The following is a 137386-nucleotide window of genomic DNA, read 5'->3' on the forward strand; positions in this document are numbered from 1 at the left end:
TGGTCTGAAGTGAGGGTTGGGGTGATTTAAATGTTATTTTTGTCATTGTTTGAACTGTCGCGTTTGTATTCCTGATGTTTTATGGTGGTTATCCTCCTCCGCCTTCTTCAAGAACAAATACTATCTTGGTTTTAAATCAGTGGCAGACTGACTGTTTGCAAAGTAGCATTGGGGCCTTCGAGGACAGGCAGAGTATACATGTTATAAAATTAAAAAAAAAACATAATGTCTGTCTGTGGCAAACTAGAGGGAAGGCAAGCCAGAGTGGATTCTTTTGTCATTCTGCACTGCTTTTCGCTGCTGGAGCAAACAGGTGGACTAAGATTTGCATTTCTACAGACTACAGACTGAGCGTTCATAAGTACAAGAAATGAGCGATGAATAATATTTGGAAGTAGAAACTTTGTCCCGGAATTCCCCTGACACCTCAGCAATTTTGAGCCTGGCTGTGGTTATGCCTGATAACAGAAAGCCCTTTCTACGTTCTCAAGGGCACTCTTTTTTCATACGATCCGGGGGGGGGGGGGGGGAGAGAGAAGTGCCCCAAGAGGGGCCAATGATCGCCTCTTGTCTAATCACCTTGCAAAAATCTCAGAACTGCCTTCGCTTTAAATGAGGAGGCAACGAATCGCCCAAGTCACCAGAGTTAAATGGAGCATTTTTATTATTGTACAAGATACGTGACTTGGCCAGAGCCGGCTGCAGCAAGAGAAATAAGAGTCCCGGGAAAACACCTATTGTCTGGGGTAGCCTTTCTTGGCAACTGTCCTCTATTATGAGTATATATACAAAACCACACCCTGCAGAGGGATCCATCAAATGAGACAGACGATATACTTTCTTCCCTGAAGGCTGTTTGAATAAGAGACCTCTTTATATATCTGGGCCCAATCATTCTCTTGTATCTTTGGTAGCCATTTCTGTCCACATCTCTGCCTATAGGAGCTGGTGTGGCTACTTCTGCTCTGCTTCTTCATCCAGCCTTTGCTTCTAACCTGTCTCCAATATTGATGCTCAAGTCCTCTTTTCCTTCACCACAAAACCCATGCTGCATTCTTAAATTCTCCAGATATATGGAGAATTTCTGGCTTTTTAGACCAACATGTCTATAAACCAGATTGGCAAGAGGGAAGGCGGGAGGTGGCATCGTGATTGTCAGAAGGGCCAGCCAGTTGGAATTCTGGACACTTAATTTATGCGGAACTACTGAAGAACCAATTGCTCGTCAGCTTCATTCCCTGTGGTAGGTAGCATAAGGAATGAGTGTAAACCTACAGCAGGCGGACTCACCACTCAAGGGACGTATACCAAGATGTTCCTGCGTTGTTTCCAAAAACTCTGGCCAGTTGTGATCGGGGTCAAATGAAATATGCAACTAGAAGCAGTGTCTCTGTCAAATTGCTTTCAGCTTTCCCAGAAATAAATGTTTCCAGGTTATTCCCTCCAGCCTCCTACTCAGCTCTAAAATACTTCACGTTGCTTTTTGTGTGGAGAATCAAACCCGGGTGTTCAATCTCCCAGTATTGCCAAATACTTCCCCACTCTTCCGCTTCAAGGCAATCCAGGGTGCTGAGATTTTATAAGGAGCAAGGAGATTGGTCCCGAAGCCTTGGCAACTTCATTTTAGCCTGACAGAGGAGAGGAATTGGGGAGAACCATGCACCCAAGTTAGCCTCTCTGTCCTGGCTTAGTCTAGTCTAAGCACTGTAGACCTCCTTAGAGATCTGACGCGAAAGGAATGTAGAGATTTTTCCGCACGGAACCAATTCCTGTGGAAGAAAGGGGGAAAAAATAGGAATCTGAAAAAATGTGATTTGAACATTTTTTTTGCCGCTCAGCCTAATGAGATCAGGGCTGCAAAAATATTGTGATTGTCTACAAATCTGGAACTCAGGCATAAAATTCGCCATCTGGACAGTATCAATTTTCATTCATTTTTTAACCGAATGGACATTTCTAATTCTGTATATGCAAAAAAACCTCCATTGGTTGTGTGGGTAGTTCCTAGTGAAATCCCCAGCCGTGTTCAGTCACAACAATAAACACCCTTTCCGAAATTCTCAAAGTCCAAAGAAGTCTGGACATGGTGGCAATACTGCCTCTAGGTACCCCAGATTTTCCTTCACCCAGACTCTCTCAGCATCAAGAAAATGAGCTGCTTAAATCAGAAATTAGAAGGAGCGCAACATCAAAGTGTCCGCGACAATCAAAGTCTTGACTTCTCAGTATATCAAGACTGTGTTGGTCCAAAAATATCTGGACGGGAACTATTATATGGATTTCTTTATGTTAGTCTAACTTTGTCATGTGTTCCTTTGTGCTACCGTGTTTCCCTGAATATAAGACAGTGTCTTATATTAATTTTTGCTCCCAAAGATGCGCTATGTCTTATTTTCAGGGGATGTCTTATTTTTCTGTGTTCTGTTCGCCGGGCATGCTTCCAAACAAAAACTTTGCTATGTCTTACTTTCGGGGGATGCCTTATATTTCGCACTTCAGCAAAACCTCTGCTATGTCTTATTTTTCGGGGATGTCTTATATTAGGGGAAACAGGGTATTACTACATTGGGATGTCTCTGAAATTTTATATAGCATAATTATCCTGGTTGTGTTAAGATTGCAGTATTGGGCTAGTCACAGTTCTTCGGAACTCTCTCAGCCCCACCTACCTCACAAGGTGTCTGTTGTGGGGAGATGAAGGGAAAGTAAGCCACCTGGAGTCTCCTTTCAGGAGAGTAAGGTGGAGTATAAATCCAAACTCTTCTTACCGTCACCTCGTGGATCCACGTTGATTTCCTTCCCTGAAGTGAAGGAATTCGGGCTCTCCATGTTCTCGTAGGAATCTGCATCTGCGGGGGGACGCATGGTCAGTGATGGATCCAACCCTCAACCCTTAAGCATATGTTATGACATAGGGTTGCCAAATCTCCAGGTGGCGGCTGAAGCTCTCCTGGAATCCCAGCTGATCTCCAGGCAACTGAGGTCACTTCCGCTGAAGGAAATGGCAGCTTCAAAGGGTGGTTTGTATGGCACTGCATCCCTGCTGAGTTGCCCCCGGGATCTGTTCTTCCCTGGTGCTACCCCCAAATCTCCCGGTATTTTTCAACTTGGTGTTGGCAACCCTGTTTTATGGGATTGGGGATGGTTGGAGGTGTCAACCTTCCTTTTCTTTTCTACAAGCAGAGAGGTAAACCATTTATGCACTCGTGTTCTCCTTCACTTCAAGCGTACACTCTCTTGGGCAGCGTTTCCCAACCTTTTCGACATCGCGGTACCCTTGACCTCGCTCTTCATATCTCAGGGTACCCCTGAGGTTCATTTGATGTTTCTTTTTGCATTTTTTAGTTTTTTTTCCCCGTTTTTGGCCTGTAGGTGGGGGGAGCGGCAAGCAGGGGGAGGGGGGGGGAAGCAGCATCGACAGCTGTGTTGTTTGTTTGCCTACATTTGACATGGATTGGGGGGATTTAAAGGGAGAGCTCCGTTTAAATCTACCCCCCCAATCCACACCGAATTTAGGCAAATAAAACAATGCTGTTTTTCAGTGTTGTTTAAAGGGAGTCCATGAAGCTTCCAACCCCCCCTTCAAAATCCATTTGATTCCGGTGGGGGGGGAGGCGGTAGCATTTTCATGGTACCCCTGGGACGTGCTCATGGTACCCCAGGGTACCACGGAACCCTGGTTGAGAATCACTGCTCTTGGGGTTTGATTCTTGGTTATGTACACGTTTCTCCCTCTTTGGCAGTCACCCCACCTTCAGATCAGAGAATCCCCACATTTTCTGAACGCTCAGAAAGTGTGACTTTTCCTCTCCTTTTGCAGGGAAAGCGAAGGAGGTCCGCAGGCGTTTAGCTTTGTTGGGGTTTTCTCGCTCCTCCTTGCCTTTCCTCTGCTCACAGCAGTTCCTCTCATCCTCTGGACCACCATTTCAAAACAATCAGAAAGGCTTTTTTAAAAATGTAATTCAATAGACCCAGTGAAATTGACAAGAAATTGACACGGTCTAGTAAACTAACAGCAGACCAAAGATGGCGGGGAGAGGAAGGCTGCAGGCAACCTACCCAAACAAGGAAGCAGCGAGTTGGCAAAATGGCGGCTCGGCTCAGCTAGGGACACTTTCTCAGGTGGAGAATCCCTATGCAAGCAAAGAACCAAGGGAAAACCCCACTGCGAAGCAATAGTCGCGTGGTAAGTGGTGCATGCATAAATGAGCGTAGTATGAGTATGTAAGTGACACCCACCTTCCTCGTTGCTTGTATGGAGAACTTTGCTGGTGTCGGGGCTCAAAGTTCCATTCATCTCTTCATAGGACTGGGAGCCTGGTGGAAAGAAGCAACATCTCAGGCAGGGCTAGGTTAAGAGTTAGGCCAAGTACTCTAGGAGCAGGGGTGTACCGCCCAGGGGGACATATAGGGTCAAATGTCCCCGGGCTGCGGCCATTTAGTCATGTGGGGGGCAGCACACCCCACACCCCTCCTCCTCCCCCCTGGGTCCATATTGTGATGGTGACAGAGATGACCTGGTGCAAAAAAAATTGTTGTTTGGTCATTTTCCTTAGATATGCCTCTGTCTAGGAGAGAGGGTCTCAGCCAAGAAAGACTTGGCTGCAGTTGGCTGCAGTTGATCAAAGGACAGCAGAATTAAAGGGCAATTAACAGTAGACATCAAGGTGTAGAGGAATCTAGATGTCCACCACAGAGGTTCTGAACCTTTTTTCCCCCTTGTGGCCTACTAGAGCACAGGTGTCAAACTCGCGGCCCTCCAGATGTTATGGACTACAGTTCCCATCATTCCCTGCCAACATCATGCTGGCAGGGGATGCTGGGAACTGTAGTCCATAACATCTGGAGGGCCGCAAGTTTGATGCCTATGTACTAGAGGGTCTACTAGAGGGATGTCAAACTCATTTATTACAAGGTCCAGATATGACATAAATGTGACTGGGTCACGCCGGGCCCTGGAGGGGAGTAGCTGCCTCCGTTGGCCCCAGAACAGCATTGGGAGGGGCCGGGTCTGGACAGGCAAGTCTGCACCAGGGTGGGGTCACTGCCTGGAGAGGGCTTATCAGGCCCATGAGCCAGCTGCGACCCCCCCCTCCTTGCTCCCAATTTCACTTGAGCGCACATACCCAAAGCCACAATTTGTTTCCTAGCAATTTTTACAAAATTAATGTTTGTAGCAGAGTTTCCCCCTCATGTCTTGTGGTACGTGGTGTAGCCTCTTTGCCAGTACCTGTCACAGACAGCCACTCTACCTTTGCCTGCATCCACAGATGGGTTAAGATATTTCAGTTAACTTCTAGGAATGTTTTGTGACAAGATTAGCACACAGTTCCCACGGCTTGGCCGGAGAACAAGCAAATGCCGCTTTCTAGCCTAGCAGGAAGCTGCTTTTGCAATCTGCGGTGCCCCTGCTCTTTCGTAAGAACGCCTCCCCAGTTTGTCGGGGCATTCAGAAACGTGACTGACCCCTGGAAACCCTTTGACCCAGCAGGAAAGGAGGAAGGCGGTGACTTACTATGCCCTTACACCAAGCAGGAAATGTAGTTTGGAGGAGGGACGCTTTGGGCGGCTGCGTACCAATTATATTGTTACAGAGCGTGCACACAAAAAAGAGGAGCCAGCGGAAACATGTGTAAGATTAGAAACTCAAACTAGGGAAAGCACAGAGCAAAAAATCGCCAGGTAGAACCTGTGTTCTGAGCACGCTGCTTTAGGAGCTGCGCCAAAACGAAAAGACAGTTCAGGATTCCCATCTGGAAGACATTCGATCTACCTTCTGAGTTTAATATGGGCACCTTTTTTTAAAAAAAAATGAAGGGAGCGTTTAATCGTGCGGTTCCCACCCCTAGGTTCTGAAGAGGTAAAGACTAGAAACTGTTTAAACAAGTGACTTGTTACTTCTTTGTGCTCTAGCTTATTCTATGGTTAAGGAAAAGATGAAAGGGGGTGGTGGTAAAAATGAGATGGGAGGCAAATATTTGTTTTCAAAAATATCTACATGACTTGTACTTCAGTATGTTATCTAGGGCAGGGGCTCCCAACCCTATTTGAGTGGCAAGCTCCTTTGGAATTCTGGGGCAGGTGGGCGGAGCCAAAATGGCTGCTGCAGGAGGCGGAGCCAATCATAAAATGGTAAGAAGGAGGTTTTGCAGAACTCTGATAGTAGCTGTTACACATTTCAGGCAGAGTGGTTATGGTAGAAAGGAAATTGTGCTCTCTTTCTCTCTCTGACAGATGTGCACACATGTACAGGGGAGAAAAGGAATAATTTTTTAAAAATGCACAGGATAAGGGAAGTGAGAGAGAATGAAACTAACAGTGTGGTGTTAACTGCTGCTGAAATAGCATTTTAAAATCTGCATAACCAACAAGATCTCCAACAGCCAATTAAAAACCCGAATGAGCAAGAACCCCCCCCCCCCCCCCCCGCAATTTTGCCTACTTCCTAAAAACAGTTGGTGGGTGCTAGGAAAGCTGTTGTCAGGCACCATGCCGGCCACCTAATTTCAGAGATAGACCAAGATGACGGACTTTTAAGATCCCTTCAAAATTCAAAGAACTGAATCGTGTTTTATGGTTACCTGTTGAGGCTTCGCTGCCCCCGTCCTGCTTGTCCACTTGGTGATCCAGAGACAGCTGCAGGCGCAAACCTAGAGGCAGAGATCAGCATGGATGGGCAACGAACACTGGCACCCTTTTAGATTACCTCTAAAAGAAACATTGAAGAGATCGCACAGGGGAGTACCGAGGGAAAACGGGGCCTGGGGCAACACCTGCCCAAGCGACCCCTGCCCCAACTTTGCACCCCCCACGTGACCTAATGGGTGGTGCCCAGGGTCAATTGAGGCCCCCCCTCATGTCCTCCTGGCAGATACCCTCCTGAGATCACATCATGTCCTTATATTCAGCATGCTAAGTTCCACTGGGGGAGGGTTTGCACCCCCATAAAGAATACCAACAGATTATAAAGGAATTGGAATTTGGCTGCAAGGACGTTCAATGGTCGAGAAAGCAAGGGAAGTCTTGGCAAATCAGAGCACAGTTAAGGGTCAGCTATATTCTTGTTTTAGATTTGCTACTTACCATGCAGTCTTATGGTAAACTTTGGCCCCTTCCACACGTGCAGAATAATGCACTTTCAGTCCACATTCACAATTGTTTGCAAGTGGATTTTGCTGTTCCGCACAGCTTCAAAGTGGATTGAAAGTGTATTATTTCGTATGTGTGGAAGGGGCCATAGGTGGTCTTAAAGGAGGAATTCCCTTAGAACTCAGAAGGCTATTTACTCCTTGGTCAACATGTTTATTACCGTGCTGCAGAGTAACTAAAGCAAAACAAAAGCTGGGAGATGCATGTGTCAGAGACCGAAGCATGATGATCAGATGAAGCTATGGGTTCAAATCCCTGCTCTGCTCTGAGGTTCACTGGGTGACCCTGTGGCATGCCTCTCTCTAAACCGAGCCTACCTCACAGGGTGTGGGGAAAACGAGAGAGGGAGAATCATGTACGCTGCCCTGGGCAACTTTGAAAGAAATGTGGGATAAAAACAGACCAACAAAGAAGTCTATATTTTACAGTGAAGGGAGATGTATCTATTAAACACAGGCTATAGCCATGACAGTTCAGTTGTATGGGGAGAAAATTATAACGGCAAATATTATCAGAGGATCTTTGACCATTTCAGTGAAGTTTCTCAGGGCAGTGTTTAGAAACGGGTATTCGCCTGGTGTGTTGATTTCGCCAAGAGTGAGGGTCTTTCAGCACTGAAGGATTTGGATAGTGGCATAAAAGAAAGACCATGCTGTCTTCGGCCTTGGCCGATAATTTCTCCTCTCTGCTAGCCAGGAAGATAGCACACAACACTGCCCTCATTTTATGCAGTGTAGCAATGCAGTATCACACAAGGTCACAGATGTAGTACAAGGCTTCTAACCACGATACCCGAATCGCTCTCCTGGGCCTTTTCTCTGTGTTTCAATTGGGCATATCCTGATGCAGAGCCTTTGGAGACGGCCAGAAGAGTGGAAGAATCTCACACCGAGCTTCTTTAAGTCAGTAGGGTCGATAAACTTTTGGATGGTATTGGATGGCACATTTCATCCCGTCACTTCTTAGAGTAGTCTCTGAGCTACTGGGGGTTATGTGTGGCATTTGGAAGCTTCAAGGCCAAGACTGGCGCATGCGCCCTTTCTGGGCCCCTATCCAATACCTGCTATAAGTCGTGCAGCCCCAGGACTCAGAGGGTTCTTCTCCTGCTCGACATTTTCATAGCTGTCACCATCTGTTGGGAAACACAAGGGGTCAAGGGAGAGTAACCACCGTGCCCATCGATCTGGCAATTTCAGTTATCAGCATTTGGCCATGTCACCAATTTGCATCCGCCTCTTTCCTGATGTGTCATCAATGTATCAGGAGGAACACGGGAAGGAGTTCCCTATCCAATGCAACCCTTCGCTTAATTTCCAAGCCAACATGAAAAGCCTGTGATTGCACCTTGCATTTCAAAGCGATCTGACCTGAGCTGTCACCAGCTAGGTCAGAGGGAGGGCGGGAGAGACTTGTTCCTCTTCAAGAATCCTCTTTCGAATTGCATCCTTGATTCACTCTGGCCCCTTCCGCACATGCAGAATAATGCACTTCCAATCCACCTTCAAAGCACTTTGCAGCTGGATTTTAGTGTGCGGAATAGCAAAATCCACTTGCAAACAATTGTGAAAGGGGATTGAAAGTGCATTATTCTGCATGTGCGGAAGGGGCCTTAGTTTCGGAGTCAATGACCTCGTTTCTTCTGCACTTGCAGAATAATGCACTTTTAATAATGCACCTGACAAAGTAACAGTGGATGACCCTTGACACAGTCAGGAACAGCAATGAGTCTGATACCAGCTTGTACCTTCTACAGCCAGCATAGTGTAGTGGTTAAGAGCAGTGGACTCCAGTCTGGAGAACCAGGTTTGATAACCCACTCCTCGGTGTGAGTGGTGGACAAAACCAGGTGTTACGAGCCAGTCCCTGAGAAACAAGGAATCTGACATGGAGCCTGAAGGCACCGTGGACCTGGCTCTGCAGGCAATAGAGCCAGGTCCAAGTCCTATCCTGCCAGCTGAGGCAGAGCCAACAACAGACCTCCCATTCAAGAGGGCAAAGTAAACTCTGTAATAATGGTACAGTGAGAAAAAGAGTAAAGGAGAACAATGGCAGAGACCAGGATGTAAATGAAAATGAAGGGGAATTACATCACCATGGTGGGCTGAAGAACTTGGAATATCGAATCTTTTAAAGTCAGTAGAATGGATAAACCCTTGGTTGGCATTGCTCAGCATGCAGAAGAAGAAGAGGAGGAGGAGGAGGAGGAGACTCAAGGTGACTTACAAGCTCCTTTCTCTTCCTGTCCCCACAACAGACACCTTGTGAAGAAGGTGGGGCCAAGAGAGTTCAGAGAGGACTGTGACTAGCTCAAGGTCACCCAGCAGGAATGTGGGAGTGCGGAAACACATCTGGTTCACCAGATAAGCCTCCGCCACTCCGGTGGAGGAGTGGGGAATCAAACCTGGTTCTCCGGATTAGAACCCACCTGCTCTTAACCACTACACCATGCTGGCTCTCTTATTCCTCCACGTCTTAGAATAGTCTCTTGGCTACTGGGGATTAAGTGGGCCTTCGCTCAGCGTCAATGATGAAGATTATGTGTTGCATTTGGAACCTCAGGACCAAGACTGGTGCATGTGCCTCTCTGGCCCCCTATCCAATACCTGCTATAAGCTGTGCAGCACCAGCACTCGGAGAGTTCTTCTCCTGTTCAACATTTTCATAGTTGTCACCATCTGTTGGGAAACACAGGTGGATGAGACCATCACCAACTGCTTGGGGGGGGGGCACCTCTACTGAGGAAGTTGTTGCTAGGAGCAGCCTCAAACCTCTCTGAAAGCCGTTTTCCATTTGCAGAGAAGATAAACGAAGAATAACATTCCCTTGGCGAATTGCTGTTTCTAGGGACTTCATCCCGGCTTCTCAATTCCTGGCTTCTTGTTAACTTACACAGTTGTGGCATTTTGAACTGCCCCTAAATTACTCAGCTATCCTCTGCTTTTTGCATTTTCAGGATCGTAGCTGCGCAATGCAACTGCAATCTTGAAGCAAAGATAATAATGATGAATTGCTTTTCTGCAAAGCAAAGCAAAACTCATCCCCAGGGTGCAAAGAACAGGAACTGGTTTTAAAAAGTAGCAAAAATAAGAAGCTACTAATTGTGTGTGTGTACAGGGGGCGGAAGGGGGGTTTCCCAGATTAACAGAGATTAACAGAGATGGTTTGCCATTGCCTTTCTCTCCACAGTGACCCTGGTGTTCCTTGGTGTTCTACCATCCAAGTACTGATCAGGACAAACCTGCTTAGTTTCTAAAATCTGATGAGTTCAGACCATACCCTGTTCAAGATAAAGATTACAGGAGATTTGTGGATTCATTTGCCGTTTCCTGGATTGTCTTTGTTCTAGAATGCTCCATTTGTGTCCTACTGCCTAGCTCCATGGTGGCGAACCTTTGGCACTCCAGATGTTATGGACTACAATTCCCATCAGCCCCCACCAGCACGGCCAATTGGAATTGTAGTCCATAACATCTGGAGTGCCAAAGGTTCGCCACCACTGCGTTCTGTCCCCAGGGCACTCGGACCCAAGTTGGGCATTCTAGAACAAAGACAGTCCAGGAAATGGTGGAGGAATCCACAGATCTCCTGTCATCTTTATCCTGAACAGGGTATAGTCTGGTCCATCCAGGTCTGGGCAGCTACTAATTAGGAAGCAAACCTCTCCCCCCACCCCTTTAAAAAAGGGTCATGGAGGAAAATTACAACCCTGATAACCTGAATAGTGCTTTGCCAGGCAATATTGGGAAGGTTGGTGTGGCAGTTGTGTTTTAAGTTTTCAAAAAATACCCACTGGGCTTGAACAAGGATTGAAAAAACATGAAAAACATTGGGATGAAGTGGAATTTAAAGAATAACGTTCAGATTCTCTAGAAAAACCGATGCTTCCGACTGAGCAGCTAGAGTGCAGGATACAAAAATTCCCCAAGGGAAGGTGTTTTTACAGTTCTGAAATTAACAAGTGTACTGAATGTATCTGTCACTTGCAAAAATACAAAGACGGTTTCTCTTGAGGAAGAACATGATTTGAAGGCATAATAGATGGGGGTTCCTCCACTGCCCCAGGGCTGTCCTTTCTTCTCTCTGCATCTTTTTGCAGCCGGTCAAATTCTACGGTTGTCTTAGTGGGTCCTCTATTTCCCCACCCAGATATTACCTTCAGAAACTAGATTCTGGGCTGGATCGTTCCAAGAATTGTTCTCATACGAAGAGTCGGCTGTGGGGGGAAACAAGGCAAGTCATAAGAAAACGAGGCCAACAATTATTCAAATCAGCCTCATTGATAAAATCCCCTTCCCCTCCCCCACCCCAACATCCAAGCCACGCTTCTCTTTTTTGCTGTTTTCATAAGTGGAACGTCCGTGGAAGGAAGAAGGACAGCTGTTGCTTAATGAAGCTTAGCTCACAAGAAAAGCGACAAGATCTATAGCTCAGAGTCGGAGCATGTGCTTTCCACGAGGAAAATCCCAAACTCAACACACACACACCTCTCTCATTTTTTAAAAGGTTTTCTAAGGTTAAAAGAAGAGGCGCTTGCATTTATACCCTTCTTTTCTCAACCATGAAGAGTCTCAAGGTGGCTTACAAGCTCCTTTCCCTTCCTCGCCCCACATCAGACACCTGGTGAGGTAGGTGGGGCTGAGAGAGTTCCAAAGAACTGTGACTAGCCCAAGGTCACCCAGCAGGCTTCATGTGGAGGAGAGGGGAAACAAATCCAGTTCATCAGATAAGACTCTTCTGCTCATGTGGAGGAGTGGGGGATCAAACCTGGTTCTCCAGGTTAGAGTCTGCTGCTCTTAACCACTATGCCACAGAGGCAGGAGAGATAATTAGGGAAGACAGGGTAAGTGGGGTCACTCTATATCAGTGGTGGCGAACCTTTGGCACTCCATATGTTATGGACTACGATTCCCTGGTGGGGGGGGGGGGGGGTGGGGGGGGGGGGGGGTGGGGGGGGGGGGGGGTGGGGGGGGGGGGGGGTGGGGGGGGGGGGGGGTGGGGGGGGGGGGGGGTGGGGGGGGGGGGGGGTGGGGGGGGGGGGGGGTGGGGGGGGGGGGGGGTGGGGGGGGGGGGGGGTGGGGGGGGGGGGGGGTGGGGGGGGGGGGGGGTGGGGGGGGGGGGGGGTGGGGGGGGGGGGGGGTGGGGGGGGGGGGGGGTGGGGGGGGGGGGGGGTGGGGGGGGGGGGGGGTGGGGGGGGGGGGGGGTGGGGGGGGGGGGGGGTGGGGGGGGGGGGGGGTGGGGGGGGGGGGGGGTGGGGGGGGGGGGGGGTGGGGGGGGGGGGGGGTGGGGGGGGGGGGGGGTGGGGGGGGGGGGGGGTGGGGGGGGGGGGGGGTGGGGGGGGGGGGGGGTGGGGGGGGGGGGGGGTGGGGGGGGGGGGGGGTGGGGGGGGGGGGGGGTGGGGGGGGGGGGGGGTGGGGGGGGGGGGGGGTGGGGGGGGGGGGGGGTGGGGGGGGGGGGGGGTGGGGGGGGGGGGGGGTGGGGGGGGGGGGGGGTGGGGGGGGGGGGGGGTGGGGGGGGGGGGGGGTGGGGGGGGGGGGGGGTGGGGGGGGGGGGGGGTGGGGGGGGGGGGGGGTGGGGGGGGGGGGGGGTGGGGGGGGGGGGGGGTGGGGGGGGGGGGGGGTGGGGGGGGGGGGGGGTGGGGGGGGGGGGGGGTGGGGGGGGGGGGGGGTGGGGGGGGGGGGGGGTGGGGGGGGGGGGGGGTGGGGGGGGGGGGGGGTGGGGGGGGGGGGGGGTGGGGGGGGGGGGGGGTGGGGGGGGGGGGGGGTGGGGGGGGGGGGGGGTGGGGGGGGGGGGGGGTGGGGGGGGGGGGGGGTGGGGGGGGGGGGGGGTGGGGGGGGGGGGGGGTGGGGGGGGGGGGGGGTGGGGGGGGGGGGGGGTGGGGGGGGGGGGGGGTGGGGGGGGGGGGGGGTGGGGGGGGGGGGGGGTGGGGGGGGGGGGGGGTGGGGGGGGGGGGGGGTGGGGGGGGGGGGGGGTGGGGGGGGGGGGGGGTGGGGGGGGGGGGGGGTGGGGGGGGGGGGGGGTGGGGGGGGGGGGGGGTGGGGGGGGGGGGGGGTGGGGGGGGGGGGGGGTGGGGGGGGGGGGGGGTGGGGGGGGGGGGGGGTGGGGGGGGGGGGGGGTGGGGGGGGGGGGGGGTGGGGGGGGGGGGGGGTGGGGGGGGGGGGGGGTGGGGGGGGGGGGGGGTGGGGGGGGGGGGGGGTGGGGGGGGGGGGGGGTGGGGGGGGGGGGGGGTGGGGGGGGGGGGGGGTGGGGGGGGGGGGGGGTGGGGGGGGGGGGGGGTGGGGGGGGGGGGGGGTGGGGGGGGGGGGGGGTGGGGGGGGGGGGGGGTGGGGGGGGGGGGGGGTGGGGGGGGGGGGGGGTGGGGGGGGGGGGGGGTGGGGGGGGGGGGGGGTGGGGGGGGGGGGGGGTGGGGGGGGGGGGGGGTGGGGGGGGGGGGGGGTGGGGGGGGGGGGGGGTGGGGGGGGGGGGGGGTGGGGGGGGGGGGGGGTGGGGGGGGGGGGGGGTGGGGGGGGGGGGGGGTGGGGGGGGGGGGGGGTGGGGGGGGGGGGGGGTGGGGGGGGGGGGGGGTGGGGGGGGGGGGGGGTGGGGGGGGGGGGGGGTGGGGGGGGGGGGGGGTGGGGGGGGGGGGGGGTGGGGGGGGGGGGGGGTGGGGGGGGGGGGGGGTGGGGGGGGGGGGGGGTGGGGGGGGGGGGGGGTGGGGGGGGGGGGGGGTGGGGGGGGGGGGGGGTGGGGGGGGGGGGGGGTGGGGGGGGGGGGGGGTGGGGGGGGGGGGGGGTGGGGGGGGGGGGGGGTGGGGGGGGGGGGGGGTGGGGGGGGGGGGGGGTGGGGGGGGGGGGGGGTGGGGGGGGGGGGGGGTGGGGGGGGGGGGGGGTGGGGGGGGGGGGGGGTGGGGGGGGGGGGGGGTGGGGGGGGGGGGGGGTGGGGGGGGGGGGGGGTGGGGGGGGGGGGGGGTGGGGGGGGGGGGGGGTGGGGGGGGGGGGGGGTGGGGGGGGGGGGGGGTGGGGGGGGGGGGGGGTGGGGGGGGGGGGGGGTGGGGGGGGGGGGGGGTGGGGGGGGGGGGGGGTGGGGGGGGGGGGGGGTGGGGGGGGGGGGGGGTGGGGGGGGGGGGGGGTGGGGGGGGGGGGGGGTGGGGGGGGGGGGGGGTGGGGGGGGGGGGGGGTGGGGGGGGGGGGGGGTGGGGGGGGGGGGGGGTGGGGGGGGGGGGGGGTGGGGGGGGGGGGGGGTGGGGGGGGGGGGGGGTGGGGGGGGGGGGGGGTGGGGGGGGGGGGGGGTGGGGGGGGGGGGGGGTGGGGGGGGGGGGGGGTGGGGGGGGGGGGGGGTGGGGGGGGGGGGGGGTGGGGGGGGGGGGGGGTGGGGGGGGGGGGGGGTGGGGGGGGGGGGGGGTGGGGGGGGGGGGGGGTGGGGGGGGGGGGGGGTGGGGGGGGGGGGGGGTGGGGGGGGGGGGGGGTGGGGGGGGGGGGGGGTGGGGGGGGGGGGGGGTGGGGGGGGGGGGGGGTGGGGGGGGGGGGGGGTGGGGGGGGGGGGGGGTGGGGGGGGGGGGGGGTGGGGGGGGGGGGGGGTGGGGGGGGGGGGGGGTGGGGGGGGGGGGGGGTGGGGGGGGGGGGGGGTGGGGGGGGGGGGGGGTGGGGGGGGGGGGGGGTGGGGGGGGGGGGGGGTGGGGGGGGGGGGGGGTGGGGGGGGGGGGGGGTGGGGGGGGGGGGGGGTGGGGGGGGGGGGGGGTGGGGGGGGGGGGGGGTGGGGGGGGGGGGGGGTGGGGGGGGGGGGGGGTGGGGGGGGGGGGGGGTGGGGGGGGGGGGGGGTGGGGGGGGGGGGGGGTGGGGGGGGGGGGGGGTGGGGGGGGGGGGGGGTGGGGGGGGGGGGGGGTGGGGGGGGGGGGGGGTGGGGGGGGGGGGGGGTGGGGGGGGGGGGGGGTGGGGGGGGGGGGGGGTGGGGGGGGGGGGGGGTGGGGGGGGGGGGGGGTGGGGGGGGGGGGGGGTGGGGGGGGGGGGGGGTGGGGGGGGGGGGGGGTGGGGGGGGGGGGGGGTGGGGGGGGGGGGGGGTGGGGGGGGGGGGGGGTGGGGGGGGGGGGGGGTGGGGGGGGGGGGGGGTGGGGGGGGGGGGGGGTGGGGGGGGGGGGGGGTGGGGGGGGGGGGGGGTGGGGGGGGGGGGGGGTGGGGGGGGGGGGGGGTGGGGGGGGGGGGGGGTGGGGGGGGGGGGGGGTGGGGGGGGGGGGGGGTGGGGGGGGGGGGGGGTGGGGGGGGGGGGGGGTGGGGGGGGGGGGGGGTGGGGGGGGGGGGGGGTGGGGGGGGGGGGGGGTGGGGGGGGGGGGGGGTGGGGGGGGGGGGGGGTGGGGGGGGGGGGGGGTGGGGGGGGGGGGGGGTGGGGGGGGGGGGGGGTGGGGGGGGGGGGGGGTGGGGGGGGGGGGGGGTGGGGGGGGGGGGGGGTGGGGGGGGGGGGGGGTGGGGGGGGGGGGGGGTGGGGGGGGGGGGGGGTGGGGGGGGGGGGGGGTGGGGGGGGGGGGGGGTGGGGGGGGGGGGGGGTGGGGGGGGGGGGGGGTGGGGGGGGGGGGGGGTGGGGGGGGGGGGGGGTGGGGGGGGGGGGGGGTGGGGGGGGGGGGGGGTGGGGGGGGGGGGGGGTGGGGGGGGGGGGGGGTGGGGGGGGGGGGGGGTGGGGGGGGGGGGGGGTGGGGGGGGGGGGGGGTGGGGGGGGGGGGGGGTGGGGGGGGGGGGGGGTGGGGGGGGGGGGGGGTGGGGGGGGGGGGGGGTGGGGGGGGGGGGGGGTGGGGGGGGGGGGGGGTGGGGGGGGGGGGGGGTGGGGGGGGGGGGGGGTGGGGGGGGGGGGGGGTGGGGGGGGGGGGGGGTGGGGGGGGGGGGGGGTGGGGGGGGGGGGGGGTGGGGGGGGGGGGGGGTGGGGGGGGGGGGGGGTGGGGGGGGGGGGGGGTGGGGGGGGGGGGGGGTGGGGGGGGGGGGGGGTGGGGGGGGGGGGGGGTGGGGGGGGGGGGGGGTGGGGGGGGGGGGGGGTGGGGGGGGGGGGGGGTGGGGGGGGGGGGGGGTGGGGGGGGGGGGGGGTGGGGGGGGGGGGGGGTGGGGGGGGGGGGGGGTGGGGGGGGGGGGGGGTGGGGGGGGGGGGGGGTGGGGGGGGGGGGGGGTGGGGGGGGGGGGGGGTGGGGGGGGGGGGGGGTGGGGGGGGGGGGGGGTGGGGGGGGGGGGGGGTGGGGGGGGGGGGGGGTGGGGGGGGGGGGGGGTGGGGGGGGGGGGGGGTGGGGGGGGGGGGGGGTGGGGGGGGGGGGGGGTGGGGGGGGGGGGGGGTGGGGGGGGGGGGGGGTGGGGGGGGGGGGGGGTGGGGGGGGGGGGGGGTGGGGGGGGGGGGGGGTGGGGGGGGGGGGGGGTGGGGGGGGGGGGGGGTGGGGGGGGGGGGGGGTGGGGGGGGGGGGGGGTGGGGGGGGGGGGGGGTGGGGGGGGGGGGGGGTGGGGGGGGGGGGGGGTGGGGGGGGGGGGGGGTGGGGGGGGGGGGGGGTGGGGGGGGGGGGGGGTGGGGGGGGGGGGGGGTGGGGGGGGGGGGGGGTGGGGGGGGGGGGGGGTGGGGGGGGGGGGGGGTGGGGGGGGGGGGGGGTGGGGGGGGGGGGGGGTGGGGGGGGGGGGGGGTGGGGGGGGGGGGGGGTGGGGGGGGGGGGGGGTGGGGGGGGGGGGGGGTGGGGGGGGGGGGGGGTGGGGGGGGGGGGGGGTGGGGGGGGGGGGGGGTGGGGGGGGGGGGGGGTGGGGGGGGGGGGGGGTGGGGGGGGGGGGGGGTGGGGGGGGGGGGGGGTGGGGGGGGGGGGGGGTGGGGGGGGGGGGGGGTGGGGGGGGGGGGGGGTGGGGGGGGGGGGGGGTGGGGGGGGGGGGGGGTGGGGGGGGGGGGGGGTGGGGGGGGGGGGGGGTGGGGGGGGGGGGGGGTGGGGGGGGGGGGGGGTGGGGGGGGGGGGGGGTGGGGGGGGGGGGGGGTGGGGGGGGGGGGGGGTGGGGGGGGGGGGGGGTGGGGGGGGGGGGGGGTGGGGGGGGGGGGGGGTGGGGGGGGGGGGGGGTGGGGGGGGGGGGGGGTGGGGGGGGGGGGGGGTGGGGGGGGGGGGGGGTGGGGGGGGGGGGGGGTGGGGGGGGGGGGGGGTGGGGGGGGGGGGGGGTGGGGGGGGGGGGGGGTGGGGGGGGGGGGGGGTGGGGGGGGGGGGGGGTGGGGGGGGGGGGGGGTGGGGGGGGGGGGGGGTGGGGGGGGGGGGGGGTGGGGGGGGGGGGGGGTGGGGGGGGGGGGGGGTGGGGGGGGGGGGGGGTGGGGGGGGGGGGGGGTGGGGGGGGGGGGGGGTGGGGGGGGGGGGGGGTGGGGGGGGGGGGGGGTGGGGGGGGGGGGGGGTGGGGGGGGGGGGGGGTGGGGGGGGGGGGGGGTGGGGGGGGGGGGGGGTGGGGGGGGGGGGGGGTGGGGGGGGGGGGGGGTGGGGGGGGGGGGGGGTGGGGGGGGGGGGGGGTGGGGGGGGGGGGGGGTGGGGGGGGGGGGGGGTGGGGGGGGGGGGGGGTGGGGGGGGGGGGGGGTGGGGGGGGGGGGGGGTGGGGGGGGGGGGGGGTGGGGGGGGGGGGGGGTGGGGGGGGGGGGGGGTGGGGGGGGGGGGGGGTGGGGGGGGGGGGGGGTGGGGGGGGGGGGGGGTGGGGGGGGGGGGGGGTGGGGGGGGGGGGGGGTGGGGGGGGGGGGGGGTGGGGGGGGGGGGGGGTGGGGGGGGGGGGGGGTGGGGGGGGGGGGGGGTGGGGGGGGGGGGGGGTGGGGGGGGGGGGGGGTGGGGGGGGGGGGGGGTGGGGGGGGGGGGGGGTGGGGGGGGGGGGGGGTGGGGGGGGGGGGGGGTGGGGGGGGGGGGGGGTGGGGGGGGGGGGGGGTGGGGGGGGGGGGGGGTGGGGGGGGGGGGGGGTGGGGGGGGGGGGGGGTGGGGGGGGGGGGGGGTGGGGGGGGGGGGGGGTGGGGGGGGGGGGGGGTGGGGGGGGGGGGGGGTGGGGGGGGGGGGGGGTGGGGGGGGGGGGGGGTGGGGGGGGGGGGGGGTGGGGGGGGGGGGGGGTGGGGGGGGGGGGGGGTGGGGGGGGGGGGGGGTGGGGGGGGGGGGGGGTGGGGGGGGGGGGGGGTGGGGGGGGGGGGGGGTGGGGGGGGGGGGGGGTGGGGGGGGGGGGGGGTGGGGGGGGGGGGGGGTGGGGGGGGGGGGGGGTGGGGGGGGGGGGGGGTGGGGGGGGGGGGGGGTGGGGGGGGGGGGGGGTGGGGGGGGGGGGGGGTGGGGGGGGGGGGGGGTGGGGGGGGGGGGGGGTGGGGGGGGGGGGGGGTGGGGGGGGGGGGGGGTGGGGGGGGGGGGGGGTGGGGGGGGGGGGGGGTGGGGGGGGGGGGGGGTGGGGGGGGGGGGGGGTGGGGGGGGGGGGGGGTGGGGGGGGGGGGGGGTGGGGGGGGGGGGGGGTGGGGGGGGGGGGGGGTGGGGGGGGGGGGGGGTGGGGGGGGGGGGGGGTGGGGGGGGGGGGGGGTGGGGGGGGGGGGGGGTGGGGGGGGGGGGGGGTGGGGGGGGGGGGGGGTGGGGGGGGGGGGGGGTGGGGGGGGGGGGGGGTGGGGGGGGGGGGGGGTGGGGGGGGGGGGGGGTGGGGGGGGGGGGGGGTGGGGGGGGGGGGGGGTGGGGGGGGGGGGGGGTGGGGGGGGGGGGGGGTGGGGGGGGGGGGGGGTGGGGGGGGGGGGGGGTGGGGGGGGGGGGGGGTGGGGGGGGGGGGGGGTGGGGGGGGGGGGGGGTGGGGGGGGGGGGGGGTGGGGGGGGGGGGGGGTGGGGGGGGGGGGGGGTGGGGGGGGGGGGGGGTGGGGGGGGGGGGGGGTGGGGGGGGGGGGGGGTGGGGGGGGGGGGGGGTGGGGGGGGGGGGGGGTGGGGGGGGGGGGGGGTGGGGGGGGGGGGGGGTGGGGGGGGGGGGGGGTGGGGGGGGGGGGGGGTGGGGGGGGGGGGGGGTGGGGGGGGGGGGGGGTGGGGGGGGGGGGGGGTGGGGGGGGGGGGGGGTGGGGGGGGGGGGGGGTGGGGGGGGGGGGGGGTGGGGGGGGGGGGGGGTGGGGGGGGGGGGGGGTGGGGGGGGGGGGGGGTGGGGGGGGGGGGGGGTGGGGGGGGGGGGGGGTGGGGGGGGGGGGGGGTGGGGGGGGGGGGGGGTGGGGGGGGGGGGGGGTGGGGGGGGGGGGGGGTGGGGGGGGGGGGGGGTGGGGGGGGGGGGGGGTGGGGGGGGGGGGGGGTGGGGGGGGGGGGGGGTGGGGGGGGGGGGGGGTGGGGGGGGGGGGGGGTGGGGGGGGGGGGGGGTGGGGGGGGGGGGGGGTGGGGGGGGGGGGGGGTGGGGGGGGGGGGGGGTGGGGGGGGGGGGGGGTGGGGGGGGGGGGGGGTGGGGGGGGGGGGGGGTGGGGGGGGGGGGGGGTGGGGGGGGGGGGGGGTGGGGGGGGGGGGGGGTGGGGGGGGGGGGGGGTGGGGGGGGGGGGGGGTGGGGGGGGGGGGGGGTGGGGGGGGGGGGGGGTGGGGGGGGGGGGGGGTGGGGGGGGGGGGGGGTGGGGGGGGGGGGGGGTGGGGGGGGGGGGGGGTGGGGGGGGGGGGGGGTGGGGGGGGGGGGGGGTGGGGGGGGGGGGGGGTGGGGGGGGGGGGGGGTGGGGGGGGGGGGGGGTGGGGGGGGGGGGGGGTGGGGGGGGGGGGGGGTGGGGGGGGGGGGGGGTGGGGGGGGGGGGGGGTGGGGGGGGGGGGGGGTGGGGGGGGGGGGGGGTGGGGGGGGGGGGGGGTGGGGGGGGGGGGGGGTGGGGGGGGGGGGGGGTGGGGGGGGGGGGGGGTGGGGGGGGGGGGGGGTGGGGGGGGGGGGGGGTGGGGGGGGGGGGGGGTGGGGGGGGGGGGGGGTGGGGGGGGGGGGGGGTGGGGGGGGGGGGGGGTGGGGGGGGGGGGGGGTGGGGGGGGGGGGGGGTGGGGGGGGGGGGGGGTGGGGGGGGGGGGGGGTGGGGGGGGGGGGGGGTGGGGGGGGGGGGGGGTGGGGGGGGGGGGGGGTGGGGGGGGGGGGGGGTGGGGGGGGGGGGGGGTGGGGGGGGGGGGGGGTGGGGGGGGGGGGGGGTGGGGGGGGGGGGGGGTGGGGGGGGGGGGGGGTGGGGGGGGGGGGGGGTGGGGGGGGGGGGGGGTGGGGGGGGGGGGGGGTGGGGGGGGGGGGGGGTGGGGGGGGGGGGGGGTGGGGGGGGGGGGGGGTGGGGGGGGGGGGGGGTGGGGGGGGGGGGGGGTGGGGGGGGGGGGGGGTGGGGGGGGGGGGGGGTGGGGGGGGGGGGGGGTGGGGGGGGGGGGGGGTGGGGGGGGGGGGGGGTGGGGGGGGGGGGGGGTGGGGGGGGGGGGGGGTGGGGGGGGGGGGGGGTGGGGGGGGGGGGGGGTGGGGGGGGGGGGGGGTGGGGGGGGGGGGGGGTGGGGGGGGGGGGGGGTGGGGGGGGGGGGGGGTGGGGGGGGGGGGGGGTGGGGGGGGGGGGGGGTGGGGGGGGGGGGGGGTGGGGGGGGGGGGGGGTGGGGGGGGGGGGGGGTGGGGGGGGGGGGGGGTGGGGGGGGGGGGGGGTGGGGGGGGGGGGGGGTGGGGGGGGGGGGGGGTGGGGGGGGGGGGGGGTGGGGGGGGGGGGGGGTGGGGGGGGGGGGGGGTGGGGGGGGGGGGGGGTGGGGGGGGGGGGGGGTGGGGGGGGGGGGGGGTGGGGGGGGGGGGGGGTGGGGGGGGGGGGGGGTGGGGGGGGGGGGGGGTGGGGGGGGGGGGGGGTGGGGGGGGGGGGGGGTGGGGGGGGGGGGGGGTGGGGGGGGGGGGGGGTGGGGGGGGGGGGGGGTGGGGGGGGGGGGGGGTGGGGGGGGGGGGGGGTGGGGGGGGGGGGGGGTGGGGGGGGGGGGGGGTGGGGGGGGGGGGGGGTGGGGGGGGGGGGGGGTGGGGGGGGGGGGGGGTGGGGGGGGGGGGGGGTGGGGGGGGGGGGGGGTGGGGGGGGGGGGGGGTGGGGGGGGGGGGGGGTGGGGGGGGGGGGGGGTGGGGGGGGGGGGGGGTGGGGGGGGGGGGGGGTGGGGGGGGGGGGGGGTGGGGGGGGGGGGGGGTGGGGGGGGGGGGGGGTGGGGGGGGGGGGGGGTGGGGGGGGGGGGGGGTGGGGGGGGGGGGGGGTGGGGGGGGGGGGGGGTGGGGGGGGGGGGGGGTGGGGGGGGGGGGGGGTGGGGGGGGGGGGGGGTGGGGGGGGGGGGGGGTGGGGGGGGGGGGGGGTGGGGGGGGGGGGGGGTGGGGGGGGGGGGGGGTGGGGGGGGGGGGGGGTGGGGGGGGGGGGGGGTGGGGGGGGGGGGGGGTGGGGGGGGGGGGGGGTGGGGGGGGGGGGGGGTGGGGGGGGGGGGGGGTGGGGGGGGGGGGGGGTGGGGGGGGGGGGGGGTGGGGGGGGGGGGGGGTGGGGGGGGGGGGGGGTGGGGGGGGGGGGGGGTGGGGGGGGGGGGGGGTGGGGGGGGGGGGGGGTGGGGGGGGGGGGGGGTGGGGGGGGGGGGGGGTGGGGGGGGGGGGGGGTGGGGGGGGGGGGGGGTGGGGGGGGGGGGGGGTGGGGGGGGGGGGGGGTGGGGGGGGGGGGGGGTGGGGGGGGGGGGGGGTGGGGGGGGGGGGGGGTGGGGGGGGGGGGGGGTGGGGGGGGGGGGGGGTGGGGGGGGGGGGGGGTGGGGGGGGGGGGGGGTGGGGGGGGGGGGGGGTGGGGGGGGGGGGGGGTGGGGGGGGGGGGGGGTGGGGGGGGGGGGGGGTGGGGGGGGGGGGGGGTGGGGGGGGGGGGGGGTGGGGGGGGGGGGGGGTGGGGGGGGGGGGGGGTGGGGGGGGGGGGGGGTGGGGGGGGGGGGGGGTGGGGGGGGGGGGGGGTGGGGGGGGGGGGGGGTGGGGGGGGGGGGGGGTGGGGGGGGGGGGGGGTGGGGGGGGGGGGGGGTGGGGGGGGGGGGGGGTGGGGGGGGGGGGGGGTGGGGGGGGGGGGGGGTGGGGGGGGGGGGGGGTGGGGGGGGGGGGGGGTGGGGGGGGGGGGGGGTGGGGGGGGGGGGGGGTGGGGGGGGGGGGGGGTGGGGGGGGGGGGGGGTGGGGGGGGGGGGGGGTGGGGGGGGGGGGGGGTGGGGGGGGGGGGGGGTGGGGGGGGGGGGGGGTGGGGGGGGGGGGGGGTGGGGGGGGGGGGGGGTGGGGGGGGGGGGGGGTGGGGGGGGGGGGGGGTGGGGGGGGGGGGGGGTGGGGGGGGGGGGGGGTGGGGGGGGGGGGGGGTGGGGGGGGGGGGGGGTGGGGGGGGGGGGGGGTGGGGGGGGGGGGGGGTGGGGGGGGGGGGGGGTGGGGGGGGGGGGGGGTGGGGGGGGGGGGGGGTGGGGGGGGGGGGGGGTGGGGGGGGGGGGGGGTGGGGGGGGGGGGGGGTGGGGGGGGGGGGGGGTGGGGGGGGGGGGGGGTGGGGGGGGGGGGGGGTGGGGGGGGGGGGGGGTGGGGGGGGGGGGGGGTGGGGGGGGGGGGGGGTGGGGGGGGGGGGGGGTGGGGGGGGGGGGGGGTGGGGGGGGGGGGGGGTGGGGGGGGGGGGGGGTGGGGGGGGGGGGGGGTGGGGGGGGGGGGGGGTGGGGGGGGGGGGGGGTGGGGGGGGGGGGGGGTGGGGGGGGGGGGGGGTGGGGGGGGGGGGGGGTGGGGGGGGGGGGGGGTGGGGGGGGGGGGGGGTGGGGGGGGGGGGGGGTGGGGGGGGGGGGGGGTGGGGGGGGGGGGGGGTGGGGGGGGGGGGGGGTGGGGGGGGGGGGGGGTGGGGGGGGGGGGGGGTGGGGGGGGGGGGGGGTGGGGGGGGGGGGGGGTGGGGGGGGGGGGGGGTGGGGGGGGGGGGGGGTGGGGGGGGGGGGGGGTGGGGGGGGGGGGGGGTGGGGGGGGGGGGGGGTGGGGGGGGGGGGGGGTGGGGGGGGGGGGGGGTGGGGGGGGGGGGGGGTGGGGGGGGGGGGGGGTGGGGGGGGGGGGGGGTGGGGGGGGGGGGGGGTGGGGGGGGGGGGGGGTGGGGGGGGGGGGGGGTGGGGGGGGGGGGGGGTGGGGGGGGGGGGGGGTGGGGGGGGGGGGGGGTGGGGGGGGGGGGGGGTGGGGGGGGGGGGGGGTGGGGGGGGGGGGGGGTGGGGGGGGGGGGGGGTGGGGGGGGGGGGGGGTGGGGGGGGGGGGGGGTGGGGGGGGGGGGGGGTGGGGGGGGGGGGGGGTGGGGGGGGGGGGGGGTGGGGGGGGGGGGGGGTGGGGGGGGGGGGGGGTGGGGGGGGGGGGGGGTGGGGGGGGGGGGGGGTGGGGGGGGGGGGGGGTGGGGGGGGGGGGGGGTGGGGGGGGGGGGGGGTGGGGGGGGGGGGGGGTGGGGGGGGGGGGGGGTGGGGGGGGGGGGGGGTGGGGGGGGGGGGGGGTGGGGGGGGGGGGGGGTGGGGGGGGGGGGGGGTGGGGGGGGGGGGGGGTGGGGGGGGGGGGGGGTGGGGGGGGGGGGGGGTGGGGGGGGGGGGGGGTGGGGGGGGGGGGGGGTGGGGGGGGGGGGGGGTGGGGGGGGGGGGGGGTGGGGGGGGGGGGGGGTGGGGGGGGGGGGGGGTGGGGGGGGGGGGGGGTGGGGGGGGGGGGGGGTGGGGGGGGGGGGGGGTGGGGGGGGGGGGGGGTGGGGGGGGGGGGGGGTGGGGGGGGGGGGGGGTGGGGGGGGGGGGGGGTGGGGGGGGGGGGGGGTGGGGGGGGGGGGGGGTGGGGGGGGGGGGGGGTGGGGGGGGGGGGGGGTGGGGGGGGGGGGGGGTGGGGGGGGGGGGGGGTGGGGGGGGGGGGGGGTGGGGGGGGGGGGGGGTGGGGGGGGGGGGGGGTGGGGGGGGGGGGGGGTGGGGGGGGGGGGGGGTGGGGGGGGGGGGGGGTGGGGGGGGGGGGGGGTGGGGGGGGGGGGGGGTGGGGGGGGGGGGGGGTGGGGGGGGGGGGGGGTGGGGGGGGGGGGGGGTGGGGGGGGGGGGGGGTGGGGGGGGGGGGGGGTGGGGGGGGGGGGGGGTGGGGGGGGGGGGGGGTGGGGGGGGGGGGGGGTGGGGGGGGGGGGGGGTGGGGGGGGGGGGGGGTGGGGGGGGGGGGGGGTGGGGGGGGGGGGGGGTGGGGGGGGGGGGGGGTGGGGGGGGGGGGGGGTGGGGGGGGGGGGGGGTGGGGGGGGGGGGGGGTGGGGGGGGGGGGGGGTGGGGGGGGGGGGGGGTGGGGGGGGGGGGGGGTGGGGGGGGGGGGGGGTGGGGGGGGGGGGGGGTGGGGGGGGGGGGGGGTGGGGGGGGGGGGGGGTGGGGGGGGGGGGGGGTGGGGGGGGGGGGGGGTGGGGGGGGGGGGGGGTGGGGGGGGGGGGGGGTGGGGGGGGGGGGGGGTGGGGGGGGGGGGGGGTGGGGGGGGGGGGGGGTGGGGGGGGGGGGGGGTGGGGGGGGGGGGGGGTGGGGGGGGGGGGGGGTGGGGGGGGGGGGGGGTGGGGGGGGGGGGGGGTGGGGGGGGGGGGGGGTGGGGGGGGGGGGGGGTGGGGGGGGGGGGGGGTGGGGGGGGGGGGGGGTGGGGGGGGGGGGGGGTGGGGGGGGGGGGGGGTGGGGGGGGGGGGGGGTGGGGGGGGGGGGGGGTGGGGGGGGGGGGGGGTGGGGGGGGGGGGGGGTGGGGGGGGGGGGGGGTGGGGGGGGGGGGGGGTGGGGGGGGGGGGGGGTGGGGGGGGGGGGGGGTGGGGGGGGGGGGGGGTGGGGGGGGGGGGGGGTGGGGGGGGGGGGGGGTGGGGGGGGGGGGGGGTGGGGGGGGGGGGGGGTGGGGGGGGGGGGGGGTGGGGGGGGGGGGGGGTGGGGGGGGGGGGGGGTGGGGGGGGGGGGGGGTGGGGGGGGGGGGGGGTGGGGGGGGGGGGGGGTGGGGGGGGGGGGGGGTGGGGGGGGGGGGGGGTGGGGGGGGGGGGGGGTGGGGGGGGGGGGGGGTGGGGGGGGGGGGGGGTGGGGGGGGGGGGGGGTGGGGGGGGGGGGGGGTGGGGGGGGGGGGGGGTGGGGGGGGGGGGGGGTGGGGGGGGGGGGGGGTGGGGGGGGGGGGGGGTGGGGGGGGGGGGGGGTGGGGGGGGGGGGGGGTGGGGGGGGGGGGGGGTGGGGGGGGGGGGGGGTGGGGGGGGGGGGGGGTGGGGGGGGGGGGGGGTGGGGGGGGGGGGGGGTGGGGGGGGGGGGGGGTGGGGGGGGGGGGGGGTGGGGGGGGGGGGGGGTGGGGGGGGGGGGGGGTGGGGGGGGGGGGGGGTGGGGGGGGGGGGGGGTGGGGGGGGGGGGGGGTGGGGGGGGGGGGGGGTGGGGGGGGGGGGGGGTGGGGGGGGGGGGGGGTGGGGGGGGGGGGGGGTGGGGGGGGGGGGGGGTGGGGGGGGGGGGGGGTGGGGGGGGGGGGGGGTGGGGGGGGGGGGGGGTGGGGGGGGGGGGGGGTGGGGGGGGGGGGGGGTGGGGGGGGGGGGGGGTGGGGGGGGGGGGGGGTGGGGGGGGGGGGGGGTGGGGGGGGGGGGGGGTGGGGGGGGGGGGGGGTGGGGGGGGGGGGGGGTGGGGGGGGGGGGGGGTGGGGGGGGGGGGGGGTGGGGGGGGGGGGGGGTGGGGGGGGGGGGGGGTGGGGGGGGGGGGGGGTGGGGGGGGGGGGGGGTGGGGGGGGGGGGGGGTGGGGGGGGGGGGGGGTGGGGGGGGGGGGGGGTGGGGGGGGGGGGGGGTGGGGGGGGGGGGGGGTGGGGGGGGGGGGGGGTGGGGGGGGGGGGGGGTGGGGGGGGGGGGGGGTGGGGGGGGGGGGGGGTGGGGGGGGGGGGGGGTGGGGGGGGGGGGGGGTGGGGGGGGGGGGGGGTGGGGGGGGGGGGGGGTGGGGGGGGGGGGGGGTGGGGGGGGGGGGGGGTGGGGGGGGGGGGGGGTGGGGGGGGGGGGGGGTGGGGGGGGGGGGGGGTGGGGGGGGGGGGGGGTGGGGGGGGGGGGGGGTGGGGGGGGGGGGGGGTGGGGGGGGGGGGGGGTGGGGGGGGGGGGGGGTGGGGGGGGGGGGGGGTGGGGGGGGGGGGGGGTGGGGGGGGGGGGGGGTGGGGGGGGGGGGGGGTGGGGGGGGGGGGGGGTGGGGGGGGGGGGGGGTGGGGGGGGGGGGGGGTGGGGGGGGGGGGGGGTGGGGGGGGGGGGGGGTGGGGGGGGGGGGGGGTGGGGGGGGGGGGGGGTGGGGGGGGGGGGGGGTGGGGGGGGGGGGGGGTGGGGGGGGGGGGGGGTGGGGGGGGGGGGGGGTGGGGGGGGGGGGGGGTGGGGGGGGGGGGGGGTGGGGGGGGGGGGGGGTGGGGGGGGGGGGGGGTGGGGGGGGGGGGGGGTGGGGGGGGGGGGGGGTGGGGGGGGGGGGGGGTGGGGGGGGGGGGGGGTGGGGGGGGGGGGGGGTGGGGGGGGGGGGGGGTGGGGGGGGGGGGGGGTGGGGGGGGGGGGGGGTGGGGGGGGGGGGGGGTGGGGGGGGGGGGGGGTGGGGGGGGGGGGGGGTGGGGGGGGGGGGGGGTGGGGGGGGGGGGGGGTGGGGGGGGGGGGGGGTGGGGGGGGGGGGGGGTGGGGGGGGGGGGGGGTGGGGGGGGGGGGGGGTGGGGGGGGGGGGGGGTGGGGGGGGGGGGGGGTGGGGGGGGGGGGGGGTGGGGGGGGGGGGGGGTGGGGGGGGGGGGGGGTGGGGGGGGGGGGGGGTGGGGGGGGGGGGGGGTGGGGGGGGGGGGGGGTGGGGGGGGGGGGGGGTGGGGGGGGGGGGGGGTGGGGGGGGGGGGGGGTGGGGGGGGGGGGGGGTGGGGGGGGGGGGGGGTGGGGGGGGGGGGGGGTGGGGGGGGGGGGGGGTGGGGGGGGGGGGGGGTGGGGGGGGGGGGGGGTGGGGGGGGGGGGGGGTGGGGGGGGGGGGGGGTGGGGGGGGGGGGGGGTGGGGGGGGGGGGGGGTGGGGGGGGGGGGGGGTGGGGGGGGGGGGGGGTGGGGGGGGGGGGGGGTGGGGGGGGGGGGGGGTGGGGGGGGGGGGGGGTGGGGGGGGGGGGGGGTGGGGGGGGGGGGGGGTGGGGGGGGGGGGGGGTGGGGGGGGGGGGGGGTGGGGGGGGGGGGGGGTGGGGGGGGGGGGGGGTGGGGGGGGGGGGGGGTGGGGGGGGGGGGGGGTGGGGGGGGGGGGGGGTGGGGGGGGGGGGGGGTGGGGGGGGGGGGGGGTGGGGGGGGGGGGGGGTGGGGGGGGGGGGGGGTGGGGGGGGGGGGGGGTGGGGGGGGGGGGGGGTGGGGGGGGGGGGGGGTGGGGGGGGGGGGGGGTGGGGGGGGGGGGGGGTGGGGGGGGGGGGGGGTGGGGGGGGGGGGGGGTGGGGGGGGGGGGGGGTGGGGGGGGGGGGGGGTGGGGGGGGGGGGGGGTGGGGGGGGGGGGGGGTGGGGGGGGGGGGGGGTGGGGGGGGGGGGGGGTGGGGGGGGGGGGGGGTGGGGGGGGGGGGGGGTGGGGGGGGGGGGGGGTGGGGGGGGGGGGGGGTGGGGGGGGGGGGGGGTGGGGGGGGGGGGGGGTGGGGGGGGGGGGGGGTGGGGGGGGGGGGGGGTGGGGGGGGGGGGGGGTGGGGGGGGGGGGGGGTGGGGGGGGGGGGGGGTGGGGGGGGGGGGGGGTGGGGGGGGGGGGGGGTGGGGGGGGGGGGGGGTGGGGGGGGGGGGGGGTGGGGGGGGGGGGGGGTGGGGGGGGGGGGGGGTGGGGGGGGGGGGGGGTGGGGGGGGGGGGGGGTGGGGGGGGGGGGGGGTGGGGGGGGGGGGGGGTGGGGGGGGGGGGGGGTGGGGGGGGGGGGGGGTGGGGGGGGGGGGGGGTGGGGGGGGGGGGGGGTGGGGGGGGGGGGGGGTGGGGGGGGGGGGGGGTGGGGGGGGGGGGGGGTGGGGGGGGGGGGGGGTGGGGGGGGGGGGGGGTGGGGGGGGGGGGGGGTGGGGGGGGGGGGGGGTGGGGGGGGGGGGGGGTGGGGGGGGGGGGGGGTGGGGGGGGGGGGGGGTGGGGGGGGGGGGGGGTGGGGGGGGGGGGGGGTGGGGGGGGGGGGGGGTGGGGGGGGGGGGGGGTGGGGGGGGGGGGGGGTGGGGGGGGGGGGGGGTGGGGGGGGGGGGGGGTGGGGGGGGGGGGGGGTGGGGGGGGGGGGGGGTGGGGGGGGGGGGGGGTGGGGGGGGGGGGGGGTGGGGGGGGGGGGGGGTGGGGGGGGGGGGGGGTGGGGGGGGGGGGGGGTGGGGGGGGGGGGGGGTGGGGGGGGGGGGGGGTGGGGGGGGGGGGGGGTGGGGGGGGGGGGGGGTGGGGGGGGGGGGGGGTGGGGGGGGGGGGGGGTGGGGGGGGGGGGGGGTGGGGGGGGGGGGGGGTGGGGGGGGGGGGGGGTGGGGGGGGGGGGGGGTGGGGGGGGGGGGGGGTGGGGGGGGGGGGGGGTGGGGGGGGGGGGGGGTGGGGGGGGGGGGGGGTGGGGGGGGGGGGGGGTGGGGGGGGGGGGGGGTGGGGGGGGGGGGGGGTGGGGGGGGGGGGGGGTGGGGGGGGGGGGGGGTGGGGGGGGGGGGGGGTGGGGGGGGGGGGGGGTGGGGGGGGGGGGGGGTGGGGGGGGGGGGGGGTGGGGGGGGGGGGGGGTGGGGGGGGGGGGGGGTGGGGGGGGGGGGGGGTGGGGGGGGGGGGGGGTGGGGGGGGGGGGGGGTGGGGGGGGGGGGGGGTGGGGGGGGGGGGGGGTGGGGGGGGGGGGGGGTGGGGGGGGGGGGGGGTGGGGGGGGGGGGGGGTGGGGGGGGGGGGGGGTGGGGGGGGGGGGGGGTGGGGGGGGGGGGGGGTGGGGGGGGGGGGGGGTGGGGGGGGGGGGGGGTGGGGGGGGGGGGGGGTGGGGGGGGGGGGGGGTGGGGGGGGGGGGGGGTGGGGGGGGGGGGGGGTGGGGGGGGGGGGGGGTGGGGGGGGGGGGGGGTGGGGGGGGGGGGGGGTGGGGGGGGGGGGGGGTGGGGGGGGGGGGGGGTGGGGGGGGGGGGGGGTGGGGGGGGGGGGGGGTGGGGGGGGGGGGGGGTGGGGGGGGGGGGGGGTGGGGGGGGGGGGGGGTGGGGGGGGGGGGGGGTGGGGGGGGGGGGGGGTGGGGGGGGGGGGGGGTGGGGGGGGGGGGGGGTGGGGGGGGGGGGGGGTGGGGGGGGGGGGGGGTGGGGGGGGGGGGGGGTGGGGGGGGGGGGGGGTGGGGGGGGGGGGGGGTGGGGGGGGGGGGGGGTGGGGGGGGGGGGGGGTGGGGGGGGGGGGGGGTGGGGGGGGGGGGGGGTGGGGGGGGGGGGGGGTGGGGGGGGGGGGGGGTGGGGGGGGGGGGGGGTGGGGGGGGGGGGGGGTGGGGGGGGGGGGGGGTGGGGGGGGGGGGGGGTGGGGGGGGGGGGGGGTGGGGGGGGGGGGGGGTGGGGGGGGGGGGGGGTGGGGGGGGGGGGGGGTGGGGGGGGGGGGGGGTGGGGGGGGGGGGGGGTGGGGGGGGGGGGGGGTGGGGGGGGGGGGGGGTGGGGGGGGGGGGGGGTGGGGGGGGGGGGGGGTGGGGGGGGGGGGGGGTGGGGGGGGGGGGGGGTGGGGGGGGGGGGGGGTGGGGGGGGGGGGGGGTGGGGGGGGGGGGGGGTGGGGGGGGGGGGGGGTGGGGGGGGGGGGGGGTGGGGGGGGGGGGGGGTGGGGGGGGGGGGGGGTGGGGGGGGGGGGGGGTGGGGGGGGGGGGGGGTGGGGGGGGGGGGGGGTGGGGGGGGGGGGGGGTGGGGGGGGGGGGGGGTGGGGGGGGGGGGGGGTGGGGGGGGGGGGGGGTGGGGGGGGGGGGGGGTGGGGGGGGGGGGGGGTGGGGGGGGGGGGGGGTGGGGGGGGGGGGGGGTGGGGGGGGGGGGGGGTGGGGGGGGGGGGGGGTGGGGGGGGGGGGGGGTGGGGGGGGGGGGGGGTGGGGGGGGGGGGGGGTGGGGGGGGGGGGGGGTGGGGGGGGGGGGGGGTGGGGGGGGGGGGGGGTGGGGGGGGGGGGGGGTGGGGGGGGGGGGGGGTGGGGGGGGGGGGGGGTGGGGGGGGGGGGGGGTGGGGGGGGGGGGGGGTGGGGGGGGGGGGGGGTGGGGGGGGGGGGGGGTGGGGGGGGGGGGGGGTGGGGGGGGGGGGGGGTGGGGGGGGGGGGGGGTGGGGGGGGGGGGGGGTGGGGGGGGGGGGGGGTGGGGGGGGGGGGGGGTGGGGGGGGGGGGGGGTGGGGGGGGGGGGGGGTGGGGGGGGGGGGGGGTGGGGGGGGGGGGGGGTGGGGGGGGGGGGGGGTGGGGGGGGGGGGGGGTGGGGGGGGGGGGGGGTGGGGGGGGGGGGGGGTGGGGGGGGGGGGGGGTGGGGGGGGGGGGGGGTGGGGGGGGGGGGGGGTGGGGGGGGGGGGGGGTGGGGGGGGGGGGGGGTGGGGGGGGGGGGGGGTGGGGGGGGGGGGGGGTGGGGGGGGGGGGGGGTGGGGGGGGGGGGGGGTGGGGGGGGGGGGGGGTGGGGGGGGGGGGGGGTGGGGGGGGGGGGGGGTGGGGGGGGGGGGGGGTGGGGGGGGGGGGGGGTGGGGGGGGGGGGGGGTGGGGGGGGGGGGGGGTGGGGGGGGGGGGGGGTGGGGGGGGGGGGGGGTGGGGGGGGGGGGGGGTGGGGGGGGGGGGGGGTGGGGGGGGGGGGGGGTGGGGGGGGGGGGGGGTGGGGGGGGGGGGGGGTGGGGGGGGGGGGGGGTGGGGGGGGGGGGGGGTGGGGGGGGGGGGGGGTGGGGGGGGGGGGGGGTGGGGGGGGGGGGGGGTGGGGGGGGGGGGGGGTGGGGGGGGGGGGGGGTGGGGGGGGGGGGGGGTGGGGGGGGGGGGGGGTGGGGGGGGGGGGGGGTGGGGGGGGGGGGGGGTGGGGGGGGGGGGGGGTGGGGGGGGGGGGGGGTGGGGGGGGGGGGGGGTGGGGGGGGGGGGGGGTGGGGGGGGGGGGGGGTGGGGGGGGGGGGGGGTGGGGGGGGGGGGGGGTGGGGGGGGGGGGGGGTGGGGGGGGGGGGGGGTGGGGGGGGGGGGGGGTGGGGGGGGGGGGGGGTGGGGGGGGGGGGGGGTGGGGGGGGGGGGGGGTGGGGGGGGGGGGGGGTGGGGGGGGGGGGGGGTGGGGGGGGGGGGGGGTGGGGGGGGGGGGGGGTGGGGGGGGGGGGGGGTGGGGGGGGGGGGGGGTGGGGGGGGGGGGGGGTGGGGGGGGGGGGGGGTGGGGGGGGGGGGGGGTGGGGGGGGGGGGGGGTGGGGGGGGGGGGGGGTGGGGGGGGGGGGGGGTGGGGGGGGGGGGGGGTGGGGGGGGGGGGGGGTGGGGGGGGGGGGGGGTGGGGGGGGGGGGGGGTGGGGGGGGGGGGGGGTGGGGGGGGGGGGGGGTGGGGGGGGGGGGGGGTGGGGGGGGGGGGGGGTGGGGGGGGGGGGGGGTGGGGGGGGGGGGGGGTGGGGGGGGGGGGGGGTGGGGGGGGGGGGGGGTGGGGGGGGGGGGGGGTGGGGGGGGGGGGGGGTGGGGGGGGGGGGGGGTGGGGGGGGGGGGGGGTGGGGGGGGGGGGGGGTGGGGGGGGGGGGGGGTGGGGGGGGGGGGGGGTGGGGGGGGGGGGGGGTGGGGGGGGGGGGGGGTGGGGGGGGGGGGGGGTGGGGGGGGGGGGGGGTGGGGGGGGGGGGGGGTGGGGGGGGGGGGGGGTGGGGGGGGGGGGGGGTGGGGGGGGGGGGGGGTGGGGGGGGGGGGGGGTGGGGGGGGGGGGGGGTGGGGGGGGGGGGGGGTGGGGGGGGGGGGGGGTGGGGGGGGGGGGGGGTGGGGGGGGGGGGGGGTGGGGGGGGGGGGGGGTGGGGGGGGGGGGGGGTGGGGGGGGGGGGGGGTGGGGGGGGGGGGGGGTGGGGGGGGGGGGGGGTGGGGGGGGGGGGGGGTGGGGGGGGGGGGGGGTGGGGGGGGGGGGGGGTGGGGGGGGGGGGGGGTGGGGGGGGGGGGGGGTGGGGGGGGGGGGGGGTGGGGGGGGGGGGGGGTGGGGGGGGGGGGGGGTGGGGGGGGGGGGGGGTGGGGGGGGGGGGGGGTGGGGGGGGGGGGGGGTGGGGGGGGGGGGGGGTGGGGGGGGGGGGGGGTGGGGGGGGGGGGGGGTGGGGGGGGGGGGGGGTGGGGGGGGGGGGGGGTGGGGGGGGGGGGGGGTGGGGGGGGGGGGGGGTGGGGGGGGGGGGGGGTGGGGGGGGGGGGGGGTGGGGGGGGGGGGGGGTGGGGGGGGGGGGGGGTGGGGGGGGGGGGGGGTGGGGGGGGGGGGGGGTGGGGGGGGGGGGGGGTGGGGGGGGGGGGGGGTGGGGGGGGGGGGGGGTGGGGGGGGGGGGGGGTGGGGGGGGGGGGGGGTGGGGGGGGGGGGGGGTGGGGGGGGGGGGGGGTGGGGGGGGGGGGGGGTGGGGGGGGGGGGGGGTGGGGGGGGGGGGGGGTGGGGGGGGGGGGGGGTGGGGGGGGGGGGGGGTGGGGGGGGGGGGGGGTGGGGGGGGGGGGGGGTGGGGGGGGGGGGGGGTGGGGGGGGGGGGGGGTGGGGGGGGGGGGGGGTGGGGGGGGGGGGGGGTGGGGGGGGGGGGGGGTGGGGGGGGGGGGGGGTGGGGGGGGGGGGGGGTGGGGGGGGGGGGGGGTGGGGGGGGGGGGGGGTGGGGGGGGGGGGGGGTGGGGGGGGGGGGGGGTGGGGGGGGGGGGGGGTGGGGGGGGGGGGGGGTGGGGGGGGGGGGGGGTGGGGGGGGGGGGGGGTGGGGGGGGGGGGGGGTGGGGGGGGGGGGGGGTGGGGGGGGGGGGGGGTGGGGGGGGGGGGGGGTGGGGGGGGGGGGGGGTGGGGGGGGGGGGGGGTGGGGGGGGGGGGGGGTGGGGGGGGGGGGGGGTGGGGGGGGGGGGGGGTGGGGGGGGGGGGGGGTGGGGGGGGGGGGGGGTGGGGGGGGGGGGGGGTGGGGGGGGGGGGGGGTGGGGGGGGGGGGGGGTGGGGGGGGGGGGGGGTGGGGGGGGGGGGGGGTGGGGGGGGGGGGGGGTGGGGGGGGGGGGGGGTGGGGGGGGGGGGGGGTGGGGGGGGGGGGGGGTGGGGGGGGGGGGGGGTGGGGGGGGGGGGGGGTGGGGGGGGGGGGGGGTGGGGGGGGGGGGGGGTGGGGGGGGGGGGGGGTGGGGGGGGGGGGGGGTGGGGGGGGGGGGGGGTGGGGGGGGGGGGGGGTGGGGGGGGGGGGGGGTGGGGGGGGGGGGGGGTGGGGGGGGGGGGGGGTGGGGGGGGGGGGGGGTGGGGGGGGGGGGGGGTGGGGGGGGGGGGGGGTGGGGGGGGGGGGGGGTGGGGGGGGGGGGGGGTGGGGGGGGGGGGGGGTGGGGGGGGGGGGGGGTGGGGGGGGGGGGGGGTGGGGGGGGGGGGGGGTGGGGGGGGGGGGGGGTGGGGGGGGGGGGGGGTGGGGGGGGGGGGGGGTGGGGGGGGGGGGGGGTGGGGGGGGGGGGGGGTGGGGGGGGGGGGGGGTGGGGGGGGGGGGGGGTGGGGGGGGGGGGGGGTGGGGGGGGGGGGGGGTGGGGGGGGGGGGGGGTGGGGGGGGGGGGGGGTGGGGGGGGGGGGGGGTGGGGGGGGGGGGGGGTGGGGGGGGGGGGGGGTGGGGGGGGGGGGGGGTGGGGGGGGGGGGGGGTGGGGGGGGGGGGGGGTGGGGGGGGGGGGGGGTGGGGGGGGGGGGGGGTGGGGGGGGGGGGGGGTGGGGGGGGGGGGGGGTGGGGGGGGGGGGGGGTGGGGGGGGGGGGGGGTGGGGGGGGGGGGGGGTGGGGGGGGGGGGGGGTGGGGGGGGGGGGGGGTGGGGGGGGGGGGGGGTGGGGGGGGGGGGGGGTGGGGGGGGGGGGGGGTGGGGGGGGGGGGGGGTGGGGGGGGGGGGGGGTGGGGGGGGGGGGGGGTGGGGGGGGGGGGGGGTGGGGGGGGGGGGGGGTGGGGGGGGGGGGGGGTGGGGGGGGGGGGGGGTGGGGGGGGGGGGGGGTGGGGGGGGGGGGGGGTGGGGGGGGGGGGGGGTGGGGGGGGGGGGGGGTGGGGGGGGGGGGGGGTGGGGGGGGGGGGGGGTGGGGGGGGGGGGGGGTGGGGGGGGGGGGGGGTGGGGGGGGGGGGGGGTGGGGGGGGGGGGGGGTGGGGGGGGGGGGGGGTGGGGGGGGGGGGGGGTGGGGGGGGGGGGGGGTGGGGGGGGGGGGGGGTGGGGGGGGGGGGGGGTGGGGGGGGGGGGGGGTGGGGGGGGGGGGGGGTGGGGGGGGGGGGGGGTGGGGGGGGGGGGGGGTGGGGGGGGGGGGGGGTGGGGGGGGGGGGGGGTGGGGGGGGGGGGGGGTGGGGGGGGGGGGGGGTGGGGGGGGGGGGGGGTGGGGGGGGGGGGGGGTGGGGGGGGGGGGGGGTGGGGGGGGGGGGGGGTGGGGGGGGGGGGGGGTGGGGGGGGGGGGGGGTGGGGGGGGGGGGGGGTGGGGGGGGGGGGGGGTGGGGGGGGGGGGGGGTGGGGGGGGGGGGGGGTGGGGGGGGGGGGGGGTGGGGGGGGGGGGGGGTGGGGGGGGGGGGGGGTGGGGGGGGGGGGGGGTGGGGGGGGGGGGGGGTGGGGGGGGGGGGGGGTGGGGGGGGGGGGGGGTGGGGGGGGGGGGGGGTGGGGGGGGGGGGGGGTGGGGGGGGGGGGGGGTGGGGGGGGGGGGGGGTGGGGGGGGGGGGGGGTGGGGGGGGGGGGGGGTGGGGGGGGGGGGGGGTGGGGGGGGGGGGGGGTGGGGGGGGGGGGGGGTGGGGGGGGGGGGGGGTGGGGGGGGGGGGGGGTGGGGGGGGGGGGGGGTGGGGGGGGGGGGGGGTGGGGGGGGGGGGGGGTGGGGGGGGGGGGGGGTGGGGGGGGGGGGGGGTGGGGGGGGGGGGGGGTGGGGGGGGGGGGGGGTGGGGGGGGGGGGGGGTGGGGGGGGGGGGGGGTGGGGGGGGGGGGGGGTGGGGGGGGGGGGGGGTGGGGGGGGGGGGGGGTGGGGGGGGGGGGGGGTGGGGGGGGGGGGGGGTGGGGGGGGGGGGGGGTGGGGGGGGGGGGGGGTGGGGGGGGGGGGGGGTGGGGGGGGGGGGGGGTGGGGGGGGGGGGGGGTGGGGGGGGGGGGGGGTGGGGGGGGGGGGGGGTGGGGGGGGGGGGGGGTGGGGGGGGGGGGGGGTGGGGGGGGGGGGGGGTGGGGGGGGGGGGGGGTGGGGGGGGGGGGGGGTGGGGGGGGGGGGGGGTGGGGGGGGGGGGGGGTGGGGGGGGGGGGGGGTGGGGGGGGGGGGGGGTGGGGGGGGGGGGGGGTGGGGGGGGGGGGGGGTGGGGGGGGGGGGGGGTGGGGGGGGGGGGGGGTGGGGGGGGGGGGGGGTGGGGGGGGGGGGGGGTGGGGGGGGGGGGGGGTGGGGGGGGGGGGGGGTGGGGGGGGGGGGGGGTGGGGGGGGGGGGGGGTGGGGGGGGGGGGGGGTGGGGGGGGGGGGGGGTGGGGGGGGGGGGGGGTGGGGGGGGGGGGGGGTGGGGGGGGGGGGGGGTGGGGGGGGGGGGGGGTGGGGGGGGGGGGGGGTGGGGGGGGGGGGGGGTGGGGGGGGGGGGGGGTGGGGGGGGGGGGGGGTGGGGGGGGGGGGGGGTGGGGGGGGGGGGGGGTGGGGGGGGGGGGGGGTGGGGGGGGGGGGGGGTGGGGGGGGGGGGGGGTGGGGGGGGGGGGGGGTGGGGGGGGGGGGGGGTGGGGGGGGGGGGGGGTGGGGGGGGGGGGGGGTGGGGGGGGGGGGGGGTGGGGGGGGGGGGGGGTGGGGGGGGGGGGGGGTGGGGGGGGGGGGGGGTGGGGGGGGGGGGGGGTGGGGGGGGGGGGGGGTGGGGGGGGGGGGGGGTGGGGGGGGGGGGGGGTGGGGGGGGGGGGGGGTGGGGGGGGGGGGGGGTGGGGGGGGGGGGGGGTGGGGGGGGGGGGGGGTGGGGGGGGGGGGGGGTGGGGGGGGGGGGGGGTGGGGGGGGGGGGGGGTGGGGGGGGGGGGGGGTGGGGGGGGGGGGGGGTGGGGGGGGGGGGGGGTGGGGGGGGGGGGGGGTGGGGGGGGGGGGGGGTGGGGGGGGGGGGGGGTGGGGGGGGGGGGGGGTGGGGGGGGGGGGGGGTGGGGGGGGGGGGGGGTGGGGGGGGGGGGGGGTGGGGGGGGGGGGGGGTGGGGGGGGGGGGGGGTGGGGGGGGGGGGGGGTGGGGGGGGGGGGGGGTGGGGGGGGGGGGGGGTGGGGGGGGGGGGGGGTGGGGGGGGGGGGGGGTGGGGGGGGGGGGGGGTGGGGGGGGGGGGGGGTGGGGGGGGGGGGGGGTGGGGGGGGGGGGGGGTGGGGGGGGGGGGGGGTGGGGGGGGGGGGGGGTGGGGGGGGGGGGGGGTGGGGGGGGGGGGGGGTGGGGGGGGGGGGGGGTGGGGGGGGGGGGGGGTGGGGGGGGGGGGGGGTGGGGGGGGGGGGGGGTGGGGGGGGGGGGGGGTGGGGGGGGGGGGGGGTGGGGGGGGGGGGGGGTGGGGGGGGGGGGGGGTGGGGGGGGGGGGGGGTGGGGGGGGGGGGGGGTGGGGGGGGGGGGGGGTGGGGGGGGGGGGGGGTGGGGGGGGGGGGGGGTGGGGGGGGGGGGGGGTGGGGGGGGGGGGGGGTGGGGGGGGGGGGGGGTGGGGGGGGGGGGGGGTGGGGGGGGGGGGGGGTGGGGGGGGGGGGGGGTGGGGGGGGGGGGGGGTGGGGGGGGGGGGGGGTGGGGGGGGGGGGGGGTGGGGGGGGGGGGGGGTGGGGGGGGGGGGGGGTGGGGGGGGGGGGGGGTGGGGGGGGGGGGGGGTGGGGGGGGGGGGGGGTGGGGGGGGGGGGGGGTGGGGGGGGGGGGGGGTGGGGGGGGGGGGGGGTGGGGGGGGGGGGGGGTGGGGGGGGGGGGGGGTGGGGGGGGGGGGGGGTGGGGGGGGGGGGGGGTGGGGGGGGGGGGGGGTGGGGGGGGGGGGGGGTGGGGGGGGGGGGGGGTGGGGGGGGGGGGGGGTGGGGGGGGGGGGGGGTGGGGGGGGGGGGGGGTGGGGGGGGGGGGGGGTGGGGGGGGGGGGGGGTGGGGGGGGGGGGGGGTGGGGGGGGGGGGGGGTGGGGGGGGGGGGGGGTGGGGGGGGGGGGGGGTGGGGGGGGGGGGGGGTGGGGGGGGGGGGGGGTGGGGGGGGGGGGGGGTGGGGGGGGGGGGGGGTGGGGGGGGGGGGGGGTGGGGGGGGGGGGGGGTGGGGGGGGGGGGGGGTGGGGGGGGGGGGGGGTGGGGGGGGGGGGGGGTGGGGGGGGGGGGGGGTGGGGGGGGGGGGGGGTGGGGGGGGGGGGGGGTGGGGGGGGGGGGGGGTGGGGGGGGGGGGGGGTGGGGGGGGGGGGGGGTGGGGGGGGGGGGGGGTGGGGGGGGGGGGGGGTGGGGGGGGGGGGGGGTGGGGGGGGGGGGGGGTGGGGGGGGGGGGGGGTGGGGGGGGGGGGGGGTGGGGGGGGGGGGGGGTGGGGGGGGGGGGGGGTGGGGGGGGGGGGGGGTGGGGGGGGGGGGGGGTGGGGGGGGGGGGGGGTGGGGGGGGGGGGGGGTGGGGGGGGGGGGGGGTGGGGGGGGGGGGGGGTGGGGGGGGGGGGGGGTGGGGGGGGGGGGGGGTGGGGGGGGGGGGGGGTGGGGGGGGGGGGGGGTGGGGGGGGGGGGGGGTGGGGGGGGGGGGGGGTGGGGGGGGGGGGGGGTGGGGGGGGGGGGGGGTGGGGGGGGGGGGGGGTGGGGGGGGGGGGGGGTGGGGGGGGGGGGGGGTGGGGGGGGGGGGGGGTGGGGGGGGGGGGGGGTGGGGGGGGGGGGGGGTGGGGGGGGGGGGGGGTGGGGGGGGGGGGGGGTGGGGGGGGGGGGGGGTGGGGGGGGGGGGGGGTGGGGGGGGGGGGGGGTGGGGGGGGGGGGGGGTGGGGGGGGGGGGGGGTGGGGGGGGGGGGGGGTGGGGGGGGGGGGGGGTGGGGGGGGGGGGGGGTGGGGGGGGGGGGGGGTGGGGGGGGGGGGGGGTGGGGGGGGGGGGGGGTGGGGGGGGGGGGGGGTGGGGGGGGGGGGGGGTGGGGGGGGGGGGGGGTGGGGGGGGGGGGGGGTGGGGGGGGGGGGGGGTGGGGGGGGGGGGGGGTGGGGGGGGGGGGGGGTGGGGGGGGGGGGGGGTGGGGGGGGGGGGGGGTGGGGGGGGGGGGGGGTGGGGGGGGGGGGGGGTGGGGGGGGGGGGGGGTGGGGGGGGGGGGGGGTGGGGGGGGGGGGGGGTGGGGGGGGGGGGGGGTGGGGGGGGGGGGGGGTGGGGGGGGGGGGGGGTGGGGGGGGGGGGGGGTGGGGGGGGGGGGGGGTGGGGGGGGGGGGGGGTGGGGGGGGGGGGGGGTGGGGGGGGGGGGGGGTGGGGGGGGGGGGGGGTGGGGGGGGGGGGGGGTGGGGGGGGGGGGGGGTGGGGGGGGGGGGGGGTGGGGGGGGGGGGGGGTGGGGGGGGGGGGGGGTGGGGGGGGGGGGGGGTGGGGGGGGGGGGGGGTGGGGGGGGGGGGGGGTGGGGGGGGGGGGGGGTGGGGGGGGGGGGGGGTGGGGGGGGGGGGGGGTGGGGGGGGGGGGGGGTGGGGGGGGGGGGGGGTGGGGGGGGGGGGGGGTGGGGGGGGGGGGGGGTGGGGGGGGGGGGGGGTGGGGGGGGGGGGGGGTGGGGGGGGGGGGGGGTGGGGGGGGGGGGGGGTGGGGGGGGGGGGGGGTGGGGGGGGGGGGGGGTGGGGGGGGGGGGGGGTGGGGGGGGGGGGGGGTGGGGGGGGGGGGGGGTGGGGGGGGGGGGGGGTGGGGGGGGGGGGGGGTGGGGGGGGGGGGGGGTGGGGGGGGGGGGGGGTGGGGGGGGGGGGGGGTGGGGGGGGGGGGGGGTGGGGGGGGGGGGGGGTGGGGGGGGGGGGGGGTGGGGGGGGGGGGGGGTGGGGGGGGGGGGGGGTGGGGGGGGGGGGGGGTGGGGGGGGGGGGGGGTGGGGGGGGGGGGGGGTGGGGGGGGGGGGGGGTGGGGGGGGGGGGGGGTGGGGGGGGGGGGGGGTGGGGGGGGGGGGGGGTGGGGGGGGGGGGGGGTGGGGGGGGGGGGGGGTGGGGGGGGGGGGGGGTGGGGGGGGGGGGGGGTGGGGGGGGGGGGGGGTGGGGGGGGGGGGGGGTGGGGGGGGGGGGGGGTGGGGGGGGGGGGGGGTGGGGGGGGGGGGGGGTGGGGGGGGGGGGGGGTGGGGGGGGGGGGGGGTGGGGGGGGGGGGGGGTGGGGGGGGGGGGGGGTGGGGGGGGGGGGGGGTGGGGGGGGGGGGGGGTGGGGGGGGGGGGGGGTGGGGGGGGGGGGGGGTGGGGGGGGGGGGGGGTGGGGGGGGGGGGGGGTGGGGGGGGGGGGGGGTGGGGGGGGGGGGGGGTGGGGGGGGGGGGGGGTGGGGGGGGGGGGGGGTGGGGGGGGGGGGGGGTGGGGGGGGGGGGGGGTGGGGGGGGGGGGGGGTGGGGGGGGGGGGGGGTGGGGGGGGGGGGGGGTGGGGGGGGGGGGGGGTGGGGGGGGGGGGGGGTGGGGGGGGGGGGGGGTGGGGGGGGGGGGGGGTGGGGGGGGGGGGGGGTGGGGGGGGGGGGGGGTGGGGGGGGGGGGGGGTGGGGGGGGGGGGGGGTGGGGGGGGGGGGGGGTGGGGGGGGGGGGGGGTGGGGGGGGGGGGGGGTGGGGGGGGGGGGGGGTGGGGGGGGGGGGGGGTGGGGGGGGGGGGGGGTGGGGGGGGGGGGGGGTGGGGGGGGGGGGGGGTGGGGGGGGGGGGGGGTGGGGGGGGGGGGGGGTGGGGGGGGGGGGGGGTGGGGGGGGGGGGGGGTGGGGGGGGGGGGGGGTGGGGGGGGGGGGGGGTGGGGGGGGGGGGGGGTGGGGGGGGGGGGGGGTGGGGGGGGGGGGGGGTGGGGGGGGGGGGGGGTGGGGGGGGGGGGGGGTGGGGGGGGGGGGGGGTGGGGGGGGGGGGGGGTGGGGGGGGGGGGGGGTGGGGGGGGGGGGGGGTGGGGGGGGGGGGGGGTGGGGGGGGGGGGGGGTGGGGGGGGGGGGGGGTGGGGGGGGGGGGGGGTGGGGGGGGGGGGGGGTGGGGGGGGGGGGGGGTGGGGGGGGGGGGGGGTGGGGGGGGGGGGGGGTGGGGGGGGGGGGGGGTGGGGGGGGGGGGGGGTGGGGGGGGGGGGGGGTGGGGGGGGGGGGGGGTGGGGGGGGGGGGGGGTGGGGGGGGGGGGGGGTGGGGGGGGGGGGGGGTGGGGGGGGGGGGGGGTGGGGGGGGGGGGGGGTGGGGGGGGGGGGGGGTGGGGGGGGGGGGGGGTGGGGGGGGGGGGGGGTGGGGGGGGGGGGGGGTGGGGGGGGGGGGGGGTGGGGGGGGGGGGGGGTGGGGGGGGGGGGGGGTGGGGGGGGGGGGGGGTGGGGGGGGGGGGGGGTGGGGGGGGGGGGGGGTGGGGGGGGGGGGGGGTGGGGGGGGGGGGGGGTGGGGGGGGGGGGGGGTGGGGGGGGGGGGGGGTGGGGGGGGGGGGGGGTGGGGGGGGGGGGGGGTGGGGGGGGGGGGGGGTGGGGGGGGGGGGGGGTGGGGGGGGGGGGGGGTGGGGGGGGGGGGGGGTGGGGGGGGGGGGGGGTGGGGGGGGGGGGGGGTGGGGGGGGGGGGGGGTGGGGGGGGGGGGGGGTGGGGGGGGGGGGGGGTGGGGGGGGGGGGGGGTGGGGGGGGGGGGGGGTGGGGGGGGGGGGGGGTGGGGGGGGGGGGGGGTGGGGGGGGGGGGGGGTGGGGGGGGGGGGGGGTGGGGGGGGGGGGGGGTGGGGGGGGGGGGGGGTGGGGGGGGGGGGGGGTGGGGGGGGGGGGGGGTGGGGGGGGGGGGGGGTGGGGGGGGGGGGGGGTGGGGGGGGGGGGGGGTGGGGGGGGGGGGGGGTGGGGGGGGGGGGGGGTGGGGGGGGGGGGGGGTGGGGGGGGGGGGGGGTGGGGGGGGGGGGGGGTGGGGGGGGGGGGGGGTGGGGGGGGGGGGGGGTGGGGGGGGGGGGGGGTGGGGGGGGGGGGGGGTGGGGGGGGGGGGGGGTGGGGGGGGGGGGGGGTGGGGGGGGGGGGGGGTGGGGGGGGGGGGGGGTGGGGGGGGGGGGGGGTGGGGGGGGGGGGGGGTGGGGGGGGGGGGGGGTGGGGGGGGGGGGGGGTGGGGGGGGGGGGGGGTGGGGGGGGGGGGGGGTGGGGGGGGGGGGGGGTGGGGGGGGGGGGGGGTGGGGGGGGGGGGGGGTGGGGGGGGGGGGGGGTGGGGGGGGGGGGGGGTGGGGGGGGGGGGGGGTGGGGGGGGGGGGGGGTGGGGGGGGGGGGGGGTGGGGGGGGGGGGGGGTGGGGGGGGGGGGGGGTGGGGGGGGGGGGGGGTGGGGGGGGGGGGGGGTGGGGGGGGGGGGGGGTGGGGGGGGGGGGGGGTGGGGGGGGGGGGGGGTGGGGGGGGGGGGGGGTGGGGGGGGGGGGGGGTGGGGGGGGGGGGGGGTGGGGGGGGGGGGGGGTGGGGGGGGGGGGGGGTGGGGGGGGGGGGGGGTGGGGGGGGGGGGGGGTGGGGGGGGGGGGGGGTGGGGGGGGGGGGGGGTGGGGGGGGGGGGGGGTGGGGGGGGGGGGGGGTGGGGGGGGGGGGGGGTGGGGGGGGGGGGGGGTGGGGGGGGGGGGGGGTGGGGGGGGGGGGGGGTGGGGGGGGGGGGGGGTGGGGGGGGGGGGGGGTGGGGGGGGGGGGGGGTGGGGGGGGGGGGGGGTGGGGGGGGGGGGGGGTGGGGGGGGGGGGGGGTGGGGGGGGGGGGGGGTGGGGGGGGGGGGGGGTGGGGGGGGGGGGGGGTGGGGGGGGGGGGGGGTGGGGGGGGGGGGGGGTGGGGGGGGGGGGGGGTGGGGGGGGGGGGGGGTGGGGGGGGGGGGGGGTGGGGGGGGGGGGGGGTGGGGGGGGGGGGGGGTGGGGGGGGGGGGGGGTGGGGGGGGGGGGGGGTGGGGGGGGGGGGGGGTGGGGGGGGGGGGGGGTGGGGGGGGGGGGGGGTGGGGGGGGGGGGGGGTGGGGGGGGGGGGGGGTGGGGGGGGGGGGGGGTGGGGGGGGGGGGGGGTGGGGGGGGGGGGGGGTGGGGGGGGGGGGGGGTGGGGGGGGGGGGGGGTGGGGGGGGGGGGGGGTGGGGGGGGGGGGGGGTGGGGGGGGGGGGGGGTGGGGGGGGGGGGGGGTGGGGGGGGGGGGGGGTGGGGGGGGGGGGGGGTGGGGGGGGGGGGGGGTGGGGGGGGGGGGGGGTGGGGGGGGGGGGGGGTGGGGGGGGGGGGGGGTGGGGGGGGGGGGGGGTGGGGGGGGGGGGGGGTGGGGGGGGGGGGGGGTGGGGGGGGGGGGGGGTGGGGGGGGGGGGGGGTGGGGGGGGGGGGGGGTGGGGGGGGGGGGGGGTGGGGGGGGGGGGGGGTGGGGGGGGGGGGGGGTGGGGGGGGGGGGGGGTGGGGGGGGGGGGGGGTGGGGGGGGGGGGGGGTGGGGGGGGGGGGGGGTGGGGGGGGGGGGGGGTGGGGGGGGGGGGGGGTGGGGGGGGGGGGGGGTGGGGGGGGGGGGGGGTGGGGGGGGGGGGGGGTGGGGGGGGGGGGGGGTGGGGGGGGGGGGGGGTGGGGGGGGGGGGGGGTGGGGGGGGGGGGGGGTGGGGGGGGGGGGGGGTGGGGGGGGGGGGGGGTGGGGGGGGGGGGGGGTGGGGGGGGGGGGGGGTGGGGGGGGGGGGGGGTGGGGGGGGGGGGGGGTGGGGGGGGGGGGGGGTGGGGGGGGGGGGGGGTGGGGGGGGGGGGGGGTGGGGGGGGGGGGGGGTGGGGGGGGGGGGGGGTGGGGGGGGGGGGGGGTGGGGGGGGGGGGGGGTGGGGGGGGGGGGGGGTGGGGGGGGGGGGGGGTGGGGGGGGGGGGGGGTGGGGGGGGGGGGGGGTGGGGGGGGGGGGGGGTGGGGGGGGGGGGGGGTGGGGGGGGGGGGGGGTGGGGGGGGGGGGGGGTGGGGGGGGGGGGGGGTGGGGGGGGGGGGGGGTGGGGGGGGGGGGGGGTGGGGGGGGGGGGGGGTGGGGGGGGGGGGGGGTGGGGGGGGGGGGGGGTGGGGGGGGGGGGGGGTGGGGGGGGGGGGGGGTGGGGGGGGGGGGGGGTGGGGGGGGGGGGGGGTGGGGGGGGGGGGGGGTGGGGGGGGGGGGGGGTGGGGGGGGGGGGGGGTGGGGGGGGGGGGGGGTGGGGGGGGGGGGGGGTGGGGGGGGGGGGGGGTGGGGGGGGGGGGGGGTGGGGGGGGGGGGGGGTGGGGGGGGGGGGGGGTGGGGGGGGGGGGGGGTGGGGGGGGGGGGGGGTGGGGGGGGGGGGGGGTGGGGGGGGGGGGGGGTGGGGGGGGGGGGGGGTGGGGGGGGGGGGGGGTGGGGGGGGGGGGGGGTGGGGGGGGGGGGGGGTGGGGGGGGGGGGGGGTGGGGGGGGGGGGGGGTGGGGGGGGGGGGGGGTGGGGGGGGGGGGGGGTGGGGGGGGGGGGGGGTGGGGGGGGGGGGGGGTGGGGGGGGGGGGGGGTGGGGGGGGGGGGGGGTGGGGGGGGGGGGGGGTGGGGGGGGGGGGGGGTGGGGGGGGGGGGGGGTGGGGGGGGGGGGGGGTGGGGGGGGGGGGGGGTGGGGGGGGGGGGGGGTGGGGGGGGGGGGGGGTGGGGGGGGGGGGGGGTGGGGGGGGGGGGGGGTGGGGGGGGGGGGGGGTGGGGGGGGGGGGGGGTGGGGGGGGGGGGGGGTGGGGGGGGGGGGGGGTGGGGGGGGGGGGGGGTGGGGGGGGGGGGGGGTGGGGGGGGGGGGGGGTGGGGGGGGGGGGGGGTGGGGGGGGGGGGGGGTGGGGGGGGGGGGGGGTGGGGGGGGGGGGGGGTGGGGGGGGGGGGGGGTGGGGGGGGGGGGGGGTGGGGGGGGGGGGGGGTGGGGGGGGGGGGGGGTGGGGGGGGGGGGGGGTGGGGGGGGGGGGGGGTGGGGGGGGGGGGGGGTGGGGGGGGGGGGGGGTGGGGGGGGGGGGGGGTGGGGGGGGGGGGGGGTGGGGGGGGGGGGGGGTGGGGGGGGGGGGGGGTGGGGGGGGGGGGGGGTGGGGGGGGGGGGGGGTGGGGGGGGGGGGGGGTGGGGGGGGGGGGGGGTGGGGGGGGGGGGGGGTGGGGGGGGGGGGGGGTGGGGGGGGGGGGGGGTGGGGGGGGGGGGGGGTGGGGGGGGGGGGGGGTGGGGGGGGGGGGGGGTGGGGGGGGGGGGGGGTGGGGGGGGGGGGGGGTGGGGGGGGGGGGGGGTGGGGGGGGGGGGGGGTGGGGGGGGGGGGGGGTGGGGGGGGGGGGGGGTGGGGGGGGGGGGGGGTGGGGGGGGGGGGGGGTGGGGGGGGGGGGGGGTGGGGGGGGGGGGGGGTGGGGGGGGGGGGGGGTGGGGGGGGGGGGGGGTGGGGGGGGGGGGGGGTGGGGGGGGGGGGGGGTGGGGGGGGGGGGGGGTGGGGGGGGGGGGGGGTGGGGGGGGGGGGGGGTGGGGGGGGGGGGGGGTGGGGGGGGGGGGGGGTGGGGGGGGGGGGGGGTGGGGGGGGGGGGGGGTGGGGGGGGGGGGGGGTGGGGGGGGGGGGGGGTGGGGGGGGGGGGGGGTGGGGGGGGGGGGGGGTGGGGGGGGGGGGGGGTGGGGGGGGGGGGGGGTGGGGGGGGGGGGGGGTGGGGGGGGGGGGGGGTGGGGGGGGGGGGGGGTGGGGGGGGGGGGGGGTGGGGGGGGGGGGGGGTGGGGGGGGGGGGGGGTGGGGGGGGGGGGGGGTGGGGGGGGGGGGGGGTGGGGGGGGGGGGGGGTGGGGGGGGGGGGGGGTGGGGGGGGGGGGGGGTGGGGGGGGGGGGGGGTGGGGGGGGGGGGGGGTGGGGGGGGGGGGGGGTGGGGGGGGGGGGGGGTGGGGGGGGGGGGGGGTGGGGGGGGGGGGGGGTGGGGGGGGGGGGGGGTGGGGGGGGGGGGGGGTGGGGGGGGGGGGGGGTGGGGGGGGGGGGGGGTGGGGGGGGGGGGGGGTGGGGGGGGGGGGGGGTGGGGGGGGGGGGGGGTGGGGGGGGGGGGGGGTGGGGGGGGGGGGGGGTGGGGGGGGGGGGGGGTGGGGGGGGGGGGGGGTGGGGGGGGGGGGGGGTGGGGGGGGGGGGGGGTGGGGGGGGGGGGGGGTGGGGGGGGGGGGGGGTGGGGGGGGGGGGGGGTGGGGGGGGGGGGGGGTGGGGGGGGGGGGGGGTGGGGGGGGGGGGGGGTGGGGGGGGGGGGGGGTGGGGGGGGGGGGGGGTGGGGGGGGGGGGGGGTGGGGGGGGGGGGGGGTGGGGGGGGGGGGGGGTGGGGGGGGGGGGGGGTGGGGGGGGGGGGGGGTGGGGGGGGGGGGGGGTGGGGGGGGGGGGGGGTGGGGGGGGGGGGGGGTGGGGGGGGGGGGGGGTGGGGGGGGGGGGGGGTGGGGGGGGGGGGGGGTGGGGGGGGGGGGGGGTGGGGGGGGGGGGGGGTGGGGGGGGGGGGGGGTGGGGGGGGGGGGGGGTGGGGGGGGGGGGGGGTGGGGGGGGGGGGGGGTGGGGGGGGGGGGGGGTGGGGGGGGGGGGGGGTGGGGGGGGGGGGGGGTGGGGGGGGGGGGGGGTGGGGGGGGGGGGGGGTGGGGGGGGGGGGGGGTGGGGGGGGGGGGGGGTGGGGGGGGGGGGGGGTGGGGGGGGGGGGGGGTGGGGGGGGGGGGGGGTGGGGGGGGGGGGGGGTGGGGGGGGGGGGGGGTGGGGGGGGGGGGGGGTGGGGGGGGGGGGGGGTGGGGGGGGGGGGGGGTGGGGGGGGGGGGGGGTGGGGGGGGGGGGGGGTGGGGGGGGGGGGGGGTGGGGGGGGGGGGGGGTGGGGGGGGGGGGGGGTGGGGGGGGGGGGGGGTGGGGGGGGGGGGGGGTGGGGGGGGGGGGGGGTGGGGGGGGGGGGGGGTGGGGGGGGGGGGGGGTGGGGGGGGGGGGGGGTGGGGGGGGGGGGGGGTGGGGGGGGGGGGGGGTGGGGGGGGGGGGGGGTGGGGGGGGGGGGGGGTGGGGGGGGGGGGGGGTGGGGGGGGGGGGGGGTGGGGGGGGGGGGGGGTGGGGGGGGGGGGGGGTGGGGGGGGGGGGGGGTGGGGGGGGGGGGGGGTGGGGGGGGGGGGGGGTGGGGGGGGGGGGGGGTGGGGGGGGGGGGGGGTGGGGGGGGGGGGGGGTGGGGGGGGGGGGGGGTGGGGGGGGGGGGGGGTGGGGGGGGGGGGGGGTGGGGGGGGGGGGGGGTGGGGGGGGGGGGGGGTGGGGGGGGGGGGGGGTGGGGGGGGGGGGGGGTGGGGGGGGGGGGGGGTGGGGGGGGGGGGGGGTGGGGGGGGGGGGGGGTGGGGGGGGGGGGGGGTGGGGGGGGGGGGGGGTGGGGGGGGGGGGGGGTGGGGGGGGGGGGGGGTGGGGGGGGGGGGGGGTGGGGGGGGGGGGGGGTGGGGGGGGGGGGGGGTGGGGGGGGGGGGGGGTGGGGGGGGGGGGGGGTGGGGGGGGGGGGGGGTGGGGGGGGGGGGGGGTGGGGGGGGGGGGGGGTGGGGGGGGGGGGGGGTGGGGGGGGGGGGGGGTGGGGGGGGGGGGGGGTGGGGGGGGGGGGGGGTGGGGGGGGGGGGGGGTGGGGGGGGGGGGGGGTGGGGGGGGGGGGGGGTGGGGGGGGGGGGGGGTGGGGGGGGGGGGGGGTGGGGGGGGGGGGGGGTGGGGGGGGGGGGGGGTGGGGGGGGGGGGGGGTGGGGGGGGGGGGGGGTGGGGGGGGGGGGGGGTGGGGGGGGGGGGGGGTGGGGGGGGGGGGGGGTGGGGGGGGGGGGGGGTGGGGGGGGGGGGGGGTGGGGGGGGGGGGGGGTGGGGGGGGGGGGGGGTGGGGGGGGGGGGGGGTGGGGGGGGGGGGGGGTGGGGGGGGGGGGGGGTGGGGGGGGGGGGGGGTGGGGGGGGGGGGGGGTGGGGGGGGGGGGGGGTGGGGGGGGGGGGGGGTGGGGGGGGGGGGGGGTGGGGGGGGGGGGGGGTGGGGGGGGGGGGGGGTGGGGGGGGGGGGGGGTGGGGGGGGGGGGGGGTGGGGGGGGGGGGGGGTGGGGGGGGGGGGGGGTGGGGGGGGGGGGGGGTGGGGGGGGGGGGGGGTGGGGGGGGGGGGGGGTGGGGGGGGGGGGGGGTGGGGGGGGGGGGGGGTGGGGGGGGGGGGGGGTGGGGGGGGGGGGGGGTGGGGGGGGGGGGGGGTGGGGGGGGGGGGGGGTGGGGGGGGGGGGGGGTGGGGGGGGGGGGGGGTGGGGGGGGGGGGGGGTGGGGGGGGGGGGGGGTGGGGGGGGGGGGGGGTGGGGGGGGGGGGGGGTGGGGGGGGGGGGGGGTGGGGGGGGGGGGGGGTGGGGGGGGGGGGGGGTGGGGGGGGGGGGGGGTGGGGGGGGGGGGGGGTGGGGGGGGGGGGGGGTGGGGGGGGGGGGGGGTGGGGGGGGGGGGGGGTGGGGGGGGGGGGGGGTGGGGGGGGGGGGGGGTGGGGGGGGGGGGGGGTGGGGGGGGGGGGGGGTGGGGGGGGGGGGGGGTGGGGGGGGGGGGGGGTGGGGGGGGGGGGGGGTGGGGGGGGGGGGGGGTGGGGGGGGGGGGGGGTGGGGGGGGGGGGGGGTGGGGGGGGGGGGGGGTGGGGGGGGGGGGGGGTGGGGGGGGGGGGGGGTGGGGGGGGGGGGGGGTGGGGGGGGGGGGGGGTGGGGGGGGGGGGGGGTGGGGGGGGGGGGGGGTGGGGGGGGGGGGGGGTGGGGGGGGGGGGGGGTGGGGGGGGGGGGGGGTGGGGGGGGGGGGGGGTGGGGGGGGGGGGGGGTGGGGGGGGGGGGGGGTGGGGGGGGGGGGGGGTGGGGGGGGGGGGGGGTGGGGGGGGGGGGGGGTGGGGGGGGGGGGGGGTGGGGGGGGGGGGGGGTGGGGGGGGGGGGGGGTGGGGGGGGGGGGGGGTGGGGGGGGGGGGGGGTGGGGGGGGGGGGGGGTGGGGGGGGGGGGGGGTGGGGGGGGGGGGGGGTGGGGGGGGGGGGGGGTGGGGGGGGGGGGGGGTGGGGGGGGGGGGGGGTGGGGGGGGGGGGGGGTGGGGGGGGGGGGGGGTGGGGGGGGGGGGGGGTGGGGGGGGGGGGGGGTGGGGGGGGGGGGGGGTGGGGGGGGGGGGGGGTGGGGGGGGGGGGGGGTGGGGGGGGGGGGGGGTGGGGGGGGGGGGGGGTGGGGGGGGGGGGGGGTGGGGGGGGGGGGGGGTGGGGGGGGGGGGGGGTGGGGGGGGGGGGGGGTGGGGGGGGGGGGGGGTGGGGGGGGGGGGGGGTGGGGGGGGGGGGGGGTGGGGGGGGGGGGGGGTGGGGGGGGGGGGGGGTGGGGGGGGGGGGGGGTGGGGGGGGGGGGGGGTGGGGGGGGGGGGGGGTGGGGGGGGGGGGGGGTGGGGGGGGGGGGGGGTGGGGGGGGGGGGGGGTGGGGGGGGGGGGGGGTGGGGGGGGGGGGGGGTGGGGGGGGGGGGGGGTGGGGGGGGGGGGGGGTGGGGGGGGGGGGGGGTGGGGGGGGGGGGGGGTGGGGGGGGGGGGGGGTGGGGGGGGGGGGGGGTGGGGGGGGGGGGGGGTGGGGGGGGGGGGGGGTGGGGGGGGGGGGGGGTGGGGGGGGGGGGGGGTGGGGGGGGGGGGGGGTGGGGGGGGGGGGGGGTGGGGGGGGGGGGGGGTGGGGGGGGGGGGGGGTGGGGGGGGGGGGGGGTGGGGGGGGGGGGGGGTGGGGGGGGGGGGGGGTGGGGGGGGGGGGGGGTGGGGGGGGGGGGGGGTGGGGGGGGGGGGGGGTGGGGGGGGGGGGGGGTGGGGGGGGGGGGGGGTGGGGGGGGGGGGGGGTGGGGGGGGGGGGGGGTGGGGGGGGGGGGGGGTGGGGGGGGGGGGGGGTGGGGGGGGGGGGGGGTGGGGGGGGGGGGGGGTGGGGGGGGGGGGGGGTGGGGGGGGGGGGGGGTGGGGGGGGGGGGGGGTGGGGGGGGGGGGGGGTGGGGGGGGGGGGGGGTGGGGGGGGGGGGGGGTGGGGGGGGGGGGGGGTGGGGGGGGGGGGGGGTGGGGGGGGGGGGGGGTGGGGGGGGGGGGGGGTGGGGGGGGGGGGGGGTGGGGGGGGGGGGGGGTGGGGGGGGGGGGGGGTGGGGGGGGGGGGGGGTGGGGGGGGGGGGGGGTGGGGGGGGGGGGGGGTGGGGGGGGGGGGGGGTGGGGGGGGGGGGGGGTGGGGGGGGGGGGGGGTGGGGGGGGGGGGGGGTGGGGGGGGGGGGGGGTGGGGGGGGGGGGGGGTGGGGGGGGGGGGGGGTGGGGGGGGGGGGGGGTGGGGGGGGGGGGGGGTGGGGGGGGGGGGGGGTGGGGGGGGGGGGGGGTGGGGGGGGGGGGGGGTGGGGGGGGGGGGGGGTGGGGGGGGGGGGGGGTGGGGGGGGGGGGGGGTGGGGGGGGGGGGGGGTGGGGGGGGGGGGGGGTGGGGGGGGGGGGGGGTGGGGGGGGGGGGGGGTGGGGGGGGGGGGGGGTGGGGGGGGGGGGGGGTGGGGGGGGGGGGGGGTGGGGGGGGGGGGGGGTGGGGGGGGGGGGGGGTGGGGGGGGGGGGGGGTGGGGGGGGGGGGGGGTGGGGGGGGGGGGGGGTGGGGGGGGGGGGGGGTGGGGGGGGGGGGGGGTGGGGGGGGGGGGGGGTGGGGGGGGGGGGGGGTGGGGGGGGGGGGGGGTGGGGGGGGGGGGGGGTGGGGGGGGGGGGGGGTGGGGGGGGGGGGGGGTGGGGGGGGGGGGGGGTGGGGGGGGGGGGGGGTGGGGGGGGGGGGGGGTGGGGGGGGGGGGGGGTGGGGGGGGGGGGGGGTGGGGGGGGGGGGGGGTGGGGGGGGGGGGGGGTGGGGGGGGGGGGGGGTGGGGGGGGGGGGGGGTGGGGGGGGGGGGGGGTGGGGGGGGGGGGGGGTGGGGGGGGGGGGGGGTGGGGGGGGGGGGGGGTGGGGGGGGGGGGGGGTGGGGGGGGGGGGGGGTGGGGGGGGGGGGGGGTGGGGGGGGGGGGGGGTGGGGGGGGGGGGGGGTGGGGGGGGGGGGGGGTGGGGGGGGGGGGGGGTGGGGGGGGGGGGGGGTGGGGGGGGGGGGGGGTGGGGGGGGGGGGGGGTGGGGGGGGGGGGGGGTGGGGGGGGGGGGGGGTGGGGGGGGGGGGGGGTGGGGGGGGGGGGGGGTGGGGGGGGGGGGGGGTGGGGGGGGGGGGGGGTGGGGGGGGGGGGGGGTGGGGGGGGGGGGGGGTGGGGGGGGGGGGGGGTGGGGGGGGGGGGGGGTGGGGGGGGGGGGGGGTGGGGGGGGGGGGGGGTGGGGGGGGGGGGGGGTGGGGGGGGGGGGGGGTGGGGGGGGGGGGGGGTGGGGGGGGGGGGGGGTGGGGGGGGGGGGGGGTGGGGGGGGGGGGGGGTGGGGGGGGGGGGGGGTGGGGGGGGGGGGGGGTGGGGGGGGGGGGGGGTGGGGGGGGGGGGGGGTGGGGGGGGGGGGGGGTGGGGGGGGGGGGGGGTGGGGGGGGGGGGGGGTGGGGGGGGGGGGGGGTGGGGGGGGGGGGGGGTGGGGGGGGGGGGGGGTGGGGGGGGGGGGGGGTGGGGGGGGGGGGGGGTGGGGGGGGGGGGGGGTGGGGGGGGGGGGGGGTGGGGGGGGGGGGGGGTGGGGGGGGGGGGGGGTGGGGGGGGGGGGGGGTGGGGGGGGGGGGGGGTGGGGGGGGGGGGGGGTGGGGGGGGGGGGGGGTGGGGGGGGGGGGGGGTGGGGGGGGGGGGGGGTGGGGGGGGGGGGGGGTGGGGGGGGGGGGGGGTGGGGGGGGGGGGGGGTGGGGGGGGGGGGGGGTGGGGGGGGGGGGGGGTGGGGGGGGGGGGGGGTGGGGGGGGGGGGGGGTGGGGGGGGGGGGGGGTGGGGGGGGGGGGGGGTGGGGGGGGGGGGGGGTGGGGGGGGGGGGGGGTGGGGGGGGGGGGGGGTGGGGGGGGGGGGGGGTGGGGGGGGGGGGGGGTGGGGGGGGGGGGGGGTGGGGGGGGGGGGGGGTGGGGGGGGGGGGGGGTGGGGGGGGGGGGGGGTGGGGGGGGGGGGGGGTGGGGGGGGGGGGGGGTGGGGGGGGGGGGGGGTGGGGGGGGGGGGGGGTGGGGGGGGGGGGGGGTGGGGGGGGGGGGGGGTGGGGGGGGGGGGGGGTGGGGGGGGGGGGGGGTGGGGGGGGGGGGGGGTGGGGGGGGGGGGGGGTGGGGGGGGGGGGGGGTGGGGGGGGGGGGGGGTGGGGGGGGGGGGGGGTGGGGGGGGGGGGGGGTGGGGGGGGGGGGGGGTGGGGGGGGGGGGGGGTGGGGGGGGGGGGGGGTGGGGGGGGGGGGGGGTGGGGGGGGGGGGGGGTGGGGGGGGGGGGGGGTGGGGGGGGGGGGGGGTGGGGGGGGGGGGGGGTGGGGGGGGGGGGGGGTGGGGGGGGGGGGGGGTGGGGGGGGGGGGGGGTGGGGGGGGGGGGGGGTGGGGGGGGGGGGGGGTGGGGGGGGGGGGGGGTGGGGGGGGGGGGGGGTGGGGGGGGGGGGGGGTGGGGGGGGGGGGGGGTGGGGGGGGGGGGGGGTGGGGGGGGGGGGGGGTGGGGGGGGGGGGGGGTGGGGGGGGGGGGGGGTGGGGGGGGGGGGGGGTGGGGGGGGGGGGGGGTGGGGGGGGGGGGGGGTGGGGGGGGGGGGGGGTGGGGGGGGGGGGGGGTGGGGGGGGGGGGGGGTGGGGGGGGGGGGGGGTGGGGGGGGGGGGGGGTGGGGGGGGGGGGGGGTGGGGGGGGGGGGGGGTGGGGGGGGGGGGGGGTGGGGGGGGGGGGGGGTGGGGGGGGGGGGGGGTGGGGGGGGGGGGGGGTGGGGGGGGGGGGGGGTGGGGGGGGGGGGGGGTGGGGGGGGGGGGGGGTGGGGGGGGGGGGGGGTGGGGGGGGGGGGGGGTGGGGGGGGGGGGGGGTGGGGGGGGGGGGGGGTGGGGGGGGGGGGGGGTGGGGGGGGGGGGGGGTGGGGGGGGGGGGGGGTGGGGGGGGGGGGGGGTGGGGGGGGGGGGGGGTGGGGGGGGGGGGGGGTGGGGGGGGGGGGGGGTGGGGGGGGGGGGGGGTGGGGGGGGGGGGGGGTGGGGGGGGGGGGGGGTGGGGGGGGGGGGGGGTGGGGGGGGGGGGATCTTCCTCCAAGCGCTTAGAAATAGTACCTCCCTGCATATAGAATGTTCTGCGTTTATTCTTCTGCTACCTGTGCCAAACTCCTATGCCTCAGACATTCTGCATTTTACCTCAGGCCTCATGTAGGGAAAGATCCTGGATTCAAGCACTGTCGAAAAGGAAAAAGGATATCCCTACCAAAAGATTTTGACTGGGGATCATGGGACCTGTTCCGATAAAACTCACACACGACAACAGCTGTAATATGGATAGGAATTGGATGACACTGAGCAAAAATTCTGGCAGGGATCCAACCCTTGGAAACTGTTGTCAAAGTAGTGTTTGTTAGAACAAGAGGTTAAGCCACTAACGGTATCATTTCTTTGCTGTTTGCGTGTGTTAAAAGCCACCAACTTGCTTCCAACTTATGGTGACCCTTTGATAGAATGAACGGCATACAAACTCAGTAACAGGCAACCTTTAAGGCCTGAGAGGCATTGTTACACTACAACATTTACTTGTGAAGATGTTGGTGTGCCAGCAAACAAAACAGAGGAGGATAGAAGGTGAAGGTTATACACCAGGAGTAAGCTAAACCCTAGCACTTAGGAGTAAGACACACCAGGAGTAAGCTAAGCCCCAGCACTTAATGGCTCGTTTCAAACCCTTGAATGGAAAACCACCACCCCACGCTGAGCAAAATCGTGTGGACTGACAAGGGGCGTTTCCCCACTCACCCCGATCCGCCCTATGCCGCGCGCTGCTCTCAGCACACGGCATCCCTGGTGTGCGCCCGGGCGTCCCCACGCGCAGAGCGCAGGGTCATCAAAAGGTGCCGTTTTCTCCAGCGCCAGGGATGTCGCGCGCTGAAGGGGCGCAACAGCGGCAGCGTCGGGGCGGCTGCGCTGTCGCCGCCCCTGTCGTGGGGAGTGCCCCGGGACCCCACGCTACTTGAGGAACTAGCGCGGGGCTTAAGGTAAGTGGGGAAAGGCCCTATATATCATTCCATAGAGATCATCTCAAACCAGGTTTTGGAAAGATCAGACTAAAGCAGGGGAAAACACGGGAAGCGGATAATTTGAGAGCATCCTGCAGCTGTTACGAAAAGGGCAGGGAAAGATTTTTATTTTATTTTTTTGCTGTCTGTGCATGCTAGTACCTAAGAAATAGATTTTAATAACTTCAGATTGATATATTTTAAAAAAATAAACACTTTTTGGGATAATGTTGCTTTATTAGCAACGATTAAGCGTCATCAAGCCACCACCAACTTACTGGCGATCTCTCGTGACGTTTTCAAGGTAAGAGATGAACAGAGGGTGGTTCGCCGTTGTCTTTCTCGGCATTGCAACACTGGTTTTCCTCGGTGGTCACCCATCCAAGTACTAACCAGGGCTGACCTTGCTTAGCTGTCAAGCTCAGGTTAGTCTGCACTAGTCAGGCTGGTGTGCAGTGTTGTTTACTATGCCGACAACTCATTAAAATAGCTGCTTGAAATAGCGACCGGAACTTTGCGGCCAGAATCACTAGAGGTGTTGGACACCTGAAGATTGCTAATACAAAGATGCAGGTACGAAGCGTCAGCAGAAAAGGCTACCACTGGAATACGATACACAACCCGAGAAACCCACGTAACACCCTACGCGCTTACAATGCTACTTCATGGGTTCAGCACAACTGCAGCAGATCTTCCAAACAGCCTTTTACGCAATTCCAGAGCCCAAAGACGTCAACAAAGCACACCCTCGCACACAAATGCCACCCCCTTCTAAGGGTTATGACAGCAACCGCTATTTCAGAACGCAATCGACTGGCAGTCACTGGACCAAAGACAGGTGGACAAGGGGAACTGGAACGGCCTCGTCTGTACCTACCAGGATGGCAGTACAGCCGAAGGCGGCGGCAGTGCTGAAGTGGTAGATGGCAGCGGATTCGGGAAGACGCCATGGTGGTGCCGGTACAGGTGGCCGATGTTGATGAGCCAGACAGCCACGCAGATGAGGGAAATGACTTTGGACAGCTGCTCGCCAAACTCGTCCAGCTTCTGCTGCAGGGGAGTCTTCTCTTGCTCAGTGGCCGCCATCTCGTCGCGGATCTTGCCAATCTCAGTGCTGACGCCAGTGGCGATGACAACGCCTACGGCCTTCCCAGCGCCAATGTTGGTACCCTGGAGGCAGGCGGGAAAGGTTGGAACAGAGGAGGAAGAGGAGGAAAGAGAGTCAGAGGGAAAAGGAGGGAATTGAAGGGAAAGGACTGCAAACTGGAGCAGGGGGATGAAAATAGAGGAAGGGAAATCTGGCTTTTTAGGATGGAGGATGCTAAGCGGGGAGCTCAGTGAAATTTTACAAGAAGGAGACTCGCCTCCTTAGGACTTCAGCGTTCACTTTTTCAAAGGCACTTTCCTAGCCCTGATTGTTCCAAAGGGCCCATCTACAAATCTACACCATTTTTATGTTATTAACTCAATCATCCCCAGTCCTGTCCCCACCTTGGCACGGAGCACCGGAACTACAGTGTGGCGAACTGCTCGGCATTCTGTTTTGAGAGTCCCCACTCTCACCCTGCAGATGGATTTTGCTGTACGGTCTTTTCTGCACGGCAGAAATAAAACGCCCTGCAGACATTTCAGTTTAGTGATTTTTGGAAAACCCAGGTCGAGAGAAATAAAATGCCTTTTTCCTCTCCCATTTGAACGGGGCCACTTGGCACACTACCTGTATTGCTTAATAAACCCTGCTCAAAGGAGAGCCATAATGCTCGCCAGGTTTAATGTTATGCCTTCTGCCTTGTTACATGGCAGATTTAATAAGCAAGAAAAGGCTAAAAGATTGTGCCCATGTAACGATGGCTCAGTTGAATTTCTGGCCCACCAATTACTACACTGTCTCAGATTCAAGGAAATCAGATCCAAGTATGTGAATCTTACTCCTTTACATTTACCTGATATCCCCGATTTAATTAGATTACACTACTTGTTGGACAATCCTGATTCTTCTCTCTGTATGATAGTGGCAGACTTTCTCCTGGAAATTACTAAACGCCAGTAGATTTCCTTCGACCTAACATTTATTTCCTGTATTGTATATGCTTTTTAATCCGTTTTTTTATTGTTGTTGTACTGTTGTCTATGCCAATGAAGGCTTGCTATGCTATGCTTACTGCTAATAAAAAATAAAATGCCTTGAAGATGTTTTGGGGGAGAGACTTGAACAAACCTCTTCCCCCAAACAATTTTTATAACCCCCGCATGAAACTTTTCTGGCTACCAGCCTGTCAGGCAGGAACTGAAATGGTAATGTCATACCTTTCTTAAATTTACTACCAGGGAAGTAAACGGACTCCCCTCCCCCACCCCAATTTCCCATCGTGCAGCTCATGAAAACACAACATAGGACGTTAACACATCACCATGAGCATTTCATGTCCTGCTACTCTGCTTTATTGGTTGAGGCGTGAAGAGGCAGAGAAGCACTAATAGGCATCATGGTCCCACACCCTCCAGCCTAACTAGTAGGGCATTGCAAGTCAGTACCCCCCATCCCCTGCCGGGACCCCCCAGCTCCTCCAGATAACAGATCATTTGAGTGTGTGTGGAGAGGTCTGGATCTTGATCATTGTGAGATGCAAACAGAAAAGAAGTCCCAGGGCACACTCACTGAGAAGAGCATGTTCTTCTTGTCCTGGTTCACAGCACGGGGGTCTGGGACGGGATCGGTGTGTTTGATGACGGAGACAGACTCGCCTGGGTGGAGGAGAATGAGTTAAAATGCCTGGAATTAGAGGCCCTGAGCGGAGTCATTCTCTCAAGCCAACCTGCCTCACAGGAGGATAAAATAGGGAGAACTCTTCTAGGGCCCCTTCCGCACATGCAGTATAATGCACTTTCAATCCACTTTCACTGTAGTTTGCAAGTGGATTTTGCTATTCCGCACAGTGAAATCCAGCTGCAAAGTGCATTGAAAGTGAATTGGACTATTCTGCTTGTGCAGAAAGGGCCATGGTGCTGCACTGAGTTTTCGGGAGGAAGACTGGAACAGGAGATGGAGTAGACAGGACTCGGACAAGGCATATTGATGTGGACTACTTGCCCTCCCTCATGAGACACACAAATGTAAATTATATTCAAGGCCTGGTGTTTAAATGCAGTAGAATGCAATGGCAGGATCTTAAACTAATAACTCGGGTTCAATCACTTAAGAAGAAGAAGAAGAAGAAGAAGAAGAAGAAGAAGAAGAAGAAGAAGAAGAAGAAGAAGAAGAAGAAGAGGAGGAGGAGGAGGAGGAGGAGGAGTTTGGATTTATATCCCCCCTTTCTCTCCTGCAGGAGACTCAAAGGGGCTCACAATCTCCTTGCCCTCCCCCCCCCACAACAAACACCCTGTGAGGTGGGTGGGGCTGAGAGAGCTCCGAGAAGCTGTGACTACCCAAGGTCACCCAGCTGGCGTGTGTGGGAGTGCACAGGCTACTCTGAATTCCCCAGATAAGCCTCCACAGCTCAGGCGGCAGAGCTGGGAATCAAACCCGGTTCCTCCAGATTAGATACACGAGCTCTTAACCTCCTACACCACTGCTGCTCCTTAAGATTACAGATGGAGGGGTATAACTCCTCCCTGTAAGAAGAAAATTAATACAGCATTGCCAAGTGTTTTTTCGCCCAAACTGCTCCCTCCTGCATCATTTTCTGGTCTAAAAAAGGCAAAAGTAGTTCCTTGACCCATGGAGTGATGTCATATCATGGGAAAAGTTATGATGTAGGGGGGATAACTGTATGGAGATCTTTCTTCAGATATGTAGCGATGCACTTCCACCCCTGTACAAACGCATACCTCCACCTGAGCACTATATGACAGTCCTTGCCCCAATCCACTTAGCATATGCATAAAACTTCAGGTTGGCTCTAGTTTCCTGGAGGTTCCCATACCTGTCAGGATGGACTGGTCCACACGAAGAGTGGTAGATTTGATGGAAATGATACGGATGTCAGCAGGTACTTTATCACCAACTGAAAAGAGAGAGAGGATTCAGGAGTTATGGCCACAGATTGGGAAACGTCTGAACTACGGGCTAACCCACCCAACTGTGCCATGCCAATTAGGTAATGAAAAAGTCCTGTACGCACAAAATACCAATCCAATAAAGAGGCTGCCCACTGAGCCTCTGCATGAGTCATCATTCTGCCATCAGTCAGCCTTAGCTTCAACAAATACGACTGGATTATTCAGTCGGTCCTGTCCTCAGAGGAGGATGCGTGTTGAGCTCTCTGCAAGAGACACTTTTCAGGGTTTGTCTCTTTTCAGTCAAGGTGACATGGCCAGAACAGTAACTCAAACAGAGATGTGGAGGAGAGGATTTCTGAGTAAAGAGGACAGTGGAGCATTCTACAAGTTCATCAGTAATGAAGCATGACTTCAATTTTAACTCTGAAAGAAACATTTATAGGGGAAACGCTGTCAAAGATGGAGAGACCTAGCCTGACCTCACATATCTAATCTTTACCCCACGACCACCATCATGACCACCCTGATGTGGCTGCCTCAGACCTTTCCTCAAAAGGTGGACCATCAGAGCAAGTAAGGGCAAAGGAACAGAAGAATGAACAGTGACCTGGCTCTTGAGAGAGAGACTGGATTTATTTGGAGCACTGAAAGAGATTAGAACAGGGGATTGCTGTCCATGGAGTGTAGTTTCATCTAGGTTTTCACACTGTTTAAAAAAACCAGGCCTCTGAAAACCCCGTTCAACCAAAGGGGGAGACTGTGTAGACAATATGGGATGTGTAGCTTTGATGGTCTTTAGCCCAAGTTAGGACCAGTGCTGGGATTCAGCAGGTTTGCAACACTTTGGCGGAACCGGTTGTTAAAATGGTGCTTGTGAACAACCAGCTGTTAAATTATTTGAATCCCACCACCGGAACCGGTTGTTACATTATTTGAATCCCACCACTGGTTAGGACCTCGTTCAGATCTAGAAAAATGAGTAGATAAATACGTTCCTTGAGAACGTGTTTGTGCTTGTAACAGGGTGGTGTGTGAGAGATGATGATGATGATGATGATGATGATGATGATGATGATGATGATGATGATGATGATGATGATGATGATGATGATGATGATTATACTTGTATACCGCCCTCCCCCGGAGGGTTCAGGGCGGTGAACAACAAGGTATACAATAGAGCACAAAATAAAATCAATAATACCAAAGTTAGTTAAATAAGTAATTATGGCTCTATGCACATTAAAACCAACCCTATTAAAATGCAGCTTCCAGATACCAAACACAATAGATGGTGGCCTACTATCAGATCCCCTAAAAGTCCCCTAAAAGAGGGGAAGAGGGGGGCGGCAGGTTCCACCGATGTTATGGGGGGGGAGGAGGCCATCAGCGACCGGCCTCTCCAAAGGCCCGGTGGAACAGCTCGGTCTTGCAGGCCCTGCGGAACTCATGAAGGAACATTTATCCATGTATCAAGCTTCCCCATTGCCCAAAGAAAACGACATGATAGGGAGAAAGGTTTTCTAGCCCTCTTCTTTAAAAAGTACTCTATTTTGGTGTGTGCTGTTTTAAGAGAATTTCCTGTGGTAAACATTCCCTTCTTGCAACGTGGAAGCGTCACTTCCACATAAGTTTAAAACAACAAACTTTCGTACTGCACCTTGACCAAAAAAAAAAACACACTTTAACTCTTTTAAAAGGATTATGCAAATTTCCAAAGACTGTAGTTTATTGAACTGTGAACTTTCAGAGTCTGCAGTTTGCAGAAGCAAATGCAATCCATCGCAGTTAGCTGATGAAAACGAGAACCAGGATCACTCCTTTCACTTTTAAATGCAGCCCCTCACAGTCATTTGCTACGGTATATATTGATCTGGCTTTAGCATATCCAAATTCAGTTCAATCCAGACCATGAATTTAAGGAGGTTGTTCTGTGTTCAGCCAGACCAGTGGTGGCGAACCTATGGCACGGGTGCCAGAGGTGGCACTCAGAGCCCTCTCTGTGGGCACGCGCAAACAGAGTCGCCCCCCCCCGCCCCCCACACATATCTAGGCTGGCAATGGGGCTTGCTGCTGAGTAAACCCTCCGAGGGTCGTGATTCACCCTTTGGAAGAGTTGCACGGTTGCTTCAAAGCAAAACCACCGACTACCACCAAGCTTACTCCTGAGTAACGCATGCCTCGGAGTCAACTGTTTTTTTCTAAACTTAAACCTTAGTATTCAGGTTAAATTGCCGTGTTGGCACTTTGCGATAAATAAGTGGGTTTTGGGTTACAATTTGGGCACTCGGTCTCGAAAAGGTTCACTATCACTGAGCCAGACCGTCGAACCATGTAGGACTGAACTACTCTGACCAGCGGAAGCAGTTCTCCATTACATCCGAGAAAGAATTTGGGGGAAAGTCCTTCATTAATGGGGCTGAACCTGGGACTTCCCGCATGCAAATTTCTACTCTATCGTTGAGCCCCTCCACATTACCTCACGAGTTTAAAATTCCAGAGGAAGACCCATTATGCATGTGGAACTTCCCCCGTGGCTCGCTTCAAAAAGGGGTCTGCCACTGTTTGACTTCATTCTGTTTATGTTTCTCTCAGACAAACTAAAAATGTCTAAGCTATTGAACAGCCCTAATGTAGAAATTTCTGAAGCAGTCGCTACATTTTTAATCCGTGTTCGACATGATATATAACAATGATCCTGTTATTGTACTTGGAATGTATGGTATTTCTGGTTTATGCCTAATAAAGGTTTTTGGATTGGATTGGATTGGATTGGACTTCATGTTGAGGAAAACCACCGTTCAGATTCAGTTGGGCACTGCAGCCCCTCCTCCCCGACTCAGTCCTAAAATGGTCTGTTCAGAAAAACACAGGCCTATCCTCTTTCCTCCATTTCCCCCCACAGCTGAGTTTAACCGCCGCCACCACCCCATTGGACATTTGCCTTCTTCTTTTCCGTTCCTGCCAATTCAAGCCAACAGCTCTACCTCCTACAGAATGGTCAACGGGTCTCTGGCCCCTTCCGCACATGAAGAATAATGCACTTTCAATCCATTTTCAGTGCACTTTGCAGCTGGATTTTACTGTGCAGAATAGCAAAATCCATGTGCAAACAATTGTGAAAGTGGACTGAAAGTGCATTATTCTGCATGTGTGGAAGAGGCCTCAATCCCGCATACATACATACGTCTCCTGCCCACCCACAGAAGTTCTCCCATGACTGAGTTATGTTCTCCTACGACTGAGTTATTTATGAGACAAAAATACTGCCCGTGTGCCCTTCTTGAGTAGTTTACAATCTTCTGACAGGTTACTTAGGAGCACGTGCAGAGCGACGAAGCCTTCCTGGGGGTGCAGAACTGAGGGAGAAGCTCCCAGATAAATATTTTTGGGGTGGGGTATCTCTTTCTCCAAACTGAAGAGTACATGATGGGAGACCGGAGCAAGAGGGGTTGTCCCGGTCCCCTGACTCTGGCCACAATCCAGGAGCCAACCCGGCTTTCCCCTTTGCCTGCCACCCCTTTCGCCTCAGAGAGCACAGTAACCCTAGATGTCCCCGCGCACCTCAGCTCGCTTTTCCACCACCGCATTAAGTGTCGCTCTCAATCCCTCCTTGCCTGCCTCATCACATTCTCCAGGCATCACCAGCTGCCTGCCATTGTCCATACAAGGCGAAGTCGGTGGCTGGGCACCAGCCCACCACCCATTGCCTTCTCTCCTTCAAGGAGATGGAGAGGTCATGGGTGCCCTGACAGGGAGGGGAACTCCAGCCCTGGCCAGGCTGTGATGGAGGTGGCAAAGGCCGTGCTTTATCCTCCCCCACCCCTGGGGAAGATGCTAAAACGGTCGGCATGAAAAACTAGATATGCTACTCAGAGTTGGCAAGGAGACTCAGATGCCCTGCAGATCCCCTCGCAGACATCTCTCGTTATTGAATCTACTCGTCCTGTAGGGAAATAGGCAAAAACCAGACCCATCAAGCCAAAGGGGCCAACTAGCCTGAGAATCCACTGCCACTGAATAACCGTGATACGAACAAGGTGGAGAAAAGTAGCCAGATGCCGATGAGTTGCTCTCTGGGGGTGGGGGATACTTTTTTGCCCATTTAAGAAAGAATTTGCTTGTTAAAAAAATAAAATAAAATCAGCTTGTAATTAAAGCAGCAGTGGCGTAGTGGCTAAGAGCAGTGGCTAAGAGCAGGTGCACTCTGATCTGGAGGAACCGGGTTTGTGCACTCCCACACATGCCAGCTGGGTGACCTTGGGCTAGTCACAGCTTCTCGGAGCTCTCTCAGCCCCACCTACCTCACAGGGTGTTTGTTGTGAGGGGGGAAGGGCAAGGAGATTGTAAGCCCCTTTGAGTCTCCTTACAGGAGAGAAAGGGGGGGATATAAATCCAAACTCTTCTTCTTCTTCTAAAAAAAAAGATTGCCCTCCATGAAGTTCCCTCTTCTACATGAGATCCAAGAGCCTCACAGTCCTTTGCCTCTGGTTATGCGAAACATGCAGTTTTCAAAAAGGAGATGAGAAAGCATGGAGTTAAGTGATAGGTGCCATAGCAAGGAATGGAACCTCCATGTTCCGAGGCGGTTCATCTCAGAACAGACGCAAGGGACAAACATCTGGGTATGGCTATGGCTATGACGATAAATCCCTGCTTTAGGACTTCCCTGGGGCGAATTTTAGACACAGCGGCTTGAATCCTGCAGGGCACTCCTGCAAATGGAAGGAATTTATGTTGGCGGAGAGTGCTTTTCTCACCTCCTGCTGCACTTAAAATGCTACTCTTAAGGGACAGGGTAACAACAGGAACAGCTTAAGGGTGGAGTCAGAGGGGAGGAATCGCCACCACCCTTCCATTCCCAGAACAGGACCCAACTGAACATGGAAAACTAGATGAGCTCTTGGCCTAACAAACTGTTAGTAGGGTTGCCAGCTCCGGCTTGGGAAATAGCTGGAGATTTGGGAGGTAGGGCCTAAGGTAGGGGATCTCCAGATGTTCATGGACAATGATTCCCATTCCCAGTTGACCATGTTTGCAGGAGCTGATGGGAATTGTAGCCCGGGAACCTCTGGAGAGCCATAGATTGGAGACCCCTAGCCTATGGGTTACTGGATGGGAGAGACCTCAGCATGGTATAATGCCATACAGTCCATTTTCCAAAGTGGCCATTTTCTCCAATCTCTGTTGCCTGGATATCAGTTGTAGTAGCAGGGTAGCTCCAGCCACCCCCTGGAGGTGGGAAACCCTAACTGTGAGGTGCTACTATAAGGTCTCACATCACAGCCAACTTATGGAGTTTTCAAGGCAAGAGATGGGCAGAGGTAGCTTCCTCAGGATGGTAACACCAGTCTTCCTTTCTGGTCTCCACCAAAGCCAACCCTGCTTAGCTTCCTTTCTGGTCTCCACCAACCCTGCTTAGCTTCCAAACTCTTATCAAACTCAGGTTCTTTTGCGCTATTCAGGCCACAACATCCTTCAACTCTCCTCAAGGCAAAAATATGGATTCCCTGGTCATAAACTGGAGATACGGCAGGACAGAACTAAGAGTCATGTTTAAAGGAACCTGGTGGTCTGGGGTCAGCAGGCCTGTTCCACCAGCAGAGGTGCTTTCCTTCTGCAAAAGAAGCCTTCCCCTGAGGAAAGAGGTTCTAGGGAAGCCTTCTGCTGCCAGAGGAGACAGTCCCTCCTCAACCAGAAGTGATCTACCAGATCCAAACCTGAGTGTGCCAGAGTGGGGATACAGATACTACAACGGCAAAGTCTTCGTGCCGATGCAGAGAAAAAAGGCCCAGAACTTTCTAGAAATGACCTGACCCATAGACGCTGGCAGGATCTTTGTCCTGACACAGAGAAGAATGTGTCAGAACTTTCTCAGAATAGCCTGACCTATAAAAGCAGGTAGGATCCGGAATGCCTGTCGTGTGTTTTCATTTATTGATGTTTCAAGAAAAGTCAGCGAGGGAGGGCCAGGCGTGGTGGTGTGCAGAGAGAGCTCAAGAACTCAAGCAACGCCAGACAGTACCTGACACCCCCATAAAAAGCAGGGTGGGGGGATGGGGGTGGAATTTGAGGGAGGCTGCCCCCTTCCCAAGAAGGGCATATGTGGGTGCCCTTTACATTTTGCAAACACTTGTGCAACTGGCCCAGTGAGTAAACGATCTCTGAATTAAATTGATTTAGACAGACGGGAGGGGACGGGTTGGCTGCTGGCCCAGCTCCAGGGACAGCTGTTCCCCCGTAAGTGCAGCAGAAGGGGATTCCTCAGGGCTCTGTTTTCAATGCTCCGCCTCCAGCCTGCGAGCACCATGGGGACTGTCTGTTCCCAAAACATCCCCTTCTCTCTCCCTTGGCCCCCACCCTAGGGTCAAGACAGGCCAGGGCCAAGGAGTAAACAAGCTACATGATGTAGGGACAGGAAGGGGGGGGGCACATAGACTTTGCTGAAGCAGCATTTCCAAGACACCCCGTGGACTCGAGGTTAACGGAGAGCCCTGACTGACCCCGCAGGGACCTGACAACACTCCCTTGGGATTGTGGGTAATTGCTGCTCCAGCCCAGCGCCATACAATTGGCTGATGCTTGAGGCAGTTCAGGAAACGCACGGGGTGGTTTTTGTTAGGATGGGGATTCTCTGCCTTGTGCAGAAGGACATTTTGGGTGGGGCTAGAAGGGACCAATGGGAGCAGACCAGGAAGGAAGGTCAGGAGAGGAAAAGGAAAGGGTACTCAGCGCTAGCAAGGGTCTTCCCCAAGCACCTCCTGGGGGTCTCTGCAACCGGACAAAGTCCGCACTGACCGAGGAAAAGTGGCTTTAAAATGCCTAAATAAATACAATAAATATTCAAAAGCTGATAGGGCAGACCCAAGTCCATTTGCTAACAAGGAAGATTCACACTGGGACGTTATCAGAGGATGATGGTTTGCACTTTTGATCCTTGGAATGTGATCCATTCCTTGCCCTAATCTGGGCCGGGCTGATGTTTCGCCAAATCGATGTAATACAAAGTCCTGTCGAAGGCTTTTGCAGTTGAAATCCACTGGGTGTTGTGGGTTTTCCAGACTGTGTGGCTGTGGTCTGGTGGCTTTTACTCATAATGTTTCCACTGCATCTATGCTAGACATTGATGCCAGTAAAATGTTAGGAGGAATGTACCCAATCATGGCCATACAGTCCGGAAAACCTGCAACAGCCAGACATAATACAAACTCCAGTCAACAGAGAATGCTTCTTACTTCTGATGTCCCCCTTGGGAGAAGCCCCACCTCGATATTTCACTTTCCTCTTTTCTCCAGCTCTAGAAGCCCTCTTGCCTTCACCGGCTGGACTGTGCCACGCTACCATTTTGTGCTATGCCACCTAGAGCCACTTATCTCAGGAAATGGTTATCTTTCCTTGAACCAGCCTCTTCTCCAAGCTCAACATCTTTTCCAAACACTGAATCTAAACAGCTCCGTCACTGTTCACCCTTCCAGCAGCGCCTCAGAGTCCCAGAAGTCGCAACTTAATGTCTGGGCTGTATCTCTTCACACAGCTGGCAGGAATGAAAGACCACACACACACACACACACACACACACACACACAAAACCCCTAGAGGTAAGTGAGAAAATAGCCTACAAACCTTCACCCTGACCTTTAGGTTGCTGAGCAGAGATAATATTTTTGCTCGGAGGACCGTTCAGACATGGGAACCCTGACATGAAGGGGTACAGCCCAGTAACAATTCACAACCATACTGAAAGCTGGAACCCAAACGTTCTATAATGTTCAAATCAGTTCAACAAACCTTTTACACTTTAGATTTCTCCTGTTGACCCACCACCTCCTGGGTATCTGCTCTTTTCCTTTACAGGGGCTAAATCATAGCAGGGCATTTTCAATAGGGGAGATAGACAAGAGGTGAAAAGATGAATCCTCTCTTCCCCAGCTTCGCAGTCCTAATCTACTTCCTGTCCCATCACAGATCCCCAATGGATCCCCAAGGGGATCTAGCGCTTGGAGTGTTGGACTAGGATCTCAGCAGGTCCAGAGCCAGTTCCCCAGTCTGCCATGGACGGTTACTGGGTGATCTTAGGCCAGACACACGTTCTCAGCCTAACCCATCTCAGGGCTGTCATGAGGATAAAATGGAGGAGAGGAGAAAGATGTAAGCTGTTTCGGGCTGCCTTTGGAGTAAGGGGTGCGGTCTGAACAAAGTAAATAAATAAATCATCCATAATCTGGCCTGGACAAAGAGACAGAGATGCCAGTCTCCAGGTGGGACCTGAGGATCCCTGGGATTACATCATTTCCTCTTGGGGATCTGTAATGGGGCAGGAAGCAGATGAGGGCTATGAAGCTGGGGAAATGATGTCTGGAATGAATGGATGCTGTGGAGGCTGAACTCTGTGGCATCATACCACACACTGAGGTCCTCTCCAGGCTCCATCCCCAAATCTCCAGGAGTTTCCCAGCATGCATCTGGCAACCCTACCTCCCACCCAACCCTTGCCAATGGTTATCAATTGTGAATGTCACCAGAATAAGACTCGTGGCCTGTTCCTCCCAAAGCGCCTTTTCCAGGTGCCCCATGCAAGAGACTAGAAAGGGAAGCAGAAGAGAACTCTGAGAGATCCTCACATACCTTCAGCTGAATGTGATCACACAAAGGAAGCTGAGGGCGACCATTACAAAGCTGTGTGTTCCTGCACTGCAGGGGGTTGGACTTGATGGCTCTTGTGGTGTCTTCCAACTCTATGATTCTATGAGTCAGACGCTTGGTCTGCCAAGGTCACTATTGTCTATTCTGGGTTCAAACAGCTCTCCTGGGTCTTGGGTGGAGGTCTTTTGCATCACCTACCACCTGATCTTTATGAAATGCTGGAGAACAAATCTGGGATCTTCTGAGTGCCAAGCAGATCCACTACCGATGAGTCTTGGCCCCTCTCCTATCTTCCTATGATCTTCCTTTTCAGGAAAACACTCCTGATCAAGAAGAGTGCATGAACTACAGGCAAATAATTTTGTGTATGCCTAACTCAACCCCGCAGGTACACCTGAGGCTATAGGACTCTGCAAGCGGCTGTTATAATGCTGCCATTTGCTTTCATTTGCTATGGTTTCAGTTGGGAGGAGGCTGTGTTGGGGGGTCAAGTTTAGAGTTAGAGGTTTAAAAACTGTGAAAGATGCCTTATTTATTTTTATTTATTTATTTTTTCAATTTTTATACCGCCCCATCCCCGAAGGGCTCTGGGCGGTGTGACTTCCCTCAAGGTAGCCAACTTCCAGGTGGCGTCTGGAGATCCCCAAAGAGCTCTGGGCGATGTGACTTCCCTCAAGGTAGCCAACTTCCAGGTGGCGTCTGGAGATCCCCAAAGAGCTCTGGGCGATGTGACTTCCCTCAAGGTAGCCAACTTCCAGGTGGCGTCTGGAGATCCCCAAAGAGCTCTGGGCGGTGTGACTTCCCTCAAGGTAGCCAACTTCCAGGTGGCGTCTGGAGATCCCCTGTGATCACAATTAATCTCCAGGCAACAGAGTTCAGTTGCCCTGGAGAAAATGGCTGGTTTGGAGGGTGGACTTCATGGAATTATACCCTGCTGAAGACTCTCCCCTCCCCAAATCCCACCTTTCCTAGGTTCCGCCCTTCAAATCTCCAGGTGTTTTTCTACCTGGAACTGGCAACCCTACCTTCCCAGCATCTCCCTGGCTCAGGCACCCGGTCTGTGTGTTCAGTCTTCCCTCAGACAGGACCCCCTCCTCCATCATTTAATTTCCATTCTCTCTCCCAAGCTGGGCACTCACCTGCCACCTCTGCGATGTCACCAGGAACCATATCCCTGGCCTTTATTCTCTGCACAGCCTTCCTGTCGGACCGATAGACCTTGCCCATCTCGGGCTCATACTCCTTTAGAGCCTCAATGGCGTTCTCAGCGTTCCTCTCCTACGAGCAGAAAAGGTGCCGTTAGGTGCCAATGCTTTCCTTCCCAAAACAACCAGGTCACCACCATAACAAGGAAGTTCTTCCCTCTCGGCCTCATTCCCTTTTCCCAAAGCAACGACAGTACTGCAATGCGGATTGTTTCAAAGGAGGCAGCTCTCCATATTAAAACCAGAGTTATTTTTTCATTCTGTTTTTTTAAGAAGAAGAAGAGTTTGGATTTATACTCCACCTCTCTCACCTGTAAGAAGACTCAAGACTGCAAACTCCTTTCCCTTCCTCTCCCCACAACAGACACCTTGCGAGGGAGTCCTGAGAGAACTGTGACTATACCAAGGTCACCCAGCAGGAATGTAGGAGTGCGGAAACACATCTGGTTCACCAGATAAGCCTCTGCCACTCAGGTGGAGGAGTAGGGCATCAAACCTGGTTCTCCAGATTAGAATCCACCTGCTCTTAACCACTACGCCGCGCTGGCTCAAGTGCCGTGTCTGTCTCAGCCCCCATAATTGTGTTCAAGACCTTCCCCTTTCTCTTTCTCTCTTTGCCATCAAGTTATGGCAAATCTCTCATGGGATTTTCAAGGCAAGAGTCTAACAGAGGTTGTTAGCCACTGCCTGTCTCTCTATAGCAACCCTGGCATTCCTTGGTGGTCTCCCATCTAAACACTAACCAGGGCCAACCCTACTTAGCTTCCCTGATCTGATGAGCTCAAGCTAGCCTAGACCACCCAAGTCAGAGCTCTCCTCTTTCCACACCTTGCAATAACGTGATTGTAACAAAGCCTCCAGACTTTGCAGCAGGGTGACCATTACAGAGCTGTCAAACAGGGCTGCCTCGATGCACTCTGAACAACTTACACAGGGGCTCTTTCGTCTATTTATTTACCTGCCATACTCCAACGATGGCGTTGGCAATCAGGATCAATAAGATGACAAACGGTTCCACAAAAGCTGTGACGGTCTCCTCACCTTCCTCAAACCAGGCCAGGACCTGCCAAGAGAATGTACGGCAGTGAGATTGCAGGCATGGGAAGATTCCTTAGCCTCCATCTTGTTCGAGTCTAGCTCGCCTCTTGCTCTTTCCACAGCTCTGTCTCAGCCCGCCCTTCCCTTTCCTCTCATCCTCCCAAGATCCTGTCCGTCTCTTGCTTCTTGACATTTGGGAATCCAACAGCTGAACCCACGCTGCCCCTTGCCATATGCTCCAGAAGTCTGTAAACTGATCCCACGAAATCCAACTGCCCCATGCAAAGGGCTTGGGCCGGTCGCCGTGTGTGTTTGTGCAAATATACATTGTGCGATTGCGAGAGGGTTAGGTGCCAGCGGGCAACTGCCAGCACTGAATGTGGAAGGGAGGTGTGTGTCTGTGCAAATGTATGTGTTTGTGCTGGAAGGAGCTGTATGTGCTAACTGGTAAATAAATCACAAAGGCACGCTAATGGGTATTTTAGGGAGTGCAGCGACAGAGGTGCTCCCACACTTGTATCTCAGATTTACGGCACACAAAATAGCCTTATGAAGCTGCTACCAATGGGATTTTGCAAAAACCAATTTGCAGTTAATGTCGCCAGGCATTTGATAGCCCTTTTCCCTCTTAACCGACTTCCTTCTGCCGTTTTCTGGTTTGAAAATTCACCGCTCAAAAACCTAAAGCGGTTCAAACAACCACCGCTTGGGCTATCACGAGCTCCAAATCACAAACGCCCACGAATGCGAGTGTTCCGAAATTGACTTGTTTCTAATTGCTACTGGAGGGAGAAAATTCTTGAACCCGAGCCAAAGAAAGGAAAATAAAAAACGCGATTTGGGTCCTCTGGCTGGAAAGTCTGGATTGGTTATGCCTTGAAATGGGGGAACAGTAGAGCCATTTGCATGGTATATATAAGGGAGAGGGAAACAAATTAAAGATAGAAAGAAAGCTGTATCTCATGTATGGTTTGTTGTGTGTTGTTCCTTCTGTCGTATTTATTGAACACACCATATCTCCTCACATTCTGCGAAGCTAATGAAGAAACTGGCTACTTGGGGCATCTGGTCACAGCCCTTCAGCGTTCCTGGATTTTCTGAGGGGTAGGGCCCAGGCTACATGAGACCCAGGTCGTTAATTGTGACCTTTACAGTGACCTAGAGCTGCTGAGCTAGGCCATGTTCTCCTCGAGGATTCCGTATCATGCTCCCCAAAGGTTCTCAAGTGTCGGGAACAAGACCGTTGGGCGGGTTGCGGGGGAGACTCAGGCAACCAAGAGAAGCTTCGGTGGCCGTCGCCACAGATTTTGTGGTGGGGGGTGATAGGATCTGAGGGAGTCTTTCCCATTGACCTGAGGGAACTCCTTTTCCAGAAGAACACAAAGACGAAAGATGAACTATCAAGATACGGCAGGCACCGGTTTAGTTATTCACTATGGTGCACACAGATTTTCACAGTTGGAGCAGTGAGCAGAAGCGTAAGGGAAATGTAGCCCGGTGAAAAATCTGAGCCCCCCTCCCCCGTATGGGCAGCCGCCCTCCCCTACCACGACCAAACTTTTTTTACACCAAATCTTGAAGTCAGTGTATGGACCCCGGGGGGGGGGGGGGGAGAAGGGGTGTGAGGGGCGATTTTCCACCCCCCTCGCGACTAAATGGCCGCAGCCCGGGCACATTTGACCCCATATGTCCCCCTGAGCGGTACGCCCCTGGCAGTGAGCATCCAGTGTAAGCATGGTCACCCCATTTTATTCAGACACCCACTTAGAATGAGCTCTGTATGTTTACAATAAAAAACTGGCTGTGCACAGTTTTTTTGGCCAAAAACAGGGAATGTCACTAATCTACCACAGCCTCCTGGTTCTTCTCCGAAGCAGATTTTAAAAACCAGTGGTGCTTTTGGTGGGTGCAAGGAACAAGGGAATATAGATAGATATATAGCGTGGTTTCTTTTAATAAAGAAGATACAGAATCCACCTGGAGGTGGAGGTGAAGGTAGACCACTGAATCAGCGCACACTTTAATAGCCAGTATGTCTGTCAAATGTGCTAAAAGGCACAGGAAACCCCAATTTAAGTTGCAGGACAGAAAACCACAGCAACAACTTCATTTGCACATGTGGCCGGATGTGCACCTTCTGAATTATGTGCCACGCTTACTCCTGTGAGCTCGGAACAGTGATTTTTGGCCTCACACCGATGGTGTGACACAAGTTAGGCTAAGAAATGGGGCTGCTGTTCGCCAGTGAGCTCCAAAGACAATACGGATGGGAATCTGAAAGTCCCATCCGAAGCCCCAAGAGGAAATAGGCTTAGGGTGGTGACTAAGCATTACACCAGTATATCTCCAAGTTATTCCGGCATATCCAAAAGATATGCCACTGTGTCTGGAGACACAATGTTACTATGGGAGTGTTCAACCAAACAGATCTGGCCAATAGGGGAAAATACATCTATTTCCTATTTTGTCTTTGAAGAGACTCGCACTTATATAGACTAATCCAGGGATTCTCAAGCTTGCTTGTGAAGCTAAACCAGAACTGACCCCTTAGTCCAGGTGTGGGCTGTGATAAGCCATGATAAATAAAGTCCCTCTGCAGAAGCTCAGAGGCACTGTCCTTTTTTCATTTTACTTCACATGTAATAGGGGTGATCCTTACTGTTTCAACTGTTTTCACAAGTTCTGCCCTGATTCGAACAAGCTCCTCTAATTAAAGATGGAGAGGTTTGTTCATGTGGTTTACTACAATCCCCACCCACCCCTCCTGCCGCAGATCTTTGGCACAGCCAAAGGTTTGGATCATACTTTGCCATTACTCAGAAAGTTGGGTTTAACCTCCTAGGAGGAGCTAGGGAAAAATGTGGTTTACTGTGGTGCAAAATCTCCCAGTAGACACCAGAAGAAAGCAGTGTATCCCAGCAATTGGTGCACCCAGTATAGCACAGATCCCTTCCGCACATGCAGAATAATGCACTTTCAATCCACTTTCACAATTGTTTGCAAGTGGATTTTGCTCTTCCGCACAGTAAAATCCAGCTGCAAAGTGCATTGGAAGTGGATTGAAAGTGCATTATTCTGCATGTGCGGAAGGGGCCATAGCGGCTAAGAGAACGGGCTGTAATTGGAAGGGTCTCCCTTGTTCCGGTCTCCCCTCCGACAGGAACCTATCTGGTGGCCTTAAGTAAGCCATAGCGCCTCAGCCTGACATTTATATGCTGCTTTGAGGAGAAAAGTGGCATATAGATATAAATAAATAAATAAATCTGGTACCAAGGGGTTAAAATAACGCTCTACTTTACAGGAGCGTTGTAAGCATTACAAGTTTATGTATGCAGACACTGAAAGCACCGAATGAATGCTTAATGTTAAACGTTTTGGCGCACTGTGTGCTGACCCTTGGCAAACCATTAGTCTCAGCTTATAGGAATTCTCCGTATACCCCATATACCCGCTTGTCACTTCTCCCTATTCCTGGACTATTTCAGAGACTCTCTTCAGCTCTGCCCCGGAAACACAAATGCTACACACACAAAACCAAGGTCACTTACAAAGGAGATGCAGGCGGCAAGCAGTAGGATTCTCACAAGCAAGTCTTCGAATTGTTCTACCACCAGTTCCCAAATGGTTTTGCCTGACAAGTGAAAGACAGTGGAGTCACAGGCTCAGAGGGGGCAGAAAATGACTGCAAAAACTCACACTGACCACCCTGTTTCTGGGGAAGGAGCTCAGGAGAAAGGGCGAGTGAAGGGGGAACGCCTCCAAAATATGCCTCAAAAGTTGGACCAAGAGGTAGCTTTTGAGCAAGGGCCTGGTCAGGCAAGGGTGGAGAGAAACTAGGCCCCTAACACTGTCCATCGAGGACCTCAAAAACACAGGTAACCGAAGTCTGGCACCTGTTTTCGCCAGGCGGGGGACTTGGAGCACAGCCGTAGAAGAAGTCTCCATCCCTTCTCTGCTCCAAATCACCCGCCACCACGGCCATTTTTTTACCCTGTGAGAAGTTCCAAGGATTTAACTTCTTTCTCTCAAGTGTCTCAGCATCCCCATGGCTGACCCACATGGTTGCCTCTAGAATCTAGAATCAGAATCTAGAGATCCCCTGAAATTCAGGCTACAGAGGTCAGGTCTCCTGGAGAAAATGGATGCTTTAGAGGGTGGACTCTATGGCATTGCACCCCACTGAGGCACCCCCGGGCTCCATCCCAAAAACTCCAGAAGTTTCCCAGCCTGGATCTGGCCACCCTGTTTCCCCATCCCCCACCAAAGGGGGATTTGGCAACCCTATGTAACCCCCTTCAATGTACTACTGCATAGAACACAGGTGTCAAACTCGCGGCCCTCTGGATGTTATGGACTACAGTTCCCATCATCCCCTGCCAGCATCATGCTGGCAGGGGATGATGGGAACTGTAGTCCATAACATCTGGAGGGCCACGAGTTTGACACCTATGGCATAGAAGGATCAGGGTTTCCTAGGACAGAGTTCATTCCAGTGTCCCTAATATGTGTGCAGGAGTGGTGGGCCCAGGCAATATGAGAGATTTACTTCCATTTTATATTTTAGTTGTGTCTGGGCAGGATGTTGGGGTGTGGAGGGCAGCCCTGGGATGCAGGAGACGATGCCTGGTAGATCCTTGGGATAAGGGCAGGACCCAGCGTTGCTGTCTGGGGCAGAGGGTGGCACCAGATCGTGAATGGGGAGAAAGCGAATGGCTTTCAGAAGATAGCCTGGTCCCTTGATTCTGGGTTCACTCTTTGCTTCCAGACCCAGAGGGGACGGCTGAAATCCCGAAACGTCCCGTTTAAGCCCCCAGATGTGACGCCCTTACCTCCAATTTGCAAAATTCAGCAGAGAGAATTGACCCCCCCACCCGCCAACATGACCGTGTTTCCTAGTGTCTCCCCTCTGTGGATCCAGAACTTACCTTCTTCAGCTGGGAGTTCTGTAGGGTTCAGAGACAGCAAGGAGAGAGACAGAGAGAAACAGAGAGAGAGGAGCTGGTTAGAGTCATGGTTTATTAGGACTCTGCCGACTGGGTTGCCGCTGCCGGGCAAAAGTAGACACAGGGGAAGTTTGAAAGCAGTAGTTTATGATAGCAACCAGCAGCACTTCTCAGACAGAGATCAGGGCTGGTATCTGGGATCAGAACGGCATCCTTGGAGTTAAGGCCCAGCTTCAAGCTTGGGGTTACACCGATGTGGTTACAAGATGGCCAGAGAATGCGAGGCTATCCACAAAGGTGAAGTACAAGGAAAGAATAAGGCTTTGAAAGAAGCTATTGGGTCAGAGCGACTATACACGAATTAGATTTCACAAGGAAGCTGTAGAGATACGAGCTGGTGTTTGTCACAACCAGATGCTCAAGATATCCCACCTGGGTACACGTTCACAACCCCCCATTATCATCTCCTTGCTACGACTCTACTGGAGATGCCAGGACTTGAGCGTCCCCCACATTTCCTTTCCGAGAAGCGAGAGGGGCTCGGAAAACAGCGTAGGCAAGGAGAAAGAGGAGGGAACTGCCCCGTCGCTGCTTCTCACTTGCCTACCCCCTCGACAGGATGCTGCAAAACCAGCCCACGACGACGACGACACCTGCGGAATGTATCACCACATCCCTGATTTTTTTGTTGCGAAGGCCACATTCGCTCAGATCTTCCCTGGGCTTCGTGGCCCTGGAACAGCCATGCCTCCCTCTCTACCCCACCCCCACCCCCTGCGACCTCCCGGCTGCTCCTACAAGTTTGCCCATCAGCAATTTTGATATCTGGTTCATACCAAAGGGAATTACTGGGTTATTCTTAGCAAAGCAGCAGCTGCCCTGTCCCCAGCCAGGCTACCGCCTCTCCCCTCCGCTAGCTGCAATGTTCTCTTTTCTGCTTTGCTTTTGCCTCCATCCCTGTTCATCTTTGGCTTCCAGCTCCCAGCTCCCACCAGGGTCTTTCTTGGTGCCTCTTCCCATCTTTCCTTCAATGACTGAACCCTTCTTCTCAGATCTGCCCTGAAACCCGCTTTCCTTCCTCCCCTCATCCTTGTATCCATCCTTCCTTCGAATCCACAATCCACATGGTCCATTCACCTGTCCATCTCTGGCAGGATCAGGCTATCTGGTTTTTGTTGGTTCTCCTATCTATGTCCCATCATCTCCCATCCTCCCACCCCTCTTTGCATCCTGGCATCCGGCCACCTGGGTACCAAGTTGCCCGTGACTTTGATGGGTACTCACCGTTGTGTCCATATTTTTCCAGGTTCCTCTTCACCTGCTCCGGAGAGAGACCTGTGTTCTCGCTCACCCCAAAGTAGGCCAGGACCTCCTCTCCTGTCTTGGCATGGGCGTTCTCCATTTTTGCCCTACCACAGCTGCCCCGTTGCTGTGCTTAGAACGGTCCCCCGCGTCCTTCGGCGTGGTCTGCTCCTGCCGCTCCCCCGGCTGCAGGTTAGCTGAGAGTTACTCGTGCCCCTTCGAGTCCCTCTGGAGTCTCAGCAGACCATGATCCTTGGCACACGGTATCCAAGGGTGGAAGGAAAGCCCATATGACCCGTCCTCATACAGAAGCCTTCACCGAGCTCTGGGGCTGGCACACGTCCTTATGAGGCAGCCCGGGGCCCAGATCCTCGGACAGTGACCGTGGGTCCCCATTGGGTGACTGCCGCTGACATCACCTCAGCCACCAACTCGCATATGGCCTTCTGCGGAGAGAAGGTATTTTTGCTGACTTGAGAGGGAGAAGCCAGGAGGATGGTTGGCCGGGGGGGGGGGAGCAGGGGAGAGGAGGCCGGGTGGCCACAGACCCATGTGTCACTCAAATCCTCGCCTGTTCCTTGCAAGAGATCTCACTCCAGCCACCCCCTCCTGTCTCTAACAGATTTAGGGGTTATTTCTGTCACTTGTCTTGTCTATAATGAAGATATGCAGAGAACTGGGTTGCCCTCGTCCGCATATTTGTTACTAAATCAATCTGTCATGTCTTTCTCATTTACACACTTGCAGTATTACACAATATGTGAATCAATATATGTATCAAATCAGCCTGCAGCTCGTTCGCTCTTTCTTTCTTTCTTTCTTTCTTTCTTTCTTTCTTTCTTTCTTTCTTTCTTTCTTTCTTTCTTTCTTTCTTTCTTTCTTTCTTTCTTTCTTTCTTTCTTTCTTTCTTTCTTTCTTTCTTTCTTTCTTTCTTTCTTTCTTTCTTTCTTTCTTTCTTTCTTTCTTTCTTTCTTCTCCTCAGTAGTAGTCTCTGACAGCAACCGACCAAATGACCCAGGGAAATTCACAGTCAAAATGATCCTGTGGTCTGGTGGTATAGGTGTACTACCACTGAATGTGGTTTTTGCACCCTTGGCTTTCACAGATGTGACCCCCAGATTGTCCGTGAATATACTGGTTTAATGTTGAGGCCATCACAGTGCCCTGTGATGATTAAACTCCTTGCAATAGTTATTCCCAGTAATTTTAGGCCACCTTTCTCGACAGACAGTCTTCAAGTCAGCTTGCTTGTATTAATTATATGCTGGGTGAAGATATAATATTGTTCCTTTGGCTTTTGGTAAAACCAGCTGGCTGTTTTATAGGAACACTTCATCTCAAGAATCTAGAGCCTAGCCAAGCTCCTTCAGACCAAAGGCCATTCAAGTGCTATATCCTGTTTCCTGCAGTGGCCCACCATATATTTTTGGGAAACCCCCAAGTAGGACATCAAGGCAACTTTCCCCCACTTTTGGCCTCCAGCAAGTGGCATTCAGTAGCTTATGGTGTTTAGAGTAGTGGTTTACAAAAGACCAGGACACATTCAGATCCCATCCTCATCATGAAGCTTGGTGGGTAATCGTGGACCATCCAGCCTCTCAGTTCAGCTTGCCTCAGAGTAGTGCTGTGATGGTAAAATGGAGGGAGAGAACCTAGTAAGTAACGCAGAGCTCCTTGAAGAATGGATGGGATAAAAACCTCATACATGTTGACTCTGAAGAAGAATAAATATTTTATGTAGGGAAAAAAAGTGGCGAGGTTTCTTAAACGAAGAGCTGAGGATTAGAGGCCTGAGGACACTCAGCTCACTGGTGAGTTAATACGGCAGTTAATGAGGAATTAATGGGAAGATTGCCATGTACTTTCACATGCATATTGACAATGTTGTTTTCAGTGTTTTTGCTGACTGCAGAATTTACAATAACAATGGTTTTGAGTCACTGCATTTCCTTCCTGTTCAGCCAACTATGTTTGAAGAATTACCCACGATAAAGGTCTGACCAAAACAAATAACTGGACCAACCACCTGTAGGATTTGCATCAGTAATTATCCAGCTTTTCTTCTTTATAACCATCACCCAATAATTCGAAAGGTACCTAAAGTTTACGAACTGCTACAATTATGTAAAAGCTTCCTGTCTGCATGTTTACAACAATAGGATCATAGAGTTGGAAGAGACCCCAAGGGCCATCAAGTCCAACGCCCTGCCATGCAGGAACACACATTCAAAGCACTCCTGACAGATGGCCATCCAGCCTCTCTTAAAAAACCTCCAAAGGAGGAGACTCCACCTCACTCCGAGGCAGTGCATTCCACTGTCGAACAGCCCTTATTGTCAGGAGGTTTTTCTTGATGTTTAGGTGGAATCTCTTTTCCTTCACCTTGAACCCACTACTCCTGGTCCTAGTCTCTGGAGCAGCAGAAAACAAGCTTGCTCCTTCATCAACATGACTTCCCTTCAAATATCTAAACAGGGCTATCATGTCACCTCTTAACCTTTCCCTCACCAAACTAAACATACCCAGTTCCCTAAGTCTTTCCTCGTAGGGCATGGATTCCAGACCTTTTACCATTTTGGTTGCCCTCCTCTGGACCCGTTCCAGCTTGTCAATATCTTCCTTGAATTGCAGTACCCAGAACTGTACAGGACATTTTCCGTGGTCAGTTTCCGCAGTTCTGTTCCACATGCACTATTATCATTCAGGTAGAACCTTATTCTAATATCTTTCAAGTAGAACCTTATTCTTGAACTTGCTGTGGTTTTGATTTTGACTTCTGTCATCCTCTTCCTTGCCCAATTCCCTTTTCTCATCTTCAATACCAATAATGATTCATTCAGGCAGCCACAAGTGAATTAGGTGATCACTGCTTCTTCAAAGCTTTTTACCACCCCAAATAGCTGATTTGTCCTCTCCAAACAACAGCCTTCGAGGTTGCTTTCCGGTGGTGAAACCGTCACCTCTCGATGGGCTGATAACAGGCTGTCTGAATCAACACAGATGATTCTGGTTACTGAAATCACAATTTAATATTTTACAAACTGAAAACCTAATATGAACACATTTGAAGTTTTGTAAGCATTGCAGGGGAGGGATGTTATTATTTACGTTATTTCTAAGTCCTGCTGTCATCCAACAAGCTCTGTAGGTATCTTATATGAAATTACTAAAAACCTTAAGTCACAAAATGAAAAGGGGCGAATGTGCATGCCTATGAGGGCAAGTCAGAGGTGGGATCCAGCAGGTTCTCCCGAGAGTAGGTTACTAATTATTTGTGTGTGCCGAGAGGGGGTTACTAATTGGTGATTTTGCCACATGATTTTTGCCTTAGTTACGCCCCTCCTCTCAGCAGTAGCGCGCAGAACTTGAAGCAGTCTAGCAGGAGGTGCACCGGCGTGGGTGGCAGCCTGCGCCTGCGTGCATTCGTTTCCCGCCCAAGGACCGGCGTAGTGGCTGCGTCCTTGCCACAGCCCAGCCCAGCAATGCCCCGCCCCTGGAATGCCTGGCCACGCCCCCGTCGTGCCCCACCCTGCTCCATTGGCGCTACGCCACAGTTTGAATCCCACCACCATGGGAACCTGTTACAAAATTTTTTGGATCCCATCACTGGGGCAAGTGTTAGGTCTCAAACCTTGATGCAATAAATGAACTCTGTATTGTTGATCAGGAGCATTTACTGATAGGCAACGAAGCACCCTGCTTGGAAAAGCCAGTTCTGCCGAATCTGGCTTTTGCTATCTCCTTTATTCTGAAGTTGATCCCCCCTCCCGTTTTCCCAAAGAATGTGAGAAAGAAGTTAAGGCACTCCAAGGTCAGCAATAGAGATAAAGCCACCTGGCCCCTTCCCCCACAGGGCAATGGAAACATCCTGTTTCCCATGGGACCACAAGGGTAAGCCTAGTTATCTACTCAGCGTGTGAAGCCATAAAGTAAGCTCAAGGAAAGAATGTCCCATTACAGCAGTGGTAACATATAGCATGCTGGCTACATATATCTTGTAGCGATTACGTTGAGTCAAGAATGCATCTCAATCAACTAGATACGATCCCTGGCAATATATTTTATAACAACCACACTGAGTTAGGAATGCATCTCAATGGACCAGGCGCAATGGCATACCACACTCAAATATTAAAGAAGGAGCTGGATCTCAAAAATGGACACTCACTGGGAGACCTTTGGGCCAGTCATGTTTCTCAGCCCCACCTATCTCACCAGATTGTTGTTATGTGGATAAAATGAAGGAAGGAATAATGATGTAAATTATATTGGATTCCCATTGGACAGAAAAGCACCATATAACTATCTAAACGAATGGAATAGAAATTGGAAAGAAAAGCAGCATATAAATATCTAAACAAATGGAATGGAATAAGTCCTAGTTTTCTGGGCCAATACCTGGGCACAGAAATCAGACTTCTGGGACCACGGAAATAGCAGGCAATTCTTTAAAATGTTTAGATATCATGGTGAGATGTCTCACGGTGACCTCTTATGCCCTGCTTTGACGTCTGAGGAAGGGAGAGGAAGAAGTGTCAATAGTCTGAAAGGGGTTGTCGGAGGCCATGCTGATTTGTACAAACATTCCAAAAACAACAGTCTGCGTAAAACTTTTTTTAAAACGACGACTGACCTAAATATTACTAAGCAGGGCGCAAATTTCAGAGTTTCCTCAGAGCTTTTTGTAGCCCCTGAGGACAGTGAAATCTTCCACAAAAGCTTTTTATAATTTTTCGGCTTGTCCAAACAGGAAAGGTATCACAGTCTAAAAGAGGGGCTTGGAGCCAACTCCTGAATTCAGGCTGAACCTCTGCAAAGGCATCTGGGAAGAGAAGGCTGGATTGGAAAGGAGATTCCTTGAGCGCTGCAAACGTCATTTTTGGAAGTTTGGCATACGGGCGGAAATGACAGCTTCTTTCGGAGGAGTACCTGAAGGCGAGTGACAGACTGAAGGAGCTCCGTCAGCTCATCAAGTTAAGAGGTGATGATTGGATCCTGTCTTCTATGGACTTTCTTGGAGAGTGTGAAGAAGGGCTGCGGGGGGGGGGGGGGGTTCTGCGGTGTGTTTATCCAGCTGGGAGGAGGCAGAATCAGAGAGGAGGGGGGACTTCGTTTTGCAGACAACCTCAGCTGTTCACAAAGTCGTTACAATTCCCCAAATCCAAAGGAAACTTTATTATCACATTGCTTGGGTTCTGCGGAGGGGGGCACTGACCTCAGAAGTCATCTCCAGATACAAACCAGGTTCTAAGAATGAAACGCAGTAGGGTTGCCAGCTCTGGATCTCAAAAATGCAGGACGCTTAGGAGTGGAGTCCCTGGAGGGTAGGGTTTGAGGAAGGGAGGGACCACAGCAGGGTACACTACCATCGAGTGTGGTGTAGTGGTTAAGAGCCAGCGTGGCGTAGTGGTTAAGAGCAGCTGGATTCTAATCTGGAGAACCGGGTTTGATTCCCCACTCCTCCACCTGAGTGGGCAAGGCTTATCTGGTGAACTAGATGTGTTTCCACACTCCTACATTCCTGCTGGGTGACCTTGGGCTAGTCACAGTTCTCTCTGAACTCTCTCAGCCCCACCTACCTCACCAGGTGTCTGCTGTGGGGAGAGGACGGGGAAGGAGCTTGTAAACCACCTTGGGTCTCCTTATAGGAGAGAAAGGTATATTCATCCAAACTCTTCTCCTTCTTCCACTTCTGCAAATGGATACTTGCAGCCATCCTCTCTGACACAGAAAGAGTTCTGGGCCGAAGCCTTGTACTCCAATCTGTCTCCGTTACCTGGCAGGCACCATGAATTATAAATGAGCCACGGTCTTGCCACCAAACCCGCCCTCCCCTCTCTCTGCCTTCCCTCTTTCCAACATCCGGCTTCTGCCTTTCTAAGGGCAACCTTCTCCTCTTCTTCCTCTTCCTCTTCTTCTTCCTCTTCTCTGAAGCATCCCTTTTTTCCAGGGGAACTGATGTCTGAAATCTGGAGATCACCTGTAATTCCAGGTGATGTCCAAATCTCACCTAGAAACCGGCAACCTTACCTGACAGTGCCAACGGAACAGTTGGCGTTTGTACTCATCCAGAGCACAACAACCAAGCCAGTGTCGAAAGCCAAAGGGACAATACACAACACAGCTGCAGAAAGAAACCCTAACACATAACATTTCGGTCCAGACTAGGTGTGATACATGACACCAAGGGCTGCCAGCTCAGGCTTGGGAACTTCCTGGAGATTTGAGGGCTGTTCTAGGAGAAGGTGAAGGGGCTAAGCAGAGATCTGATACCATAGAGTCTGCCCTCCGGGGGACCTGCTCTCTGTGGTCACCCAACAGGAGTGTAGAAGTGAGGGGAAAAATCTGATTCGCCTGATAAGAGTCCACTGCTCGTGTGGAGGAGTGAGGAAGCAAACCTGGTTCTCTTAACCACTACACCAGGGGTCTTAAAACTATGGCCCTCCAGATGTTCATAGACTACAATTCCCCTGAGCCCTACCACTTGGCCATGATGGCAGGGGCTGATGGGAATTGTAGTCCTTGAACATCTGGAGGGCCATAGTTTGAAGACCCCTACACTACACCATGCTGTGTAAGCATCTGTTGAACCTCGAAGCACAGGAAGAACGAGTGAAAGATGATTTGATAAAACGGGCCATTAACTTTGGGTATAATATACAAATGAAATGGGAGAAGATGTCATCAATAGACCGTATCATGGAAAAGGGTTTTGTAGTCTAGGCTGAGCTCCTCTGGACCTCCAAGCCTCATCAAACATGTATTCTCCCACACCCTGCTTGAGCTGAGATATGCAGAAGCCCCTTCTATGATGTTTCGCAGTCAAGGATGGTGAATAGCTGGGCAACAGAAGTCGCTCTGCATCGAGAGCTTTCCGTTTGGCTCCCCCTCTCTCTGAACCACCCTTTGATTGCCGCCTCTGCCCCCAAAAGACATGTGATTCCTCAGGACTCTCTCTCTCTGTTGGGAACATTAAATCCTCTGGCCCACAGATACCAAATCCTTGCATGTGTAGTGGTTTGGGGGGGGGGGCGCAGAGAGGAAGATAAGGTTACTCGGCGGCTGCTCCAGTGACATTCTTGGCTTTAACCTGATGCTGAACCTTCACTGCATCCTTACCTTACAAGCAACTCTGTTCGGTTCGACTCCCAGACTGCTCTCTGTGTGTGGCTCAGTGGCAGAGCGTTTGCTAAGCCTGCCAAAGGTTCTAGATTCAACCTCCAGTATCTCCAGTTAAAAAGGATAAGGGATTCAGTGAGGTGAAAGATCTCTTCCAGGGACCCTGGAAAGCCACTGCCAGTGAATAGTGCCCATTACAGACCAGTATGAAGCAGTTTTATGGATTCAGTACCCGAGCTTGCGTTTTCTCTGGATCTCTTTGATAGCGGAGTCAGAAATGAATTATTCCATTTCTGATCTTGCTGTTTAATAAAGGTGAAATTATGTTTTATTTCTTTGTAAGTTAGATAGGGACAAGTTGTATTAGGTAGAACGTAGGAATTACTGTTGTATTTTGTATTTGTATCTGTGTGGAACCTCCTTTGCTCAAGGCAGGAATCCACCCCTGCTCCACCTGGGCATGTCCCTTTTCATTTGCAAAAACCATGAATGGACGTTTGACAAAAGGGACCCCGGAAGAAGCACATCCATCTGCCTTAATCCCACCGGCAGGCAGATAAGGGTGCCGTCGTCGTTAGGTTTCGTTTCCTGGCCCCAAGCACCCAAGGGACTCTTTTGTGTTTTCCCCGCCTGTGCCTATGTCATCGCCTCGCCCTGCTTCTGCCACAAAATTCAAGAGGGGTCTGCCCTCTGGACTCTAATTGGTTCCTATGTATTTGTGAATGAATGATTGTAGGTTGTCCTGTACCCGCACGGATTCCCAGGTGGGAGACTGGGTATAAAAGTTGTTGTAAAGCTGCTAGGCAGCTGCAGTTGCCGTGGTGTGGAGGTGCTGACATGTAGGTCAGCATCTCAATAAACTCATTTTTATTTTCACTATTCTCGCTGTGTTGGGTCCTGTTTCTGTTCCTCTTTGCTGCTGAGAACTGGCGGATCTGGGAGAATAAAAGTTACCCAGGCAGCGTGGTAACATCATCATCATCATCATCATCATCATCATCATCATCATCATCATCATCATCATCATCATCATCATCATCATCATCATCATCATCATCATCATCATCATCATCATCATCATCATCATCATCATCATCTTCTTCTTCTTCTTCTTCTTCTTCTTCTTCTTCTTCTTCTTCTTCTTCTTCTTCTTCTTCTTCTTCTTCTTCTTCTTCTTCTTCAAGGATCTTGCATTCTGTCAGGTCCATGATGAATCCTTTAAAGCTTGCAGAAGGGATGGGAGCTTACAAGAAATAGAACTGGGCGGGGCCAGGGATTAAAGATTGGACCACAGTGGGAACAGGGAGGCAAGAAAGTCACACCTTGCAGTATGCTAAATTCTGTGTAGAGTAGGGTTTAGAGCAGGGGTCCCCAAACTTTTTAAACAGGGGGCCAGTTCACTGTCCCTCAGACTGTTGGAGGGCCAGACTAAAAAAAACTATGAACAAATTCCTATGCACAAATGATTGTAAAATGTTTGATTTCACCTTTCAGCCTTTCTGTCACGGTCTATTTTTAGAACAGTGACCAAAGTTTGTCAAGTACAGGGTGGGCTCCAAATATTGTTGGGGAGGCTGTGGAATACCTTCCCCTGTAAAAAAAAGCAGAACTTTCCCAATGAAACATTCCATCTAACCCAGGATCAGGTATCTTCCTGGGTTCTTTCCTCCCTAGCAGCCAGTGAGCGATTCGCCAGCCTGGCTGATGCCAATGGGAGTGAGGCGGAACAGAAAGCCTGAGAGCAACACAATACATGGAGTAGCTGAGAGGGAAAGGCGGAGCAGGCGTTGCCACATGTAAGGTTTCCAACTCTGGGTCAGAAAATTCATGGAGATTTGGGGGTGCCATCATGTAACTGCAATCAACAGCCGTTGGGGCCGGTTCCTCCTCTCCCTCGAGCCCCCACTGCACATGAATGGAGCCATCGCCGCCATGCCTGGCGGGCCGGAAAAATGCCTTCAGGGGGCCACATTTGGCCCCCAGGCCGTAGTTTGGGGTCCCCTGGTTTAGAGGACAAGACAACCCTTTTTACAGGTAACTTAAAGCCTGTCCTGATGCAAGCAAAAACATCAGGTCTTGACCCTGGCTCCATTGAGGGTGGAAAACTCTGGTCTTGCCATTTTCTGCCGGTACGCCTCTGCTACCTTTCCCACTGGTTGCCCAGTTGTCCAGCATTCATCATCCAAACTCTGAGCTCTTCTTCAAATATACGACCGCCAATGGATCGTTTGTTGTCATTTACATTTGTATTATTTGCGTCCTATGCTTTGTAAGTTGCTTTGAGTCCTCAGCGTGAGAGAAAAACAGGATAAAAATTGTTAAATAAATAAGAGGTTTCTGGATCTCACTTTCATTGATATCTTGTCAGGAATTTAGCCACAGTGGCGGTACCTGATCTCGGTTTCTCCCCATTAAAATGATCTGCAGCACTGAGGATATTCTCTGCTTCACCCTGATCAGGCAAACAATATCACTCGTTTTACTTCTAGCTGGGAACTTGGCGACCTCTGGCAATAAGGATAGAGAGACATCACGTTCTGAAATGTGGGGAATGTCAAGGAAGCCTGTGCCAGGAGCAAGCCCGGCTCTTTCCACACTGGGGGACTCCAGATAATTCAGCCACAACTGGGAAGTCCTGTTTGGCTAGGTGCCTGCTCACTAAAATACTTAGCATCATCGTTAATCTAGTCTTGATTTTTAATCCTATTTTAGCAAGCCCATCTTTTGATAGCGTGCGTGCGAACTGGAAGTTCACAGAGCATAGCAAGATGCTATTGTTGTGACCGTGACAAGCAGCAGCGGCGTGCTGTGGACACTGCGCACTTTTGAGGTTTTATTTATTTATTTAAAGTATTTATACCCCACCTTTCCATTGTCTGCATTCAAGGTGGCTTACAGAGTATAAAGGTTTACCCAGAGTAAAAATGGAAGGTGACGTGTTTGAGAATGCCAAGTACTCAACTTCCTCAAATGTGTTGTCTGTGGGGCTGCCCTTCTTGAAAACAATTTGGAAACATCAGCTGGTGTAAAATGTGGCAACTTATTTGTTGTCAGGGGCTGGGGTGGCCAACACTGCCTTGGCAAACGTCTAAGAGCCAGCATGGTGTAGTGGTTAAGTGCAGGTGCAGGTGCACGCTAATCTGGAGAACCGGGTTTGATTCCCCACCCTGCCACACTTGAGCTATGGAGGCTTATCTGGTGAACCAGATTAGCTTGTGCACTCCAACACATGCCAACTGGGTGACCTTGGGCTAGTCACTGTTCTTCGGAGATCTCTCAGCCCCACCAACCTCACAGGGTGTTTGTTGTGGGGGTGGGGAGTTAAAGGAGATTTTAAGACCTTTGGAGTCTCCTTACAGGAGAGAAAGGGGGGATATAAATCCAAACTCTTCTTCTTCTAAAGATTTTAAGGGTGGTGCCTTGATTGATTGCCCTCTAAACAAGTGATTGGTTCTTATTAAGTACTAGCGGGCCCAGCCACGCATTGCTGTGGCAATTGTCCTTCTCATCACAGTCTGCAACCCACACAGATGTCCATGCAGGTCCAATGATTCCCAGCATAGCCTTTTGGGGGTGGTCAAATGGAATCCCTCTTTCCCTTTTCAATGCACATTGTTATATGGTGCTGTATTGTTTTTTTAGTATAAGGTAACCCTTCCCATTCCACAATGGAACTGTCCAGAGTGCGAATCCCGCTGTCCATGAGGGTGGTTGACACACACAGTCCTGGCTTGGGTAAGGCAGAACTGGGGCAAGCAGGCTATCCCAGTCAGGCAGCAGAGGAAGGGTGGTGAGGCGCTCAGATCGAGGCCAGCTCCCTGGGTTCTTAAAGGGCCGTGTGCAAAAGAAGCGGAGCCGGTAGTGTTGGTTTGCCCCCACCCGGCGGATTTTCTTAGAAGAAAAAGGCAAACTCCAGCTCGCTTTTAGTAAAAGAGAGCTGTGGTGAATATGGGTGAGGAAGTGGGTAAGTGGTGGTTGGATGTGAGGGAGGACAGAGTGAGGTGTGTGAGGATGAGCTGGATGTATATTGTGTGGTAGCAGTGGGTGAGGCACAGAGTGAAAGTTACCTGCATATGGGGGGGGGACCCCCACCTGACGTCTCACACGGCAAAGTGTGTATGTGTTTAACTTCCACTCGTATTACCTAACAGTATTACCTATTTACTGTTTCCACTGCTCATCTATGCCCATCTGCATGAACATTCTAAGCCCTCAGGCCACAGACAGACAGGCTGCACAAACATTCTAAGGGTGACAGTTAAACAGAGGCAGCTTCATGGCTGGTGCGCCAGGGAAAAGACGTTTTACCTGGCTCAGGTATGGACTTTCGGCGGTTTGAAGGTCCAAGTACCTGCCAGCAAAAGGGAGGGACGTCCTGTGAAAATTTGAGGGCGATCCGTCCAGCAGCTTCTGAGGGAGACCATCAGGGACAAACACACTGTTAGATTTTTATATATATAGATGAGATAATGAAAACAGGAACATGTATGATATGTACCTGATATGTTCTCTAAAGCAAGATAACAAAGCTAAACTTCACTCTTAATCACTATTAATAAGCAATGAATCTAAATTTCTGTAACTGTTTCAATTAACTGTCAAAGATAAAAGTAACCTTAAGTAGTCACAGTTCACTTACAGCTGAAGAGTGTGTGAACTTTAGATAAAATGATCAGCAAGAAAAAAATGGTAAAGTAATCAGATACGGCAACAACTGGACCTTTAAAAAATTCATCACTACAATAGCCATTTTCCAGCCACCTTTCTCCTTCTCCTCAATTTCCCAATTTACTTACCTCTAAGGGCACCATGGCAGACTTTCACTTTATAAACTTTGAGAAATAACACCTGTTAGTTTACAATTATGATTCTCATGATCCTAAATAACCATGTAAGAAATCTTGTGGGGAAATATTTTATAACTTTTCAAGGGGTGGCATACCATATATTTTAATGTCTGATAATGGTCCTCAATTTTTTGGAAAGGCATTAAAATTTGCCAGTGTCTACAGCTCCAATGTGTCACCTCAAGTCCAACTGATAAATAATCAAGTGACCTGATAAAAATAACATTTTGGATAGTAAAAGGACTACTAAAGAAAGCCATAGATTCAGGGACAATTTTATTTCTGACTGTGCGGAACAATATGGCATTTTCTTTGCTCCATGGAAAAATCTATGGATTAAATGTTGTTCCACAGGAAATTGAGAACTCAGCTACAAAATTTAGTGAATATGGCTCAAAAAAAGAGGAAATGGATTTGGGTGCATTCAAGAGATACAAATAAACCGCAGTGGGATAGCCACACAAGTATTATAACAACTGGAGACTGATTTCTCTCAACTTCAACCAGTTGTCCTCCTTACTATAGCCCAATTCCAAATTACTCTTACACATGTGAGTAGAATTATTCCCAGAACAGCCTATTTAGTTGCCAAAGGGAACCGCGTCCTTCCCTTTTCTACAGCACAAAAGCTGGATGGATTCACCTAACGTTTGTAGGCATATTGCAGACAAGTGTACATTTTGCTGTATAGATGAGGATAAAACCCCTGATGATCTTTAGATGCACTGGAGGTGATGTTAGTCTTATTTCCAAAGCAAAAGAGAACGGCAAACAAAAGTTCTCGATAATACACCAGCAAAGAGCTAGGAACTGAATGCAGACCAACCAACTGGACAATGTTACAGTATAGTGCTACAGTACTGATACTGAGATAGGGCCATATCACTTAGATCAGCCATTCTCAACCAGGGTTCCGTGGTACCCTGGGGTGCCGTGAGCATGTCCCAGGGGTACCGTGGCAATACTACCGCCACCCCCCCTCATTTTTGTGGTGTCTCCCACCGGCGCTAGCAAGGACATGGGGCAGGCCCATGGGGCAGGGCCTGCCACAAGGTCAGCAGCCGCCCCCGCCCCCAGTGCTTCCCTTCACCCTGAGAGGGGAAGGTGTGGGTGTGACAAGCAGGGGCAATGGGAGGGGAAGGTGGAGGGTGGCGGCAGGGGTACTGTGAGATATGAAGAGTGAGGTCAAGGGTACGCTGACCTCGAAAAGGTTGGGAAACAGTGACTTAGATGGTAACTATCTCCACAAATCTTTGTACGAAAGGAGAGAAGTTGGAAAATCAGGCTGTTCCTTTAACAGGGATGCTTTATGTTACCTCACAGAACCACTTCCAGTCATTTCTAGCCAGCTGAGTTTGAAGGAGACAAGGTAGATTTTAGAGTAGACCGTTGTTCCATGGGAATGTCAACTCAATGCATGGCAGCTGTGAAAAAGGCAAACTCTATGCTGGGGATCATTAGGAAAGGAATTGATAAATAAAACTGCAAAGATTGTCATGCCCTTATATAAAACAGTGGTGCGACCGCACTTGGAGTACTGTGTCCAGTTCTGGTCGCCGCATCTCAAAAAGGATATTGAGGAGATAGAAAAAGTGCAGAGAAGGGCAACAAGGATGATTGAGGGACTGGAGCACCTTCCCTATGAGGAGTGGCTGCAGCGTTTGGGACTCTTTAGTTTGGAGAGGAGACGTCTGAGGGGGGATATGATTGAAGTCTATAAAATTATGCATGGGGTAGAAAATGTTGACAGAGAGAAATTTCTCTCTCTTTCTCACAATACTAAAAACCAGGGGCATTCATTGAAAATGCTGGGGGGAAGAATTAGGACTAATAAAAGGAAACACTTCTTCACGCAACGTGTGATTGGTGTTTGGAATATGCTGCCACAGGAGGGCTTGGACAGATTTATGGAGGAGAAGTCGATTTATGGCTACCAATCTTGATCCTCTTTGATCTGAGATTGCAAATGCCTTAACAGACCAGGTGCTCGGGAGCAACAGCTGCAGAAGGCCATTGCTTTCACATCTTGCATGTGAGCTCCCAAAGGCACCTGGTGGGCCACTGCGAGTAGCAGAGAGCTGGACTAGATGGACTCTGGTCTGATCCAGCTGGCTTGTTCTTATGTTATATTTGGGATAACACTGTGTTTAACATGAAAACGGCTCCCCACTTAAATAAACACACGATCCCCCATCCATGGCTGTGCCAGCAGGTGTAAAGTCTCTGACAAGATAGAAGCGGCATCCCTGGGGCTTTCCCCAGAATTCGTCCAGAAATATCCGCGGGAAACCATCATCCAGAGTTCATTTAGGGGCAGCCCGCCTAGGGGGACGGAGTGGAGGAGTGGTCTGAGGGCCAGGAGAAACAAGAACGATGCTGGTTTAGCGTTTCACTCCCCACACTCCAGCCTGTCTGCACCATCCAGGGGACACTTCATTGTCTTGGCATTATTCATTCTCTTCCCACACCTGTTTCATGCCCTGGCTTCACGTCCATCCACAGACCACCCTTGCAGCTGGTTCCTCCGCCTCTTTCCGAGAGCTGTCACTCACAGGTGCTAAGAACATGGCGCTACTACGGCCCAGCTGTGCTTTCAGACAAACTTTTATTCATGCTGTCGAGAGTTTAGGCTAAAAAGCATTGAGAATGTGGAATACTCAGTTAACTATTGCACCATATCTGGCGAAGGGAATGGCAAACTATCCTATCAACTCTCTGCCAGGTAAATGCTAGGATATGATGCCACCCTATGGGTCAGTAATGACCTGTTGCTTACCTTTACCTATTACCTGGTACATTACATCTTCATCAAAAGGGGCATACTTTTTCAGTCACACATGGTTTTGCCCAAATCCGTAAGGGCCGGTATCCATGCCAACTTCAATACAATATGTATTCTTTCTCGATCTATAATTCCATTGTTGTTACTTCTTCTGTGCCGTCTCCCCATACGTACATATATATATATTTGTGCTTCTTGTTTGTTTTGGTACTACGCCAGTTCTCTATGAGTTCTCAGATGTAATAATTAAATGCTTCTGTGCCGTGCAGCTGTCTCTGTTGGGATCCCTCGGGCGTGCGTCATCGTGCCCTGCTGACTTTAATTCAGCCAGATATTTCATGTATTCCTCAGCCTTTGTCATCTTGGACATACAAACCTGCTTTATATAAAACCAGACCACTAGCCCATCTTTTGGTCTTAGGCAGAAAAAAAGGGCCTTAGCCATCAGCACATACCACTTAAAAGATCTTTTAACTGGAGGGACCAGGGATTGGCCAAATTATCTTTGTTCCCCCATAAACCTTGTCTGCCCCAGATCTATCTTTATTTGATACCGTTTGCAAAATTGGCTATCGATTGAGTAGTTCAGCAAAACTAGGATGGCATTGGGGTGCTGTGTGGTTTCCGGGCTGTATGGCCGCGTTCTAGCAGCATTCTCTCCTGACGTTTCGCCTGCATCTGTGGCTGGCATCTTCAGAGGATCTGATGGTAGGAATGGAGAGCAAGTGGAGTATATATACTGTGAGGTGAAAAGGTGAGGCCATCTGAATAGAGTAGCCTGGCATGTGAGTCACAGAGAAGTCTGCAGCATGGGAGTAACAATGAAGCTGGCAAGGTCAATAGTTGAATGGATCTGAATAGAAGTAACCTGGTCTTTGTTCCCTTTGAGTGCTATAGTCTATAGTTGTCCTGTGTTTGTCCTGTGTTTGTCATGGTGGTAACCATGAAAATGAACATAATTTGGCTGCCAGTGTTGAAAAACTCTAGAATCAAGACAGTGACTGATCAGCTCCACACAAACACAGGACAACTATAGACTATAGCACTCAAAGGGAACAAAGACCAGGATACTTCTATTCTATTCTATTCTATTCAGATCCATTCAACTATTGACCTTGCTAGCTTCATTGTTACTCCCATGTTACAGACTTCTCTGTGACTCACATGCCAGGCTACTCTATTCAGATGGCCTCACCTTTTCACATCACAGTATATAGACTCCACTTGCTTTCCATTCCTACCATCAGATCCTCTGAAGATTCCAGCCACAGATGCAGGTGAAACGTCAGGAGAGAATGCTGCTAGAACACAGCCATACAGCCCGGAGACCACACAGCACCCCAGTGATTCCGGCTGTGAAAGCCTTCGACAATAGGATGGCATTGCACCATAGAAAGAAAATTCAATCATCTAGATTTGGGGGAAGCATCAGTTGTATAATGTGCAGAATTTCTGCTGGAGAAGAACAGAAACATTCAAAATCCATCGGAAATGCTGGAAGCTTTAGACACCTATTTTTCAATAAGTCACTTTCTAGTGCTATTTGGCCTTGACCCTTCGTCACCTTTCAGTTAAGCAGTCCTCTTCTTTCTGTACATTCTCTTCCAGCAATTACTTATTTTTAAACTCTATCAACTTCCTTTCTGTCACAAACAAGAATTAGAGGCACATGTTCCCTCCATAACCTTCTTTTAAAGGAAAGCCGACCAGCAGCCTCAAGAATAAAGTGTTTTATGTATTGTCAAAGGCTTTCACGGCCGGAATCACTGGGGTGCTGTGTGGTTTCCGGGTTGCATGGCCGTGTTCTAGCAGCATTCTCTCCTGACGTTTCGCCTGCATCTGTGGCTGGCATCTTCAGAGAGAAGGCGAAAAGTCAGGAGAGAATGCTGCTAGAACACGGCCATACAGCCCGGAAACCACACAGCACCCCAATAAAGTGTTTTGTTCCCACTGTAGAAAAGCTCTGAAGTAATCATCTTCAGGGTCAAATACTTATGGAAAGATGTGATTTGATTCACCATGTATCCTTTCCAGAGTTGGATGTATAAGCATGCCTTTACGGAAACGTGGGACAATGAATCCAATTAAAAAGATTAAAGTACCATGTAATATTATTTTGAATACAGAGCATTACAATTTCAATTAGTATAAGTATCTGTAGCTTTTCTTGTCATACCAATACTAGAAAATCTGAGGCCAGCCAAGCCTAAGAAGTGGACTGTATATATAGAGACGCAAGGCAATGAACTAATTGGTATATGCAGTTACTTCGAGTATAAAGTCAATAGATAAGTCATACACCATTCATAAAGATACATTGTGATTATATTATAATATGCAACTGGATATAAATGTTATAACAAAACATACAATGAGGGCACTTAGGCAATCTAAGAAGCGTAATGGGACAGTGCTTAATAACAAATTCTCATAAACATTGTATATGATCTCATAAACATTGTACATAAGGCAAGAAACCTGTAACATTCATATTGCGTTCCAATCAACTGAAAGAGTCAGTATCACCAATGTTCAATGGATCCAAAGTATTAAAGCGAATTGTGGTAGTAGACAGCAACAGCTCCAGCAAGTGGATGAAGACACCACGACAACAGCAGCCACATTCGCAGAACGCGTGGCGCGCTAGTCCACGTTTTCAACAGTAATTTCTTCAGTGCGTTCAGGCAAATATAGTAGTAATAGAGATTGAATTCTATTCTTGTAGTTTAGTTAAGTAAAGCAGCACACAGCTTCAGCATTCAGTGAATCAGCAAGTTACAACTTTTCTTGTCATGCCATGCAGGTAAATAAGCAACTGGTAAATAAAATCCCATTAAGGCTCTAAGACCAGGCCTATTGGCAACCCCCTAAAGCAATCCCATTATTAAAACAGCATTTGCATAAGGTTTTCATTAGGGCTTCAGGGACCTTCTTGTCCATTTTCTCGATGATGACAATCCTGTAAAGCAGGCTGCTAGGCCTATTTTACTAACGGGAGGGCTGAAACAAATGCCGTTCTAAACGTTACCTAGTACGTTCATAGAGGAACTAAGATTTGAACACAGAAACTCATAGCTTGCACTTTTAATCTATACATTAGGAAAGGCTTGAAGGAATTCAAGGAGACAGAAGTATTTAAACTAGGCAGGTCTGTTATTCAGGTCTGCTAGGGTTGCCAATCCCAGCCTGGGAAATTCCTGGATATTTGAGGGAGATGCCTGGGGGAGGCGAGGTTTGGGAATAGGAGGGAACTCAGTGGGGATATAATGTCATTCTAGGATTTCTGTTTCTGCTAAACTCTATTGTATATCATAGAGACCATCCTCCAAAGCGGCCCGTTCTTCTACGGCAGGGGTAGGGAACCTGCGGCTCTCCAGATGTTCAGGAACTACAATTCCCATCAGCCTCTGTCAGCATGGCCAGTTGGCCATGCTGGTAGGGGCTGATGGGAATTGTAGTTCCTGAACATCTGGAGAGCCGCAGGTTCCCTACCCCTGTTCTACGGGAACTGACCCCAGCAGTTTGGAGATCAACTGGAATTCTGGGACTCACCCAGAGGCTGATAACCCTACATTCTTTATAGGTCAGAACCAAGAATTACCTCAGGAAGGTGCCAGAAATGGAAGATGGGCCCCATAAGGTTGCCAGCCTTCAGGTGGTGGCGAGAGATCTCCTGGGATTACAACTGATCTCCTGGGATTACAACTGAATAGCAGCTTTGGAAGGTCGGTTCTATTACGTTTTACCCTTCACCTCTCCAAACTCCATCCTCCTCAAGCTGGATTCCCTCATCGAAATCCCCAGATATTTCTCTACCTGTATCTGGCAACCCTACCCATACTAGAGAGCAGACTGAGCTAGGAGATTTGCACTCTAGTGCAGGGGTCTGCAACCTGTGGCTCTCCAGATATTCATGGGCTACAATTCCCATCATGGACTACAATTCCCAATTGGCCATGCTGGCAGGGGCTGATGGGAATTGTGATCCATGAACATCTGGAGAGCCACAGGTTGCAGATCCCTGTATTAGGTCGACAGGAAGATAAATGGATTGTTCTAGTGCCGTGGTGGCGAACCAATTGGCCATGCTGGCTGGGGCTGGTGGGAATTGTGGTCCATGAACATCTGGAGAGCCACAGGTTGCAGATCCCTGTATTAGGTTGACAGGAAGATTAATGGATTGTTCTAGTGCCGTGGTGGCGAACCAATTGGCCATGCTGGCTGGGGCTGATGGTAATTGTGGTCCATGAACATCTGGAGAGCCACAGGTTGCAGATCCCTGTATTAGGTCGACAGGAAGATAAATGGATTGTTCTAGTGCCGTGGTGGCGAACCAATTGGCCATGCTGGCTGGGGCTGGTGGGAATTGTGGTCCATGAACATCTGGAGAGCCACAGGTTGCAGATCCCTGTATTAGGTCGACAGGAAGATAAATGGATTGTTCTAGTGCCGTGGTGGCGAACCAATTGGCCATGCTGGCAGGGGCTGATGGGAATTGTAGTCCATAACATCTGGAGAAAGCCTGGGTTGCAGATCCCTGTATTAGGTCGACAGGAAGATAAATGGATTGTTCTAGTGCCGTGGTGGCGAACCAATTGGCCATGCTGGCAGGGGCTGATGGGAATTGTAGTCCATAACATCTGGAGTGCCAAAGGTTCGCCACCACTGTTCTAGTGGCAAGAGAAGGGGTTTAGTGTCTAATGTGGTTCCAGGGACTCAGGTGGTCGAGGTGCTGTCCAGCATCCCAGAATTCCCCCTCTCAATCCCAATGGGCCAACTCCCTTCCCAGAGGCGAGGACAGAAATCACAGGCCGCAGCATCCACGGCTCAGGGAAGGGTCTCTGAGGCAGAGTCATTCAGAGCAGGAATGAGCTGGGAGTTAGTTTGCAGAGGGATCAGGGTCAGGTTATGCAACAGGCCGGCTTGGGAAACCCGTGAATTTTATGTGCCGCAAAGAGAGGGTGTTGAGTTCCCTGGGCCCAATAACGAGCCCGGCAGCTGCATCCCGCCCGGGCTCCAGTTACCACTGCAACCTTTCAAGATTGGCAAAGTCAGCGGCCACAAGAGAGAATGGAAAGGGGGGAGAGAGGGGAGAGCTGGAGAAAGGCGGGGAGCTCTGAGGAAGGAGACAGGGACTTTGACCCCGCAAACTGAGGTTGTGCTGAGGGAGGGGGAAGGATTCGTAAACACCACCCACCCGCACCCCGCAGTGGAAGCAAAGTGCAGCTATTCCCCCCAATATTGGTCGTTCCCTGAATTCCTAAGGATGTGAGAAGTAAGGTGAAGGAAGAGAGATGAAATGTGAGGACAGAATCCACAGCTTCTTGTTCTCGGCTGCCATACCTCTTGTCCCTGAGGGTGCTGAAGGCCGATATCCCATCACTCCACCTTGTGTCATCGTTGTTTTTTTAATACACAACAACACCAGAAACTGTATTAGAGTGTCTCAAATTTTTTTTGAGTGCACCACCTCAAAATGCTGCTATTGCAGGGTGAAAACTAGACAGATGTCATTTCTTTCTTTCTTTCTTTCTTTCTTTCTTTCTTTCTTTCTTTCTTTCTTTCTTTCTTTCTTGCTGCTTTCTTCTCTTTCAACACGCTTTCTTTCTGCTTTCTTTCTTTTCTTCTTCTTTTCTTTCTTTTCTTTCTTTTTGTTCTTTTCGTTCTTTGGATTACCGTTAAAGTTCGATTGGATTTCAGATTTTTATAAGCCACTTCATCCCCAAGGGGCTCTGGGCGGTGTACAACATAAAATCTTGATACAATTATAAATATCATTTCTAAGACCTTTAAAAACAGCAATAAAAATAATATTAGAGATTGTATCTGTATTATACAGCCAATAATTTTTTTAAAAAATCTAATCTCGGCATTTTGTTCCGCCACAGTTCAGAACGTATTGACTTTCCCTCATAACTGGAATTGATTATTCCCGGCGCACCCACAGACTTATGGGGAGGATGACCTGACTGGAGCGTCCCTGTTCTGTCCTTGGTTTGTCCTGCTTTTCCAGGAGATGCAGCTGGTGAGCTCAGTTACCTCACCCAAGTTCTGACTTATCGCCCTTCTCCAGGGCCTCTCTGAAGAGATGGAATTACCTCAGGCCAAGGCGCCTGGCCCACAGGTGACCATGGAACCAACAAAAGATGAGCTGAACACATAAAAGGTGTGACTTCTTTGTCACTGAAGCCCTGACAAACACCCTCACAAGCCATTTGCTCAGAGGTGGGATCCAGCAGGTTCTCACAGGTTCCCAAGAGTAGTTACTAATTATTTGTGTGTACCTAGAGGGGGTTACTAATTGGTGATTTTGCCACATGATTTTGCCTTAGTTATGCCCCGCCTCTCAGCAGTAGTGCGCAGAACTTGAAGCAGTCTAGCAGGAGGTGCACTGGCGTGCATGGCAGCCTGCGCCTACGTGCATTCGTTTCCCGCCCAAGGACCAACACAGCGGCTGCGTCCTTGCCATAGCCCCGTCCAGGAATGCCCCACCCTGGAATGCCTGGCCACGTCCCATCATGCCCCGCCCAGCCCCATTGGCGCTACGCCACAGTTTGAATCCCACCACCATGGGAACCTGTTACTAAAATTTTTGGATCCCACCACTGCATTTGCTCTAATGCCAACTGAGATTACCGCATCTCCATTCTCACCTCTGTGGTAGCCCCAAACATGACGGAATCTAAGGAATCCATTGATGACAACGGAAAGGAAACGGAATCCTGTAGCCCTGTGGGATCGCTTGGTAAGTCGTCACTGGATTTCTCTCTCTCACACACACACAACCCCCTGATAGCAGAGCTACAACAGCATCAGTTACGAAGTCTCCTTTTGCTGGATTAAGAAACTCCTTTGCACCAAATATCCTGCAGCTGTCCGTTCCTTCAGAAGCCGGCCCATCACCTTAATAGCTTGAGGCCCTTGAATCAGGAGAACCACTTCAAGCCAGCCAGTCTGGGGTGTGTAATGGATAGCGTTGTTGTTGGTCTGTGCCTAGCGAGACCTGGATTCAAATCCCTATGCAAGGGAGAGGGTTCAGGGAGGCCGACAGTCACTGCCTCTCTTCCTAACCTGAACCGCAGGGTTGTGGGGGCTAAAACAGGATTCCTTCATGTGCTACACCCTGGGTTCTGTGATGACAGAGGAGCAGCTCATAGTCTCTCTGTGTCTAACTGTAAAGTGGATAGCCCTGGGTGGAGGACGAAGTCGATTTAAAAGGGGCTTGGATAGATTTATGAAGTCGATTTATGGCTACCAATCTTGATCCTCTTTGATCTGAGATTGCAAATGCCTTAACAGTCCAGGTGCTCGGGAGCAAAAGCTGCAGAAGGCCATTACTCTCACCTCCTGCATGTGAGCTCCCCAAGGCACCTGGTGGGCCACTGCGAGTGGCAGAGAGCTGGACTAGATGGACTCTGGTCTGATCCAGCTGGCTTGTTCTTATGTTCTTATGAATGCTGGACAACCAGGCAACCGGTGGACAAGGTAGAGAAACTCTAAGAAGAAGATGAAGAGATTTACACCGCACCTTTCTCAACCATAAGAAGTCTCAAAGTGGCTTGCATGCTCTGTTTTTTCTTCTCCCCACAACAGACCCCTTGTGAGGTAGGTGGGGCTGAGAGAGTTCTGAACGAACTGTGACTAGCCCAAGGTCACCCAGCAGGCTTCATGTGGAGGAGTGGGGAAACAAACTTGGTTCACCAGATTAGAGTCTGTCATTCATGTGGAGGAGTGGGGAATCAATCCTGGCTTGCCAGATTAGAGTCCGCTGCTCTGACCCATTCTGCCACACTGGCTCGCAGCAATGCAGGATATTGTGGCTTTTAAAATTAGCAAGCTGTCAACAGCAGATAAGAAAAAAACCACCCACACAACAGGCTACTCTATTAACGTGTATATAGGAATCACAGGAAACACAGGAATCCAAAACAAAGACGCAGCAGACAGCAAAAACAATGTAAATGAGTAACAACCATGAATGAAAGCAGCCAGATAAGGTCTGACGAGGTTCCAGAAAGTCAGAGAATTGAGAGCCATTGCAAGTCACTTACAGGAAAAGGGTGGCAGGAATGATTCTATTCAAGTCCCCCTCGCGGGCTAGAGAATTGAGTCAAAGTTCCCCTCATCAGATACTTTAAGAGGAGATTTTTGAAGGTTTGTATATCAGGTTGCCAACAGGGGTGCAGAAAAATGTCCCATCCCTTTCGTGAAGGAGTAAGGGGATGTTGTTTACTTCCAATGAAACAGGTATGGGGAAAACCCCAACTCCACTGGGCTGTTTTTTGTGGTTGCTTGTGGTTCCTTCAAACTCAGGATAGTACACAAAGTTGCCTTTCTTCTCATTTTATCTGTAGTAAAGTACTTGGGGGAAGTGACTTACTAACTGGACCATTCTGGGATGCACATTCTAGCATTTTCCAGGAGCTATTGAGTTGCACCTGCTTGGAGGGTTGCTATATAAACAGAACTCTTGATTTAAAAAATCACTGCAAGGATCTTGTTTCAGAAATAACAACAATCTTGCACAGTGGGCACGGTGGAGAGATTGACTGCCTGAAGGTTTCCCTCTAGGACTCTTATGCCAAATAGAGATCTGAACTCAAGTATCTGCAATCCCTGTATTCATTTACCCAATAAATTTTAGCCTGTCTTATAGAAAGGTCTCTAGACTGCTCACAATAAAATGGAAATAATAACATGTACCAAAAATGCATTAGAGTAAAACAATAAGAACAATAAAATCATAAAATTAAACCAACACCCACTCCCTCACCCCCCAAAAGGGGCTTCCAGGGAGGTTTTGACAGTGTATAAAAATAAATAATTCTCGTATTTGTTCAGGACTATATTCTAATGCAGAAGAAGAAGAAGAGTTTGGATTTATATCCCCCCTTTCTCTCCTGCAGGAGACTCAAAGGGGCTTACAATCTCCTTGCCCTTCTCCCCTCACAACAAACACCCTGTGAGGTAGGTAGGGCTGAGAGAGCTCCGAGAAGCTGTGACTAGCCCAAGGTCACCCAGCTGGCATTGTGCGGGAGTATACAGGCTAATCTGAATTCCCCAGATAAGCCTCCACAGCTCAGGCGGCAGAGCTGGGAATCAAATCCAGTTCCTCCAGATTAGATACACGAGCTCTTAACCTCCTACGCCACTGCTGCTCCTGAGTTTTCTCGGCAGCTGCACCTCAACTGACCAGCCTAACATCTTTATGTGAAACAGAGCATAGTTTAATGTATTTATGCATGTTGGCTATACTTATTCTCAGCCGATGTGGTCAGACTAGCATTGCAAAGAACTGGGTTCAAATTCTCCCATGTTTTCATCAGGATAAAGGGACACGTGAAGCATGGGAGGTGCGCAGAGTTCCCTGTGAGAAGATGGAGAATAACAAGTCCATTCCGTTTCTGATATTTCCAGTACCAGTGTCAATTTGAAATAGAAGGTTAGAGAGACCTGAGATCCAAACTCATCTCAAGCACACAACTGTGGGTCACCTTGGGCCCGGCATTCTCTCTCAACCTGACCTACCTTATAGGACTGTTGTGAGGCTAAAACCAAGGAGGGGATTACCACATCGCAGGAAAGCCAAACGACAAAGGTAAAACATGAAATGTCTTCTCCATCGAGCAGTTATCACAATATCTCACATGTGAGTCATATATTGCCTGAAAACACAGACATGAAGGTGCATTACTGGGTGTGACCCTTGGTCTAACAAGGTCACCGCTCTGGCTGGTAGTCGCGGTCTGGGGCCTCAGGTGGAAGAAGACCTTTCACGTCTCCTAAACCTGATCCTTTAAACTGGATATGTTGGAAACTGGACCTGGGATTTCCTGCATTCACAGATGTTCTACAGCAGAGCCACAGCCTCTGAGAGCCAGCATGGTGTCGTGGTTAAGAGCAGGTGCACTCTAATCTGGAGAACCAGGTTTGATTCCCCGCTCTGCCACTTGAGCTGTGGAGGCTTATCTGGTGAACCAGATTAGCTTGTGCACTCCAACACATGTCGGCTGGGTGACCTTGGGCTAGTCACACTTCTTTGGAGCTCTCTCAGCCCCACCTACCTCACAGGGTGTCTGTTGTAAGGGGGCAGGGAAGGGAGAGGAGATTGTAAGCCCCTTTGAGTCTCTTTACAGGAGAGAAAGGGGGATATAAATCCAACTCTTCTTCTCTTTATTGTTTGTTCTGAATCAAAGCATAGTGTGGTTTCATTAAATAGCTGCAAGTTACAGTGTTTGTGGAGATAATAACTTCATATTTACTCTTGCACCACAATTCCCCGGGCAGTTCTTTTTCATGCCTTACCTTCGCTGCTGTTTTAAAAATAAAGTTGTGAAGTCCTGGTATCTTAAGCTTATCTTTTTTCATAACAGAAGGTGCTCCGGCATTGATTCAGCTGCCCTCTTGTATACATTCTAAATTGCTTAATCTAGAACACGTTCTATAACATTAGAAACATTATCTATAAAGGGATCCTTTCTCCCGTCATCTTGGGATCCGTTGGAAAGCCCCAAGTGAGAGTTATTCCAGGTGTTTACACTTTGCTAGGCTTGACCACTGAAAACATCACTAAATGGCCGAACCTGAAAAAGGGTTGCCAAGTTGTGGTGCCGTTGAGCTGGGCTCCGTTCACATTTGGGTGCCGCAATCACACATGCATGTGCAGGATCAGGGTTTGCTGAGGTCCCTTTACCCCAGCCTCACTCCCGACCTCCCCCCCTCCTATGACAGGTCCTCTTTCTTCCTCCCCCCCACCATCTCCAGCCACAAGATCCGTCTTGAAGGAGCTGGTGTCCGTGTCTGTCCCCTGCTGGGGCGCTGGCTTTTACCCTATAAGGGGAGCAGCTGGGATCTCCTTGGGCCCAAAATAGATGCAGCTGCCGCCTCCGGATTATAGAGCTCAAGAGAAGACTTTCAGAGGGAAAGGGAGACTAAGATGGGAACCGGGGTGGGGGGGAGACAGATTACGGAGAATGGTTTGACGGACAGGTGGGGCAATGGGATTGGATTAGAGACACAGAATGGAGATGGAGAGAATAGAAGGCAGGGCTCTTCCTTAGACAAATGTTTACAACACGAAGCACGCAAATAAGTGCAGGTGCTCCTGATTGCAGTGGGCTGCTCTCTGTTGTAGTCGGCCACTTGTCTGGCTACCAAAACTCCAAGTTAGCCTAAATTAATAGGGGTGGGGGGATTTATTTATTTATTTATTTTTGAGGCTTCTATACCGCCCCATCCCTGAAGGGCTTTGGGCGGTGTACAGCAGATAGAAGTAACAATATAAAATAATTAAAACATTAAAAGGCAGAAATAAAACCAGAGAGTAATTCTAACAATTAAACAGTGAACATCAAGGGGATGAAAATATGAATGGCGTCCAATATTCCAATTTTAAGATTCCCTCTCCCCCCCCCCCAAAGGGAGGCTTGATGGTCTTGTTAGATGACAAGTGGCCCAGATGTCAGGGCCAAACGAGAACCAAACTAGGGCCAAACTAAAAGAATGTTTTAGGTAGGACTGTGCACATCCCACAAACATAGAATTCGGTTCTGAACACAGACATTGCCTCAAGAGTCATCGATTCCATTTAAATTTCCATTTGAGGAAGATTTCTAATCCTTATGGCTTTGGAGAGCAACTGTTTGTAGGGGCAACTGCTGATTAAATTGCAGAAGCTGGTGGAGAGGCAGGTAAAAGAGACAGAGGAAAGATTCCTACGAACAAGCTGCCTTTCTTTACAAATTTAACAAGTCCTGGCCCTCCCTATGACTTGAAGGAACGGAATGACCAAAGCCCAGCAAATATGTGCAAATATTATTCATGATTTTAAAAAAGCACAGAATTTGGCAATTTTAGAAATATCAGGTGTGTGGTTTTAGATCAGACAAATATGGGTTGGATTTGATGTGAAATCTGTCACTGAACACGACCACCTCAGGCCTCACTTGAACACAGAATAAGTATCTACTCCTCTTGGGTAGTGGTGGAGACAAAGATGGGAGGCTGAGAGGCAGCATGGTGTAGTAGTTAAGAGCAGGTGGATTCTAATCTGGAGAACCGGGTTTGATTCCCTGCTCCTCTACCTGACTGGCAGAGGCTTATCTGGTGAACCAGATGTGTTTCCGCATTCCCATACTCCTGCTGGGTAACCTTGGGCTAGTCACAGTTCTCTCTGAACTCTCTCAGCCTCACCTGCCTCGCAAGGTGTCTGTTGTGGGGACAGGAAGGGAAAGGAGTTTGTAAGCCACTTTGAGTCACCTTACAGGAGAGAAAAGTGGGATATAAATCCAAACTCTTCTTCTCCTCCATGTTTGAAGTGTGCAGCTCAATGCTTGAAGGATTCCAGGCAGATGTTAGAAAAGGTGAAAATGGAAATGCAGCAAAATGAGATTACTGTTTTGTTACAAAAAGAGAAGGGGGCATTTGTTCCATTGTAAGCAAATGACCTAGATTGAGGGCAGAATAATTTGCATATGCCATCCCATGATTCATTTTACCGAAAGCAGACAATGGGGCTTTGCACTGAAGGGAAATAATACCACGAGGGAAGCGGCTGTTTAATTCTTTCCTGGCTGAAAACCACCCCTCCCACCAGCCTCTCAGCTGCCTGGGCGGCCTCAGCAAGGGAAATAAAATAGCAGTATTTTACCGCTCCAGTCCGCTTTTTGGCTCAGTCTTGCCCAATTCTCCGCCTCCCAACACAGGCCTCATGATACTCAGTGTAGCCTATTTGGGTGGCCTCTAGCAGACAACATGGTTGTATCCAACTTGTTTTGCTTTTTACTCCCTGACGTTAAAGCCAGAACTGGCATCTCCCTCTCCCCACCCCAGCAGACAAATCCTCTCCCACCATGTGAGTGAACACACATAAACCACGAGGTCTTGAGACATCAGCTGGCCAGATGCCCTGGGTTGTTTACTTTTGGACCAGTTGCCAAAAAAGACAGAAGCAAGGCTGTTTCCCCCCTCTTCCACAGCCTATTTTTTAATCTGCGTAGTTTAGATGAAGATACAGCATTTGCTCTGCTATTAGGCCCCGCCTGGGTACCAGAAATTACATTTCATGAGTTGGCTATCTGACTGTTTGCCCAGAAAGGTGGCTGGAATAGCAGCAGAGCCCACTACGACCAAGAAAACTGCCAACTGCTCAGTGGAATTACCCCATCTTGCTTTGCACATTTCAGAGTAGCTTCATCTCCAGTAATCAGCAGGTGAAGATTTCTATAGCGTGGAGATATGGTCTTGTCTCCGCTGTCTCTTGTATTTTTTATACTGTCCTTCCACCAAGTAGCTCGGAGAGGCAAGTTAACCTGAGTGGAAGTTCCTCAGGTTAACTTATCTCGCAAGGTTGTTGTGTGGCTAAAATGGAAGTGGACTGTGTAGGCCATATCCAAAACTCCAGCGTGGTGTAGTGTTTAAGAGCAGGTGCAGTCTAATCTGGGGGACCGGGTTTGATTCCCCACTCTGCCACTTGAGCTGTGGAGGCTTATTTGGTGAACTGGATTAGCTTGTACACTCCAACACATGCCAGCTGGGTGACCTTGAGCTAGTTACAGTTCTTTGGAGCGCTCTCAGCCCCACCTACCTCACAGGGAAAGGAGATTGTGAGCCCCTTTGAGTCTCCTTACAGGAGAGGAAGGGGGGGGGGGGATATAAATCCAAACTCTTCTTTTTCTTCTTCCTTAGAGGAAGGGTGGGATAAAATGTGACAGGAAGAATGCATAGGCTGGATGGAGCCAGCCAACATTTCTGTTGGCAGAAAAGGGGGGACCCCTCTGATCACCCAAAATGGCAATGCTGGGGATTATGAGACCTGGAATGGGGGCAGTAGTACAAAAACTGGGCAAGACCGAATGAAAACGCTGCCAGAGCCAAACCAACTGCTGCTTAAAACCAGGCATCATTTCCCATAAGGCACCAGGAGAAAGCGGCACCTGGAATGTCCCCCCCTGCTCCTGTTGCCTGTGAGTTAAAAGACAGGGCAAAGGGGAACGCTAAACATGGATCTCTCACAGAAGGACCCACCTTGTTGGGAAAATGGGAGAACTGGGAGCACACACATTACAAATTTAAAAGTCGGCTCATTCTAGGCACCCAAAAACTTTAGCCACACAGCCTATTGTGTATTTATTGAGCCCTGTACTATAGTCAAACATTTAAAACCGCATGTGCACATTTTACACCATATGATAACGGCAGCAAGGATAATATTGGCAAAGAAATGGAAAACAGAACATATTCCGTCAATTGAAGAGTGGGTTATTAAAGTGCAGGAATTGCGTATGGTAGATAGAATGAGCCATCAAATCCGTAATGCGCCTTTTGAAACTTACAAACTGAATTGAGAACTTGGGTGCTGTGTGGTGTCCGGGCTGTATGGCCGTGTTCTAGAACACGGCCATACAGCCTGGAAACCACACAGCACCCAAGTGATTCCGGCCGTGAAAGCCTTCGACAATACATTGAATTGAGAACACTGGACCAGATACCTTGAGGAAGAGAGGGGGGTACATATATCATCTATAGAATTCTAGGGTAGTATTATAATGTCATTTATTGGATTTGTTGGTAAGGATATTAGTGTGTGGAAAAGGGGTAGGTGTGCTAGAAAGAAATTTAATTAATAAAAATTAATTAAAAGGGGATCGGGCGGTATATAAATTTAAGAAATAAATAAATAAATAAATAAATAAAAATTTATTTATTTGGATCTGTCATTTTATAAGGATGTAAATATATGAACTGTAGCTTAAAATGTAACTTAAAATGTGTGCTAATTGGCATTATAAGTTTTGAAAATGTTTAAATAAAAATTATTTAGCAGGAAAAAAATTTTTAGCCACACAACAACCTTGCGAGAGGCTCTGTTCGAGAGGAATCTGAGTATCAGTAAGCTATTCCAGAGTGGAAAAAAACTGCTTTGCCGTTCAAATTCCACCTATGACTCGAACCTCAACTCAGCATTAAAACTCTAGAGCATAGGTGTCAAACTCGCAGCCCTTCAGATGTTATGGACTACAGTTCCCATCATGATGCTGGCAGGGGATGATGGGAACTGTAGTCCACAACATCTGGAGGGCTGCGAGTTTGACACCTGTGCTCCAGAGGCAAAGCTTCACATCTGGTTTCCTAAAGTATTTGAATTTTGGGCTCTTCCCTCCCTCACCTTTCTTGTGCCAATGTTGGGTTTAAATTGAAAGACCGCGGGAGAAGATGCAGCAGAGGTTAACCCAGTGCTCTGCCCACCCCAGGCTACTGGGATCAAAATGCTGACCTGCAAAGAGCAACAGTGCCACCTCTGGGCAGAATGAAGGTCCGGCGCCTTGCAAATACAGCACCTCTACTACCTTCCAGCGTCCTCTGCTCCTGCCATCTGCTGGGCTTCGCGTGCCAATGCAAAACATTGGGGGACCCTGACATTTATTTTACAAAGCGAACACCACGTTGTCGTTAACAGCCAGGTACAAATTGAACCAACGTTGTGACCCACCTGCCCGACATTCAAAAGCGTGAAAAATTAACCTACTGGGAAACAGCAGCGAATACTCCTTGTTCTGTGGGCTCTTCCTCTGCCCTGATCTCATCAACCGCTCTGTTTCAAAAGCCTCAGTTTTCACATATGAATTATAGATATACATAACACCAAGCTACCCTATGAGGTTATCATACACCAGTGATGACGAACCTTTCCGAGATCAAGTGCCCAAATTGCAACCAAAAACCCACTTATTTATCACAAAGTGCCAACATGGCAATTTAACCTGAATACTGAGGTTTTAATTTAGAAAAAAGGGTTGGCTCCAAGACACACATTACTCAGGAGTAAGCTTAGTGAAGCAACCATGCAACTCTTCTAATGGGTGAATCACGACCCTAGGAGGGTTTCCTCAGAAGCAAGCCCCATTGCCAGCAACCAAGCTTACTCCCAGGAAAAGGATAATGTCCAGGCCAGCCTAGATGTGTGTGTGTGTGGGTGTGTGTGATTTTCCATCCCCCTCCCACATGATGAACTCTGTGCAAGTGCCCACAGAGAGGGCTCTGAGTGCCACCTCTGGCACCCGTGCCATAGGTTCGCCACCACTGTCATACACGCTAATGAGAGGATAGTCATGCTTTTGAGCATTATACAAATGGTCAGTTGTATCCCTCCATGCCTGGTACCTAGCGGAACAGCTCTCTGTCAAGATATTTCTTCAGAGGGTATCCAAAAGCACGACAAAAACAGAAGAGTGAGAGAGAGCTCTGAGCATTTGAGAATTCCTACTGGAATAAGCTGCTTTTTGCTGCTCTTCAATAAACCTTCCACTTTCTTGGAACTCACACCGGGAGGCTGGTCTTAGAATTATTCTTCTGCTTGCAAGTGGGTGTAACAAGAGAGAGCCGACGTGGTGTAGTGGTTAGGAGCAGTGGACTCCAATCTGGAGAACTGGGTTTGATTCCCCTCTCCTCCACATGAGTGGCAAACTCTTATCTGGTGAACTGGACTTGTTTCTACGCTATACATGGGACTTGAGCGTACTGAACAGCAATTAGCAATAAACAAAAAACTCCGCCAGTCCCGCTGATTAAGAACACAAATACACAAACTTACTTACTAATTTACTACGTGAATTGGAAAGTGAAATTAAGCGCGGTGTTTAAAACAGTTATGGACATGCATAAATACAAAAAGTTACAAAAAGTACAATCACTAATAATATACATATACAGAAAATACAATTGTACACATAGGAACAATTGTTTTAGACAGTAGCGCACTCGGTAAGTATCGAAGTTTGTGTTCTTAAGCAGCGGGACTGGCGGTGTTTTTTGTTTACTGTTAATTGCTGAACTGGATTTGTTTCCCTGCTCCTACACACAAAGATTGCTGGGTGGCCTTGGGTTAGTCACAGTTCTTCAGAACTCTCTCAGCCCCACCTTCCTCACAAGGTGTCTGTTGCAGGGAGAGAAAGGGAAGTTTGTAAGCCCCTTTCCGTCTCCTTGCAGGAGGTATAAATCCAAGCTCTCCTTCGTCATCCCAGGTCTCACCTGATCGAGGGTTTCTCTCTCCTTCCTGCCCCATAATCCTTGACATTCAAACACGCAAAATGATGTTTCCTTTATTTTCATACAAACGCCCAAAAAAAGTTAAACGACGAAAAAAAAGAGACACAGATAAACAGTACCTCAGAGCAAATTAAAAAAAAGAGAATTGGTGGGGCCTGAGCAGTCCAACTAGTCGACAGTAGAAAAATAAACCTTAAAGAGAAGGGGTGCGGGAGGGGGGGGGGGGAACAATAGCTGAGGAGGGGAGGGGCATATATTCGTAGCGTATTTAAATTTACCTGGGGGTGGCAGAGGCTTTAGTGCAGCCAGGCCCCAATTTGGGCAGGGGGGAGAGAAAGGAGAAGAGAAAGGCTATAAATATATTTCCGAGCTGGGTGGAGGAAAGAGCCAGCCTTTCCCTTCTCACCCCCCCAAGGGAGGAGGTGAGGAAGGAGAGGGGGTTACATTCATAAGACTCCGTACATTCAGCAAGAAAAGGGTCAGGGGTGCAAGACACGGGGGGGGGGGGGGGGATCGGGAGTCAAGAAGCTGAGCCTGGGGATACCTCCCCCCACTTTTCCATGTAGTGTTTTACACTCATTGCTCCTACCCAATTGCAAATAGCTTTTTTTTGGGGGGGGGGAGGGAGGGAAGAGGGGAGAACAGGCTAACGCCTTCCGCAACCAAACAGGGGCTAAAGTAGTGCATACCAAGCCGTTACAAGTTGGGAGCATGAAACCAGGAAGGGGGGGGGGGTCTCGTACCTTCACTGGGGGGGAGGGGGGAGTGGAAGTGATGTTTGCTCCATACCCGAGGGGAAGAGGAGAGACCGAGGGAGAATGACCAGCCCCCCAACACCCCCCCCCCACAAAAGGTCACTGAGGAAAGTGTAGAAGTCTGTCAGGTATTCAAGCTCATCTCGTACCCAGGGTCAAGGTCAGCTCTCCTCTGGGGTACGGGGAGGACACTGCCGAGAGGGCCGGTCACCTCCTCTCCCCCAGACCCGGAGAGCTCAGACGAATGAGTACTGGTTGTTCACAGCTCTGGCTCGTCCTTCCGGCTCCTCCGGCAGTGGGAGGGTCCCCCCTCCTCTTGCAGCTGCTCCCTCATCCGCCTCTGGCTCTGTTAGGCTCTCCTCCTCTTCCTCCTCCACCTGCCCCTCAGCCTCCGGCAATCCACGGTCAGGGGGAACTTGAGGCGGCCGAGCCGGAGGGAGCGGAGGTGGCGGCGGCGGCAAGTTACGAGAGGTGCTCGGTTCTGTGGAGAGAACAGAAAGACACAGACAGACAAAGAGAGGACGGCTGGCGGTTAAGAGGAGAACAGGGCTGCAGGACGTGGTGCACAATTCAAGACACACGCCCTCCCAAAGTCATTGACATCAAAAACAGACCCCTCCCCGACTCTGGTTTCTTTAATTTAAACCGGAGCAACCAGGACCGCCAATCTGTTCTCTTTGAACAGCAGTCTCTGAGGAAGATGGTGAACAAATAGTTCCAAACGCAGCGTTGCTCTGTTGCATCTGATGCGGCTCGGACATGCCCTCCGCCATTACTCTGGCCTTGATGTAGACAGGGGGTGGAGGGTGAGAGGAAGGTCAGCAGGATGGTATTATTTCCAGGAAAAAATGTACATTTGGATTTTTTTTTTAATTCAAATCGCAACTTGACTCCCAAAGAAGCTGAATTTTACCACCTGTGGAAATCAGGCAGAGGGGAATTGTCCTACCAATGTTCTCACCCGGCATAAATTAAGCTGCAAAATATTATGTTCAGAACGGTTTCTTGGATTCTGATATGAAGAGCTGCTGCTTAGCATTTTAGACAATATCACACGGACAGGGTTGCCGCCTTCGGGCTGCGTTCAAAGCCCTAAAATCCTTGGCAGGTTTATGCACTTGCATTCTTGTGCAGTGCAAGGGATCAAGGACTTCCTGGTTTTGAACACAGCAGGATTTATTGTGGACCAACCATGCTTTGCTTCTAATCTTTTAATCTAAAAACCGCAGCTGAATTCTAGTTGAGAATCCAGGCACGAAGGCAAGAAACAAACCAGCCAGTCGCAAAGCTGAATTCAGGCATCGCAGCAAACGGGGTGGGGGGGGGGGGGGTTGGCTCAAATGAGGAAGTATTTATTCTGCACCTCACAATTAAGGGAGGGAGGGAGGAAGGGAGGAAGGGAGGAAGGGAGGAAGGGAGGGAGGAAGGGAGGAAGGGAGGAAGGGAGGAAGGAAGGAAGGAAGGAAGGAGGAAGGAGGGAGGGAGGGAGGAGGGAGGGAGGGAGGGAGGGAGGAAGGAGGAAAGGAGGGAAGGAGGGAGGGAGGAAGGAGGGAAGGAGGGAGGGAGGAGGAAGGGTGGAAGGAAGGAAGGAAGAAGGGAGGAAGGAGGAAAGGAGGGAAGGAGGGAGGGAGGAAGGAGGGAAGGAGGGAGGGAGGAGGAAGGGTGGAAGGAAGGAAGGAAGAAGGGAGGGAAGGAAGGAAGGAGGGAAGAAGGAAGGAGGGAGGGAAGGAGGAAGGAAGGAAGGAAGGAAGGAAGGAAGGAAGGAAGGAAGGAAGGAAGGAAGGAAGGAAGGAAGGAAGGAAGGAAGGAAGGAAGGAAGGAAGGGGACAGAACCAGTGAGGTTAGTTTGTGAGATCTGAAGGATCTTTACCTGACTGGGCCACCCTGATCCAACAGGAAACAGACGGTTTTACATTGCATATTTGTTCTCACACAGGACAGAATGCTTCTGATTGGACGAGGCATGCTGGAAACCATGCATCACCCAAAAATAAACATGGGCATTTTCCTAGAACTAATGTTTTATTCAAGCATAAATACATGCAGTTTTTTTTTTAAACCCCAAACTTCGACAGCTAATTAGTTAGGGTTTACACTGGCTTCACAGGTTTTGTTCTAATTTGGTGGCATTGCACACTACTAAAGAGTATTTTTCTGGCAGAAGACGTTAACTATTACCGTATATACTCATGTATAAGTCGAATTTTTCAGCACATTTTTAATACTGAAAAAGCTCCCCTCGACTTATATGCAGGTCATTAAAATTTTTTGTGTGTTTTTACTTTGCCAGCCAGCAGGGGGCATAGTTTTTATGCTAGCGGCACCAAAATTTCAGAGTATTCTCAGAAGACTCTCCTGATGATACCAGACAAGTTTGGTAAAGTTTGGTTCAGGGGGTCCAAAGTTATGGACCCCCAAATGAGGTGCCCCCATTCCCCATTGTTTTCAATGGGAGCTATTAGTAGATGGGACTACCCTTTTGAGGGTCCATAACTTTGGACCCTCTAAACCAGGGGTAGGGAACCTGCGGCTCTCCAGATGTTCAGGAACTACAATTTCCATCAGCCTTCTACCAGCATGTAGCCGAATTGGCCATGCTTTCGACAGAGGCTGATGGGGTAAAATTGTAGTTCCTGAACATCTGAGAGCCACGAGGTTCCCTACTCCCAGCTCTAAATCAAACTTTTCACTGCAGGAACCTGGCTGGTCTCATCAGGAGAGTCTCTTTATGATACCAGCCAGGTTTGGTGAAGTTTGGGTCAGGGGATCCAAAGTTATTCACCCCCAAAGGGGATGCCCCATCCCCCATTGTTTACAAATGGAAGCTAATGAAGTAGATTTTCCATTTCTGATAATATCCCTCTTAAAATCTAAGTTGGGTTACATTTGGACATACAGATGATGACTATTTGAGGAATCCAAAGTTATGGAGGATTTTAATTCTTGTGTTTTAGCTTGGCTGCTGGTTGAGCTAAGGTTTTGGTACTCTTTTTAAAGTTAATTGTTGATACCATATTGTTCTTGTTGACCCTCTTTTCCACTTTACAGAGCCAGTTTACTGTTTTTTTCTTTGGAAATAAAATATTCAAAAAGCAATTTAACCTACTGATGCCTCAATTGATGTAATTTTATTGGCATCTATTTTTATTTTTGAAATTTACCAGCAGCTGCTGCATTTCCCACCCTCGACTTATACGTGAGTCAATAAGTTTTCCCAGTGTTTTGTGGTAAAATTAGGTGCTTCGACTTATATGCAGGTCGACTTATACGCGAGTATATACGGTATTTTGAAACAGGTTAGTTCTACTAGCGGCAGCAAAAAGCATTGTATATGCAGGGTGCTTTAGCACAACCAGTGGCCTCCTACCAACTCCTACCCACACTCCCTCAAATCCACCTTAACAGCCACACAACCAGAAACGTGATGAACGTTGTTTTAAAAATGAAGACTGAGATATTGCACACTGCACCCAAGTTCAGCAGTGGGTAGTGGGTAAGAGCAGGTGCACTCTAATCTGGAGAACCAGATTTGATTTCCCCCACTATGCCACTTGAGCTGTGGAGACTTATTTGGGGAACTAGATTAGCCTGTGCACTCCAACACACGCCAGCTGGGTGACCTTGGGCTAGTCACAGTTCTTTGGAGCTCTCTCAGCCCCACCCACGGGGTGTTTGTTTTGTGTGTGGGGGGGGGGGGGGAAGGGAGATTGTAAGCTTTGAGTCTCCTTACAGAAGATAAAGAGGGGATATAAATCCAAACCTTCTTCTTCATATTCTGCACTGCAGTGGAAAAGTGGGATGCTCACAGCTTTGGCGATACAAAACAGTACTCTTTGGTGAGTTATTCAGACCGGACTAAACATGCAGTTTGAATTTGGAGAGTTCCAGGCACTTTACAGGTCTACAAAATTATACTTGGGGTGGAGAAAATGGACCTAATACTAGAGCCTGGGGTCACCCACTAAAGCTGAAGGGCGGGAGTTTCACAGGCAAAAGGAAGTACTTCTTCACACAGCACATAGTTAATTTGTGGAACTCATTGCCACATGATATGGTCAAGTTCCCCAACCTGGAAGGCTTTAAAGGAGGAGTGGACATTCCTGGAGAATAGGGATATCTGTGGCTACTAATTACGATGGTTATCTACTACCCTCCAGTATCAGAGGCAGTAAACACCTTTTTATCAGTTGCTGGGGAACTCCTACTTGGCGGCTTCCAAGAGGCAACCGGTTGGCGGCTGTGTGAACAGAACCCTTCGCTAGATGGGCCTTTGGTCTGATCTGGCGTGGCTCTCCTTACGTAAGCTCCCATACACCTCTCCTAAAGCCCAAATGGCACGACAGATAAAAACCTGACAGTTGCCTTCCCTAGGAATGGTCTTACAGCACAAAAGAACATCAAGCTCAAACGAAGGTTCAAAGGTCAGACTCCCCCTGCCAGATGAACACTGTAGAACTGTGGCATCCCTTCCTATCCTTCCTCCTCCACAAACAAATTCAGCTTCTTTCAGGGGATACCTACCGTATGTGCATTTCTCTTTTACTGAGCAGGCAAGTATTCTCTCAGTTTTGGAGATGCCTCATTGGACAGCATAAAGACTACCAGGGAGATTAAGGGAAGGGACGAGCTGCTCGGTTTCACATTTTCTTGGCTTCAAAGCCACCGTCAGCTCCTACCTTTGATTTGCCCCAAACAAGGAGTTTCTTTGCAATGGTATTCAGAATTGCAACAGCTGGACTTGGCTGACAGACTGCCCAGAGGGGGGTGGAAGGAGGCAGAAGATGATCTACTACCTTCCAGGGGGTTGAGGTTCACAGGGTTAGACTTGACTGTTCTACTCAGCTGATGGCACTGCTGGAAAAGCCTCCTGTGCCGGAGGAAGGTGCTACAGTTGGGTAGATCCACCCAATGATCTGACTGTAACTGCGTGCCGTTACTGTATGCACAAGCATTTAGACTGCATGGCAAAACACTGCTGCAGCCAGACTTATGAAGCTGCCTTTGAACGTATGAACCTGACTTATACTTTGCCAGGTTGCTGGTTCACCTTGCTCACTGACTCTTCTGACCGGTAGCCACTCCCCGGGGGGCCTTGTGCAGAGAAAGGTCCTCCTCAATCCTGTTGCTGCCCAAGTTCTTTATCTGGATTGAAGCTGGAACTGTCTGTACACACTGCACGTGCTCCACACCTGAGCAATGCCCCCTTCCCTGATATAATAATTTTCATGTAAAGTGTACAACATGGTTTCTAGGGAAACAGGGAAGACAACAGTGGGGCTGTGCACCCTTATACGACGTGATCTGGTTAGCGAGAGTTCCTGTTAAGACACTGGAAGATGCTCATTCGCTGTAATTAAAGGGACAGCTATTGAGGCGAAGCACCTTCGTTCTTAAAACCTGCCCCCTGCCTGGCATGGCGTTAACACAGCAGATGGTGTGGACCCCACACACTCGTACGACCCATGGAGAGTGATGGGCTATGGTGTGGGGCTGTGACACACACACACGCTCTCATATCCCTGCCTTCTCCCCACCGCCAGCCCCCCGGTTAGCTATGGCACACTTACACGCAGTCACCCGCGGAGGCGGCAGCAAGGATGGAGATGAGGTTGGGGGGCGAGTCAGGGTCCCCACTGAACCCAGACACCGGCGCTCGGCTCCCAGCCCGGTCCCGGCCTGTGACAGAGATGCCCACGTCAGAAACAGGGGTGGGTTGGGGTAGAAGAGGGAAGGGCAGCTCAGAGGTCAGACACATGGGCGTGAAAGGGCTGCTCCTCCTCCCCGTGTTGCATATGCATTATCGTACAGGGCTGGAGCAGAAGACTTGGACTAAAGGGAACGGGGAAAGGGAGGCATATGTCTGGAGTTAGGATGGAAGAAGATGGGTGGGAAATGGCGCGTGACATGGACAGGTGGTTATGTGCTCTCCGCTCCCGGCCCACCGAGCCCCGCTCTTCCTGTCCTCACCATGCAGCCGTTGCGAAGCAACCACGTAACTGACGAGCGTCACATCACTTGAACCGCCCGACTCGAGGGGGATGGGGTGGACCCGGAAGTGCTCCAGCATGTCAAAGATGGTCTGGAACCAGAGATGCTGAACCCGGCACTGCCCATCCTCGTTCAGGGAGAGGCGGAGGTGCTGGCAACAGGAGAAGGCCTGGTGAGGGACCCGGCGTGAGACGCTCCGCCCGCTTTGCCTGCCCCTGCACATGTCTCACGGACATCCACGGGTTTTCCTGCTCACCTTGGCTTTCCCCTGGAAGTTAAAGGTCAGGACGTATTCGCCGCGCCGTGTCTCGCTTTGCCGTACCAAGAAGACGCCGTGGCTGCTGGTTCCCCCTGCCAGTACCAGCTGGGCTGCTTTGAGACGGGACAAGGTGCCATGGAACCATGGGTACTCGGAGAGCGGGTGCTCTGTGTCGCCAAAACTTCCCCCTCCGGCATCTGGCTCCCCTTGGAAGAGGAAGGAACCTGAGACAAGGATGCAAGCAGAAGCTGACTCACAAAGCCCATCCAGAGAACAGAGTCATCTCATCTCCTAGCTGTTACCCAGACTCTGCTCCGAAGCTAGAAAGAGAACGTGGGAGCACTTGCTCCCAAGATGTGCATGAATCTTATTTTCTTCTGGATAAAAACCAACAAAATACTATCAACTTAAAACGAGTTAAGAAAAAAGAAGAAACGGGTCAAACAAGTCTGTGGGTCCTAGCAGAGAAACCAGAGAACACATTAATTTCCAAAGGGCCACTGAACACACACAAAAAGGGTCTTGCATGCTGGCTGTTGTAGGTTTTCCAGGCTATGGGGCCATGGTCCAGTAGTTTTCGCTCCTAAGGTTTTGCCCGCATCTACGACTGGCATTTTCAGAGGCATGTCACGGTGATGTGCCCTTCTCTCCGCGGCAGTGCCTTGTATACCTTGTGAAAGACTGTCACAAGAGGTGCCCTCAGTACTTCCTCTGGAAGATTGTTCCAAAGTATTGGTGCTGTAACCAAGACCTCTCTGGGGAAGTACAACCCCATCAATGGAGGGGGGGGGCACCTTTTAGAATCTAATATGCTGCCCCAGGTTGGCACACTGGTTTCTAGTAGGAGAGGCGGTCTACCCCCAAACCATTACCTGTAGCATCTGGGGTTTCAGGGAAGGCTGTATGGAGGAGGCCAGTAGGAAACGGCCCTTCATCGATAGGCACCCGAGGAGGCAGTTCAGGAGGGAGCAGCTCCATTGAATCAAAGTGCGAGGCAGCAATGGAGACAGAACTGGGGGACATGGAGGCAGATGGGCGGTCCATCAGCCCACCGTAGGCACCTACAAACAGGCACAGGTACCAAGTCACCCAGAAATATCCAGGTTCAAGTAACTACAAGTTATATTCTCTATAATGAAAATGTCTCATACGGATTTATTTATTTATCGTTTAAAGGATTTCTAAGTTCACCTCCATGGGCTCGCAAGCAGGGGCAGCCAACACCCCCAATGCCGATCACTTCCCTAGTGTCAATGTGTGTGTGGGGGGGGGGGGGGGGGAAGGTATCCTATGGAAGCTTTGCTAAAGGAGTGGGAGGGACAGGGCATGAGTGGGAGGTATCTGCCACTCACCTTGGCTAAGCTGTTCGCTGCTCTCGCTCGGCACCATGGGAAGCTCCCGGCTGGGCATGCTCTCTGAGTGATTCATGCAGGGCTGCTCCAAACTATCGGTGCTCTCTCTGGGGAGGTAAGTTGTGTCAGCCATGACATCTATAAAATCTCCACGTACAGTGGCAATATCCTCAAGTACTAAACATCAGGAACAAACAGGGGGACGTGATCAGCCTCCATGCTCCGTTTGTGACCTTCCCAGAGGCATCTGCCTGTCCGTCATTGGAAACAGAATTTTTCCTGGCCTGATTTCTCAAACAGTTACTACGCAAGGATTGCAGAACATCCCTTTCTTTCTAAGAGAACACAGCCACAATCTCCCAGGATTCAGCGCAACATACCCCAGGCCCATGCATTCCTGAATGTCTGCCAGCCATGAACGCATCTGCAGGGAGTCAACCGTCTCAAGGATATACTCCAAGGAACTTGACAGCTGGAGCAGGAAGGAGAAAAACAAAGCGGTAAGTGTCAAGTGCCCAGGAGGAATGGCACAGCCCCAGCTGAGGAAACCAAAGAAAGCACCCGTTAGGGAGAAAGGCAACCACAATGAAAATTAGGAAACAGTTCACGAAGATGTATTGTCGAAGGCTTTCACGGCCGGAATCATTGGGGTGCTGTGTGGTTTCCGGGCTGTATGGCCGTGTTCTAGCAGCATTCTCTCCTATCTCAGATCCTCTGAAGATGCCAGCCACAGATGCAGGCGAAACGTCAGGAGAGAATGCTGCTAGAACACGGCCATACAGCCCGGAAACCACACAGCACCCCAGTTCACGGAGAACGCTATAATGAACTGTTCAGGACAAATGCAGTTTCAGTGGAAACTCTGCAAGAACCACCCCAAAAACATAGATACAAGCACAACTCGATAAGAAAGGGCCAGTTCACAGGAAAGGGAAGACCAAGGCCCCTTCCGCACACGCAGAATAATGCGTTTTCAAACCACTTTCACAACTGTTTGCAAGTGGATTTTGCTATTCCGCACAGCTTCAAAGAGCATTGAAAGCGGTTTGAAAGTGCATTATTCTGCATGTGCGGAAGGAGCCCAAGAGTCAAAACTTTGACTGTTGTGCATTTTCAGTCCATGTGTTTGTGGCTTAGCATTTTATGTTCCTAGCATTTCGCCCGCATGTATGGCTGCCAAGCCTCTGAACAACCACAGATGCGGGCAAAACATTAGGAGCAAAAACTACCAGGCCACAGACACACAGACCGAAAACGGACAATAGCCAGTTGATTCCAGCCATGGAAGCCTTTGAGAATCAACCCCTATCTGCTTGGTCGGTAGAAAAGAGCCACTACTGGCAGCAGTGATCAGAGAAATCTTTTAGCAACAAAGTCTATTTTGTATTGTCGAAGGCTTTCACGGCCGGAATCACTTGGGTGCTGTGTGGTTTCCGGGCTGTATGGCCGTGTTCTAGCAGCATTCTCTCCTGACATTTTGCCTGCATCTGTGGCTGGCATCTTCAGATCCTCTGAAGATGCTAGCCACAGATGCAGGCGAAACGTCAGGAGAGAATGCTGCTAGAACACGGCCGTACAGCCCGGAAACCACACAGCACCCAAAAGTCTATTTTGCCCGGCTCCATTCTCTCATGCAGAAGATTCCTAGCTGCCATCACTGCTCGCTTATGGCGCTAGCTATTACCAGTACACTCTAAAGGACGGCTCTTTTTCTCCTATAAGAAATGGGCACTATTCCCCACCATAGTCAAAAATATCAGGAAAAATTGCTGGGGTGAAAGAAGTTGGTTTTGAGGAAAGTAGACAGTCGTGCAATGAGAAAGATGGTGCAGGAAAATGGCCGACATTCTATTCCACATCCTACTGCAGACTGCTCTTTACCGGAAATTGATGGCACAGAGCAAAGGAGGCGCATGCTAAAACCTCAGCCTGTGTTGGCTGCCAGGGGGAAAAAAATAAACTTGTTTCCTTTGAAAGGCAGTGCTGGCAGAAGAGATACCTCTTTTCAGGTATTCTGTTGCTGAGAAGCTAATGTGCCAATGGATTCCAAAAGTAGGCAGTTATGGGGAACACAGAATTGCAGCTAACATGGTAACTGAACAGGATTAAGCAGCATGTTTTGTAGTATCTGCTCAAAAAGAACTCAGCCGCAACACATTTTGACCAACCCTTCAAATCAAATCAAATCACAAAGCGGGCCCAAGGGAAGCAGTTGCCGCTTTCTCTCTACTCAGCCCAACTGCTGGCTGACCTTGAGCACAAAGGTGTTCTCCTTGTCAGGCATTTCCAGGGGCGTTGTCGTCCGCACATCCACTACGCAGGAGCAGGCAATGCTGACCCGTGGTTTTGATGCCTGGTGGTCGAAGGCAGGGAAAGCAGACAGTTAAGCAACCTCAAGCCAAGACCACCCTTCGAACCCAAAGCACCTTTGGGCTCCCTCCAGCAACTCCCTGCCCACCCCATCTTGACCCAATGACCCCCACTCTGCTCACCTTTGGTGGGATGTAGAACTCCAGCAGGTAACCCTCACCCTCCCCTTTTCCTGCCTTGCGCAGGAGGAGACGGCATTTCTGCCAGCGTGTCCTGGTTCCCCCGCCTGAACCGTCGTCAGCCACAATGTAGTTGAGCAGGCCTTCACGCCGCACGCTAGCAAGTTCAACCCGTGGGGCGGCTGGGGAGGCTTTATTCAGCCGCAGGCGCTCAAATCGGTGAGTCCATCGCTCCGAGTCGCCGCCCCCTGAGGAGTTGGAATTGCTGTTAGTCCCGGTAGCTGCCTCTTCACCACCGACAGGGGATGATTCGGCCGAGGTCTTCCACTGCAGGATGCCACGCACGCTGCCTCGGACACTGCGGCTAACATTGCGTAAGGAAAAGCGCTTCTTCAGCTTTGGTTTGGTGGCTGCAATGGCAGCCACAGCGGAAACATCTTCAGAGCTGCGGGACTGGCTGCTGGAGAGGCCGGAGGGGGGCCCAAGGGGAGGCTCCACAGGGGAGGCAACTGATGAGTCACTGCAGGTCTCCGAAAGATCACGGGCTGAGGAGCAGCCAGTGAAAGGAGCAATGTCACACCGAGGGGGGGAGTCACTGGCGTAGGCGCGGCTCACCTCTGCCTCAAAATGCTCCAGGAAGTGCTCGGCAAAGCGGCGCGAAAAGGCGGCTTCGGCCCCAGGTGTGGCAAACTGGGGGTTCTCGCCCAGGAAGGCCCGGAAACGGCGGGCAAAGTCCACTGCAGCCGCACGAGCATGTGCCTCACAGAATTCCCGCCAGCCAGGAGAGGGGAGAGAGATGGGCTCCGTCGCGACGCCTCCACCTGCTGGTGACAGGGGTACTGCACTCCCGTTCATGCTTGCCCGGGTGGGGCCAGGTGGCAACAAGCCCAGCGCCAGGACTGGGCTGCTGTTGGCACCAGTGGCCTTGTGACCTAGAGGACAGAGAGAGAGAGAGACACAATTATGAACAAATGCGGAGGAGCCACACGATCTAACTGCTACTGCAAGGTCATGGAGCAGTAATGGGAAGAACCCACACCCATACTCAAGAGAAGCAATAGTACAATATCATGGCTCCAACACAGCATCTTACCCAAGTTGGATGCCTGCAATACAACATCCCAATCTACCTGGGACATGCAGCCTTGCAGAGGTCTCTTTAAAAACTGGACTGAAAAAACCCAAGCACCGCAGTCCAAAGAAATATGACAGAAGCATAAGAGTTTGAAGAAGAGTTTGGATTTATATCCCTCTTTCTCTCCTGTAAGGTGACTCAAAGGGGCTGACAATCTCCTTTCCCTTCCTCCCCCTCACCCCCCACCACAACAAACACCCTGTGAGGTGGGGAGGGATGAGAGAGCTCCAAAGAACTGCGTCTAGCCCAAGGTTACCCAGCTGGCATGTGTTAGAGTGCACAGGCTAATCTAGTTCCCTCCACAGTTCTCCAGATCAGAGTGCACCTGATCTTAACCACTATGCCACTGCTATCCTCACTACACCACTAAGAGAAAATAAAGGGCCTACCCACCACAAGACTGACTGGGCAATTTTTGGTAGACCACCTAGCACCTGTGAATTCTGGGACAAAGAATTCTGATGCAGCCCTGCCTATTCAAGATACACCTTATAAGGAGTCCTTTGTTAGTTACTTCTGAACATTCACTTTTCCTCCACAAAATTAACAGACACATTTGGAACCACAGTATTCTAGAAAACAAACATCGTGGAGTTAAAAGAACAGGGTAAACACTGCAGTGGAATCACAAAAAAGAAAGATCCTATACACTTAGCTGAAAGGGGGTATTTCTCACAAGTGGGATACTGAGTAAGTTTAAGGAAGATGAATGAATTGGTCATAGAATCTGGCATTAAAGACAGAGAGGAGTTGAGGACTGCAGACAATTCCCACTTCTGAATTCATTTCAGGCCATCGCGCAACATCACAGTCCAAACATGGTCCTTCCCTACTTGTTAAGGACATTTAGGTCACAGCTGCCAGCACAAGAGAGAAACCAAATCTCAGCATATAATGGCTGCTAAAAAATTATTTTTAAACAACTAAAAAAAACCAACCCCTGAAATGTGTTGTTTTGAGGCCAAGACACAGACACACCTGTGTGAAGGCAATAAAATGCAGTATGCCCCCCCACCACTTGGATGTAAACAGAATGGGAATGGAGAAATGCATCAAAGAGGGTGGGAGAATAAACTGGGAGCACTATTTGGGAGCCTTCGTCGATGACGGGCAGGAAAGAGGCACAACACACACACGCACCCTGCAGGCTCATATTGGGAGCAGGAAAGAGGCACAAAACACGCATACACACACACTCTGCAGGCTCATACGGTGAGGTGAAAACATAGGGCGGGAGTAACGGCTTTTCATAACTTCTCTATGGCCACTAGGCCCTACACAGACAAAGGACCGCTGCCCTTCCAAGTCGGCCTGCCAAGAAGTATTGTCAGAGGCGGCTTCTCTCCCTTGAACATCAGCGTGACGGGAAAAGCCACCCTCCGCGCTCAAAGTGACAAGAGGCCTCAAAGGGTCCCGACCCAGCGACCATGTTTAGGAAGGCGGGGGAAAAGCGGGGAAGGGCCCGTCCCCCTCGGGAAGCCGCGCTGAAAAAGGTTCCCCGCACGAGGGGAGGGGAGCGAAGCCCACCGGGCTTCCTACGTCCCTCGCTTACCATCCCGGCCTTGAGTCCCTAACAGCCAGGTTTGTCAGTCCGTCCCTGTCTTTCGCGCGCCACTTCCGGTTCCGGGTCTCCTCGCTCAGGTAACCCCCTGTTTCCTTCCTCCCGTTTCCGTCTTCGTCATCAGCCAGAAGGGAAAAAGGGAAAGGGTTTTTTTTTTAAAGATGGCCATCGAGACAAGACCTCCCAGTCGGAGGCTAGAGGGGTCGCGAGGAGGCCCGCGGAGGAGCGTGACGTCACCGCCTGTTGACGCGTCTTTCATTCGCCGTTGGTTGGAGCTTTCACGCGTTGTTATGACAACTCAAGGCGTCGCGCCTACCGACAGGCCCGGGCGCGCCTCCGTTAGGGCTTTGGCGTTCCTGTTTCTCGTTGCCGGGGTAACGACGCAGTACAATGGCTTGGAGCGTTTCATATTCAGGATGCTCTGTCTGGGCATACGCAGAGTGCCTTTTCCCCGTACGGAGTTTAGCCCCTGCTTATCATGCGCCAAAACCAATCTTTTTAAAGAAAGTTTATTTATTTTACACATATAGACAACACATGCAGAAAGAAAAAAAGAAAAAAACCATCACACTCTCTCTCTATATATATATATACACACACACACACATATACATACATATATATACATATATACATATACATATATATATATATATACACATATATACATATACACACACACACACACACACACACACACATATACACATATACACTCATCCCAAGCCATATATATATATATATATATGTGGTGACTTCCAGCTACTTCAAAATGGATCCGAACACAAATCTAGCTTTGTGCTTATGATTAATATCAGCATTTCTTTCACATTTAGTCCTTCAGATTAGCCTGTGCACTCTTAACACATGCCAGCTGGTTGACCGTGGGTTAGTCACAGCCATTATTACTCTATTCATATATGTTTTCAGTAAGTAGTCCTTAAGGATTGTTGTGGGTTTTCTGAGCTGTGTGGCCGTGGTCTGGTAGATCTTGCTCCTGACGTTTCACCTGCATCTGTGGCCAGCATCCTTGTAACCAGAGGGAAGCATGATACACCTCTGAAGATGCCGGTAACAGATGCAGGTGAAACGTTAGGAACAAGATCTACCAGACCATGGCCACACAGAGAGCAGATCACGGCCACACAGCCTGGAAAACCCACAACAACCAGTTGAATCCAGCCATGAAAGCCTTCAACAATACACAGTCCTTACGGAAATTGTCTATGTTTTTGTTTCTTATAAACACTGTCAGCCTTGCCATCTGAAGCCACTGTTGAATTCAACCACCTTTTTTTAAAAAAGTGAGCTCTATTTATGTAATATGAGCAGATGAGGCCACCTCTCCTGAATCTATTTGAAGAAAGGGAAAGGAGAATAATGCCAAAAAGGAGAATAATGCCAAATCCTAATCAGGTAATGTAAATAAATGTTTCTGGGGCTCGCACGGTTTCCTGGGAAGTGTAGTTCCCACCAGACCATTTTCAGCCTGAAGGGAACAGGCAGATTCTCCACCCTGCACTGTTTCACTAAGGTAAGGGGGGACGCCACGAGTGGGGGTGATTTCCCCCCCCCCCAGCATGTGCCCGGTGCAATGCGCCCACCCCCTGGTAGCTCCGCCTCTGGTTGTAGCCTAAAATCACATCAGTGCAGGCAGCAGAATTTGTCAGGGGCCTCTGAGACTGCATCAACCCAATTGCCTGTTGCAAAGAGCTCTGAATTTATAATGGCAGCTTGAGCCCAAAACTTTTTCCTCAAGGGTTAAAAATTACTACACCATACAACTGCAGACACATTTTTTAAAAGATACACTATAAACCAAACAAGACTATCATAATCAAAGAGGGGGTGCAGACTACTAGGAATGGGGTTCATACATTCATAGAAACGCTGGAAGCACAATCCTATCCAGATGAATATCTCAGACATGAAGGAAGTTCGAGCCCAGGTACTTTCCAACAGAACGTAAAATGCTGAATATTTGACTTGAGGACTTAAAAGGGAAATAAGGCAACAGACGATAAAGATAATGTATTTTGACCTGTGCAAACTAATACATATTAGTTCAAGAATAACGTGAAATGAGTGAAACGGGGTGATCCGAAGGTGGTCATGAAATAGGTAAATTTGCTTGCATAGACACAATGGATCATTCTGAAATGGAAACAGAGGTTTGAGATTCTCATATTTGCCTTTCCGCTTTAATAACCCTTTGATACTTTTCAGTTTATGTGCAGCCGTCTTTAACAATGTTGCCTTGTCCAGTTAACTGCCAATAAAGCAGCAGAGGCTCTATCTTACACAGTAAATTATATCATAGTTGGTTTACTTAATTTATCCTCCACCCCCCTCATTGAGACTCAGGGTAGATGATGTTTGCCTTGAGATGGTTTAGATGGACTCTCACATATGAGTAAACAAATGCTGCCCTCCACTGAGCCTACAGGGGTAAGGTTTTCAAATTTAGAAACTGGACCCACTACTAAACAAGCTTGCTTGCTTGATTTCTTTATTTCGCCATCAGGTCACAGTTGGCATATGGCAATGCCCAAGGATTTTCAAGGCAAGAGGGGCTGGGAAGTTGTTTACTATTACCTGCCTTCATATCAGGACCCTGGTACTCATTGGAGGTTTCCCATCCAATGCTGAGAATGTGTGTGACTGGCCCAAGGTCACCCAGCAAGCTTCCATGGCATGAGTGGGGATTTTTCTTGGTGCCAGCCTGACACCTTAACCACTACACCACACGCTATCTTTTAGGCCCCACTAAAGTAGCATCTCAAGTCACTGGCACCATAGGCTGGGAGGCATTGCTTCCTGCATTAAGGGAGGGGGGGCGTTAACCATGGGGGAGAGCCTCCAGGAAAAAAAAAAGGATGTGCACTACAATGGAGAGGCAAGGGCAGGACTTAAGCTATGAGGGGAGGTTCTGCATCGAGGGGTGAACTAACATTGACCTGAATATGAAATGCATTAATGCTTGCCAACTGGAGAAACGTCCACTTGTTCACCTGACAGCCAGCATGGTGTAGTGGTTAAGAGCAGGTGGATTCTAATCTGGAGAACCGGGTTTGATTCCCCACTCCTCCACCTGAGTGGCAGAGGCTTATCTGGTGAACCAGAGGTGTTTCCACATGTCTATATTCCTGCTGGGTGACCTTGGACTAGTCACAGTTCTCTCAGGACTCTCTCAGTCCCACCTACCTCACCAGGTGTCTGTTGTGGGGAGAAGAATGGAAATGAGCTTGTAAGCTACCTTGAATCTGCTTACAGGAGAGAAGGGTGAGGTATAAATCCAAACTCTTCTTCTATTTTTTTTAATTGCCACTTCCCCAAAACAGGTTCCTAAAGGTGGTGAATGTCAAAACCTTTCAACATTAAAACAGCATTTAATATGAAGTATATATTTAAAAAACTGACAATTCAATAAAACACAGAAACACAGAGCAAACAATCAAGGGGGGAGGGCCAATAACTGTAGGGGAATGCCAAACAAAGAAGTTTTCACTTGCTGGCTGGAGACAATGGTGACGGACAAATCTCCCAGGGGAGGGAGTTACAAAATGTTAGCACCATGGTCATGAAGGCCCTTTCTTGTGTTTCTAGCTGTCTGGCTCCAGATGACAAGAGCATTCAAAGCATGGCCTCCAGTGATGACAGGAAGTAAAACAGGCATCCCCAACAGAGCGCTTGTGGATGTTATGGCATCCACTAACAATGTCCTTGATCCCGATCAAGTATTTTCAGAAAGTGGAAGGGGTCAGGTAGGGCTCTTACCCAGCAGGGCTTCTGATTGGCCACTGAAGGGCTGATCGGCCATGCAAATGAAAACAGCATTATTTCAGCAGAACTCTTCTTCTCCAGTGTATTTAAAAAATTATTCTTGTTCGCTGCTGCATTTGGGCTTCTTCCGTGTGTGTGACACCACTTCCAGCAGCAGCCATTTGGGGTTTGATGCCGTCTCCTGTAACAGCCATTTTGTGGTTGCGCCCATCAGCCCATGTCAGAAGTCAACAAGGTGCCTATAGGCTCAAAAAGATTGAGGACCCCTGTGGGTAAAGATTCATAAGAGAGAAGGCAGTACTTAAGATATACTCATCCCAAGCCATATACAGCTTGAAAGGTCAAAACCAGCACCCTGAATTGGTTATGGAAGCAAACTGTGAGCCAGTTATATGACCCCTACAAACCATGTCAGTCAACATTCTCTCCACAGTAGAAGAAGAAGAAGAGTTTGGATTTATATCCCCCCTTTCTCTCCTGCAGGAGACTCAAAGGGGCTTACAATCTCCTTGCCCTTCCCCCCTCACAACAAACGCCCTGTGAGGTAGGTGGGGCTGAGAGAGCTCCGAGAAGCTGTGACTAGCCCAAGGTCACCCAGCTGGCGTGTGTGGGAGTGTACAGGCTGATCTGAATTCCCCAGAGAAGCCTCCACAGCTCAGGTGGCAGAGCTGGGAATCAAACCCGGTTCCTCCAGATTAGATACTTGAGCTCTTAACCTCCTACGCCACTGCTGCTCCAGTAGTCAACTGTAGTCTTAAAGGATAGTCCCACTATTCTAAGTTTCCGCTTGAAGGGAGTAGCAATCATCAACTTTATGATGGGTGAACTAGGGTCACTGAATGAGACTTACGTTCAGTGGTGGGATTCAAATAATTTAACAACCGGTTTCGGTGGTGGGATTCAAATAATTTAACAACCGGTTCCGGTGGTGGGATTCAAATAATTTAACAACTGATTGTTTACAGGCACCATTATAACAACGGGTTCTGCTAAAGTGGTGTGAAGTTGCTGAATCCCACCACTGCTTACGTTCAAGAATGCACAGGATCAGAATCCACACATCTATCATAGTAACAGTACATTAGCATCTTGGGACTTTTCCCAGGAAACTGGAGATGGTCATCATAGTATGTCCATACCCCTTTTTCATCTCTGGAAACATATCTGGCAGGCTTCTGTCCTGTTTCAAAAACCTGCACAATCTGTTTATGCAAGAATGAGAAGGAAAGGGGTGTTATGTCCTTATGTCACTTCTAATTCCCTTAAGAACCATTGCAAGTCTCCAGTCATAGTTCTTAAACAGACAACAAAATCCCACTCTGAATTCCTAGGGAGCCACCCAGCATGTAGGAAATAGGTACAAATGGTTCGGACCAAAGTACAAGAGAACACCTTGTACTGTGGGGCATCAGCAGGCACAGTGTGATGCAACCTCAGCCGTGTTTGCCCAGTTAAAACCAAAATTGAGCCTTAAAAAAAAAGAAAACTGTATTGCTTGCATTTCTAGTCAAATGATTCTGAAGGTGGCATAAAGCAACTGAGTACAATACCAAATAAAAACCGGAGACGCAAAAACATTCAAATAGGAATATTTTTTCAGAACATTATTTTGCATTTTAGATTAAGCGAGCATCAAATTATCCCTCCTCACCAACTTCTTTTGCGTAAATTCTTTGGGGGGCAGGGAGAGCTGTGTGCACAGGAGAATATTAAGTTGTGTATGTATTTAAAACATTTGTATCATGCCTTATTTCCTCTTACTCAAGGCGGGTCTCTGATGTGTCCCTGAATAACCCCCACAAAAATAGTCCTTATTTGGGGTGGCTTAGACCCCGTAGCTTACAAAATGAATTTAACTGTAAAAGTTTGTCAGAATAAAGAGAATTTTTCATAAAGCCTGTTTCCTCCACTTGCCTCGCTCTCCACAGTCTCTGTGAATGGGGGTTACGTTGTCCTTGAGGTCACTGAGGCCAGGAGATAACTGTAACCCATGTGACATTGAGGAATCGGGGTCATTTCGGGTCAACCATCTTCAGGTTAACATCCGGGACTTTTAATCTCAGCACCCGGCCTCCACTTCTTGCGCATGCGCATTTTGAGGCACCCGGGCATTCAACTCTTAGACAGCTATTTGAGAGTAAGGTGCATGCGCGGCTCGTCTCCTCCCATCCCTGCGTCCCTCTGCGCACGCGCACACGGAGCTGGTGGCGACAAGGTGGAAGGCAGGCCCTTTGTTTCTCTTTACGCATGCGCACTGAAGCCTCGAGTCCCTTACCGGAGACGCAAACCTTGGCCGGGCGCACCAATCCCTTAGCCTCCCTTCCTTCGATTGGTCGAGAAGGGGGGGGTCCCTTTCTGTGATCACGCGGTGAGCGTGAGCGCGGCGGAGGCAGACGTACGCGGCCAGGAGAGCGCGCGCGCCAGGCGCGGAGTGAAGCCCCGCCCTCCGCCAGGGACTCATTGTGCAGCCACCGGGTTGACTCCTCGTCCGCGCGGGTCAACGGGGATTTTCTCCCCCACACACCTCCCTCCCCAGCAAGCGAGAGCGCTCCCGCTAAGACGCGGAAACCCGCCGGTCCCGAAGTGTAAGGAAGGGAGGTGGGTTGTTGAGGCCGTTGGCGGCGAGCCCCCCCCCCCCACGCCGACATCACCAATTCCCCCTCCTCTTTTCCCCCCTCCTTTTTCCTCGCGCGCTCTGCTCTTCCATCCATCGCGCCCCCTCCCCACAGTATCCCTCGTGCGGTCACTGAGGCGCTCCCTCGAGCGCTGCCTCCTGATTGGCTCGCGAGCGAGAGACTTCAGGCTCCTTCCCTCCTCCCCCCCTTTTCCTGCTCGGCCGCCACAGGGCGCGCGCGCGCTCTCCCCCTCTCCTCTTATTGGGCGGCCAGCGAGAAGAGCGCGCGCCTGGCGGGACTCGCTCCCGTGTGCTTGCGCGGGGCCTACGTGCCGCGTTTTGTTTCCTCCGCCAGGACAAGGAGGCCGCCTTGCCTGCCGGCCTTTTTCGGTTTACGGGTGGGTTTTTTTTCGCCCGTCCGGAGTTTTCGGCCCCCTCCTCGACGGCCGGCCCGTCTTGGCCTTCCTTTCGCTTGCCCGTTTCCCCTTCCGGGCCAGGCGGGGTCGGCTTCGAGCCGCCGTTCTCGACGGGCCGCCCCGCGCTCGGCGGCGCCCTTTCCCCCTTAGCTTCCTCTCAGGAAAGCCTTTGACGCCGGAGCGGGGCCGAGGTCGCTCGCGCGCCGCCGTTCCCTCCTCTCGGCTCCCTCGCGCGTCCCCGGAGGCGGGAGCGGGGGGCTAAGACTGCGGCACCCGGCCCTTTCGCCGCCGCCGCCGCCGCCATGTTGAAACAGCCGCTGCCGCCGCCCTCCCCTCAGCCCGGCTCTCCCGCCTCGGGCCCGCAGCCGCCCACCGCGCCGACACCGCCGCCTCCTCCCGCCGTCGCCGCTTCGCGGAAGCCCAACCCGCCCCTCGCCAGTCCCAACGGCAGCCTCAGCCCCGGCGCTGCTGGAGGAGTGAGAGCCGCCACGGTGGCGCCCCCCGGCGGAGGAGCAGGAGGCCCCCCTGGAGGAAGTGGCACCAGGTAAACGGCTCCGCGCGTCCAGGGGCATGGCAGCGTTTCGGCGGGCGGGGGTAGTTCGGTCGGTTCCGTCCCGAAGGGTCAACGAGAAGGGGGCAAAGTGTCTGGTACGGCTAGTTTGTGAGACCAGCCGGTGAGTGGACGGCGTTGAGGCCATCCTGGTCCGGCATATGAGATTAAAACACAGTGGAGAGCTACAGTGTGGTGTAGCGGTGAAGAGCAGGTGGATTCTAATCTGGAGGACCTGGTTTGATTCCCCACTCCTCCACCTCAGTGGCAGACTCTTATCTGGTGAACCAGATGTGTTTCCGCACCCCTACATTCCTGCTGGGCTAGTCACAGTTCTTGGGAACTCTCTCAGCCCCACCTACCTCACCAGGTGACTGTTGTGGGGAGAGGAAGGGAAAGTCTCCTTACAGGTGGCTTACAAACTGTTCTTCTTCTCCTTAGGAGTGATTCTTCTTGTTTAAATTACTAAAGGGTGGGGGGGGGGGTTAGGATACATTTCAGATAGTTAAAAGTTCTCTAGGGACCTGAGCAAAAAAACACTTCTTAAAAATATGTATTACTGAAGGGTTTTGTGACTGGAGTCAATGGGCTTTTGTGGGTTTTCCAAGCTTTGAAGCCATGGTCTTGTAGTTTTTTGGTCATAATGTTTTGCCCACATCTATGGTTGGCATCTTCAGAGGCATGTCACAGTAAGATGTGTGCCGAACAAAGAAATACAACTTATCGTGATGTGCCAGTTTTAGAAATACCTTTTAAAATGGATGACTGCATTCCAGTGGGATAACTGTTAGCGTTCATTGTATCAAGGCTTTTTCTTGCAAAATACTTAATCAGTTTACTGTGTCGCTGGTTTTTGTGGGCCACTGTCTACTTCAAGTGAAAGTAGGTGCCACAGCAAACCAATTAATTTCTAAAATGCCACAAGGCTGTCTGTGTAGGTTGACATTGCAGCCCTGTGTGTGCTTGTAACTGAGTTTAGCTGGGAATTATTTCTGAGTGAACATTCGTGGAAAGTTATGCCAGTGTCAATGTGGTGTGGTGTAATGGTGAGTATCTGACTTTGATCTGGGAGATCCCAGTTCTGATCCTCAGTCTGGTATGGAACCTTGCTGGGTGGCCTTGGACCTGTCACACATTCTCAACATAACCTACATCACAGGATTGCTGTGAGGATAAGTGAAGGAGTAGAGAACTGTGTAAGCCACTTTGTATTCCCATTGGGGAGAAAGGTGGGGTGTAAATTAATAATCAGTCTCTGTATACATTGCTTCAAGTGTAATGGTGTAAGAGTGTTGCAGATAGAGTTAACATCTTCACTTTGTTAAGGTGCATATTTTTATCCTAGGCATATACAGGACATACCCCTGGAAATTGGTTATTTTATTTCCATCTCAAAGACATTACTTGCGTACTAGAGATTTTAGATGAAAAAGGCCTTGTGATAATGTTTTACAATTGGTGCCCTGACAGGTGGTTCCCATGCCCCCATTCAACTTGTATGGCATTGAAGGCATTAGCTGTGTTTCCAGTTGTAATGAACTGGGTTGTATGGCTATCCTTGCAAGTTTAAGGAGTAACCTGTCACTCTGTCCAGAAAAATCCTTAAAAGTCACACTGTAGTATCAGTTTTTAGAAATTAACAATAAAAGGTGTGGAAGTCCTCTAGCATTGAAAGTTTTGTCTTGCAGAATGTCAAAAACAAGGAAAAACTATGTAGGTTTGGTAGAAATTGATAAGATGTACATGTCAGGAGTTCAGATGCCAGAGTATGATTTAATATAAACTTCTTGCTTTTGGTTGACTCAGTTGTCGTATTGTTTCCATTAGAATGACGTGCTGCTTTCTATGGCATAACTTTCTGCCTGTCTTGGATGAATTACTACAAGTTACCTGATAATTGTTGTAAATCTAATTGTACTGATTGCAAAAAAGATGGAAGTATGGGTAAAAGTCAGTAGGAATCTTTTCCATACAAAAGGTTTCAAAACTCTTATCTAAACTTTTCATCTTGGAACAGTAGTGCTGGAATATAGTCTTTCCATAGTCTTTCAGAAAGTCTACCTCTTATACTCAAGTTAATGGGCCCTGCAGTGTACCCAGTGCCTGCTTACTTCAAGATCCTTTGTTGTCCCATGCGATTAAGAGAGAGGATTGCTGTCCCTAGAAAATGAACTGTTTAGGAGATCCTTCACTTACCGCTCTGTAAAATGTTCTGCTGTAAAACGTATCATGCCTGTTTTGAACACTTGGGGGCAAATTCAGTTTATATAATGAATGGTAATATAATATTCCAAAGATGACCTATTGTACCCGTAGAGGAAATATTACCTTCTGTGGAGTTAAACTTATATCTGATTCTTTTTCAGGGGTCAGAGCACAGGCAAAGGACCTCCACAGTCTCCGGTAAGTATCTGATCATCAGTTGGAATCTAGACCTCCCGAGCTACAAGACCATTTTGGCATGTTAAGACTTTTGGACTGTGTGACTTGTGCTGTGTGGCTTAAGTGAAACCTGACCCATTGAACCAAGCTGTGAGTAGTTCTAAAAGCTTGTGCATGTCCACCTTCCCGTGCTAGTAGTGTGGGATACATGCTGTCTGTGATAAAAACCAATATAGTTTTAGTTGAAGATTTTCTAACTTGGGTTTCCAAATCAGGTTTCCTTTACAGTTTCGGGACAATATTATTTTGTCATCTTTTAGACGCAAAAGAGGCCACATGCAACATCTTACTATCAAGAGATGCTGCTATTTTGCAAGTAGATATTCTAGTTGTATCACTTCAGGGCACTGGCTATGTTGAGACACAGAAACTAGAAATAAAACCACTAACCATGTGAGGTATGTCAAAACAGGATAGATTAGCTACTCCATAGCAGCTTTTAGCACTGGCATCCTAGTTAGAAAATATTGGAATGTTGTCCCTAGTTAATAGTCATCTGTCCAGTGCCCTGATCTGGACATCTGACTACTGATGGAAACTGACCAGGTGCTCAAGAGCAGCAGCAGCAGCAGCAGGCTATTGCTTTCACCTCCTGCAGGTGAGCTCCCAAAGGCACCGGGTGGGCCACTGCGAGTAGCAGAATGCTGGACTAGATGGACTCTGGTCTGATCCAGCAGGCTAGTTCTTATGTTCTTATGTTTCCACCAACCAAAGGGGAAAAAAATCCTTTTTATTTATTACTTTCATAGTGAGATATGGCTTTTTAAAAATTGGTTCAGGTTGCTGTGTTGATTGTACTGGATTCCTGCAGCTGAACGGTCAACAAGTGGAAGTGCTGGATAATTGTAAAGGGTAATGTAACTTTGCAAGTTTTCTGAAGAATCTTGTTTTTCTCTCATTTGCCTTTAGGTCTTTGAGGGTGTCTACAACAATTCCCGAATGCTGCACTTCCTGACAGCTGTTGTGGTGAGTCTGGGATAAGTTAAAAGGGTGGGGAATTTGTAGGGCAGCTGGATGAATATGCAGTAAAAAGGATATTCAGAGGAGTTCCTTCTGTCTTTCTCTCTTGGTGAGAGAAACCTTGTAGGAGAAACATGTGCTCAACCTTGTTACTCACATAGTGCTAACTTGCTCATTTATCTTCGTTTGGTTTTTTTTTTACTTAGCTTTAAGTGTGCTTCCAGAGATATTCTCTGAATACCTGTGCAGGTGTTGCTTGCATATCAGTTACAAATGTGACTGATTAGTTGCCAAAATGGTACAAAGGTAGTAAAGGTCAGCATAGTGCTGACTCTCTGTCCTTGTTTTTCTCCTCTTTTTCCCGTAGTTGAAGATATTAGGAGTAGGAGAGAGGTGTGATGAACCACAACTTGAACAACCTCTCTACCTCGCCTTAATGTTACTTCCATTGTTCTGTTCCATTCCCAGGGCTCCACGTGTGATGTAAAGGTGAAAAACGGAAGCACCTATGAGGGAATTTTTAAAACATTGAGCTCCAAGGTGAGTGTTCGACTTGCTTGTTGTTTTAAACCAAGAAGTACTTGGTAGTAGCTTGAGCTTTGAAACTGTGTGGTTCTGCTCTGCTCACAGTTCCAGGGTAGGTAATGTGCATGTGATATGTGGATTATTTCTGCAGTTTGAGATGGCTGTGGATGCCGTGCACAAGAAGGTGCCTGATCAACCAGTAGGGCCCAAACGGGAGGATATTGTGGACACAATGGTCTTCAAGCCTGCCGACGTCATGCTCGTGCACTTCCGCAATGTCGATTTTAACTACGCCACCAAAGGTAAAACATGCCACAACTCTTCTGAAGCCTAGACTGGAAAAGCTAGGACTTTGCATCCAGACAACCTCCTCTGTTCTGTGCCCTAGATAAGTTCACAGATTCTGCCATCGCCATGAATTCAAAGGTGAATGGAGAGCACAAGGAGAAGGTTCTGCAGCGCTGGGAAGGGGGAGACAGCAACAGCGACGACTATGACTTGGAATCCGATATGGTGATTGTCCCGCTCTGACTTGCTTGAGCTTGGTTCTTTGCTGAGCTGTCAATGTAGGCCAAAATGCTTGAGAAAGTTGCTGTCTGTCATTTCAGTCTAATGGCTGGGACCCAAATGAGATGTTCAAGTTCAATGAGGAGAATTACGGCGTGAAGACCACCTATGACAGCAGCCTCTCCTCTTACACGTGAGTGGCAATCTCAGTCCTGTACGGGCTTGGGGAACCCTGGGAAGTGGCCGGGACAGCAGAGGATGCTGGTTAAATACTTGTCTAGCAAATGCACTGGAAACAACAGCGGAGCCCCAGACTAGCCTCCCCCCTCCCTTTGTCTGTGACACACTGAGCAGTGAGTGAAAAGTATTAAGGCGGGGGAAGGATAGTGGGCATATTGACCAGATTTGTTGAACATTCTGGTCTTGACCTTTTGAAGCTCCCGACAGCTTCAGCACTTTTCTGACAATCTCTGCATCCTGTCTGTTTACCAAGATGTTCTTTGTCTTCTGTTGAAAGTGATATAAGAGTATTTTTGATGGCCCTGGTCTCGTTGGTAGGAGAGACTCTTACCTTAAATATGAGAGTGACCCATCTTTGTAGTACTCTGGTCATGTTTGTGTGTGGAGTGGGCTAAAATGTGCTGTTCCCTTGTCCGATCATATCAGTCACTGAGAATGAGGTTTGAAGGAGCATCATGTACATCTACCCACGTATTTCAGACCCAAGGGATGAACATGGGTAGCTACATTTTAACCTGTCTGTGTTGTAGTCACAACAACACACCTGGTAGTTTATCAGAATCTCTCCAAGCCATGTAAGAAAGTTCCAGTCTTTAACTTTCATGCCCACTCACGCTGTTGCCCAGGCTGTGCTTGCCAGGAGGTTGGTTGTGTATCACTTGAAAGACTAAATGGTCAACTGGTGCTTGGAGCATTCCCACCTTAGTTTTGAAAGTTCAAACACATAGGAAGTCCACAAAACCAACACATAGTCTCTGATTTGGCAGCTTTAGAGCAAAACTACACCTTTTTATTGAAGGTATTTGTTTTGGTTGACTATACCCATTGCTGACAGTAATTGTGTGTTTCTTTGCTAGCTAAAATGTAATTTCAGGGTTACGCTATTGTGGGAAGTGGAAGGTATCAGCCAAATTTCGATTGGGGGAGGACTAGCATCTGAGGTTGGCAGACTTGTTGTAGACCAGACAAAGACTATTACCTGCTGGCAGCATCAGCACGTTCTTCTGAAGCTGAATTTGGCTGAGTACATTCGTAGAAGAGGAATTGGCATCATGAGTTTTCCTAACTACCTGTTGTGTTTGTCTCTGTGTGGCAGGGTACCCCTTGAGAAAGATAATTCAGAGGAATTCCGGCAGCGAGAGGCCAGGGCTGCCCAGCTGGCTCGGGAAATCGAGTCAAGCCCACAGTACCGGCAACGCATCGCCATGGAGAACGATGATGGGCGCACAGAAGAAGAGAAACACAGTTCCGTGCAGAGACAAGTATCGGGGAGGGACAGCCCAAGTCTGGCATCCAGGTGAGGCAGTGACAATAAGCTAGACTCGCACAGGTGTCAAACTTGCGGCCCTCCAGATGTTATGGATTACAGTTCCCATTATCCTCTGCCAGCATGAGCAATTGGCCATGCCAGCAGGGGATGATGGGAACTGTAGTCCATATCATCTGGAGGGCCGCAAGTTTGACACCTATGCGAGGAGGGTGAAAATGATAGTCTGGGTTTAATCTAGAAGCAGAGTATCTTCACTGGCATAGGGCAGTTAAGATTCTCGTTTTCTGGTTCCAATTGCATCCTTTGGGATAAAAGAACAAGGTCCCCTCTCTAAAGCCAGCACCTGGAACGTTACCTGTCTTGTGTATCCAGGGTCTGCCGGTCCCTTTGTGGTCCCCCCCCCGGACCCGAGATGCTTGCTGCAGTCCCTTGTGCTGCATCACACTTTTCTGGTTTTCCAGAGATGGCAAATACATACCACTTCCCCAGCGTGTCAGAGACAGCGCACGAGGAGGCATGCGTTGCAGCAGCTCTCGTGGCGGGAGGCCAGGCATGGGTTCATTACCACCCCGTGGCAGTGGACATCATCCAGACAGCAGCCCTGGTTCCATCCCAGAGCAGCGAGGAATCAATGGAGGTGAGGCTGCATTTTGGGGCTTGGAAACTTGAATGGTCTGTTGCTCCCATCTCTATGGTATAAAAAGACCAGAGTCCTACTCTTCTCAAGGGGGCTTTCATGAAGTGACCTTTTTCCTATTAACAAGACTTCTCCAATGTCCATCATTCTGGGTTGTGGTAAATGATGGACTCTGTGTCTTTTTCCAGCAAGACAGAGTTGCAGATAGCACAGTAATATTGTACGTCCCTCACTGCTTATTTGCTGCCTTATAGGCACATCAAGAATGTCTCCAAAATCTCAGCGACCCCTCCGGGGGGCCAAGACTATGTCTTCCCCTTCCAACCGGCCCATGGAAGTCTCAGCTGCATCTCCAACAGGTATCTCGCAGAGTGAAGCCAACAGGTCACTTCCCTGGACCTAGAATAGAAGGTGGCATTCATGAGATGGCGCTCACCTTGCTTGCTATCTTTCCACACAGTGGGCCGTGTCTATCCTCCTCGTTCGCCCAAATCTGTCTCGGCTGTGCCAGTCTCTTCCCAGGACTCCCCCATGGGATCAACTGTCCCTGCTGCTCCTGCATCACCCTCTGAATCGAGAACTGCCTTGGAGCCTAGTGCTTCCCCAACCCCGCCTTCACCCAAGGTGCTGACATCTGCCCCTATAGCTGCTGTTGAGGGTAAGCATTCTCCCTGAAGGTGGAACAGATCTAGCCCAATGGCAGTCAGGTGGACCGTAGGAACTGAATCAGGCACAGCTTCCTTTCGGTTGTTTGTCCTTTTCCAGAGCATCAAGACTTTCTGGTGTCCACGTCTTTCCCCAATTAGGCTGATCACCTTTTCAGATCCACTGGGGTTAATTGGTTGATTGAACTTAAAAAGGGTAAATGAAGATGTTCTCTCTTTTAGTTCGAGAAGATAAGTGAATAGCAGTGGTGTAGTGGTTAAGAGCAGGTGCATTCTAATGTGGAGGAACCGGGTTTAATTCCCTGCTCCTGTCTGAGCTGTGGATGCTTATCTGGGGAATTCAGATTAGCCTGTGTACTCCCCCACATGCCAGCTGGGTGACCTTGGGCTAGTCACAGCTTTTTGGAGCTCTTTCAGCCTTACCCACCTCACAGGGTGTCTGTTGTGAGGGGGGAAGGAAGCCCCTTTGAGTCTCCTACAGGAGAGAAAGGGGGGATATAAATACAAACTCTTCCTCTTCTACATTTAGACTCCGTGTGGAGGTCACATAGTCCATGGTCATTTCAGACTCTTTGAAATAGTTTCTGCCTTGTTCTTTGCAGCACGACCTGGGAGCGTGGCGCTAACTGCTTTTTCTGTTCTGTCATCCCCAGTTAAAGAGGTGCCTAGCTCTGCCGCCAAAGAACCCAGCAGGACCTTGGAAGTTATGGGGCCCTCAGACCTGGTTAAACAGACCAGCAAAGGTTGGTGACTTCTGGGTGATCTTGTTTTTCTCTCGAAACCCTTCTCAGATTCTGAGAGGAATATTGGGAGATTCACACAGTAGAGCCTGAGCTGTGTTGCCGGCTGTCTTATCTTTTGAGTTTGAAGCTTTGGGGCTTTTGAACTCTTGATCGTTTGTTCATTCAGTTGTCCTGATGCTTTTGCCATGCTCTAGGACTCCAAAATGAACAAAAGAGGAATCAACTGGAGGAGCTGCGCAAGTTTGGAGCCCAGTTCAAGGTGGGGGAAGGTTGTCCGTGTGTTCTTTGCGGGGAGGACAATGTGTGGATGTGGCCATCGTTGTGACACCATCTTCCCTCCCTAGCTTCAGCCCAGCTCTTCCTCAGAAGCTTCCCTGGACCCTTTCCGGCCCAAGGAGACGCTGGAAGGGAAAGTGAAGGACAAGCCACCAGAAGCATTGGTGGGGGCAGGGGGCACGTGTGAAGTGCCTGATGAATCCCCCAAAACCACTCTAGAGCTACCTGAGGGCAGCAATAAGGAGGAGAAGGGACCCTGCGAAGGTATGGAACGCCAGACCCAGACAGCCAGCCCTCCAGGCAAAGGCGACACAGATGACAAGGAGGATGGCCCCGTCTCAGAGTGAGTCACTGATGGGAACCGCAGCAGATTACTGAGGCTGTGCTGTCCTTGTGGTTTCCTCACCTCATTTCTGTTACGCTTTTTGCCTCCAGGCAGGTGAAGAAGTCCACACTGAACCCGAATGCAAAGGAATTTAACCCCTCCAAGACGCTTCTGTCTGTGGTGAGTAAGTGGGGGACAAACCCTGGAGTGACTGTCATTGTGTACGTGTTTGGGTCCTACTAGGCTGGACTACAACAGTATAGCCATAATCAGATTCTGAATCGGTGTCATTAGCCAGAGACTTTGGATTTGGGAAAGAAACCCGCTTAATAATTGGTGTTCTGGGTTTATGACTGCTAAGAGCGGCAGACTCCTCAGGAAGCCTGGTGGGAAACCTTGGGCTAGTCACAGTTCTCTCAGAACCATCTCATCCCCACCTCCTCCCAAGGTGCCTGTCGTCAGCTGCTTTGAGACTTCGTAAAGATAGAGGAAAGGGTGTGTGTAAAAACCAACTCTTCTTCTTAACCACTTAGAACAAGTCAACAAGTACGCCCACTTCACCAGGACCACGCACCCACTCTACGCCCTCCATCCCAGTGATCGCAGCGGGGCAAGGTGGCATGTACAGTCCGCAGTACATCTCTTACATCCCACAGATTCACATGAGCCCAGCTGTGCAGGTGAGGGGCAGGGGATTGTTCTGTGGGGGTGTTTCCCTGCGTGGCTGGATCTGTCTCAGAACAAAGTGTTGAGCTATATCAGGAGTGAATTGTAGTTCATTGAACATCTGGAGGGCCAGAATTGGACCCTCTGAGGTACATAATCTTTGGTCCTTTTCCAGTTATCACTTGGGGTGTGGGAACGGGGCAACTGTAAGGTTATTTGGCTTGCCTTGTCTGCTGCAGGCTCCCCAGATGTACCCGTATCACGTTTCCAACTCTGTGCCTGGACAGCAGGGGAAGTACCGAGCCAAAGGTGAGTGGAGGTTTCTGAAAGGGTTGGCCAGATCCCCGAGGAGCTTGAATCAGAGTCCCTTATTGCTCTGGTTTGAGGAATAAATGTGTTCTGAGTGTGACCTGGTTTCCCTGCTTCTGCACAGGCTCCCTACCCCAGCAGCGCTCGGACCAGCACCAGCCGACTTCGGCGCCTCCCATTATGCAGGCTGCAGCAGCTGCAGGCCCCCCTCTGGTGGCTGCCACGCCGTATTCCTCATACATCTCTTACAATCCCCAGCAGTTCACAGGGCAGCCCACCATGATGCAGCCCATGGCACACTACTCCTCGCAGGTGGGCGTTATAACATGGGAGCGGGGGGAAGAAAGACCTGGCGGTGCAGACCATATCCCCATGTGCTCTAACCTTTGTTGGTCCCCCTTTCCCCAGCCTGTCTTCGCCCCCATGCTGCAGAGCAACCCGCGCATGATGACGTCCGGCAGCCACCCCCAGGCCATCGTGTCGTCATCCACTCCTCAGTACCCCCCGACGGAGCAACCAACGCCCCAGACGCTCTATGGTGAGTTTGCGCCAAGTCTGGAGACGTACCCACCCTGAGCTTACTTCCCCCCTCCTCCCTTCGCATCGTTGACTGCCGCTTGCTGCTTTTCTCCCCAGCCACAGTGCATCAGTCGTATCCCCACCATGCCACACAGCTGCATCCACATCAGCCTCAGCCAGCCACCACGCCCACGGGCAACCAACAGCAAGCGCAACATGCTGCCCCCAGCCCTGTGCAGGTACCGGAAGGGAGGGGATGCACAGGGAGGGGGTTATTAGCTGCGGGAGGCCTTGATGCTTGTCTGGCTCTTGCGACCAGCACATTTCGGTGTTCTCTTTGGGGCTGGCACAGATGTATGTCCTTTCAAGTTCTTGTCTGGAAATCTAAAGTTCATTTATGATGGGGTAGTCCAGCATATTAGGAGTGAAGCAGCTTTCAAT

At 61.2% G+C, this 137386-nt stretch overlaps 4 protein-coding genes across 7 annotated transcripts in view; 1 reads left to right on the forward strand and 3 right to left on the reverse strand.

Annotated features, from left to right (window-relative positions):
* Positions 1 to 637: 637 nt before the first annotated feature.
* Positions 638 to 53416, reverse strand: CD19 (CD19 molecule). Its single transcript, XM_048516700.1, has 8 exons — positions 53314 to 53416; positions 11303 to 11362; positions 9753 to 9824; positions 8210 to 8281; positions 6582 to 6650; positions 4240 to 4317; positions 2769 to 2849; positions 638 to 1769 (listed from the first exon to the last, which is right to left on the reverse strand). Exons 1-8 carry the CDS (start codon positions 53414 to 53416, stop codon positions 1717 to 1719), a joined length of 588 nt encoding a protein of 195 aa, XP_048372657.1. The 3' UTR covers positions 638 to 1716.
* Positions 53417 to 53500: 84 nt separating this feature from the next.
* LOC125444274 (sarcoplasmic/endoplasmic reticulum calcium ATPase 1-like) lies at positions 53501 to 74515 on the reverse strand. The gene is made up of 9 exons (XM_048516701.1): positions 74148 to 74515; positions 72846 to 72863; positions 71469 to 71551; positions 67841 to 67945; positions 66817 to 66955; positions 56959 to 57039; positions 55695 to 55780; positions 53913 to 54205; positions 53501 to 53591 (listed from the first exon to the last, which is right to left on the reverse strand). The coding sequence occupies exons 1-9, from the start codon at positions 74263 to 74265 to the stop codon at positions 53501 to 53503; spliced, it is 1014 nt and encodes a 337-aa protein (XP_048372658.1). The 5' UTR covers positions 74266 to 74515.
* Positions 74516 to 105996: 31481 nt separating this feature from the next.
* SH2B1 (SH2B adaptor protein 1) lies at positions 105997 to 125934 on the reverse strand. 4 transcript variants are annotated; one of them, XM_048516934.1, is made up of 10 exons: positions 125557 to 125934; positions 116806 to 117734; positions 116565 to 116666; positions 114694 to 114785; positions 114314 to 114420; positions 113834 to 114022; positions 112959 to 113185; positions 112682 to 112853; positions 112282 to 112390; positions 107026 to 107195 (listed from the first exon to the last, which is right to left on the reverse strand). In XM_048516934.1, exons 1-10 carry the CDS (start codon positions 125927 to 125929, stop codon positions 107177 to 107179), a joined length of 2319 nt encoding a protein of 772 aa, XP_048372891.1. In that variant the 5' UTR covers positions 125930 to 125934; the 3' UTR covers positions 107026 to 107176. The 4 variants fall into 4 exon arrangements, with proteins under 4 accessions (XP_048372890.1, XP_048372892.1, XP_048372893.1 ...); XM_048516933.1 differs by lacking the exon at positions 112282 to 112390 and having other exon boundaries at positions 105997 to 107195; XM_048516935.1 differs by lacking the exons at positions 112282 to 112390; positions 125557 to 125934 and adding an exon at positions 119490 to 119801 and having other exon boundaries at positions 105997 to 107195.
* Positions 125904 to 137386, forward strand: part of ATXN2L (ataxin 2 like) — a 14489-nt gene continuing 3006 nt past the window's right edge. The window contains exons 1-20 of the mRNA XM_048516932.1: positions 125904 to 126855; positions 129228 to 129264; positions 130213 to 130269; positions 130732 to 130803; positions 130940 to 131090; positions 131177 to 131301; positions 131397 to 131488; positions 132632 to 132832; positions 133267 to 133442; positions 133697 to 133801; positions 133903 to 134100; positions 134761 to 134850; positions 135045 to 135109; positions 135195 to 135469; positions 135562 to 135631; positions 135985 to 136131; positions 136357 to 136426; positions 136551 to 136738; positions 136835 to 136964; positions 137063 to 137184. Coding sequence (XP_048372889.1) covers positions 126614 to 126855; positions 129228 to 129264; positions 130213 to 130269; positions 130732 to 130803; positions 130940 to 131090; positions 131177 to 131301; positions 131397 to 131488; positions 132632 to 132832; positions 133267 to 133442; positions 133697 to 133801; positions 133903 to 134100; positions 134761 to 134850; positions 135045 to 135109; positions 135195 to 135469; positions 135562 to 135631; positions 135985 to 136131; positions 136357 to 136426; positions 136551 to 136738; positions 136835 to 136964; positions 137063 to 137184 — 2613 coding nt within the window. The 5' untranslated portion in view covers positions 125904 to 126613. The remainder of the gene's footprint in view (positions 126856 to 129227; positions 129265 to 130212; positions 130270 to 130731; positions 130804 to 130939; positions 131091 to 131176; positions 131302 to 131396; positions 131489 to 132631; positions 132833 to 133266; positions 133443 to 133696; positions 133802 to 133902; positions 134101 to 134760; positions 134851 to 135044; positions 135110 to 135194; positions 135470 to 135561; positions 135632 to 135984; positions 136132 to 136356; positions 136427 to 136550; positions 136739 to 136834; positions 136965 to 137062; positions 137185 to 137386) is intronic.

Source organism: Sphaerodactylus townsendi, linkage group LG15 (genome assembly GCF_021028975.2).
Source record: "Sphaerodactylus townsendi isolate TG3544 linkage group LG15, MPM_Stown_v2.3, whole genome shotgun sequence".
NCBI lineage: Eukaryota > Metazoa > Chordata > Lepidosauria > Squamata > Sphaerodactylidae > Sphaerodactylus > Sphaerodactylus townsendi.

Coding starts and splice junctions, on each gene's coding strand:
- CD19 (XM_048516700.1), bottom strand. CDS start 53,416: ATGGGTGACCACCGAGGAAAACCAGTGTTGCAATGCCGAGAAAGACAA. Junction 11,363..53,313: donor AACGTCACGAGAGATCGCCA/GTAAGTTGGTGG, acceptor TTCCCCCCACAG/CCGACTCTTCGTATGAGAAC. Junction 9,825..11,302: donor CCAGAATCTAGTTTCTGAAG/GTAATATCTGGG, acceptor GTTTCCCAACAG/ATGGTGACAACTATGAAAAT.
- LOC125444274 (XM_048516701.1), bottom strand. CDS start 74,265: ATGGAGAACGCCCATGCCAAGACAGGAGAGGAGGTCCTGGCCTACTTT. Junction 57,040..66,816: donor TGACATCGCAGAGGTGGCAG/GTGAGTGCCCAG, acceptor CTCTCTTTTCAG/TTGGTGATAAAGTACCTGCT. Junction 55,781..56,958: donor GGACCAGTCCATCCTGACAG/GTATGGGAACCT, acceptor TCCTCCACCCAG/GCGAGTCTGTCTCCGTCATC.
- SH2B1 (XM_048516933.1), bottom strand. CDS start 125,929: ATGTCGGCGTGGGGGGGGGGGGCTCGCCGCCAACGGCCTCAACAACCC. Junction 114,023..114,313: donor CAGCGAACAGCTTAGCCAAG/GTGAGTGGCAGA, acceptor GCCTGTTTGTAG/GTGCCTACGGTGGGCTGATG. Junction 112,854..112,958: donor ACTTCCAGGGGAAAGCCAAG/GTGAGCAGGAAA, acceptor TCCTGTTGCCAG/CACCTCCGCCTCTCCCTGAA.